Source organism: Salmo salar, chromosome ssa22 (assembly GCF_905237065.1).
Source record: "Salmo salar chromosome ssa22, Ssal_v3.1, whole genome shotgun sequence".
NCBI lineage: Eukaryota > Metazoa > Chordata > Actinopteri > Salmoniformes > Salmonidae > Salmo > Salmo salar.
The window spans coordinates 38,597,460-38,741,638 of record NC_059463.1 but is presented as its reverse complement, the minus strand read 5'-3'; the positions used below and the strand labels follow the sequence as shown (position 1 = coordinate 38,741,638).

At 43.4% G+C, this 144,179-nt stretch overlaps 4 protein-coding genes across 10 annotated transcripts; 3 read left to right on the top strand and 1 right to left on the bottom strand.

Moving 5' to 3' along the window:
- Positions 1 to 26,545: 26,545 nt before the first annotated feature.
- On the top strand, positions 26,546 to 31,886 carry LOC123729720 (actin-associated protein FAM107A-like). Of its 2 annotated transcripts, XM_045705816.1 has the most exons (4): positions 26,546 to 26,703; positions 29,481 to 29,726; positions 29,821 to 29,963; positions 30,415 to 31,886. In XM_045705816.1, exons 1-3 carry the CDS (start codon positions 26,578 to 26,580, stop codon positions 29,956 to 29,958), a joined length of 510 nt encoding a protein of 169 aa, XP_045561772.1. In that variant the 5' UTR covers positions 26,546 to 26,577; the 3' UTR covers positions 29,959 to 29,963; positions 30,415 to 31,886. The 2 variants fall into 2 exon arrangements, with proteins under 2 accessions (XP_045561772.1, XP_045561771.1); XM_045705815.1 differs by having other exon boundaries at positions 29,481 to 29,963.
- Positions 31,887 to 43,539: 11,653 nt separating this feature from the next.
- On the bottom strand, positions 43,540 to 103,950 carry LOC106583531 (calcium/calmodulin-dependent protein kinase type 1-like). 2 transcript variants are annotated; one of them, XM_045705853.1, is made up of 12 exons: positions 103,272 to 103,950; positions 96,133 to 96,234; positions 94,910 to 95,039; positions 54,885 to 55,016; positions 52,986 to 53,060; positions 52,460 to 52,598; positions 51,601 to 51,727; positions 50,741 to 50,816; positions 49,841 to 49,953; positions 49,490 to 49,568; positions 48,601 to 48,688; positions 43,540 to 45,038 (listed from the first exon to the last, which is right to left on the bottom strand). In XM_045705853.1, the coding sequence occupies exons 3-12, from the start codon at positions 94,999 to 95,001 to the stop codon at positions 44,859 to 44,861; spliced, it is 1,101 nt and encodes a 366-aa protein (XP_045561809.1). In that variant the 5' UTR covers positions 95,002 to 95,039; positions 96,133 to 96,234; positions 103,272 to 103,950; the 3' UTR covers positions 43,540 to 44,858. The 2 variants fall into 2 exon arrangements, with proteins under 2 accessions (XP_045561809.1, XP_045561810.1); XM_045705854.1 differs by lacking the exon at positions 96,133 to 96,234.
- Positions 103,926 to 118,556, top strand: LOC106583529 (protein polybromo-1). 4 transcript variants are annotated; one of them, XM_014167824.2, is made up of 31 exons: positions 103,926 to 104,042; positions 104,577 to 104,726; positions 104,958 to 105,055; positions 105,264 to 105,411; positions 105,589 to 105,738; positions 106,026 to 106,211; positions 106,399 to 106,497; positions 106,705 to 106,882; positions 107,025 to 107,241; positions 107,508 to 107,649; positions 107,886 to 107,983; positions 108,420 to 108,561; positions 108,879 to 109,016; positions 109,399 to 109,510; positions 109,691 to 109,898; positions 110,201 to 110,501; positions 110,809 to 110,945; positions 111,173 to 111,384; positions 111,491 to 111,673; positions 111,760 to 111,917; positions 112,529 to 112,771; positions 113,168 to 113,313; positions 113,616 to 113,773; positions 113,971 to 114,154; positions 114,698 to 114,905; positions 115,312 to 115,510; positions 115,793 to 115,906; positions 116,444 to 116,605; positions 117,304 to 117,368; positions 117,541 to 117,739; positions 117,995 to 118,556. In XM_014167824.2, the coding sequence occupies exons 2-31, from the start codon at positions 104,589 to 104,591 to the stop codon at positions 118,156 to 118,158; spliced, it is 4,887 nt and encodes a 1,628-aa protein (XP_014023299.1). In that variant the 5' UTR covers positions 103,926 to 104,042; positions 104,577 to 104,588; the 3' UTR covers positions 118,159 to 118,556. The 4 variants fall into 4 exon arrangements, with proteins under 4 accessions (XP_014023299.1, XP_014023301.1, XP_014023300.1 ...); XM_014167826.2 differs by lacking the exon at positions 116,444 to 116,605 and having other exon boundaries at positions 115,793 to 115,864; XM_014167825.2 differs by lacking the exon at positions 116,444 to 116,605.
- A 265-nt stretch (positions 118,557 to 118,821) lies between these two features.
- stau1 (staufen, RNA binding protein, homolog 1 (Drosophila)) lies at positions 118,822 to 130,254 on the top strand. Of its 2 annotated transcripts, none has more exons than XM_014167446.2 (16): positions 118,822 to 119,026; positions 119,961 to 120,279; positions 120,361 to 120,482; positions 120,776 to 120,926; positions 121,100 to 121,256; positions 121,402 to 121,576; positions 121,929 to 122,024; positions 122,142 to 122,360; positions 122,606 to 122,749; positions 124,447 to 124,587; positions 124,762 to 124,840; positions 125,111 to 125,268; positions 125,461 to 125,628; positions 126,880 to 127,002; positions 127,298 to 127,386; positions 129,223 to 129,507. In XM_014167446.2, the coding sequence occupies exons 2-16, from the start codon at positions 120,090 to 120,092 to the stop codon at positions 129,317 to 129,319; spliced, it is 2,109 nt and encodes a 702-aa protein (XP_014022921.1). In that variant the 5' UTR covers positions 118,822 to 119,026; positions 119,961 to 120,089; the 3' UTR covers positions 129,320 to 129,507.
- The last annotated feature ends 13,925 nt before the right edge of the window (positions 130,255 to 144,179 follow it).

Genomic DNA, 144,179 nt, shown 5'->3' with positions numbered 1-144,179 from the left:
CTCCTGTGTGTGTTTCAGGAGCTGATGGATCAGTGAATGGAGAAGATGACTAGGAGGAGGAGTATCTAAATCTGCTCAAAATGCATGAAAAGGAACAGAACCAGGGGCGTTTCTAGGAGTTGAAGACATTAGGGGCTTAGCCCAAAGCCAGTAGGGGGGTCCGGGGGTATTTTCCCTTGGCAAAAAAAATATAATTTCAACAGCTAAATACATGAATTTGGTGCACTTTGAGATGAACATTGAGAGATTAGAACATTGAGAGTTTATATATTTTTGAGGAAACTTGCACATTCCCACTTGGTACAGCAGACACTGCAAGTACTCAATTACAATTGCTACTGTGGGTACTCTCTACTCTGGAACACGCCCTACTTTTTACTCTGGAAAACATACCTCTACAGTGTATTGCCAAAAACCACTCAAACACTTTAAACATAGACTCTGATCTGTCCAATGAGCAAAACTGATTAAAGAATCCCACAGTACCAAAACACACTCTCTCTCTCTCTCACACACACACACACACACACACACACACACACACACACACACACACACACACACACACACACACACACACACACACACACACACACACAGACCTGGCCGGGGTATCCTGGAATGACATTGACCTCATCCCGTCAGTTGATGATGCCTGGCTATTCTATAAAAGTGCCTTCCTCACCATCTTAAATAAGCATGCCCCACTCAAAAAAATGAGAACGAGGAATAGATATAGTCCTTGGTTCACTCCAGACCTGTCTGCCCTTGACCAGCGCAAAAACATCCTGTGGCGTTCTGCGTTAGCATTGAATAGCCCCCGTGATATGCAACTTTTCAGGGAAGTTAGGAACAAATATACACAGGCAATTAGAAAAGCTAAGGCTAGCTTTTTCAAACAGAAAATTGCATCCTGAAGTATTAACTCAAAAAAGTTCTGGAACACTGTAAAGTCCACGGAGAACAAGAGCACCTCCTCCCAGCTGCCCACTGCTCTGAGGCTAGGAAACACTGTTACCACTGATAAATCCACTATAATTAAGAATTTCAATAAGCATTTCTCTACGGCTAGCCATGCTTTCCACCTGGCTACCCCTACCCCGGTCAACTGCCCGGCACCCTCCACAGCAACCCGCCAAAGCCCCCACCATTTTTCCTTTACCCAAATCCAGATAGGTGATGTTCTGAAAGAGCTGCAAAATCTGGACCCATACAAATCAGCCGGGCTAGACAATCTGGAACCTCTCTTTCTAAAATTATCTGCCGCAATTGTTGCAACCCCTATTACTGGCCTGTTAAATCTCTCTTTCATATCGTCTGAGATTCCCAAAGATTGGAAAGCTGCCGCGGTCATCCTCCTCTTCAAAGGGGGAGAAACTCTAGACCCAAACTGCCACAGACCTATATCTATCCTACCCTGTCTTTCTAAGGTCTTTGAAAGCCAAGTTAACAAACAGATTACCGACCATTTCGAATCCCACCGTACCTTCTCCGCTATGCAATCTGGTTTCAGAGCTGGTCATGGGTGCACCTCAGCCACGCTCAAGGTCCTAAACGACATCATAACCGCCATCGACAAGAGACATTACTGTGCAGCCTTATTCATCGACCTGGCCAAGGCTTTCGACTCTGTAAATCACCACATTCTTATTGGCAGACTTGACAGCCTTGGTTTCTCAAATGATTGCCTCGCCTGGTTTACCAACTACTTCTCTGATAGAGTTCAGTGTGTCAAATCGGAGGGCCTGTTGTCCGGACCTCTGGCAGTCTCTATGGGTGTGCCACAGGGTTCAATTCTCAGGCTGACTCTCTTCTCTGTATACATCAATGGTGTTGCTCTTGCTGCTGGTGATTCTCTGATCCACCTCTACTCAGATGAAACCATTCTGTATACTTCTGGCCCCTCTTTGGACACTGTGTTAAATAACCTCCAGATGAGCTTCAATGCCATACAACTCTCCTTCCGTGGCCTCCAACTGCACTTAAACGCAGGTAAAAATAAATGCATGCTATTCAATTGATCACTGCCCGCACCTGCTTGCCCGTCCAGCATCACTACTCTGGACGGTTCTGACTTAGAATACGTGGACAACTACAAATACCTGGGTGTCTGGTTAGACTATAAACTCTCCTTCCAGACTCACATTAAGCATCTCCAATCCAAAATTAAATCTAGAATCGGCTTCCTATTTAGCAACAAAGCATCCTTCACTCATGCTGCCAAACATACCCTCGTAAAAAACTGACCATCATACCGATCCTTGACTTCTGTGATGTCATCTATAAAATAGCCTGCAACACTCTACTCAACAAACTGGATGCAGTCTATCACAGTGCCATCCGTTTTGTCACCAAAGCCCCATACACCACCCACCCACCATTGCGACCTGTACGCTCTCGTTGGTTGGCCCTCGCTTCATACTCGTCGCCAAACCCACTGGCTACAGGTTATCTACAAGTCTCTGCTAGGTAAAGCCCAGCCTTATCTCATCTCACTGGTCACCCCCAAAGCCAATTCCTCCTTTGGTCATCTTTCGTTCCAGTTCTCTGCTGCCAATGATTGGAACGAACTGCAAAAATCTCTGAAGCTGGAGACTCATATCTCCCTCACTAGCTTTAAGCACCAGCTGTCAGAGCAGCTCACAGATCACTGCACCTGTACATAGCCCATCTGTAAATAGCCCATCTATCTACCTACCTCATCCCCATAATGTATTTATTTATTTATCTTTCTCCTTTGTACTCCAGTATCTCTACTTGCACATTCATCTTCTGTACATCTACCATTCCAGTGTTTAATTGCTATATTTTTATTACTTTGCCACGATGGCCTATTTATTGCCTTAACTTACCTCATTTGCACTCACTGTATATAGACTTTTTGTTTTCTTTTGTTCTACTGTAGTATTGACTGTATGTTTGGTTTTTTCCATGTGTAACTCTGTGTTGCTGTATGTGTCGAATTGCTATGCTTTATCTTGTCCAGGTCGCAGTTGCAAATGAGAACTTGGTTAAATAAAGGTGAAATAAATAAATAAAATAAACACACACACACACACACACTAATTAGAATCCATAGACTAGCTTTAAGTGATACAATCTATTGTATGCTAACCCCTCCTCTGCCTCTCTCCATTGCTTTCTCTGTGTCATCGTTGCTGTCTCTCTTGTCTGCCCTCTTCTTTTGCTGTCTCTGAGTATGCTATGGTGCTCTCTCTTGTCTAAACTCTCTAGTCCTTTCCTGGTTGTAAAAAGTTAAAGTTAACAATTGTTTTAATTGTAATTTCACAGGCTTCTTCACCTCACCTGCAAATTCCTGGTAAACCATGTTTTACTTATTTACTGTCTCTGTTTCACCTGTTATAATTTATTCAAATAAATACAACAAATTATAATCTATAGAGCAGCTTGAAGTGATACAGTCTACTGTGTCCTCGACTCATCTCTGTTCTGTCTCCATCTACCCTCTTCTGTCACTTTCTCTGTGTCTTGCCTGTTCCTGTCTCAGGTTCTTGTTATGGCCTATTCTGGTGTCTCTCTCTGTCATATCCTATTCTTCTGTTGCTGTCTCTGTGTCTTGTTTGGTGTGTCTCTCCATCACCTATTATTCTTTTGCTGTCTCTGTGTATGGTCTGGTGCCTCTCTCCATCCCCTATTCTTCTGTTGCTGTCTCTGTGTCTTGTCTGGTGTGTCTCTCCATCACCTATTCTTCTGTTGCTGTCTCTATGTCTTGTCTGGTGTGTCTCTTTAGTTTTGCAATCCAAAACGGTCAAGGGGATACTGGGATAGTTTAGCTTGTTTTGGGCCTTAATCTGGGTCACATAAATCATCCTCTTCCCTATCATTTGCCCCCGGCTGTTGCTGATCTAAGTGCTCCACTGGCATGCTGTTCTCATCTGTCCCCCCCTTCCTTGGATCATCTGAAAGGTAGCAAGGTAGAGGTGCAACATGTCATTAGATAGTTTTAGAGGGCTACGCACTTCCTGATTTGGCCTTGTTTTAGAATTGGTTCACTACGAAATGCCAGCAGCCATGACTGAATTAACACGTGAGTTGGTTTCGGGGTGTGGTTTGATTGGAGGTCTCGTGGGTGTGTTTGCAGGTGGGAAGACTTAGCCAAATTGTTTTGCAATTAGCTTCAGCCGGATGGTGTGCGACCTGACTTAGATTTTTCATAGCCTATCTCCGGGGCTAATTAGGGACCGTCAAACAAAATTACAAAATGTAAATGAGACAATATTTTCATGCTGCACAGTTTTCTGCACAGCTTTCTCATTAAATGCTTTCAAAATGTGTATATGGATTTCTAGAATTTACAACGAAAGCACTTCCTGTACAGAATCTTCTCAGGTTTTTGCCTGCCATATGAGTTCTGTTATACTCACAGACAACATTCAAACAGTTTTAGAAACTTTAGGGTGTTTTCTATCCAAAGCCAATAATTATATACATATTCTAGTTTCTGGGCAGTAGTAATAACCAGATTAAATCGGGTACGTTTTTTTATCCGGCCGTGCAAATACAACAGGCTAAGTACGGTAATGGAATATTTTGAATTTTTTGTCACGAAATGCGCTCGCGCGTTACCCTTCGGATAGTGACCTGAACGCACAAACTAAACGGAGGTATTTGGATATAACTATGGATTATTTGGAACCAAAACAACATTTGTTGTTGAAGTAGAAGTCCTGGGAGTGCATTCTGATGAAGAACAGCAAAGGTAATCCAATTTTTCTAATAGTAATTCTGAGTTTAGGTGACCCCGAAGTTGGCGGATGTCAAAATAGCTAGCCGTGATGGCCGAGCTATGAACTCAGAATATTGCAAAATGTGCTTTCGCCGAAAGCTATTTTAAAATCGGACATAGCAATAGCATAAAGGAGTTCTGTATCTATAATTCTTAAAATTATTGTTATATATTTTGTCAACCTTTATCATGAGTAATTTAGTAAATTCACCAGAAGTTTTCGGTGGGTATGCTAGTTCTGAACATCACATGCTAATGTAAAAAGCTGTTTTTTGATATAAATATGAACTTGATTGAACAAAACATGCATGTATTGTATAAAATAATGTCCTAGGAGTGTCATCTGATGAAGATCATCAAAGGTTAGTGCTGCATTTAGCTGTGGTTTGGGTTTATGTGACATATATGCTTGCTTGGAAAATGGCTGTGTGATTATTTGTGTCTATGTACTCTCCTAACATAATCTAATGTTTTGCTTTCGCTGTAAAGCCTTTCTGAAGTCAGACAATGTGGTTAGATTAACGAGAGTCTTATCTTTAAAATGGTGTAAAATAGTTGATTGTTTGAGAAAATTGAATTGTGGTATTTTAGTTGGTTTTGTATTTCGCGCCGTGCGATGCCATTGGCTGTTGGCTAGGGGTTCCGCTAGTGGAACGTCTGTCCTCAACATTAAGGGCCTATGTATTTTCTATGTTTTATTCACCTACAAGCTAACCACAAAGCTGGCCATCTTTTCCTCTCTTTCTGGCTGACCTCCCCCTTCCCTTCTAAGTTCTAGTTTGTTTATTTGTCATATACACATGATAATATATGCCAGTTAGCAGAAGCTAAAGATGGGTCGCGGGAATCGAACCCACAATCCTGGCATTGCAAGCGCCATGCTCCACCTGTAATGGGTCCTATGTGTGGCTGGTGTAGAGAGTCAGGCGCAGGACAGCAGGTATGAGTAATCAAACGTACTTTTACTCAAAATGTCAAATATACAAAGTAACAAATACACGCACACCATGACAGACCGAAAATACAATAAACAATCACTCACAAAAACCCATGGGGGAACAGAGGGTTAAATAATGAAACCGTAATTGTGGGATTGAAATCAGGTGTGTAAAACAAAGACAAAACAAATGGAAAATTAAAAGTGGATCGGCGGTGGCAAGAAGAACAGTGGCGTCGAGCGCCGAACGCCGCCCGAACATGAAGAGGGACCGACTTCGGCGGAAGTCATGACACCACCAACTGAGCCATGCAGTGAAATCCTTACTTGCAGGTTAACCTCTCAAGAATGCAACAACAGTAGAAAAAGTAATAACAAGATAAATAAAAAACAAAGCTCAATTAAATAATTTCACCAATTTAATAATGGGCAGTTTAACTTACAAATATTTATATAGCCTATATGGAAATTAACAGACATGAGCCAAGCTGGTTTACCTGTAGAATTGTATAGGTTACAAGACTTATATGATTAATTTCATTTTGTCAGTTTGTGACGTAGAAGTCCGTCACTGGCCGCGGGCAGCATTTGGTACTTTAACGCACGCACACATTCATCACTCCTCCCTGCTCCGTTATCAGATAAGTTAACAATGTGGGTCGACACACAAGTTAACGTCTCTAGCTTAGTACATACATTTCACACTTACTTCAGTAACCAGTTAGGGTATAAAGAAATAAAGACAGGTGTTCATATTTAATATAAGCAATATTTAGTATACTTATCGATGTTATGGATGAGCGCGGTTGTTTGTTCTGTTCCTCTCTCTCTCCATCTCTGTAGCTTCCAGGTATGCTGGATAAGGACCCGAGCTAAGGGAATTGGGCTTACTTTGTAGTGCCTGTCCGGAATGGCTCATTAATGTAAACGGGCATATTGGAAGACACTGTCAGTAGTGATGTAATTTTGTAAATGTTATATTGTGATGTTGTTTCATAAACGTGTTGCAATGTATATATTTTGGTATGTTTAGATAAATGTAAACTGTATGTTGAATAGGTAATTGCTTAATTAATTAGTGTTAATTGTTCTGAGGGGAGGGGCTACCCCTACAAAAGGAGCCTCTCTTTCAGTTCAAGGAGAGGCATTTTGGATTGAGCTGTGGGTGGGGCAGCTTTGTTTTTAAGCTGTCCCATAAGGTATATGTTTGATGGCAGTACTGTTGTTTTGTTCCGGAATCACTATGTAAATAAACACCTTTGCACAGAAGAACTTTTGCGGCTCCGCCATCTTTTTATTTTTTATAGAGGTTAGGTTTTCCAGTTTAGCCTTCTGGCCTACTCTACGTGACATATGGTGGCAGCAGTGGGATAAGGCTTCAATGTGTCCGCTACGTAAATCCAAGCTCTCAGGTTACTGTTATGTGCCCAGAGAGGGGGATGGTGTTCAGAATAGACAGACTGGGGAAGGGTCAGTCTTGGTACCTGTAAAAGTGAATGGTAAAAGTCTTACTGCAATGATTGACACCGGCAGTTCCCTGTCGTTGATCAGAAAATGTAATGTACCTGTTAATGACATTGATTACGGTCACCAGACACTGATCCAATGTGTCCATGGTGACCAGTCACAGCAGCCCACAGCTGAACTCACAGTGGAGATTCAGGGTCAGAAATACCTCCTCATAGTTGGGGTAATGGAGAAGCTACCTTTTGAGATGATTTTGGGGAGGGATGTGCCTGTACTCTCTGATCTGTTGGGAAGTGTGGGGGGTCAGCTATATGAGCAGTCAGTTTGCCAGTCTGATGTTCAGGTGTCATGTTCAGTTGTCACTCGTGCACAGGCCAAAGCTGGTTTACAACCTCTGCCTGACTTGTGTGATAGTCTGTGTGAGGGGGGAACCAAAGGGCCCAGAAAGTCACGCCGCCAGCGGCGTCTTGAGAAGTATGTGGGAACCCCTGTACCTGTTGCTGATGTGTCTGGGTTAGAAGTGCAATGGGAAGTTCCACAAAATTTTGCTACACTGCAGAAGTCTGATGCAACCTTGAAAGGTTTATTTGATAAGGCCTTAGCTGGGGACAGCCAATCTTCATGTGGGGGAATATACACAGTAGACAACCACATACTCTACCTTGGGTCAGAAGCAGATAGCAGGAAGTTAGTGGTGCCATCTACATGTAGACCACTTGTTCTCAACCTTGCACATACAGTTCCATGGGCAGGCCATCTAGGGCAACATAAGACCTATCTTAGGCTAGGCTCCCGTTTCTTTTGGCCCTCCATGTATACTGATGTACAAACATACTGCAAAACATGCCCCACGTGCCAGAAAACCAGTGCTGTCCGTAGGTCTGACCGGGCTCCTCTATGTTCACTGCCAGTTATCTCTACCCCATTCAAGAGAATTGCAATGGACATTGTTGGACCCTTGGAGAAGAGTAGTGCAGGTTACCAGTATATATTGGTGATCTGTGACTATGCCACCCGGTTCCCAGAAGCCTTCCCACTCCGTTCCATAACCACTCCAAAAATAATCAGTGCTCTTGTTCAGCTCTTTTCTCGTGTAGGAATCCCAGATGAAATCCTGACGGACCAAGGCACAAACTTCACTTCACGACTGATGGTTCAACTCCACCGACAGCTGGGCATTAAAGGCTTGAGGACCACTCCCTACCATCCCCAAACGGATGGGCTTGTAGAGAGATTCAATCAAACGCTCAAGAATATGCTGAGGAAGTTTGTGGCTGACACTGGTAAAGACTGGGATAAGTGGTTACCCTTTCTGCTTTTTGCTTACAGGGAGGTGCCTCAGGCATCGACAGGTTTCTCACCATTCGAACTCCTCTATGGATGGCCAGTGCAGGGACCACTGGACCTGCTGAAGAAGTGCTGGGAAGGTTCCCCAGTAGCTACCTCAGGACAGGGGATTGTCCAGTACGTTCTCCAGATGCGAGACAGGCTGGAGCGGTACCGAGAGGAAGCTAGGGCAAACCTTCAGCAAGCCCAGAAGGCCCAGAAGCGAGGGTATGACCAGCACGCTCGCCACAGAGCGTTTGAGCCAGGACAGAAAGTCCTGCTCCTCCTTCCCTCGTCTACCAGCAAGCTCCTTGCGCAGTGGCAAGGGCCGTACCTAATCGGGAGGAAGATGGGCCCGGTGACCTACGAGGTGCTGCACCCGGACAAGGGTAAGGAGAAGCAAACCTACCATGTGAACCTCCTCAAGGCCTGGGAGGAGAAAGGGGAACTCTCCAAGGTAAAGCCCTTTCTGGTCCGCAGAGTAGAAGAAGAGGACGAGTCAGATGGGGTCACAGAGGCATGGAAAGGACGAGCAGAGGTCATACTGGCTCACCTAGAAGAAGACAAGCAAGATGAGCTGAAGCAGCTGTTTGGCAAGTATCCGGCCCTCTTCAGTCAGAGGCCAGGAAGAACCAAAGTCCTGGAACACGTCATTCGTTTGAAGCCTGGCCAGAACCCTGTCCGCCAGCATCCTTACCGTGTGCCTGAGAGGCTGGTGGTAGCCCTCAAAGAGGAGGTCCACACCATGATAGACATGGATGTTGTCGAGCCATCGTCAAGTGAATGGAGCAGCCCTATTGTCATTGTCCCAAAGAAGGATGGCTCTTTGCGCGTCTGCATGGACTTCCGTAAGGTGAATGCCATCTCCCAGTTTGATGCCTACCCCATGCCCCGCATTGACGACTTACTGGCGAGAATAGGTAGAGCTCATTACATCACCACATTGGATCTCTGCAAAGGGTACTGGCAGGTGCCCCTGGACGAACAATCCAAGGCCTACACTGCCTTCCGGACACCGATGGGCCTGTTCCAGTTTAAGGTCATGCCGTTTGGCCTTCATGGGGCCCCTGCAACTTTCCAGAGGCTTATGGACAAGGTCCTCCAGGACTGTGACGATTACTGTGCTGCTTACTTGGATGACGTGGTGATCTACAGCCACTCCTGGGAGGAGCACATACAGCATCTTAGCAGAGTCCTGGGTAAGATCCATGATGCAGGCCTCACGCTTAACCTCCTGAAGTGTGAGTGGGCAAAACAGGAGACTAAGTATCTGGGTTACCAGCTGGGTAAGGGTGAAGTTCGACCTCAGGTGGACAAAGTGGAGTCCATCAGGAACAGCCCTCAACCCAGAACCAAGACACAGGTGAAGTCCTTCCTAGGTCTGGCAGGATGGTACCGGAGATTCATTCCGCAGTTTTCGACCATCACTGTCCCTCTAACCAACCTCACTTCAAAGGTGGCCAGCAACCCTGTGAAGTGGACTGAGGAGTGTGAGGAAGCCTTCAGGATACTGAAAAAACGACTGTGCTCATTCCCTGTTCTCCAGACCCCTGATTTTCAGAAGAGGTTTCTCGTGCAGGTGGACGCTTCGGCTGTGGGAATTGGAGCTGTACTGGCCCAAGGGGAGCCAGGAGAAGAGCTTCCTGTACTGTACCTGAGTCGGAAGCTGTTGCCGAGGGAAACCAGGTATTCGACAATCGAGAAGGAGTGCCTGGCTATAAAGTGGGCCCTAGATAGCCTCCGTTACTACCTTCTTGGGAGGGAATTTGACCTGCACACAGACCACAGAGCACTGACCTGGATCCAGACCATGAAGGACCGGAATTCTCGTGTGACCAGGTGGTATCTGGAGCTCAGGCCTTTCTGGTTCTGTGTCCGTCATAAGGCAGGAAAATAAAATGTCACGGCAGACTACCTATCCAGACTCCCAAACCTGGTCGCTTCAGGAGAGGAGGAAGGTAATGTGACGTAGAAGTCTGTCACTGGCCGCGGGCAGCATTTGGTACTTTAACGCACGCACACATTCATCACTCCTCCCTGCTCCGTTATCAGATAAGTTAACAATGTGGGTCGACACACAAGTTAACGTCTCTATCTTAGTACAAACATTTCACACTTACTTCAGTAACCAGTTAGGGTATAAAGAAATAAAGACAGGTGTTCATATTTAATATAAGCAATATTTAGTATACTTATCGATGTTATGGATGAGCGCGGTTGTTTGTTCTGTTCCTCTCTCTCTCCATCTCTGTAGCTTCCAGGTATGCTGGATAAGGACCCGAGCTAAGGGAATTGGGCTTACTTTGTAGTGCCTGTCCGGAATGGCTCATTAATGTAAACGGGCATATTGGAAGACACTGTCAGTAGTGATGTAATTTTGTAAATGTTATATTGTGATGTTGTTTCATAAACGTGTTGCAATGTATATATTTTGGTATGTTTAGATAAATGTAAACTGTATGTTGAATAGGTAATTGCTTAATTAATTAGTGTTAATTGTTCTGAGGGGAGGGGCTACCCCTACAAAAGGAGCCTCTCTTTCAGTTCAAGGAGAGGCATTTTGGATTGAGCTGTGGGTGGGGCAGCTTTGTTTTTAAGCTGTCCCATAAGGTATATGTTTGATGGCAGTACTGTTGTTTTGTTCCGGAATCACTATGTAAATAAACACCTTTGCACAGAAGAACTTTTGCGGCTCCGCCATCTTTTTATTTTTTATAGAGGTTAGGTTTTCCAGTTTAGCCTTCTGGCCTACTCTACGTGACACAGTTCTAGCACATCAACACTGCTAATTTAAGCAGTGGAGGCTCCTCAGATGAGAAAAGGGAGGAGCATCCTCCTCAGTGAATTTCATGAAAATAAAAATATAATTTTTAGATATAACTATACTAAATATATTCACGTCACCAAATAATTGATTAAAACACACTGTTTTGCAATGGTCTACAGTAGCCTCAACAACACTCGGTAGGGTAGCACCATGGCGTAGCCAGAGAACAGCTAGCTTCTGACTTCCTCTGGATACATTGACTTCAATACAAAACCTAGGAGGATCTTGGTTCTCACCCCCTTCCATTGACTTATACAGTAATTATGACAACTTCCGGAGGATGTCTTCCAACCTATCAGAGCTCTTGCAGCATGAACTGACAGAGAAAGAGAGAGAGATATTAGGCTGTTTTTTTTTTTTTACTTTCACTTAACTAGCTAGCTGAACTCAAAAACCCGGCTCAAATAGAGAGGGTTTCAGTTAGCTAGCTGGCTATGGCTATCCAACACTGGAACTCTTCCAAGTCAAGGTAAGCTTTTGGTTATATTAATTTATTACCACCGGGGTCTGCCGGTGTAACTGCTAAACTGCTTTCTGTAGCGGGTTTACTAACGCGTTAGTTCCTGTATCTATTTTGACTATGAGGTGACAACGATGTATGCTGTGCGTAGCGGTTAGCAGTTAGGATATGAAGGTTTGGCTTGGAAAGGGTTTTTCACCTGGTCACTGACAGCTGATATGTTGTGCACTCCACAAGTTTTGAAGTCCACAAGCGAAAGGAAAAGGTGAAAGGAGGAAAGCGCATAGATAGTTGCAAGAAATAATTATATATACAAGGAGCAAAGTGATCATTCTGTTTTTAAATGGCTGCTATGAAAATGAACTGTGTTTGCGTGTGATCAGGGGTGTATTCATTCTGCTGATTCCTTTGAAAAAAACGGAAGCAAAATGAGGATAAACATACCTGAATTTGTCCAATAGAAACTAATTTGCAACTTTTGGACTAGTGATTACAACCTAGATCAGCTAGCTGCAAGCAAGAGTGTGCAAGGCGGTATTGAATGTGTCACTGTCACCTTGATTACTCAAAAGTCTCTTGACCTGAGCACCTACGTTGTAAACTTCCGTTCATAGGTTAGGTTGTAGTAACCTCATGATGGGTACAGGGAAAATTCAAGTATTGTGTAGTCGCCTAAACCTATTGCTGTTACATTGAGCTGGGTGAATGGAATATGAATGACAGTCATCCAATATGCTGTAATAGAAATAAGGCCATGCTTATAAAAAAATAACATCCTCCCTCATCTTAAACGTCACCGACCGCCACTGAATTTAAACAGGGTTAAATATTATGTTGTAGTAAAGTTCAGCTTCGGTTCACAGGGGGCACTGTGTCACTATGCTTCAGTTAGAAAAACATTATTTAATTTCTTCGGTCTTAGTTAGGTAGCCAGCCAGAAGTTTCCTTAAGTGGCTAGCCAGCCAAGCTAGCTACAGAAATGAAACCCATCAAATACACTCCCTGGAAATAAACACTTTTCATATCCTGAAATATATCAACATCCTTAGCTTGCCCACTCACTAAATATACTGTTAAATAACTTTTTTTTGTCATCCTCGGTTGATTTGATATGGAATGGTGAGGATACTCTTGTACTACATTTTTTATACTGTGGCTTTTTGAAGTGTTCTGTACTGTATAGTGTATGTTTGTGTGTAGTTGTGTCATGTGTGTCCTCTACAAATATTTGTGAGGAGTTAGTTTTATCCTTGAGTCTAAATGTTTTTTCTAACCATTTAAGTGGTTAGACTTTATAAGGAAAATCAGGACTGCACTTAAAAGATGCACTATGCATAAATCGATCCACCATTCCTGGTTGCTAAATTCCAATAGTTTGCTTAATTTCAGTGTATGTTACGAAACAATGAAGTATAGTGTAGAGAATCATTTTACCATCTAAATAGTTGTGAAATATATTTTACATAACCAAAAATATTGTATTTTCAGCTGTTGAAGCTAGTGTACCAAACAGAAAGTAAAAGAGACAAAAACCAAACTTAACAATGGGAAACATAGACATAGCACACATAGAACAGATCTACTGCTTCTTAGACTTGCTTTCAATCAGAATGACAGAGCTATAACACACATTTCTATATGAATTTGGTTGGGTCGCCCAAAAAGTGACATATTGCAGCTTTAAATAGATGATCTTCATATTCCCCCCCATTCACTCTTTTTCTGTAGATTTCACTGGTTATGAATTGTTAATACTATATTATAATCATTAATTTCAGACTCAGAGTTCAAAATACAAAAACAGGCCTATAGTTTATACAGCTGTTTCATGGAATTTGTACTTTTTCCCATTCAAGAAACATGCACAACTCTATCATGCAATATCACCTACCTGTACATAATGTACCTTATTGAGGCCTTTGCCCTCGCTTGTCCATAGATGCTGTTCTCTATAATGCCCCTAAATAAAAAATTCCACCTACAATCAGAAAAGCTGTTCTTTTACATGTAAACAGGTGTGAAACCCCACCAGGAAGTAAAGAATGATGGCGACGAGTTCAAGAAAAATAGTTTATCATGTTTGAAAACTATTTATTATTTTGTTTATTCAATTCACACTTTGTGAGACACACAACACTAGTTTATCTTTATCCCAGAAGTTATCAGAGGATGGGAATGGAATCCATATGAGAAGTGCCACCCCCACCAAGGCGTCAACTCAACAGGTGAAGTAGCATATCTGATATCTGTCACTTTATCATTGTTGACAGTAGTAAATATGCGTTCACCTAGGCATTCGGTTTATGGCAATCATATTTGTGACAGGCAATCTCATTTCTCAGATTGATTTCTACATCTCTGTCTGTCGTTCAATAGGCAAGACTGCACCCTGGGCTCATTGCACCTGTTATATTCGTATACACTACATAACCAAAAGTATGTGGACACCTGCTCGTTGAACATCTCATTCCAAAGTCATGGGAATTAATATGGAGTTGGTCCCCCTTTTGCTGCTGTAACAGCATCCACTCTTCTGGGAAGGCTTTCCACTAGAAGTTCGAACATTGCTACAGGGATTTGCTTCCATTCAGCCACAAGAGCATTAGTGAGGTCGGGCACTGACGTTGGGCGATTAGTTCTGACTCGCAGTCGGCGTTCCAGTTCATCCCAAAGGTGTGCGATGGAGTTGAGGTCAGGGCTCTATGCAGGCCAGTCAAGTTCTTCCACCCCGATCTAGACAAACCATTTCTGTATGGACCTCACTTTGTGCAAGGGGGCGATGTCATACTGAAACAGGAAAGGGCCTTCCCCAAAATGTTGCCACAAAGTTGGAAGCACAGAATCATTTAGGATGTCATTGTATGCTGTAGCCTTAAGATGTCCCTTCACTAGAACTAAAGGGCATTGCCTGAACCATGAAAAACAGCCCCAGACCATTATTCCTCCTGCACCAAAGTATACAGTTGGCACTATGCATTGGGGCAGGTAGCGTTTTCCTGGCATCTGCCAAACTCAGATTCGTCCATCGGACAAATCATCCAGCAATCATACACTGTCAAACACTGTTTACCAGGGGGCATGGCTACCGACGTTAAGGCTAATCTGAAGATGGTGCTGGCTAAAACGAGCGAGTGTAGAGAGTATAGGGATATTGTTATCCACGTCGGCACTAATGATGTTAGGATGAAACCGTCAGAGGTCACCAAGCGCAACATAGCTTCAGCGTGTAAATCAGCTAGAAAGATGTGTCGGCATCGAGTAATTGTCTCTGGCTCCCTCCCAGTTAGGGAGAGTGATGAGCTCTACAGCAGAGTCTCACAACTCAATCGCTGGTTGAAAACTGTTTTCTGCCCCTCCCAAAATATATAATTTGTAGATAATTGGCCCTCTTTCTGGGACTCACTCACAAACAGGACCAAGCCTGGCCTGCTGAGGAGTGACGGACTCCATCCTAGCTGGAGGGGTGCTCTCATCTTATCTACGAACATAGACAGGGCTCTAACTCCCTTAGCTCCACAATGAAATAGGGTGCAGGCCAGGCAGCAGGCTGTTAGCCAGCCTGCCAGCTTAGTGGAGTTTGCCACTAGCACAGTCAGTGTAGTCAGCTCAGCTATCCCCATTGAGACCGTGTCTGTGCCTCGACCGAGGTTAGGCAAAAGTAAATATGGCGGTGTTCGCCTTAGCAATCTCACTAGAATAAAGACCTCCTCCATTCCTGCCATTATTGAAAGAGATCGTGATACCTCAAATCTCAAAATAGGGCTACTTAATGTTAGATCCCTCACTTCCAAGGCAGTTATAGTCAATGAACTAATCACTGATCATAATCTTGATGTGATTGGCCTGACTGAAACATGGCTTAAGCCTGATGAATTTACTGTGTTAAATGAGGCCTCACCTCCTGTTTACACTAGTGACCATATCCCGCAAAGGCGGAGGTGTTGCTAACATTTACGATGCCAAATTTCAATTTACAAAAAACCCTGACATTTTTGTCTTTTGAGCTTCTAGTCATGAAATCTATGCAGCCTACTCAATCACTTTTTTTTTTATAGCTACTGTTTACAGACCTCCTGGGCCATATACATCGTTCCTCACTGAGTTCCCTGAATTCCTATCGGACCTTGTAGTCATAGCAGATAATATTCAAATTTTTGGTGACTTTAATATTCACATGGAAAAATCCACAGACCCACGCCAAAAGGCTTTCGGAGCCATCATCGACTCAGTGGGTTTTGTCCAACATGTCTCCGGACCTACTCACTGCCACAGTCATACTCTGGACCTAGTTTTGTCCCATGGAATAAATGTTGTGGATCTTAATGTTTTTCCTCATAATCCTGGACTATCGGACCACCATTTTATTACGTTTGCAATCACAACAAATAATCTGCTCAGACCCCAACCAAGGAGCATCAAAAGTTGTGCTATAAATTCTCAGACAACCCAAAGATTCCTTGATGCCCTTCCAGACTCCCTCTGCCTACCCAAGGACATCAGAGGACAAAAATCAGTTAACCACCTAACTGAGGAACTCAATTTAACCTTGCGCAATACCCTAGATGCAGTTGCACCCCTAAAAACTAAAAAAGAAACTAGCTCCCTGGTAAACAGAAAATACCTGAGCTCTGAAGCAAGCTTCCAGAAAATTGGAACAGAAATGGCGACACACCAACCTGGAAGTCTTCCGACTAGCTTGGAAAGATGGTACCGTTCAGTATCAAAGAGCCCTCACTGCTGCTCGATCATCCTATTTTTCCAACTTAATTGAGGAAAATAAGAACAATCTGAAATTTCTTTTTGATACGGTCGCAAAGCTAACTAAAAAGCAGCATTCCCCAAGACAGGATGGCTTTTACTTCAGCAGTAATAAATTCATGAACTTCTTTGAGGAAAAGATCATGATCATTAGAAAGCAAATTACGGACTTAAATCTGCGTATTCCTCCAAAGCTCAGTTGTCCTGAGTCTGCACAACTCTGCCAGGACCTAGAATCAACAGAGACACTCAAGTGTTTTAGTACTATATCTCTTGACACAATGATGAAAATAATCAGGGCCTCTAAACCTTCAAAACCTCTAAACCTTCAAGCTGCATGTCTGGCAGACATATCAGTGTGAATGACGGATCACCACCTCAAGCTGAACCTCAGCAAGACAGAGCTGCTCTTCCTCCCGGGGAAGGACTGCCTGTTCCATGATCTCGCCATCACAGTTGACAACTCCATTGTGTCCTCCTCCCAGAGTGCTAAGAGCCTTGGCGTGACCCTGGACAACACCCTGTCATTCTCCGCTAATATCAAGGCGGTGACCCGATCCTGTAGGTTCATGCTCTACAACATTCGCAGAGTACGACCCTGCCTTACACAGGAAGCGGCGCAGGTCCTAATCCAGACACTTGTCATCTCCCGTCTGGATTACTGCGACTCGCTGCTGGCGAGGCTCCCTGCCTGTGCCATTAAACCCCTACAACTCATCCAGAACGCTGCAGCCCGTCTGGTGTTCAACCTTCCCAAGTTCTCTCACGTCACCCCGCTCCTCCGCACACTCCACTGGCTTCCAGTTGAAGCTCGCATCTGCTACAAGACCATGGTGCTTGCCTATGGAGCTGTGAGGGGAACGGCACCTCCGTACCTTCAGGCTCTGATCAGTCCCTACACCCAAAGAAGGGCACTGCGTTCATCCACCTCTCGCCTGCTCGCCTTCCTACCTCTGCGGAAGCACAGTTCCCGCTCAGCCCAGTCAAAACTGTTCGCTGCTCTGGCACCCCAATGGTGGAACAAGCTCCCTCACGATGCAAGGACAGCGGAGTCAATCACCACCTTCCGGAGACACCTGAAACCCCACCTCTTTAAGGAATACCTGGGATAGGATAAAGTAATCCTTCTAACCCACCCCCCCCCCCCCTAAAAAAAAGATATAGATGTACTATTGTAAAGTGGTTGTTCCACTGGATATCATAAGGTGAATGCACCAATTTGTAAGTCGCTCTGGATAAGAGCGTCTGCTAAATGACGTAAATGTAAATGTAAGTTGCATACTGGACCCTATTCCAACTAAACTACTGAAAGAGCTGCTTCCTGTGCTTGGCCCTCCTATGTTGAACATAATAAACGGCTCTCTATCCACCGGATGTGTACCAAACTCACTAAAGGTGGCAGTAATAAAGCCTCTCTTGAAAAAGCCAAACCTTGACCCAGAAAATATACAAAACTATCAGCCTATATCGAATCTCCCATTTCTCTCAAAATGTTTTGAAAAAGCTGTTGCACAGCAACTCACTGCCTTCCTGAAGACAAACAATGTATACGAAAGGCTTCAGTCTGGTTTTAGACCAGACAAACATATCAAGACTGTTTCAAGGACAGCTTTTTTCCATCTACGTATCATTGCAAAAATCTGAAATTTTCTGTCTAAAAATTATGCAGAAAAATTAATCCATGCTTTTGTTACTTCAAGGTTTGACTACTGCAATGCTCTACTTTCCGGCTACCCGGATAAAGCACTAAATAAACTTCAGTTAGTGCTAAATACGGCTGCTAGAATCCTGACTAGAACCAAAAAAATTGATGATATTACTCCAGTGCTAGCCTACCTACACTGGCTCTCTGATAAGGCAAGGGCTGATTTCAAGGTTTTACTGCTAACCTACAAAGCATTACATGGGCTTGCTCCTACCTATCTTTACGATTTGGTCCTGCCGTACATACCTACACGTACGCTACGGTCACAAGACGCAGGCCTCCTAATTGTCCCTAGAATTTCTAAGCAAACAGCTGGAGGCAGGGCTTTCTCCTATTGAGCTCCATCTTTATGGAATGGTCTGCCTACCCATTTGAGAGATGCAGACTCGGTCTCAACCTTTAAGTCTTTACTGAAGACTCATCTCTTCAGTAGGTCCTATGATTGAATGTAATCTGGCCCAGGAGTGTGAAGGTGAACGGAAAGGCACTGGAGCAACGAACCACCCTTGCTGTCTCTGCCTGGCCAGTTCTCCTCTCTCCACTGGGATTCTTTGCCTCTAACCCTATTACAGGGGCTGAGTCACTGGCTTACTGGTGCTCTTCCATGCCGTCCCTAGGAGGGGTGCGCCACTTGAGTGGGTTGAGTCACTGACGTGGTCTTCCTGTCTGGGTTGGCGCCCCCCTTGGGTTGTGCCGTAGTGGAGATCTTTGTGGGCTATACTCGGCCTTGTCTCAGGATGGTAAGTTGGTGGTTGAAGATATCCCTCTAGTGGTGTGGGGGCTGTGTTTTGGCAAAGTGGGTGGGGTTATATCTTGCCTGTTTGGCCCTGTCCGGGGGTATCGTCGGATGGGGCCACAGTGTCTCCTGACCCCTCCTGTCTCAGCCTCCAGTATTAATGCTGCAGTAGTTTGTGTGTCGGGGGGCTAGGATCAATCTGTTATATCTGGAGTATTTCTCCTGTCTTATCCGGTGTCCTGTGTGAATTTAAGTATGCTCTCTCTAATTCTCTCTTTCTTACTTTCTCTCTCTTGGAGGACCTGAGCCCTAGGACCATGCCTCAGGACTACCTGGCATGATGACTCCTTGTTGTCCCCAGTCCACCTGGCCGTGCTGCTGCTCCAGTTTCAACTGTTCTGCCTGCGGCTATGGAACCCTGACCTGTTCACTGTGATTACTATTATTTGACCATGCTGGTCATCTATGAACATTTGAACATCTTGGCCATGTTCTGTTATAATCTCCACCTGGCACAGCCAGAAGAGGACTGGCCACCCATCATAGCCTGGTTCCGCTCTAGGTTTCTTCCTAGGTTTTGGCCTTTCTAGGGAGTTTTTCCCAGACACCGTGCTTCTAAACCTGCATTGCTTGCTGTTTGGGGTTTTAGGCTGGGTTTCTGTACAGCACTTTGAGATATCAGCTGATGCAAGAAGGGCAATATAAATACATTTGATTTGATTTTGATTTGATGACTGCCAGGTGGTGAAATGTGATTCATCACTCCAGAGAACACATTTCCACTGCTCCAGAGTCAAATGGCGGTGAGCTTTACACCACTCCAGCCAACGCTTGGCATTGCGCAAGGTGATCTTAGGCTTGTGTGCAGCTGCTCGGCCATGGAAACCCATTTCATGAAGCTCCCGACGAACAGTTACTGTGCTGAAATTGCTTCCAGATGCAATTTGGAACTCTGTAGTGAGTGTTGTAACCGAGGACAGACAATTTTTACATCTTATGCACTTCAGCGCTTGGAGGTCCTGTTCTGTGAGCTTCTGTGGCCTACCACTTTGTGCCTGAGCTGTTGTTGCTCCTAGAAGTTTCCACTTCACAATAACTGCACTTACAGTTGACTGGGGCAGGGCAGAAATTTCACGAACTGACTTGTTGGAAAGGTGGCATCTTATAACAGTGCCACATTGAAAGTCAGAGCTCTTCAGTAAGGCCATTCTACTGCCAATGTTTGTCTATGGAGATTGCATTGCTGTGTGCTCAATTTTTTTTCACCTGTCAGTAACTGGTGTGGCTAAAATAGCCAAATCCACTAATTTGAAAGGGTGTCCTCATACTTTTGTATATATAGTGTCTTTGCTGTGATTCTTGCTGCAGTTTTTATCATCAGAAAATATTGCCTTCTCCTCAGGTAAGTGTGAGATTGATATAGCTCATCATAGAGCTGTGTTGGGCCTATGTATTTTTTATCATTATGGATCTATCATGAAAAACCAAACATTTTGCCTGCCTGGAGATCCAGTAATCTGTATCTTGGCTGCATTTGTGTCAATATGAATGGAGCCTTTTATGGATTTATGATTGTTTTCCCTGGGTTGTCCATTATGCTATGTTCATGTTATTTATCAATGTATTTTGCTGATGTAGTACCCATGCTGCTATAGTAATGAACAGCTTAAGTCATAGTCTGATTAATAAATGCATGTCTGTCCTGGAGTAACTTAATGTAAATGTTAAAATGTGTTTTTTATTTTCAATGAGGCCACATACCGATAGTTCTAAGGTGGTAGGAGGGACTGAGGAGGAGATGGGAAGGGGTCTGGGTCCTACTCACCTGGGGAGGAATCTGATTAGGTTGGTGGTCCTGGTCATGTATCTCTGTCATCCTCCTTGTCCCTATAGTGGTATAGGGTGAAGTTTTCCCTAACAATTGTAAAGGTTAGGATTGGGGGAGGGGAAGCTGATCCTGGATTTGCACCGAGGGGAACTACAGTCTACTCCAGAACAGCTGTCTCAATTAGGGGTGATATTAACTTTTTAGAGACAGGAAAAGCGTGAGCAACACTTAAGTTATACCATATAATTTAGTCATTTTACTTGCATGTGCAGTACTTGGCTCCTTAACAATTGAACATGACAGATTATTTATTCTATAGGCCTAGCCTACTATATTTTTGCAGGGCTTGTGGGTATTTTTGCTGTGGTAAGATATCTAATTTTGTCTTCCTTCTCCCATCTTCCCTCCAACAGGATATGTTGGAGTGATTCATTAGTTGGATGACACTGCTCTTATGTTAGCTGAGGTGGACTGTGAAGTGTATGTGTGCATTTGTTAAGCTGTTACCTCTTCTTCTCCCTGTACTCCTTCCAGTCTACATGCACCAGAAATGGCTGGGCTGTTTGTCTTGATTAGTTCTAACAGGGCTATTATCCACTGATGTTGAAGTTGGTTATAATTCAGGGAATTGTCATCATGACATGCATGCCTCATTCTACACACCCACTGTTAATAATAAGTGCAAAATGTAATATATGGCTGATACCAATGACAAGCGCATAGAAGAGCCATTCTTCTGTATAGAAATATAGAAACTGTGTCTGCACTGCATAGGTCTACTGCAATCAAATATCTTTGTTTGTTACTTATGTCCTCAACCATTGTGTCAGTTGGCGAGTATTGTTGCATCATCTTTATGTCACGCCTGCTCCAGCTTGATGTCCAATTTCCATGAAATGTTCACTCCCTGTACTTGCTTCTCGTCTCCAGCGTCAGGTCCTTACAGAATGCTGACACCACTATTTGAAGCATCAGGGAGTTCTTGTTTTTTGTTTTTGGTGGTGACGTTTGGTCCGGATGCCACCGCCAATGGAACCGGGGAGCCTCAGCTGGCTCGAGAGGTTTCCTTGCCTCAGTTGGCTCGGCAGGCTCCCATCCCACATCATGCCTCAGCTGGCTCGTCTGGCTCCTACGCCACAGCTGGCTCATCAGGCTCCCATCCCAAGTCATGCCTCAGCCAGCCCTACAGGCTCCACGCCTCAGCCGGCTCGTCAGGCTCCCACAACTCAGCCGGCTCGTCGGGCTTCTACGCCTCAGCCACTTAGTCCAGCGCCCATGGCTCAGCCAGGAGGGACTGTTACACCTGCTCGCCGTTCTCTGCTCTAGAGCTCGAGGGCGCCAGGCTGCCCTTCATTATGGACACCTGTCATTTTGTAGTTTTGTTCCCCCGTCCAGAGGCTGTTCTTGTTTTGTTTGATGTCCATTTTCTATTAAATGTTCACTCCCTGTACTTGCTTCTCGTCTCCAGCGTCGGTCCTTACACTTTAAGTATTATTCACACATGTAATGTACAGTTCAAATCGGAAGTTTACATACACTTTTGATATCATCTTATTCTGGAAAAGGATTCCAGAATGGACGAAAGGGTGGAGGGGTCACGAGGAATTAGTATAGGGGTTACCAAACCTAAAATGAACTTTACATTTTTTTTATGTGGTGTGGTGGTTATGGAGAATCATGGGTAAAAGGAGACCAGTGAATCGTTAGACTCGGTGGAGAGATAAGGTCGCCGTGTTGTGGGATTTATTGGATGGGGTCTTTTCAATTCAGTTAAATTGGGTATGCAGGAGGATGTAAATGTCTTGAAGAGGTATTTAAATGGTTTCCGAAGGACAGGGAAAGAAAGGGAGAGGAAACATTTTAATGGTGTCGAAAGCCCTATATACTAACAATTCCTAATAAGGAATGATCAACCTCATTAGAAATTAACGGAAGAGGGGGATTTAATTATACAATTCATGAGAAACACCATTCTCTATCCAAATTGTACCATTACTTTAGGAGATTATTGTTATTTCCGTAGGGAGTTATAAAGAGTTGTAATTCTAAATTGATTAGTTATTTGAATTTGTTTATTTTTGATTTAACATGTTTTTTTTATCATGTGCTTGAAAGGGGAAAATGACCAGTTCCCTGAGGTCCTGGTCTTTGGGTGCTTATACAGTGGTTCAGTTTGCATATAGAAAGGAAAATATATGTTAATAAGGGATGACATTTACTTCAAATGGATTGTGATACATGTATTTCTGATTTCATGTTGTGTTTTTGTTTTGATACAAATTTCAGTAGATTGGGATCCTGGAGTGGGAATTCTGCAAGGGGTTAGGGTGCTAACTTCATAATCTGGTAACTCTTCCAAGAGGTCGCCAGTAGAGTAGGGGAGTATGGGCTAATTTAGAAAATGGTTTTAGCAGTAACGGTATGTTATGCTTTTTGACATTTGTTTTAGAGATGTTATTAAGAAAAGGTTAATGTTATAATTCGTCATATAGTCAATGTTTGTCTGGTTTCATGAAACAGAAATGTAATGAACTTAACTGTTGTTATGATCTGCGCTTTTTTGAGGTTATCATGGAAGGTGACGTCAGATCGTGTCTTAATGCATGGTAGGAATAATTTGACCATAGACAGTGTGTGTAGACCTCAAAACCCTCGCTACCCGGCTGAAGAAAGAGCGACAAAGGCATGCAATGAGAGACAGTGACTTTTACCACTCCTATCTGAGTCTGAGCCATAAACCGGGGGCCGGGGTGCTGAGAGAGCGTGTGGAGTGAGCATGGAGAGAGAACAAACTCAGGTGAGAGACACATGTATGTGGGAGGAACGGAAATATCTACTTGGATATTAAAATCGGGACATTATCAAGGGACATGAAATGTGACAGGCAAAAGTGACATGTGCCGTTGGGAAAATGAACTGTAAAAGATATCTGAAGAAGACACGCTAGAATGATAAGTGGCGGGTGAAGGAATGGGGGGGGGGGTGGTATACGCCCTGCTAACTATTTAGACTGAGAATGCATTGAGATACTGATCTTTCATTACCAGGCCACTCAGGACAGGGACAAAGGGGGGCTGTAATGAGAAGACTTATGACCGGCAATAAAAGGTTGTTTATAAATGTATGTTCTAACAGGGATGATGTGTGCTAAGTTGATAAACTGGAATTCGAGCCCTAGACTCAAAGTAAGCACTGAGGTCAGTCACTCTAAAGTTGGGTTGGATAATTTATCAAATGTTTTAGTTGTGATTGGGATAAAGCGAGAGAGAATTGCTAAAGAGCGATGAGGGGTGGGGGCACTGCTAACGTATTTGGCCGAGAGAGTCTCCAGAACCTTATCTCTAAGTATCATCCTGAGGGGAGGTAGTTTGTTAGGGGAATCACTGGATGAAGTATGGGACAACCATGAAAGTGTTTTGTTCTCTTTTGTTTTACCTTGTATTCAGAACGTTTATGTTACATCGCATCAATGAGTGGTGCTAAGTTATTAAACATGTACTTTGTTTCTCTTTTCTTTTCAAGTCAGTATGTTTTTAGGTTTCGTGGAACAGTTCATTGTTCCAGAGGAGGGAATGATGTATATTGACTAACTGATTTGAGAATGTGTTAATATGTTTATAACTGTAGAAAATGCATTAGGAGTATAGTATGTTATGGGTTAGATGTAATGATAGAGGAGTATCATTCCCAGAGACTGTATGTTGTTATAGAAGAGGGAGGACAGCTAACTGTACAAAAATGGGGATTTAGTTGAACATTACACATACCTAGATCATGGTGAGAGTAGAAGAGATATTGGTGGCATTTCAGAGACTATGGTAAACTTTCAGGACACCTGTGACTCAGAGTTTTGTTAGGTTGGATATTATTCCCAACTCATAAATATTTCTCCAATTTCTAACAGTCGGTGAACATTTGACAGATTACATGCAGGAAGTGTTCTCACGGTAGTCGCTGTAAGGACACTGACTGAAGGAGCAGTACTAGTAGCGAAAGATGCTATATTGACAGCATGTAATTGGACTACTGCGCAAATGAGGGGTATTGTGAGACTATAGTCAAGGGCCATGTTGGTAGTAGCAGTGGTTACTTTAGTAGCATTGTTGGGATATCAGTTTATGATGACTCATGTCACATTGATTGGTAACTGTTAACTGGGGGACCGATGGGAGGACACGGGATGCGGTTATTCAAATGTCACAAATTATGTTGTCAGGAAATGACCCATGTGTTGCAGTGTGTATATCCTCAGGTGAAAGCAGAGATAACCACATATACATATATATATATATATATATATGTGATGGGAGAAATGTTGGGTTGTCTGAATTACAGCTCTACAGAACCTTTGGACAGAATTAAAATTGGTTAAAGCTTCTCTAGAGTCTGGGAGTTATTTACTCTGAAAAATAAGAACCTAACACAAGAGTGTTGGCATTTACTCTCAACAGGCTACACTACAATCACTGTTAGTTCTCTATTGAGTTTGAACACAGTGCTGTAGATTTTAACAGTCAGCATGCTGTAGATTTTATCAGGCTGTCGGTGGAGAGTCCTCCAGGCTGAAAGGAAATACTTCAGGAATCTCTTCTTTCAGTGATAAGAACTGTAAAAAATACCCAGGGATTGCCTTTTGATTGACTGTTGAGATGAGACCGAGAGGTGAGATCTCTGTCTGTGCATGGTATGGGAATATTTTTTATAAATTTAATGCGATTGAGTGTGAAATTTGCATTATCTCACTTATGTGTGGTTGTGGTTGCTAGATGTTTTGTGTGCTGTTACTCTCTTCATCATCTACCAATCCACCCTACATCCATGAAAGAGTCAGAAACATACAACAAGTTATCTTAGGTAAAGTTACTCTTTCTCCATTTGTATTTCTGTGTATCTCTTTTGCCCTCTTTTTATTAGTTTCCCCTCCTAATAATATCATTGTGTTGTGTTTCTCGTATTTCAGCAACAGTGATCACTAAACATTTCCATTTAATTTATTTCCCTATCTTATTCAATACTCTCAATCATTCTTCATAGCTGAACACAGCAATTAGAATTTGACCCTATCTCCTCAACCAAATATTCCAAAGGAATAATTGATTATGAAGTAAATAATTGAATGTCAAAGTGATACAGACAGTTCAGAAGACTCTTATGATGTCTGAAGTTTTCTCTTTGTTCCTGATCCATGTATCAGAACTCTGTCATCTATCAGTCAGTCATCTTTATTTATTCATAACCTCCTCCCTCACTTCTTGAAAGTAACCCAGTACTCTGTTTCATCAGAATTAGGAGCGTGATAGCGCTCGTTGTAAAGGAGATAGACATAGGAGGGGGGTCCTACATGTTAATTAAGTCTGTCTCTTAAGTCTGTCTCTCATAATATGATTTTCTTAAAAGTTCTTAAAAAGTGTCTTATCATCATTCGCTTTGTATTAATGTACACTTTGTATCGCACTTTATATTACATGTGTAACCCTTTGGATCAACTTAGATCTCATCAGAAGAGAGTTTAGTCTTCATAGGTTGCTTGACTAGTTGTACATGAGACATATTATAAAGATGTGTTACACCTTGATGAGTATGTTGTTTTCTCTGTTGGTTTGTAAATATATCATTTCAACACACCTTTCTCTCTGTGCTCATATTGGGGGAAAAATGCTACTGATATTGATATAGATTTTCCATATCGGTGCCCATTCCTCATTCATAATTCAACATACATTTTACATCCTGTGTTCAAATTACAACAGTCAAACATCCACTCTGACCCTCAATCTCTCGTCGGGATGACTGATGAAATCGGGGACATATTTGTCGGACTAGGAAGCAGCATAATCAAGGATGTCAAATTCAGAGACAGCTGGGTGTTTGCTGGAGGCTCCGGGACAAAAGAGAAAAGCCCCTTTGATAAGGTGAGAAAGCATCTGTAGCATCGACACTGTCTAGTGTAAATATCTATTCTGTAGGGGAAAATGCTGAGTAGTACATCAGTACTATGCACTAGTACTCTCGTCTATACTGTAGTAGTATAAACTGTAGTATATACTATAGTACTGTATAACTTAATACCTATAAGCTCCCTCTTTAATTGTAATGAAACAGATGGTAAAGTGTGACAGGTTCTTAAATGGAACCACAGTGTGATTAATTCCTATCTTCTACTGTTCAGCTGGTTGCAAATAATCAGAAGTCCAATATGTACGTAACCTGGCAAGAGATGGTGCACACAGTTGGCTGCTTCCCCAGGAAGATCCGTTAGACTAGACATCCCATACATAGATCCCAGAGTAGGACTGCTGATCTAGGATCATGTCCATCCTGTCCATTTATTCTTATTCATTATGAAGGATAAACGGATCCTAGATCAGCACTCCTACTACGAGATGTTTTATAGTTAAGGGCCTTGAGAGACATCCTATGAAGAGGGATCTAGACTGGATCCAGACTGGCTTTTGACTGATGATTGAGGTATTAAAGAAACCACGTTCAGCATCACTCAACAACATGGAACACTTCCCTGTACAGGATGGGAATTGTGGGGGTTTTCAAGTCAAATGAATCTAGTTTACAGAATTTGAACAAATTCATTGTGTCATTGTGGAATGAGAGTAGAGGAAATTGTTTCAATGTAAATGATGCAACTTGGGCTCTCTCTATGGGCTATTTGTTGAACTGCAGTTTGTGTGTTCCACATCATACAGACTATATATCATACCAGTCAAAAGTTTGGACACATCAACTCATTCAAAGGTTTTTGTTGATTTTTCTACATTGTAGAATAGTAGTGAAGACATCAAAACTATGAATTAACACATATGGAACCATGTAGCAATCATGTGCCTTGTTAAAAGTTAATTTGTTTATGCGTTTGAGCCAATCACTCTGTTCATGCAGTGTAAAACATTTTTATTTATGGAAAATATATTTCACAGGGGGTTTATATGGTACAAAGATTCTCTTCACTATACTTGATTGTTTTGTCACATAAACTGAAATTAGGCAAACTGTTTAGAATTTTAGCAACCAGGAAATGGCATAACGATTGTTGCATATTTAAAGGTGCAATCTGCAGTTGCTACATATTTTGTTAACCTATAAATTAATGTGCCCATTGATTCTTGAAGAATATAACTTATAAATGCCTCATGAGCTTAGTCGTAAATATAAACGAACACTATAAAGCCTCAAAACATGGTTAAAAGTTCACATTTGATATAATTTATGGTCAGGCCTTGCATCTCTATGAATTTGAGAGTGGTTGCATTTCTCTAACCCCATCCCTCAGCTTTTTACTGAAACAGGAGCTGGGAGTACTGTTGTTTCAACTGCTGATTGTTGCTTTAAGGTGTTTAGTATGATTCAGAGAAGTTTCATATGATTTCTCAAAATGGTCACAAGACCACAATTTGGCACCAGAAATCTATATTCAACATTTGGACATTCAAATCCATGTGAATGTGGTGGTGTCTTTTCCTATGATATGACATACAAATTATTTTCAGCCTACGTTATGTTTCCGAGATGGGTTGTATTTTATTGTTAACACTCATCAGCAAGGCATTGTTTATTCATCAGATACAGCTGCAAAGTTATTCCTCTTCACGACTGAGATGAGCTAAACAGCCTTAATCCACTGAACAAATAAAAATAGGGGGTGCAAATGTATGTTTCTGCACCTCCAGCTTTAAAAAAAAAAAAAAAAGATCATATGATAGCATTTTGCAAACCCACTGCCCCAAGATGAATGGTTTTGACCACTTAAGTTTTGCTCCTTTACATGCTCCACTGCTTTTATTTGTGCAACGTTAGCTAGAAACCACAAGTGTCTATGTAAATTACGTCAAAATAGTGGTGGCAACTTCTTCTGGGGGGGGGTCCTTTAATCTGTGTCCAGGACAGTAGCCTGTAGTGTGTATCTACCATGAGGCGTGTGGAGGTGCTTTGTGATACTGTAAATCCCCAACAATATAGGTGTGATTATGTAAATAGGTCCGCCGATTAGTTTCCTGTGAGTGGTTTTAAACAGGGTGGGGCTTGAGCCCCTGGATAATCCAACCTAGCCTAGAGAGTGAGGCACGGTGCAGAGTGGAGGGAGAGGGGAGAGGGAGATGGAGGGAAGAGATAGAGGGACACTGGAGGGAGAAAGATGGAGAGAGAATGACGAGGGGAGAAAGAGAGTCGCAAAGGGGAGGGAAGGGAGAGAGGGGAGAGGTAGAGGGAGGGAGGGAGGGGAGACAATGGGTGGATAGCGAGGCTACAGGACGACCTGAGTGATCATGTGAATAGAGGTGTGGCCAGGGTGGTAGGCGGGGCTGAGGTGTGATGGAGACAAAGGTGTAGGGTAGTGGAACAGGGATTGGCTGTAGAGGTAGCCTCCCAGTCCCAGCCCTGCCCACCTCTGACCAGTCCTCGGGATTCATAGTGCCAGTCAGTGACAGCTGTGGTAGCTAGTCTACAGCAGCAACCACCTTAGCTGTATTACAAATCAAATAATGGTAACTATTCAAATAGTCTGAGATTCATATCTTTAGTTCACCTGTCCGAACTCATACTTCTTTATTTGACCAAGTTGGTACAATTATATCAATTCTAAAATCTATTTTTCAATAATTACATTGTGGGAAATAGTTTTATTTAAAAACGAGGACATGATCTCAAGCAAAAAGTTGACTTTGTCTCTGTCCCCCAGCCTCAGCCCATGCTGGCCTGCTGTCGGACCGAGATGGAGAGCAGGGTCAGGGTCAAGGTGCAGAGGACCAGGAGGGCCCAGGAAGGCAGGTGGACCACCACCTCAGCCAGAGAGTCAGGAAGTGAGGGGGTCAGTGATCTGATCATCCAGCTCAAGAAGCCACTCAACCCGGTCAGAGTCTCCAAGAGCCACCAGGAGCTCCACAGGGAACTAAGGATGACACACAAGACGTGGGGCTTGCACAAGGTAGCGCACACACGCATGCTGAACATACATACGAACACGCGCACGCACACACACACACACACAGACATCAACTGCCTTAATTTTTCTCTGACAGAGGTCCATGTCTGGAGGGGAAGCCAGAGCTCCAGCATGTTCTGGAACAGAGGAACTGGGAACAGGGGAGAGGCAGAGGAGGAGAATAAGAACAGGTTCTCTCTCCAACAGGAACTGCTCAAGAGGCATCAGAGGCTGAAGGAGGTTGGTATGCTCCATGTCAACATCATGGTCACATGACTGCCATTGGCTTAAGCCAAGCACACCTTGCTCTCCATGACATGATTTGCATTGCACACAGTTTCAATCACGCCTTACTAGCTCATTTACACACAATGCTCAAAGCAGAGCAGACATTACTTATTCAGCTCCTGCAACCTGTACATACTACATACTGTATATCACGTGTCAAAATCATTCCATGGAGGGCCAAGTGTCTGTAGGTTTTTACTCCTCCGTTGTACTTGATTAAGGTCACTGATCTAGGTCTTAACTGAAAGGGAATAAATAAAACCAGCAGATACAAGGCCCTCCATGGAGTGAGTTTGAGACCCCTGCTGAATACCATTGGGTTGCAGCTTTGTACATACACACTGTATTCATTCCAATCTGCTCTTGTATTCACTGACTGTCAGTGTCCATCTCTTCCCTGCAGCTGGAGAGAGAGCTAAAGGCACAAAAACAGTGCCTGCAGAGTTCCCCAGAGTTCATCAGAGTTAAAGAGAGCCTGAGATGCACCACCATACTGGATGTGGGGAGAAGGCAGTTTAAAAGGACTGACTGACAGGAAGCTGTGTAAAGTATGGTTAGAGTGGCATGCTGTTGTTAGAGCATCTCCATGAAGTGTAGATAGGATGGTGGGGATACGCGACTACATGGAGGTGTAGTAGTGAAGGCGAAGGAATACAGTAAGTATCCTGGCAGAATCTCAATTGCATACTCCTTGTGTCCTCTCTCCTCACCTCTTTCTCAAAAGCCATTGAAGGAGAAAGCCGGAGGTCCCTCCCCTCTGACCTTCTTCTCCAATGGCTTTTAGAGAAGGGGAGAGGAGAGTGGACGCAAGGAGTATGCCATTGAGATTTTCCCCGACTGGTTGACATTGAGCTATTGGATCTTGTTGACAGATCATGTTGGTTGGATAGTATGCTTGGCATGGTTCAGCTGCATGGGAGTACAGATAATAATAATAATAATGTATAATTTATTCAACCTTTATCACGCTATTCATTACATGAAGAAATCTCAAAGCGCTGTAAAGCAACAACAACAAAAAACAAGCAATTTAACATCATTAATCATCATGAGTAGATTGATGGTCAAGAGACTGAAGGTGAGATCAGTGGAGGGAGGTGGTGGGGAAAGATGGATGCATGCATGGTGCAGATTGGTACCTGAACATGTCTTCGACGTGTTCATTTGGCCATTGAAGAACATCTTTACTTACTCCAATTAGGGATTGAGTCCCTCCTAGCCTGGTCCCAGATTTACTTCTGTTGTCTTGCCAACCTCATATGAACATGTTTTGCATGACAACAACCATCGGATCTGGCTATACATCACAAACAGATCTGGAACTTGATGACTTGCTTAAAGCTTGAAAGGGTTACAAAAGTATCTCTAAAAAAATTCAAGTTAAATGGATTTCCATCTCATTTTCAACTCTACTGATGGTTTTGTCACTGAACATGTTGCTGTTTAATAGCGAATGTGCCCACTCTGGTCATGGCATGTGTGCTCTAGGTAACAGCTCCTAGATACAGTGTTGGAATAGGCTACATGATGAGAAACTTATGGACAAAAAGAGCCCGATTATGTTTTATTTGTCAAATGGCAGCCAAGCATCAATCATCATGTCATCATGTCATTAAAATAAGACCCTCAATATGTATTGGAAAGGAGCATCAACCTCATCACCGTGCACCTTTTCCACACTGCAAAGTTCATGACTTATTCCATCTGTAGCCTAATAACCTGCATGCTTTCATAATGGGAGGACCACACAATATCATCATGTGACTCCAAGTTTACTTTTATATGATGGTTATTATATAAATACCTGCGCATAAAGGCATTTCCACCACCATTTCTCACATACAGTGGCAAGAAAAAGTATGTGAACACTTTGTAATTAACTGGAAATTTGATCTGATCTTCATCTAAGTCACAACAATAGACAAACATAGTGTGCTTAAACTAATAACACACAAATTATTGTATATATTGAATACATCATTTAAACACTCACAGTGTAGGTTGGAAAAAGTATATGAACCCCTAGGCTAATGACTTCTCCAAAAGCTAATTGGAGTCCAATCATTGAGACGAGATTGGAGATGCTGGTTAGACCTGCCTTGTCCTATAAAAACACTCACAAAAAAAAGGCACAGCACACCAACATCAAAACCTCATCCAAACTGTAAAGTATGGTGGAGGGAGCATCATGGTTTGGGGCTGCTTTGCTGCCTCGGGGCCTGGACAGTTTGCTATCATCGACTGAAAAATGAATTCCCAAGTTTATCAAGACATTTCGCAGGAGAATGTTAGGCTATCTGTCCGACAATTGAAGCTCAACAGAAGTTGGGTGATGCAACAGGACAACGACCGAAAACACAGAAGTAAACCAACAACAGAATGGCTTCAACTGAAGGAAATACGCCTTCTGGAGTGGCCGAGGGGGAGACTTGACCTCAACCCGATTGAGATGCTGTGGCATGACCTCAAGAGAGCACACCAGACATCTTAAGAATATTGCTGAACTGAAACAGTTTTATAAAGAGGAATGGTACAAAATTCCTCCTGACCATTATGCAGGTCTGATCCGCAATGACAGAAAACGTTTGGTTGAGGTTATTGCTGCCAAAGGAGGGTCAACCAGTTATTAAATCCTTTGGGTTCACATACTTTTCCCACCCTTCACTGTGAATGTTTACACAGTTCATTAAAGACATGAACACATATAGTTTTTGTGTGTTTGTCTATTGTTGTGACCTAGATGAAGATCAGATCAAATCTTATGACCAATTTATGCAGAAATTCAGGTATTTCCAAAGGGTTCACATACTTTTTTTGCCACTATAATACATTTTAAGGACACAAAAAAATTCCACCTTTTCTAGCGTATTTTGTTTTGTGACATTTGGAAAGATTACCGACAAATTTGCTGTTTCCACAGGCCCCTCTTGAAATGTTTTATCCGACATGTACTTTACTCGCATGAAAAGGTTGGATGGAAACCTGGTTATAGTTGAAGTCTCTTCTTTGAGTCATAAAAGTGTATTGAAATGACTTAGGAACTGTGTACACTTTGGAGAGGGGTGTGGCCACTTGGAGACACCAGTTAGTCCTCTCACTCAAACCCTTGTCATTTTTTTACTTCCGTTGCACCTTCCCCACATTTTCCAGAAATATTCTCAATCTTGTTACTGAATGTATCCAGAGTATTTTCAGATTTCGTTATCAACAAACAAGGCGAAAAGTACAGTAAATTTAAAATGCACATAAATCAACAGCGTAATGTTTGGATTCAGTCTTGTGAACAGCTGTGTCTTCAACTTTGGTCTAATATCTTGAATTGCTACCATGGTTATGCCTATGCTTATGACTAGCCCTATCCATATAGACCAATTCCCACGAGTGGGAACAAAACCAAGGAGAGGTTCAACAGAAGAATGTCTTTACCAAACAAATATTGTGATACTAGTGAATCATTGTTTGGTGACACATTAATGTCCTTGGACACATTTTTACTTTGTCAAAAATAAAACGGACATTGAAAATATTATTCATGTGCATCTATATTTTATATATTTTTAGCGTAACAGACAGCATCCTATGTCTGTTGTACCATACATCCTATATCAGCCACACTCAGGTATATACTGCCCCCACCAAATGGCAGAATAGATCACAAGGTAAATGTATAAGCAATGGTATTATTATAACATACCATGACACTCACTGTAATGCCTTCCCTGTAGCTCAGTTGGTAGAGCATGGTGTTTGCAACGCCAGGGTTGTGGGTTCGATTCCCACGGGGGGCCAGCACAGAAAAAAAAAAAAAAATGTATGAAATGTATGCATTCACTACTGTAAGTCGCTCTGGATAAGAGTGTCTGCTAAATGACTAAAATGTAATGACATCTACTGTGTCGTGTTCAGTAGGGCACACTGTAGCGAAACATTTTGAAATGTTTCGAAACAGAACATTTTAAATAGTTTTTCTTAAAGTCCCTCCCTGTTTGAGACTGTTTTCTTCTGTTTGGTGCCTAATGAACATGGCCCTGACTAAATAAAACAAATGACAGTAAAATGACAGAACACACAATGCATAGACAAAGAGGTTGTATTGAATTTCCTGCGATCATATATCGAAGGTACAAATCATTGGCTCCTTCCTTACATGTTGATCAATAAGCCATGATGCATTGCATCCATACATTATTGGCTCAAAACAGCTTTTACAAAAAAGGATATACAATATATATATATATATACTTATAATAAAGACACTTTTTTGTATTATTTTTTCATACACGTTTCTTTGTGCATTTAAAAGTGTTGGTCATGAGTCAAATAAATCAGTTTGTTAAAAACAAATAGTAACCAAGGAAAGGTTCAACAGAAGAATCTATTTACCAAACAAATGAACACAGGTTATCAGGTTATCAACAAAGTCATGAACAGCAATTATACCTAACATATAACATTAAGCCATTCACACAGAGTTTGCATATTTTCCATTCTGCAGTCAGTCAGTCACTGTCTTGTGAAGCTAGAATGATTGCTTTTGAGCAAGTATAACCTGCTAAGGACCAAACACAGGTCATTGGCCTAAACAAGGTAGAGTTCAACTAGAAGGCTTTAGCTAGTACCTCTGATTCAATTTAACAATAAGGATTTGGTATCTAATCCGAACGGCAGTGAAAATGCAGCACAGCGTGAACCAAACAGAGTAAGGGCTCTGTTCCATCCGTATCGCTGAAGAGGTACAGATTGTGAAATATAAATATAAAGGTAATTTCCGATTGAGTTGACGAATGCAGTGTTTACCATGAATGCAGTCTCTGCTAATGCGGGAACATTGCCTTTAAATTTCAAGCAAGCTGTAACGCTGAACTTTATTTATTTATTTATTTTATTTAACCTTTATTTAACCAGGTAGGCAAGTTGAGAACAAGTTCTCATTTACAATTGCAACCTGGCCAAGATAAAGCAAAGCAGTTCGACACATACAACAACACAGAGTTACACATGGAGTAAAACAAACTTACAGTCAATAATACAGTAGAAAAATAAGTCTATATACAATGTGAGCAAATGAGGTGAGATAAGGGAGGAAAAGGTAAAAAAGGCCATGGTGGCAAAGTAAATACAATATAGCAAGTAAAACACTGGAATGGTATATTTGTAGTGGAAGAAAGTGCAAAGTACAAATAGAAATAATAGGGTGCAAAGGAGCAAAATAAATAAATACAGTAGGGGAAGAGGTAGTTGTTTGGGCTAAATTATAGATGGGCTATGTACAGGTGCAGTGATCTGTGAGCTGCTCTGACAGCTAGTGCTTAAAGCTAGTGAGGGAGATAAGTGTTTCGAGTTTCAGAGATTTTTGTAGTTCGTTCCAGTCATTGGCAGCAGAGAACTGTAAGGAGAGACAGCCAAAGGAAGAATTGGCTTTGGGGGTGACCAGAGAGATATACCTGCTGTAGCGCGTGCTACAGGTGGGGGGGACTTTACCTAGCAGGGTCTTGTAGATGACCTGGAGCCAGTGGGTTTGGCGACGAGTATGAAGCGAGGGCCAGCCAACGAGAGTGTACAGGTCGCAGTGGTGGGTAGTATACAGGGCTTGGTGACAAAACGGATGGCACTGTGATAGACTGCATCCAGTTTATTGAGTAGGGTGTTGGAGGCTATTTTGTAAATGACATCGCCGAAGTCGAGGATCGGTAGGATGGTCAGTTTTACGAGGGTATGTTTGGCAGCATGAGTGAAGGATGCTTTGTTGCGAAATAGAAAGCCAATTCTAGATTTAACTTTGGATTGGAGATGTTTGATGTGAGTCTGGAAGGAGAGTTTACAGTCTAACCAGACACCTAGGTATTTGTAGTTGTCCACATATTCTAAGTCAGAACAGTCCAGAGCAGTGATGCTGGACGGGCGGGCAGGTGCAGGCAGCGATCGGTTGAAGAGCATGCATTTAGTTTTACTTGTATTTAAGAGCAGTTGGAGGCCACGGAAGGAGAGTTGTATGGCATTGAAGCTCGTCTGGAGGGTTGTTAACACAGTGTCCAAAGAAGGGCCAGAAGTAAACAGAATGGTGTCGTCTGCGTAGAGGTGGATCAGAGACTCACCAGCAGCAAGAGCGACACCATTGATGTATACAGAGAAAAGAGTTGGCCCAAGAATGGAACCCTGTGGCACCCCCATAGAGACTACCAGAGGCCCGGACAACAGGCCCTCCGATTTGACACGTTGAACTCTGTCAGAGAAGTAGTTGGTGAACCAGGCGAGGCAATCATTTGAGAAACCAAGGCTATTGAGTTTGCCGATGAGGATGTGGTGATTGACAGAGTCGAAAGCCTTGGCCAGGTCAATGAAGATGGCTGCACAGTATTGTTTCTTATCGATGGCGGTTACGATATGGTTTAGGACCTTGAGCATGGCTGAGGTGCCCCATGACCAGCTCTGAAACCAGATTGCATAGTGGAGAAGGTGCGGTGGGATTCGAAATGGTCGGTAATCTGTTTGTTGACATGGCTTTTGAAGACCTTAGAAAGGCAGGGTAGGATGGATATAGGTCTGTAGCAGTCTGGGTCAAGAGTGTCCCCTCCTTTGAAGAGGGGGATGACAGCAGCTGCTTTCCAATCTTTTGGAATCTCAGACGACACAAAAGAGAGGTTGAACAGGCTAGTAATAGGGGTTGCAACAATGTTGGCAGATCATTTTAGAAAGAAAGGGTCCAGATTGTCTAGCCCGGCTGAATTGTAGGGGTCCAGATTTAGCAGGTCTTTCAGAACATCAGCTGACTGGATTTGGGAGAAGGAGAAATGGGGAAGACTTGGGCGAGTAGCTGTGGGGGGTGCAGTGCTGTTGACCGCGGTAGGGGTAGCCAGATGGAAAGCATGGCCAGCCGTAGAAAACTGCTTATTGAAATTTTCAATTATAGGGGATTTATCGGAGGTGACAGAGTTTCCTATCCTCAGTGCACTGGGCAGCTGGGAGGAGGTGTTCTTATTCTCCATGGACTTTACAGTGTCCCAGAACTTTTTTGAGTTTGTGTTGCAGGAAGCAAATTTCTGCTTGAAAAAGCTAGTCTTGGCTTTAACTGCCTGTGTATATTGGTTTCTAACTTCCCTGAAAAGTTGCATATCACGGGGGCTGTTCGATGCTAAGGCAGAACGCCACAGGATGTTTTTGTGTTGTTAAGGGCAGTCAGGTCTGGAGAGAACCAAGGGCTATATCTGTTCCTGGTTCTAAATTTCTTGAATGGGGCATGCTTATTTAAGATGGTGAGGAAGGCATTTAAAAAAAATAACCAGGCATCCTCTACTGACGGGATGAGGTCAATATCCTTCCAGGATACCCGTGCCAGGTCGATTAGAAAGGCTTGCTCACTGAAATGTTTCAGGGAGCGTTTGACAGTGATGAGTTGAGGTCGTTTGACCGCTGACCCATTACGGATGCAGGCAACGAGGCAGTGATCGCTGAGATCTTGGTTGAAAACAGCAGAGGTGTATTTAGAGGGCAAGTTGGTTAGGATGATATCTATGAGGGTGCCCGTGTTTACGGCTTTGGGGTGGTACCTGGTAGGTTCATTGATAATTTGTGTGAGATTGAGGGCATCAAGTTTAGATTGTAGGATGGCTGGGGTGTTAAGCATGTCCCAGTTTAGGTCACCTAGCAGCATGAGCTCTGAACATAGATGGGGGGCAATCAGCTCACATATGGTGTCCAGAGCACAGCTGGGGGCAGACGGTGGTCTATAGCAGGCGGCAACAGTGAGAGACTTGTTTTTAGAGAGATGGATTTTTAAAAGTAGAAGTTCAAATTGTTTGGGTACAGACCTGGATAGTAGGACAGAACTCTGCAGGCTATCTCTGCAGTAGATTGCAACACCGCCCCCTTTGGACGTTCTATCTTGTCTGAAAATGTTGTAGTTAGGGAGGAAGATTTCAGAGTTTTTGGTGGACTTCCTAAGCCAGGATTCAGACATGGCTAGGACATCCGGGTTGGCAGAGTGTACTAAAGCAGTGAATAAAACAAACTTAGGGAGAAGGCTTCTAATGTTAACATGCATGAAACCAAGGCTATTACGGTTACAGATGTCATCAAAAGAGAGTGCCTGGGGAATAGGAGTGGAGCTAGGCAATGCAGGGCCTGGATTCACCTCTACATCACCAGAGGAACAGAGGAAGAGTAGGATAAGGGTACGGCTAAAAGCTATGAGAATTGGTCGTCTATGACGTCCAGAATAGAGAGTAAAAGTAGCAGGTTTCTGGGGGCAATAAAATAGCTTCAAGGTATAATGTACAGACAAAGGTATGGTAGGATGTGAATACAGTGGAGGTAAACCTAGGCATTTAGTGATGATGAGAGAGATATTGTCTCTAGAAACATCATTGAAACCAGAAGATGTCATAGCATGTGTTGGTGGTGGAACTGAAAGGTTGGATAAGGTATAATGAGCAGGGCTAGAGGCTCTACAGTGAAATAAGCCAATAAACACTAACCAGAACAGCAATGGACAAGGCATATTGACATTAAGGAGAGGCATGCTTAGCCGAGTGATCATAAGGGTCCCGTGAGATTCAGACAGCTAGCCGGGCCATAGGTAGCAGCAAGCTGGCGGAAGATGGGGGAGGCCTGTTTTTAGCCACCTCGTGCGTTTCCGTCTGTAGATTAGTGGGGTTCCGTGTGGTAGGGGGGACCAGTCCAATTGGCAAAATAGTTATAGTGGCCCAAGAAAATTGTCCGATAGACCTATTCAGATAGCAGCCGATAAGACAGCTAACGATTAGCGGGCCACAGATGGGTGTTCAGGTTACGTCGCGACGGAGGGGCCAGTTGGATAACTCCCTCAGGCAGATAACGTCGGTAGTCCAGTCGTGAAGGCCCGATGGGGCTCCGCATCGGCAGTAAAACGGGTCCAGATAGGTGATTGTAGCCCAGGAGTGGCTGATGGAACTCTTCAGCTGGCTAGCTCCGGAATAATTGATGTTAGCTCCGGGACCGACGTTAGCCAATAGTCACTCGGGTAGCAGCTAGCTAGCTGTAAGATCCAGGTGTAAATGTCCAGAGCCTGCGGTAGAAATCCGGGGATATGGAGAGAAAATAGGTCCGGTATGCTCTGGTCTGAGTCGCGCTGTACAAAACTGGCGATAGCTTTTCGAGCTAAGGGATAGCTGATGACCACCAACCGTGGCTAGCTGAACTCCAACGTTAGCCAGTGAACTGGCCAACCTCTGGCTAACCGCTGGCTAGCTTCTGTTGTAAATTTCAGATTTGAGGTAAATAATACTTTATTTTTTTTTTAATTGGTGAGGCGGGTTACAGGAGAGTGTTTTGACGTTGAGTTTTTTGAAAAAATATATAAAAAGATATGCGAAGAAAAGTTGTAAATATATATATACATGGGACACGACAAGACGAAGGACAAAGACGTCTGACTGCTACGCCATCTTGGAAAGTCAACTTCAGTGATACAGATTGAATAGAGCCCTAAATCTTATATAATAAATATAGGCCTACCCATTTTCAGCCTTATTGATGTGTTTAAACTGTAATCATACAGGTAAGACTGTACCTTGAGATTTTCTATCAGACTGCATTCTGTCTTGTCATCACAGTTAGAGAGCTGGCTTTATCTTTCCACTCCTAAGCAAACTAAAATATTTCAAATAGTATTTGAACTCAGGTCTGTCTTGGTCACTCAACATGTTGTATGTTACAAACAGAACTGTTACACAGTACCAGGGCAAGGGAGGGGTCAGGGACTATTTATATTTGGTAGGTTGAGAAAGACTACAAAACGACAAATAAACAGACTCCCACAACAACTTATTGTACATCCTAGAGTTGTAATCTAAACTAAATCAACATGGTTACCAGGGAAATGGCGTCAGTGTGTCACTGGGTAGAGATATGACCATCATATAGTCAATGAGGAGGTTAAGGTAACGTTACAGTTCAGACCGTGCTACACGTATGTACGTTCTTCTCACGTCACATTTTATAGTTTTCAGAATTACAGAAATAAATGTTCATCAGGACAACAGAGTAGTAATAATAATCATATGCATGTTTTTGTATATTTCTATGTTGATTATCAACTGTGTAAACATATTATAACCAGGTCATGCAGACAGTAGACCGATACTTCTTCCAAGAGAGATAGGTGCAAAGTACAGAGAAGCCAGAGAACACACACTGAGATCCCTCCCACCACCACAGAGGACAAGGGTGAAATATTGTTTAAATGGGCATAACATTGAGGGACCTTTGCAGATAGAAATGGCATGCATACAACTGATTTGATTCCCTAGCACGTGGAATATAATTGCAAACTATTTCTAACTGAAATGGTCTCAACATCAAAGCCTGTGGTACCTGAACTCTCATGTTAAGTGGTGTGGCTACTATGGAAATGCTCATTGGCTGAGAGGTTGTATAGGATTAATCTGATAGGCTATATGGTATGTGTGTTGCCATAGGGATCTCAGTGTGAACCTCTGGTAACAGAACAGCCATAAAATAAAAAGTATGCCTTTTATAGCCATACATTTCACATTTTATCATTCAATCGACGCATGCATGTGCCTCGAACAAGAAACGCTTTTATGAGCCCAGTCTGAGCCAGAATACAGAGTCAATACAGAGCCCAGAAAGTCAACTCACTTGTAAACCCTGAATGTTTCTGATGGGGCTGTACATTTCAAAACCAAAACAAGTAAGAGAAGGATGACTAATGAGCCAAATGGGACAAAAAAAACACATTACAATGGTAGGTGATGGAGTCAAATTGGGGTCATGATAGGGGCTGCACCAAATGTTTGATGTATTATAATAATTGATTATGCTTATGTTGTATTAATATCAAATCAAAATCAAATGTATTTATATAGCCCTTCTTACATCAGCTGATATCTCAAAGTGCTGTATAGAAACCCAGCCTAAAACCCCAAACAGCAAGCAATGCAGGTGTAGAAGCACGGTGGCTAGGAAAAACTCCCTAGAAAGGCCAAAACCTAGGAAGAAACCTAGAGAGGAACCAGGCTATGAGGGGTGGCCAGTCCTCTTCTGGCTGTGCCAGGTGGAGATTATAACAGCACATGGCCAAGATGTTCAAATGTTCATAAATGACCAGCATGGTCAAATAATAATAATCACAGTAGTTGTCGAGGGTGCAACAAGTCAATAACACAAGAGTAAGTGTCAGTTGGCTTTTTCATAGCCGATCTTTGAGAGTATCTCAAAGGGGAGGGGCTAGGGACCCCTCCTCCTATACATGTATAGGGTCCTAGACTACAGATTAACTAATATATATATATATATTCATTCATTATAAGGTTTTTAAAATTGTTCCACAGTCTTTTCTAAGTCTCTGCCTCTTATGAAGAAATGGTCTGAGAAATGTGTGAATTATTGCATGGGGTCTGTGAGAAAGCACTTCAAAGATAAACATAGAGCCGGGGAGGGGAGTAGAAGAGATAAGAGGCTAGTCAGACATACCTCTATAAATCAACTTGGGGAGTGGACATTTACTGCTGAGGCCTTAGAAAACACAGGAACTATTGTATCTCTCTTGCAAGTTTGTATAGCTGTGTACGCATGGGCTTGGTCTGAGGAGTAGCAGGTAATGACGTATGCAGTGACATCACTAGGGCTGGAGTTCGGGCTTAATAAAATAACTTGGGACTTTTCCTATGGGACAGAACTCATGACAGACATCAGTTGCATATGTGATGTTTGATCTTTGACTTCTGTCTACAGCTGTATTTTGATTAAAATTGTTATGATTTATAAGTGCACATTTTGAGTGTTCCTTATTTGTTAAGTAAATAAAACGGAGCACAGAAAAACGGAACCAACATAGGAACGAAGTAGTAGTGGTTTGAATGTTGATTAACTGGTATTGGTTTCAGTGACATAGAAACAAATGTTAAAAAACATGGTTAAGTGAATAAACTAAGGCACAAAGATATTCTACTTTCTCAGACAGAAAGCAACAACATTGCCCTCTCCTAAGACCATATGCACTGTTTGGTCTGGTCTGAAACAGCTCTGATAGTATGAAGTATGGACTAACAGTGGGATATGACACCATGAATATAGGGAGGTGCAAAAGGATATGCCATAAAATGAGAACAATGTTGGGAAAGGAAACCATTGTCTGTATGCCACAACATCACCAATAATACGTCACCTTCATGTGTGCCCAGACCCACCTCCTATGACTTCTGCTTCAATTTGCATGGGGGTATTTTAACCCCATACATCTCAGTTATTTTAATTAAGGATGTGTAACCTAATTAGTAAACTAGTATAGGATCAGAATTAGTTGACCTAATAGTCATTTTGGTCAAGTCAGCACTGATCTGTTGATTGTCCATGTCATAATATTTTTATTTAATATTTTATTTAACCTTTATTTAACCAGGTAGGCTAGTTGAGAACAAGTTGTCATTTACAACTGCGACCTGGCCAAGATAAAGCAAAGCAGTGCGACACAAACAACAACACTGAGTTACACATGGAATAAACAAACATACAGTCAATAATACAATAGAGAAAGTCTATATACAGTGTGTGCAAATGAGGTAGGATAAGGGGGGTGAGGCAATAAATAGACCATAGTGGCGAAATTATTACTGTATGGCAAATTAAACACTGGGGTGATAGCTGTGCAGAAGATGAGTGTGCAAGTAGCGGTACTGGGGTGCAAAGGAGCAAAATAAATAAAATAAATAACAATATGGTGATGAGGTAGTTGGATGGGCTATTTACAGATTGGCTATGTACTGGTACAGTGATCTGTGAGCTGCTCTGACAGCTGGTGCTTAAAGCTAGTGAGGGACATATGAGTCTCCAGCTTCAGTGATTTTTGCAGTTCGTTCCAGTCATTGGCAGCAGAGAACTGGAAGGAAAGGCGGCCGAAGGAGGAATTAACTTTGGGGGTGACCAGTGAAATATACCTGCTGGAGCGTGTGCTGCGTGTGGGTGCTGCTATGGTGACCAGTGAGCTGAAATAAGGTGGGGACTTTACCTAACAACGACTGAAGCCAGTGGGTTTGGCGACGGATATGAAGCGAGGGCCAGCCAATGAGCGCATACAGGTCACAGTGGTGGGTAGTATATGGGGCTTTGGTGACAAAACGGATGGCACTGTGATAGACTACATCCAGTTTGCTGAGCAGAGTGTTGGTGGCTATTTTGTAAATGACATAGCCGAAGTCAAGGATCGGTAGGATGGTCAGTTTTACGAGGGTATGTTTGGCAGCATGAGTGAAGGATGCTTTGTTGCGAAATAGGAAGCCAATTCTAGATTTAATTTTGGATTGGAGATGCTTAATGTGAGTCTGGAAGGAGAGTTTACAGTCTAACCAGACACCTAGGTATTTGTAGTTGTCCACATATTCTAGGTCAGAACCGTCCAGAGTAGTGATTCTGAACGGGTGTGTAGTATGTCATAACAGCTGACATAACTTGTCATAACCTGTCATAATATGGTCATAACATTGTCATGACACATATTTAGACCTGTTGTGACAAATATTGCATCATTCTGTGGCTGGTTATGACACCTACATGAGAATATCAAAACCCACAAAACCTACCACACAAGGCAAAACATTCCATTACACCATAACCTACTTCTCAATAATGTTTGTTATATTCCAATTTATGAAATTGACCATACTAAATTAGCATTCTACAGTAATTGAGCACAAATTGATGTCAGACATGTACCTACGTCAATGCTAGGTTGCTGATGACTGGGATGAGTGCAGGAGCAGATTTCAGGAGCAGGACAAGGCACGCTCTTTGTGACTGACATAAGGGCATGTACGTGATAAGCCTATCTGGCTTATATGATTATGATGGTCATAATGCTTCTTGACAGTGTCATAAAGTGAATTTTCTTAGTCCAAGTAAAGTGACACAGGATAGTCGTAATGCTTCATGACAGTGTCTGCAAGTTATTTAAAATATGATGAAAAAAAATTAAAGAATTTATTACAACAACAACAAAGGACTTTAAAACAAAAGGAAACTTCATGACAGTGAAAAACACATTTGAATAAATGTGTGTTTTGACACTTATGTAGAGCCATAAAATAATGCCATGTATGTCACAACAGGTTTAAATATATGTGTTATGACAGTGTTATGACCATATTATGACATGGTTATGATGCTGGGTGTCAAGTAAAGTGTTACCGCATACTCTACACAAACATCAGTGTTTGTGGACATTGAATTTAACAAAGTAATACCTGCATCCAAAACTCCCCTCTAAAAGTAACTGTAGATGGTTTATTCTGGGCAAGCATCTGGAGCTAGAAGGTGGCTCTGGACATGGCTGCTGGTTGTCTCATCACCACCCTACTCTACTGGACACAGCCTGTCATAACATCACTCTGCATTCATGGCTAGACTAGGCAGACAGGGCGGGCTCTCGGTGGCTCCATGGAAACATACGTATCCCATGTCGACAAAGGGGGGGGTCTGTGGCCACTCAGACGTGACTGGCTGGCCTGCAGCAGTAGGTGCAACTCGTCAGACTGTCCCGGTCGGAACTGCCCTCTGCACTACCGCGCTGCTGCTCATCCTCACAGTATGACACTGGAGAGGAGGGGAGAGGAGATGACAGGGACGGTACTCCACAGTGCTGTACTAGAGTGCTGTACTACTAGAGTATCACTAGAGTACTGTACACACCACTGTACGTGCTCAGAGGCTCAACAGTACTGTAGGCTATGTGCTCAGAGAGAGAGAGAGTAAGAGTCTGAGTGAGAGAGAGCGAGAGAGAGAGAGCGAGAGAGAGAGAGGGCGAGAGAGATAAGTGGCTGGCTGGCTGAGTGGGGGACAAGCTCAGTGTTTGTCTCACTTACAGCTCTCCTCCTCCTCTATCCCCGGTCCCTCCTCCTCCTTGTCCTCCTCCCGCAGCAGGAGTGTGTGGGCATGACAGGGGCTTGTGGGGGTGATCTGGCTGGGGCTCTCTAGACTGGTACCCAGTTGCAGCCTCCGCATGTGTCTCACCACTGCTGTGGCGTTGAATGCTTGCTGTGTAAGGATAGTGATAGGAGGGACAGAGAGATAGAGGGGGGATGGGGAGAGGGAGAGAGAGAATGATGGGGGAGCGAGAGAGGGGGAGGGGGTTGAGAGATAGGGAGGAGAAAGGGGGGTGAGAGAAAGAAAGAGATAGAGAGACAGAAAGAAAGAGAGAGCGAGAGGGGAAGGTGATAAAAGCACAGTGATTTACCATATACACTATATATACAAAAGTATGTGGACACCACTTCAAATTAGTGGATTTGGCTATTTTAGCCAAACCCGTTGCTGACAGGTGTTGTGTGCATCAAGTTGATGCACACAGCCATCCAATCTCCATAGACAAACATTGGCAGTAGAATGGCCTTACTGAAGAGCTCAGTGACTTTTAACGTGGCACAGTCACAGGATGCAACCTTTCCAACAAGTCAGTTCGTGACATTTCTGCCCTGCTAGAGCTGCCCCAGTCAACTGTAAGTGATGTTATTGTGAAGTGGAAACGTCTAGGAGCAACAACGGCTCAGTCACGAAGTGGTAGGCCACAGAAGCTCACAGAACGGGACTGCCGAGTACTGAAGCGTGTAAAAATCGTCTATCCTCGGTTGCAACCCTCACTACAGAGTTCCAAAATGCCTCTGGAAGCAACGTCAGCACAATAACTGTTTGTCGGGAGCTTGGGTTTGGGTTTCCATGGCCGAGCAGCTGCACACAAGCCTAAGATCACCATGCGCAATGCCAAGCGTCGGCTGGAGTGATGTAAAGCTCACCGCCATGTGACTCTGGAGGAGTAGTAATGCATTCTCTGGAGTGAGGGATCACGCTTCACCATCTGGCAGTCCGACAGACAAATCTGGATTTGGCGAATGCCAGGAGAACGCCATCTGCACGAGCTTCGAATAGTCCCTGCGATATGCAACTTTTCAGGGATGTCAGGAACCAATATGCACAGTCAGGAAAGCAAAGGCTAGCTTTTTCAAATAGAAATTTGCATCCTGCAGCACTAATTCCAAAAAGATTTGGGACACTAAAGTCCATGGAGAATAAGAGCACCTCCTCTCAGCTGCCCACTGCACTGAGGCTAGGAAACACTGCACCCCCTGCAGCAACTAGACCAAGCCCCCCCTCTCCATTTCTCCTTCACCCAAATCCAGACAGCTGATGTCCAGAAAGAGCTACAGAATCTGGATCCCTACAAATCAGCTGGGCTAGACAATCTGGACCCTCTCTTCCTAAAATTATCCGCCGCCATCGTCGCAACCCCTATTGCTAGTCTGTTCAACCTCTCTTTCGTATCGTCTGAGATTCCTAAAGATTTTAAAGCGGCCACGGTCATCCCCCTCTTCAAAGGGGGAGACACTCTAGACCCAAACTGTTACAGACCTATATCCATCCTGCCCTGCCTTTCTAAAGTCTTCGAAAGCCAAGTGAACAAACAGATCACCGACCATTTCGAACCCCACCGTACTTTCTCTGCTATGCAATCCGGTTTCCGAGCTAGTCACGGGTGCACCTCAGTCACGCTCAAGGTCCTAAACGATTTCATAACCACCAACGATAAAAAACTGTACTGTGCAGCCGTCTTCATCGACCTGGCCAAGGCTTTCGACTATGTCAATCACCATATTCTTATCGGCAGACTCAACAGCCTTGGTTTCTCTAATGACTGCCTCGCCTGGTTCACTAACTACTTCTCAGATAGAGTTCAGTGTGTCAAATGGGAGGGCCTGTTTTCCGGACCTCTGGCAGTCTCTATGGGGGTGCCACAGGGTTCAATTCTCAGGCCGACTCTTTTCTTGCTGCGGGTGATTCTTTGATCCATCTCTCGAGCTTCAATGCCATACAACACTCATTCCGTGGCATCCAACTGCTCTTAAACACTAGTAAGACAAAATGCATGCTCTTCAACCGATCGCTGCCCGCACCTGCCCACCCGTCTAGCATCTCTACTCTGGACGGTTCTGACTTAGAATGTGTAGACAACTATAAATACCTAGTTGTCTGGCTAGACTGTAAACTCTCCTTCCAGACTCACATTAAGCATTTCCAATCCAAAATAAAATCTTGAATCGTCTTCCTATTTCACAACAAAGCATCCTTCACTCATGCTGCCAAACATACCCTCGTAAAACTGACTATCCTGCCGATCCTTGACTTCGGCGATGTCATTTACAAAATAGCCTCCAACACTCTACTGAGCAAATTGGAGGCAGTCTACAATGCATCCATTTTGTCACCAAAGCCCCATATACTACCCACCATTGCGACCTGTATGCTCTCGTTGGCTGGTCCTCGATACATATTCGTCGCCAAACCCACTGGCTCCAGGTCATCTATTGCTTGGTCAAGCTCTGCCTTATCTCAGCTCACTGGTCACCATAGCAACACCCACCCGTAGCACGCGATCCAGCAGGTATATTTCACTGGTCATCGCCAACACCTCCTATGACCACTTTTCCTTCCAGTTCTCTGCTGCCAATGACTGGAACGAATTGCAAAAATTACTGAAGTTGGAGACTTATATCTCCCTCACTAACTTCAAGCATCAGCTGTCAGAGCAGCATACCGATCGCTGCAGCTGTACACAGCCCATCTGTAAATAGCCCATCCAACCAACTACCTCATCACCATATTTGTTAATTTTTTTCTGCTCTTTTGCACACCAGTATTTCTACTTGCACATCCTCATCTGCAGATCATTCACTCCAGTGTTAATTGCTAAATTGAAATTACTTCGCCACTATGGCCTATTTATTGCCTTACCTCCTTTCTTCATTTGCACACACAGTATACAGATGTTCTATTGTGTTATTGACTGTACGTTTGTTTATCCAATGTGTAACTCTGTGTTTTTGTCGCACTGCTTTGCTTTATCTTGGCCAGGTCGCAGTTGTAAATGAGAACTTGTTCTCAACTAGCCTACCTGGTTAAATAAAGTTGAAATCAATAAATAAAAAAATGTATAAAAATGCATAGTGCCATCTGTAAGGTTTGGTGGAGGAGGAATAATGGTCTGGGGCTTTCATGGTTCGGGCTAGGCCCCTTAGTTCTAGTGAAAGGACATTTTAACGGTACAGCATACAATGACATTCTTCCAACTTCGTGTCAAGTTTTGGGAAGGCCCTTTCTTGTTTCAGTATGACAATGCCCCCGTGCCCATGCACAGGTCCATACAGAAATGGTTTGTTGAGATTGGTGTGGAAGAACTTGAATGGCCTGCACAGAGGCCTTACCTCAACCCCATTGAACACCTTTGGGATTCATTGGAATGCCAACTGCAAGCCAGGCCTAATCAGTCAACATCAGTGCTCCACCTCACTAATGTTGTTGTGGCTGAATAAAAGCAAGTCCCCACAGAAATGTTCCAACATCTAATAGAAAGCCATTCCAAAAGAGTGGAGGCTGTTATAGCAGAACAGGGGGGACCAACTGATATTAATGGCCATGATTTTGGAATGAGATGTTCGACAAGCAGGTGTCCACATACTTTTGGTCATGTAGTGTACATGAGACAGATAGAAGAACAAAAGTAGAAAGAAAATTAGAGTTATCAAAGCAGTAATATTGAGCCACTGACCTTCCATTTACTTTTAGCAAAGTTCTTCTTTATCTGAGCACTGACAGATTCATGGATGTTCTTATCAAGAGCTGTGTCTCCACAGATCCTGCAAACAGGAAAAGCGAGAGTTTAGAGAGAGAAAGAGAGCAAGCTGTCAGAAGTTTAAAGTTTGAGTTATGCGACGTAGACATCCTAGCCTGGTTTAACCAGCCTGAATGTTACGCAAGCATGCATTGAAGGGCTTGGGGAACCAGGATGTGGACATGAAGCAATGGCTAGGGTTAGAGTTGTGGTTGAGGGTTCCAAAATAGTTATTTGGCTGTCCCCATAGGATAATCATTTTAGGTTCTAGGTAGATCCCTTTTGGGTTCCGAGTAGAAACCTTTTGGGTTCCATGAAAAACTCTCTGTGGAAAGGGTTCTACCTGGAACAAAAAAGGGTTCTTTAAAGGTTTCTCCCATCGGGACAACCGAAGAATTCTTTTAGGTTCTAGATAGCACCTTTTTTCTAAGAGTGTAGGGTTAAGGTAGTATCGGGATGTGGAGATGAAGCTAGGCTTAGGTTTGTGGTTAAGGCTAGGTTTAGGGTTAGGGTTGAGGCTAGGGTTAGGGTTGAGGCTAGGGTTAGGGTTGAACCGGGACGTGGAGATGAAGCTAGGCTTAGGTTTGTGGTTAAGGCTAGGGTTAGGGTTGAGGCTAGGGTTAGGGTTGAACCGGGATGTGGAGATGAAGCTAGGCTTAGGTTTGTGGTTAAGGCTAGGGTTAGGGTTAAGGCTAGGTTTAGGGTTAGGGTTAAGGCTAGGTTTAGGGTTAGGGTTGAGGCTAGGGTTAGGGTTGAGGCTAGGGTTAGGGTTAAACCGGGATGTGGACATGTAGCTGGAGTTAGGGGTAAGGAAATCTTGTATTACCAGGGGTGTTGAAGTGCTTTATCAGTGGTATATCTCTTCATAAAGTCTTTTTCCATCAGGTGACAGATAAAGTCCTTAGCTGGAATGAATAAAAACAGTTTCAAATCATTTCAGAACAGATATAATACAGTATAACTAATGACTTACAATTCCACACAAAATAGACATGGTATTAATTCACAGTCAAATGTAATCTATGTCTTTGAAATAATTACAGATCATTGAAAAGGATTCATGCTATTTGAATTTGATTCAGTTTGTTTTGTGTATGTGATCCTCTGTCTTTTTTCTGTTTGTCCCTATTATTATTTTTATTTTTTTTAAACGAAGGAAAATGGGGGTTTAAGCTACCTGAATCGGAGATGTCATCCCAGTACGGAGAGTCAAACTCATACTCTGCCTTCAGTATCTGCTCAAAAAGCTTAGCATCGTTCTCGTCGTAAAACGGAGGGTATCCGCATAACCTGAAAGAGTTCATATAACATGAGGTAACAGTTATTGCTCTATACATTGAACCCAGATAATAAAATGTCCAATATAAATTTGGTTAGGATATAATATCCCTATAGTGCTATTAAGTGCCAAGAGTCCCAGCCACAGATGGACTGTACTTTCTCAGACATAAATGTGGAGGTGTGAAGGTCATGCACAGAACCATTTTTGAACATTTGGAATGAGCTGCTCAATGCATTGTCAATTGGCGCCAATTAAGATTTCATTAAAAGTGCATTACAGTGGTTTGGAAACACAATATAATTTTTGGACAATCTTTTGTCATCATTGTGAAGTCACCAGATTGACTTTAGATGCAGTATTTAGCTAGCTAGTTTGAGGGGACAGCACCAAATTTTAGCTAGCACCAAATTTTAGCTAGCTAACATTAGCATTGCTAGCTATTTTTGACAAACTTTGCTATCTAATGGCAACATTGCCCTTTCTTTAAGTACATTTGACGGTATCATAATGATGGCAAAGTTGTTTCGTACAAACGATTTGCCTTCTTTAGCACTGTCATCGTATTTCTAAGCCACTGTACCGTCATCAGCCCCCACTCAGAATGACTGGGCATCAATCATCAGTTGGTCATCATTATGGTTACGGCGCTATGTACAACGTTCATAACAATGGCAACGACGCGACCGAGTGACTGAGGTGCAACCCATGAATATAACAGATGTTTAAATGCACAGGCACCAGTATACAGAGTATGAGGGACTGTATTTGTGTTAGAGTACTAAGCAGATGACTTACAGAATATAGGAGATGACTCCGATGGACCAGCAGTCTACTGCTTTGCTGTACGGTTTCTGAGCCAACACCTCAGGAGCTGCCAATAACATGAAACAGCGAAGTCAGAAGAAGGAGAGAGTGAGAATGAGAAAGACAGAGATGGAGAGAGGGACAGGAGCACTGAGAAAGACAAAGGGGAGAGGGGGACACAAAGAGAGAGTGGAAGCGAGCGAAAGACAGAGATGGCGACAGAGAGGGAGGGAGAGAGAGTGACTGAGACAGAGGGAGAGAGAGTGACTGAGACAGAGGGAGAGAGAGTGACTGAGACAGAGGGAGAGAGAGTGACTGAGACAGAGGGAGAGAAAGTGACTGAGACAGAGGGAGAGAAAGTGACTGAGACAGAGGGAGAGAGAGTGACTGAGACAGAGGGAGAGAGAGACTGAGACAGAGGGAGAGAGAGTGACTGAGACAGAGGGAGAGAGAGTGACTGAGACAGAGGGAGAGAGAGTGACTGAGACAGAGCCCATTGAAGTTCTTGTTTTACCCTCTCAATCAGAGCTCTAGTGGGCAACATCAAACAGAGAGAGAGAGATAGCGAGAGGGAGTGAGAAAGGGAGAGAGAGCGAGAAAAAAAGGGAGATAGAGAAAGAGAGAGAGGGAGAAAGAGATATAGAGATTTCACTTGCTTTGGCAATGTTAACATATGTTTCCCCTTTGAATTGAATTGAGAGAGTGTGTGCTTTTCAAGCACTAACAGATGACACAATAGCACTCCAATATAATAGCATGCTTCAGAGGAGGTTGTCAGTGGATCAGGGAGAGAGTGAGGGGGTAGTGAGAGAGATCCCACACACACACCCACGGACACACACACACCTTACCCACGTATCCTGGGGTCCCACAGGCTGTAGACATGACACTGCCTGTGTCCTCGATCTTAGACAGGCCAAAGTCACTGATCATTATCTTAGAGTCCTCGTCCATACTGTAATACAACAGATTCTCTGGCTACCGAGAGGCAGGGAGAGAAAGAGAGAGAGAGATTGTAGGGTTAAGGTAGTATCGAGAGAGAGAAATAGAGAAAAAGAGAGAGGAATAGAGAGAAAAAAGTGAAAGAAAAAGATAGAGACAAAAAGAGAGAGAGAAGGGGAAAAGAGAGAGCAAAAAAGAAGAAGGGGCAGAAAAAAGAGGAGGGGAAAAAGAGAGAGGATGGGAGAAAAAGAGGAGGGTAAAAATTAATACAACTTGGTTTAATTGAAGCTTTTCTCACAGAAACCTTAATGATTCTGGTAAGAAAGAATTGGCAAGACAAGCTGTTGTGGCAGTACATTGGTACCTCCATACAGCCTGGGATGTAAATTAACCTCGATTTCCAGATTTCTCACGTTGGTGAACACGAGACATGGATGTGTGGCAATGCAAGACAACGCGTAACGAGAGTGGTTATTTTGTTTGAGTACATAACTTATGGACAGCATCTAATGCATCTTTGTATCTATTTCTACAGGATCCATTACAATTGCACAAGAGTAGTGTACAAGTTCTTACATACTGACTCTCCAAGGAGTAAGCAAACAGATCAGCCCTCTCCCCTCTTCTGAGCCCTAATTTCTGGTCCCTTGTGTAGGATGCTCATGTCATGGAGATGTGTGTATGTATTTGTGTGCGTGCGTGCATGTGTAAATGTGTGTGTGTTTGAGTGTGTGCGCGTGCGTGTTTGTATGTGAAGAGTTGGAGTACCTTCAGGTCCCTGTGTACGATGCCCATGTCATGGAGGTATTTGACAGCGTCCAGGATCTGGTGGATGAGTTGGCTGGCGTCTCTCTCTGTGTAGAAACCCTTCTCTACGATGCGGTCAAACAGCTCCCCTCCAGACACCCTGATAGAGACACAGAGGAGAAACATTAAAGGGAGAGGCTTTACACACACCCACATGTATTGAACTCATACTCCAAACCAATCCCCCAATCTGTCCCCGATTTGTGACCTACAGTATTCCTAACAGAACACTGAATAAGGAACATGTTTAATGCAACATTACCAGAGAGAGAGAGAGAGAGACAGACAGACAGACAGACAGACAGACAGACAGACAGACAGACAGACAGACAGACAGACAGACAGACAGACAGACAGACAGACAGACAGACAGACAGACAGACAGACAGACAGACAGACAGACAGACAGACAGACAGACAGACAGACAGACAGACAGACAGACAGACAGACAGACAGACAGACAGACAGAAGAAAGAGGAGACTCACAGCTGCATGACCAGATACAGGTGGGACGTGCTCTCAAAGATGTCCTCCAGTGAAACAATGTTGGTGTGCTTGATTCTGAAAAGACAAAAAGACAGAGTAAGACAGAAATACATGGATATTGTTATGAGTACAATGCCAGCCCTGACAACATGAACAATGCCCAATGTTTTCCAGCAGTGCTATGATGCCCCACGGTGTCTCACTCACAATACTGTCATATGATCGCCAGGTGGCACCATTGCTATGTGTAAGAGTGTGTAGGAGCGCCACAAACAAAAACATTAGGTTAATGCTCAATGAAAGAGCTCTATACGGGATCCAATCAATACAGAACTAGCCATATCGTAGGGCCAGTTGTTTTCTCACCACATCAAACAGTGGTCTGACATAGATGAGTGTTTCATAATCTCTAGCCAGAATACGGGGCCAGCGGCTGACATTGGTTGAACACCTGTGTCCATGTCTTCATTCAGCACCACTGATGAGAGAGAAACTAGCCAGTAAGGGGGAGTTCTACAGTGACTGAGGGAAATACGCTGGCAAAAACAGCACTGGTAATACACAAGCCAAGAAAGAGACAATCAAGGCTGAAGCAGGACATTGCTCTGTTGTTATAAGCAGTTATGTAGGTGATATGTGACACTGTGTGTTCTTGCTGTAAAGGAGAGAGGAGGAAGGAGAAAGTATAAGTGTGTTGGGATCCGAGTCAGTGTCTGTCTGAGTATTTCTTTGTATCACCCTCTGTTTACTTCTCCCTCATCACAAACCCCTCTCTCTCTCTTGCTGTCGCTCTCTCTTTCGCCTTCTCTTGCTCTCTCTCCTTCTCTTTCTCTTCCTTCATCACACTACTGAAAGGAACTCCACACACACAATCTCCCTCCGCCTCTGTGTGTGATGTTACCCTGGCAACAAGGACACTAAAAATAGGGCTATCTTCTTTACTCCTGACATTTCTGGTGAACAACCCACTGTTTCTACTGACACATAGATACCGTACCATTCCATACTATACTATACCATACCATAACATGAATCCAGCCAGTCCCCTTTCTCCATTGACCTCCATATACTAAAATCACATATACTATAACCACATACTACTGCTTTGCATCAAGCTGGCTCTGCTGTACATTACCACGATGAGCCAATCAATACCATGCAGTCAGTCCTTTACATTGATAGACCCTGTGTGTTATGATCCCTCAGCCTCGTTCCTGACCATAAGGACTATTAAGTCATTTCAATGACTGATGATGGGGGAACAACCTGGTATTATTAAAGATATTGTGTTATGTGGTGGTGCGGTGCGCTGCAGTGTGTTGTGTTGATCTGTGCAGTACAGCAATCTCATTCTCTATGTTACTGACGTGTGCAGCACGACAAGCTCATTCTCTATGTTACTGACCAGTGCAGCACAGCGATCTCATTCTCTATGTTACTGATCTGTGCAGCACGGCGAGCTCATTCTCTATGTTACTGACCTGTGCAGCACGGTGAGCTCATTCTCTATGTTACTGACCTGTGCAGCACGGTGAGCTCATTCTCTATGTTACTGACCAGTGCAGCACAGCGATCTCATTCTCTATGTTACTGACCTGTGCAGCATGGTGAGCTCATTCTCTATGTTACTGACCTGTGCAGCACGGTGAGCTCATTCTCTATGTTACTGACCTGTGCAGCACGGTGAGCTCATTCTCTATGTTACTGACCTGTGCAGCACAGCGATCTCATTCTCTATGTTACTGACCTGTGCAGCACAGCGATCTCATTCTCTATGTTACTGACCTGTGCAGCACGGTGAGCTCATTCTCTATGTTACTGACCTGTGCAGCACGGTGAGCTCATTCTCTATGTTACTGACCTGTGCAGCACGGTGAGCTCATTCTCTGTGTTACTGACCTGTGCAGCACAGCGATCTCATTCTCAATGTTGTTTTCCTTGCCCTCCAGAGCCTTCTTTGGGATACACTTGATGGCTACGAGCCTCTGGGTCCCCTTTTCCTCCGCTAGCACCACCTCCGAGAACGCCCCCCTGCAACACAGGAAACACACATTTTCAAAAACATCACACACACACACACACACACACACACACACACACACACACACACACACACACGTACAGTTACACTTACTAACTGCAAAGACCAATTCAAATGCTGTACATTAACAAACAAATGCAGTAAACTGTATTAAAGGGTGGTTACTGAACGTATGCCACCAATGAAAAAGTGAGGCAGCTAGTCTTGGTCCCAAGACCCCAAGTCAATATGGCCTGTATCTGAGGTGGGTCACTAAAACGATAGTGACATTTAAATAAGAGGAAAGGTTCGGGGTCAAATGAATAGGTGGAGTTCCTGGGAAATAAGGCGAGTGTCCACCCTGTGTGCGTGATGTGTGTGTGTGTTGTGTGTGTGTTTGTGTGGCTCACTTTGCTCGGACAGTGTTTGCACGTGAGCTGCATGACTCATGGTGGGGCGAGTGTGGGTACAGACAGAGCCTTCCCCCTCGAGAACACACACCAAGGTAGGTGATCCCCCTGGATCCCCCAGGCCTAACCAGCCACAACCTGTCCAACCCTAACCCATTCCCCATGGCCAGTCACTATTAGCAGGCACATTCTGTCCAGTGTCCACAATTCCCTTCCCTCCCAAGACCACAGTGTCTCTCTATCTAGGGAGGGGATCCCCATGGTCTAACCAAGCACATCCTGCCGGTCTCTCATCCTATCCTTCCCATGATACCTCCCAGCACCGTAGGCTCTCTCCACCGAGGGAGGGGATCCCCATGTCAGCTATAACTAGGCACATTGTGTCTGTCTCTAAGCGATCCCAGTAGCCCAGCAGGCAGCACCTCTCTACCCAGGGAACGTGTCCCCACGGCCAGTCTCTAACCAGGCACATCCTGTGTCTCCCATCCCACCCACCCCACCCTTCCCAGCAGCACCACAGGTTGTCTCTCCACCCATGGAGGGTTTCCCTACGGAGGGCGAGTTATAATAACAAGAACATCACATGCTGTCCGTCCCCTCATCCAACCCCAGAAGCACTGCACGGTACGTCCCAGGCCAGCAGCCTCTCACAGCCGTGTGTGTCATGGCAGCCGGGTCCCGTGGGGCCGAGAAGAGGCTGTACAAACAAAAACATGACTGGGTTTTCTCTCACTCACCATCACCAGCCATCATAACAATCCATCCACATCAGCCATCCGAACCCTGTCTGACTCCCACAAAAACTGCACTCCATCTATCTATTATTGAGATGATAAAGCATTTCCTTTTTTATTTCTACAAGCCACTCTCTCGCTCACCACTCTCTCTCTCTCACTGCTATTCCGGATAACTTGTGTGCTTTTTGTTGTCCCCACCACCCTCAATGTCACTCTCAAAGTTCACATGGAAGAACACTTTAGAGGCACTACAGTAATGTCACCATTGTGAATTATTCAATAGACCACTCTGAAACACACACAGCCACTGTGCAATCAGAGACAGATGACAATGAAGATGTATATCTATATCTACCTACCTATCTTACTGTACCTACAGTACCTACCTCCCTAACTGTATCTAAGCCAGCCTGCCTGCCTGCCTGCCTCCCATCTACTCCTGCATCGCCCCATGACAGTTTGGATGTATTGGGCTGTTTGGTTTCTGTTTATGCTCTCTGGTGTGACTCATTCCCCTTGTTCCGCGCACACGCACACTCACAGGTGCAAAAAGAGTTTGATGCTATTATTAGATTTTATAGAAGGAATGGAACAAAAAAAAGAACAACCTAGTGAACCCACATAACAGTTTGGTTGGTATCTAGCAAAAAACACACGCATGCACAAATGAGCACACACGCACGGACGGATGGACGCACGCATAGTTGCAAGCATGTACACACCAGTGGTGTAGTGTAGACTCCATGAGGGTGGTATGAGGGCCCAACGTCCACAGGTGGGGGTTGTGCTTACAGCCCAACACCGTGCAGGACGTTTGGCATTTGCCAGAGAACACCAAGATTGGCAAATTCGCCACCGGCGCCCTGTGCTCTTCACAGATGAAAGCAGGTTCACACTGAGCATGTGACAGACGTGACAGAGTCTGGAGACGCCGTGGAGAACGTTCTGCTGCCTGCAACATCCTCCAGCATGACCGGTTTGGCGGTGGGTCAGTCATGGTGTGGGGTGGCATTTCTTTGGGGGGGCCGCACAGCCCTCCATGTGCTCGCCAGAGGTAGCCTGACTGCCATTAGGTACTGAGATGAGATCCTCAGACCCCTTGTGAGACCATATGCTGGTGCGGTTGGCCCTGGGTTCCTCCTAATGCAAGACAATGCTAGACCTCATGTGGCTGGAGTGTGTCAGCAGTTCCTGCAAGAGGAAGGCATTGATGCTATGGACTGGCCCGCCCGTTCCCCAGACCTGAATCCAATTGAGCACATCTGGGACATCATGTCTCGCTCCATCCACCAACGCCACGTTGCACCACAGACTGTCCAGGAGTTGGCGGATGCTTTAGTCCAGGTCTGGGAGGAGATCCATCAGGAGACCATCCGCCACCTCATCAGGAGCATGCCCAGGCGTTGTAGGGAAGTCATACAGGTACGTGGAGGCCACACACACTACTGAGCCTCATTTTGACTTGTTTTAAGGACATTACATCAAAGTTGGATCAGCCTGTAGTGTGGTTTTCCACTTTAATTTTGAGTGACTCCAAATCCAGACCTCCATGGGTTGATAAATTGGATTTCCATTGATTATTTTTGTGTGATTTTGTTGTCAGCACATTCAACTATGTAAAGAAAAAGTATTTAATAAGATGATTTATTTCATTTAGATCTAGGATGTGTTGTTTAAGTGTTCCCTTTATTTTTTTGAGCAGTATATATAAACACCTTAATATATTACACTGTTTATGAGAAGAGCTTTATTGTGAGTAGGTATTACATTGTATTGTGTAGCTTAAATAAACTTTGATTTGATTAGCTTGAATACATGTTTACAATATATCCTATTACTGAATAAAAATAAAAAAGGGGTGAACCGTTAGTTCATAGAATTTTTGCATAGATTAAACATGCTATCAAATCAATTGACCAAGTAGTGAACATAAATCATTACTTACAGGAAAGTAATTGCCGAAAATGTGTCTCAAAACAGCCATAAATCAAGCTTTTGGTGTATTCATGCATCTCAATAAACTATAACCTAAATGCATTATTACCTCCAACTTGGCCCAATTCATATTTCCGATTGCCCACCCTGACATACCAATCTAGAACGGGCCCTGTGTCTCAACCATTAGCCAATGAGGGATAAATATCCTAAGCAGGGCTACAGCAACTTCCAGAGAGAGTCAGGCTCCTTGGGCTTTACCGTGGCCACTCTGGTTCGGGAAAAAAGTGGTCAAACCTCTGACGGGCCTCCGCGGTGCACACACATAGCCTATAGCTCTTCATCATTCTTGCCAACGCCAGAGAGAAGACAGGGATGAAATCACCATTTACCTACGACTATATTGCTATACTATTTAAACTTATTTGGTTTGTCATTCTAATGTTTTCATTGAATTTTAGTGGTAATTAAATATAATTTATTTAGAAATTATCAGAATACATTTTACAGAAATAGTTTTACCAGCTCCGTGTATTCTCAAATTGAAAAAAGTGAGGGAGCGCCGTAGACTTGGGCGGTATACCGTATACCGGGGTATACGGAAACAGCAACCGAAGGGTTTTTCAATACCATCAATACTGTTGAAAATATTTCTTTGAAGTTTTTCAATGAATGTTAATATTTGTAGCTCCTTTTTAAGTAAATACCTGCAGTCAACTTGTGCAATATGTTAGGAGATAAAGCAGACTGCGTTCTTCATTTCACCTGTCACATTATTTTACATTATGAAGCTTACCATAGTTCCCCAGAACAGTTGAGCCAGTCACCTGTTTGTTTGTAAATAGCACAACGAAAGAAAGCGGGAACAGATGAGTCCAGCTGTGTATTGACAGGGGTCACATTTCATATTGAAAGTCAAGTGTTTTTTTGCCTCAAAAGAGTGAACATGGACGTGCAACTATAGTTTTTCGTCACAGAAAATACATTAGTGCAACACATTCAGCAAAAAATAGATTCATCGGATGAGATCCAGAAGTCCAACTGGCTGTAAATGTGCTTACAATGAAAAAGCTACGTATTTTTTGCAAAAGCAATGCATGGCCATCAACTTTCTAATGTTAATCATAGAAACAATGCCACCTTTCCGACAAGCCAGTTCATCACATTTCTGCCCTGCTAGAGCTGCCCCAGTCAACTGTAAGTGCTGTTATTGTGAAGTGAAAATGTATAGGAGCAACAACGACTCAGCCACGAAGTGGTAGGCCACACAAGCTCACAGAACAGGACCACCGAGTGTTTAAGCGCATAAAAATAGTCTGTCCTCGTTGCAACACTCACTAAAGAGTTCCGTCAGCACAATAACTGGCCGAGCAGCCGCATACAAGCCTAAGATCACCATGCGCAATGCCAAGCGTTGGCTGGAGTGGTGTAAAGCTCGCCGCCATTGGACTCTGGAGCAGTGGAAACGCGTTATCTGGTGTGATGAATCACCCTTCATCATCTGGCAGTCCAACGGACAAATATGGGTTTGGCAGATGCCAGGAAAATGCTACCTGCATAGATCCAACAGTTTTTCATGGTTTGGGCTAGGCCCCTTGGTTCGAGTGAAGGGAAATGTTAACGCTAGAGCATACAATTACATTCTAGATGATTCTGTGCTTCCAACTTTGTGGCAAAGCCTTCCCCAAGTAACTGACGCAAGCAGTAAAATTTGATTAAAAAAACAGATAAAAAACACCCTATGGAACAGCGGGGACTGTGAAGCAACACAAACATTGGCACAGACACATGCATACACAGACACACACACGATAACATGTTCGCACTATACATACACTTGGATTTAGTACTGTAGATATGCAATAGTGGTGGAGTAGGGGCCCGAGGGCACACAGTGTGTTGTGATATCTGTGAATATATTGTAATGTTTTTAAAATTGTAAAAACTGCCTTAATTTCGCTGGACCCCAGGAAGGTTAGAAGGAAGGTTGGATCCCCATTAGCTGCTTTGGCAGCAGCTAATGGGGATCCATAAAAAATACAAATACAAACATTTTGGGGAAGGGCCTTTCCTGTTTCAGCATGACAATGCCCACACGTTCCAATTCAACCCAAAGTAGTTCGATGGAGTTCGCTTTGTGTGTGGAAGAACTTTACTGGCCTGCACAGAGCCCTGACCTCAACTCCATCGAACTACTTTGGGATGAATTGGAACGCCAACTGCGAGCCAGGCCTAATCGCCCAACATCAGTACCCGACCTCACTAATGCTCGTGTCTGAACAGAAGCAAGTCCCCGCAGAAATGTTCCAACATCTAGTGGAAAGCCTTCCCAGAAGAGTGGAGGCTGTTATAGCAGCAAAGGGGGGACCAACTCCATAATAATGCCCATGATTTTGGAATGAGATGTTCGACGAGCAGGTGTCTACATACTTTTGGTCATGTAGTGTATTTGTACTGAGAAAACTTTAACTTTTTCAAATCTCTTATTTTGGATATCATTCTGAAAAATGCTCCTCATAAGTGTATAGCCAATGGAATCTTTGCGAATGAGCTCAGTGACCATTGTCCAATTACCTGCAATAGAGAATAAGCTATTAAATATATATTATTATTAAATATTAAGAACTGAATATTAATCGCGTCCGCACATTATTATAAGAATACATTTTTTTTACTTTCAATTAGCAACATTTCCTGTATGACCTGGGGTTGTATGATTGGGAGGGTGTGTCCTCTATCTCTGATTCGGATCAGGCCCTTAAATGTTATAACTCTCTGTTTAACTCTGTTGCAGATAAGCATGCCCCATATAAAAGATGAAGGGGAAGGAGATCTAACTCATTGTTCACGCATGAATTGTCAAAGATTTCATGAAAGAAATGTAGCTTGGGCTAAGGCTAGATTGACTGATTCTAATTTTGACTGGCAGTGCTTCAAACACTTGAGAAATAGATGTCTTACTCTGGTTAGAAAAGCAAAGTCAACATACTTCTGGAATTGTGTGTCTGAGCAGACACACGCACATTTGTGGCCTGCTGGAGGTCATTTTGCTCTGGCAGTGCTCCTCCTGCTCCTCCTTGCACAAAGGCGGAGGTAGCGGTCCTGCTGCTGGGTTGTTGCCCTCCTACGGCCTCCTCCACGTCTCCTGATGTACTGGCCTGTCTCCTGGTAGCGCCTCCATGCTCTGGACACTATGCTGACAGACAAAGCAAACCTTCTTGCCACAGCTCGCATTGATGTGCCATCCTGGATGAGCTGCACTACCTGAGCCACTTGTGTGGGTTGTAGACTCCGTCTCATGCTACCACTAGAGTGAAAGCACCGCCAGCATTCAAAAGTGACAAAAACATCAGCCAGGAAGCATAGGAACTGAGAAGTGGTCTGTGGTCACCACCTGCAGAACCACTCCTTTATTGGGGGTGTCTTGGTAATTGCCTATAATTTCCACCTGTTGTCTATTCCATTTGCACAACAGCATGTGAAATTTATTGTCAATCACTGTTGCTTCCTAAGTGGACAGTTTGATTTCACAGAAGTGTGATTGACTTGGAGTTACATTGTGTTGTTTAAGTGTTCCCTTTATTTTTTGAGCAGTATATATTGCCTTGCAAAATAATTTTGAATAACTGGCAAACTCTCAGCTAAGAGCTTTTTTAACTTCAAATTATATTCTTAATGCACACCAATCTGATTTTAGACCTGGACATAGCACCGCTTCAGCAACTACACTTGTCTTAAATAATTTGTTAAATTGCTTAGATTATAGGAATCACTGTGCTGCCATATTTATAGACCTATCCAAGGGATTTTATACTGTCGACCATGCCCTACTCTTTCAGAGGTTGTCTGAGATGGACCTCGGCCAAGGTGTCTCACAAGTGGTTTGAGAAGTATCTGTCAGACAGGACACTGTGTGCTTTCTGATGGGGTTAAGTCAAGTTACTTCGACATTACTAAAGGTCTCCCACAGGGGTACATTTTGGAACCTATTACTATTCATATAAATTATATTGGTCTATCTGCAAAAATCAGTAACATTCATCTGTATGCAGATGACACTGTTATGTACACTATTGCCCCTACTACTGACCAGGCTATGTTAGAGCTGTAATCTGATTTTGTTGCCCTGCAGAAAGCCCTTGTAGATTTAAAATTGGTAATTAATACGGAAAAAATAAAAGTATGTTGTTTTCTAATTCTTGTAGAAATATTTCAGATGGTTTACACATTTATGCTTTGGATGGTTCTTTCATCGAGCAGGTTCCTGCCTATAAATATCAGAACTTTTGGATTGACAAAAATGTTATGTTTAACAAACATACAGATGAGCTAGTTAAGATGCTGATATTTACAGTACGCTTCTTTTATAGAAATAGATCATGCCTCTCCCTAAGCAGCAGGAAGCAGGTTGTATTGGAAAACCTTCCTGCCATCTTCCTGCAGCAGCCACTACTCTAAAACCCTTGGATGCAGTATATGATAGCGAGCTTCACTTTATCACAGGTGACAGGTTAAATACTCATCACCGCATCCTTTATCAGAAGATCGGCTGGAGCTATCTTACAGTGCCTTCAGAAAGTATTCATACCCCTTGACTTATTGCACATTTTGTTGTGTTAGAGCCTGAATTCAAAACTGATTACAGTAAATTGTTTTTTCCCCCCTCACCCATCTACACACAACACCAGATGATGACAAAGTGAAAACATGTTTTTAGAAATGTTTGAACATTTATTGAAAATTAAGTACAGAAATACAGTGCTTTCCACACCTGGATTGTGCAACAATTTCCCATTATTCTTTTCAAGTGGTACTCAGTAATGTGTTGTATTGGATGTTCCCCAAACATAACATGTAGTATTCAGGACAAAAAGTCTATTGATTTGCTACATTTTTTGCAGTATTACTTTAATACCTTCTTGCAAACAGGATGAATATTTTGGAATATTTGTATTTTGTACAGGCTTCCTTCTTTTCCCTCAATTAGGTTAGTATTGTGAAGTAACTACAATATTTGTTGATCCATACTCAGTTCTCTCCTATCACAGTCATTAAACTCTGTAACTGTTTTAATGTCACCATTGGCATGGTGAAATCCCTAAGTGGTTTCCTTCCACTCCGGCAACGGAGTTAGGAAGGACGCCTGTATCTTTGTAGTGACTGGGTATATAGGTTTCTTCCTAGGTTTTTGCCTTTCTAGGGAGTTTTTCCTAGGGAGTTTTTCCTAGCCACCGTGCTTCTTTCACATGCATGGCTTGCTGTTTGGGGTTTTAGGCTGGGTTTCTGTACAGCACTTTGAGATATCAGCTGATGTACGAAGGGCTATATAAATACATTTGATTTGATTTGATACACCAAAGTCTAATTAATAACTTTACCATGCTCAAATGGATATTCATCGTCTGCTTTTTTTTTCATTTTTACCCATCTACCAATAGGTACCCTTCTTCGCGAGGCATGGAAAACTTCCCTGGTCTTTGTGGTGTAATCTGTGTTTGAAATTCACTGCTCGACTGAGGGACCTTACAGACGCTTGCGTCCCACCTAGTCAACAGCCAGTGGAATCGCATGGCGTGAAATACAAATACCTCATAAATGCAATAACTTCAATTTCTCAAACAATCAACTATTTTACATCATTTTAAAGACAAGACTCTCGTTAATCTAACCACATTGTCCGATTTCAAAAAGGCTTTACAGCGAAAGCAAACATTAGATTATGTCAGGAGAGTACCCTGCCAAAAATAATCACACAGCCATTTTCAAAGCATGCATATATGTTACAAAAACCAAAACCACAGCTAAATGCAGCACTAACCTTTGATGATCTTCATCAGATGACACTCCTAGGACATTATGTTATACAATATATGCATGTTTTGTTCAATCAAGTTCATATTTATATCAAAAAACAGCTTTTTACATTAGCATGTGATGTTCAGAACTAGCATACCCACCGCAAACTTCCGGTGAATTTACTTAATTACTCACAATTAACGTTCACAAAATACATAACAATTATTTTAAGAATTATAGATACAGAACTCATTTATGCAATCGCGGTGTCAGATTTTAAAATAGCTTTTCGGCGAAAGCACATTTTGCAATATTCTGAGTAGATAGCCCGGCTAGCTAATTTGACACCCACCTAGCTAGTTTGACACCCACCAAGTTTGGCCCTCACCAAACTCAGATTTACTATAAGAAAAATTGGATTACCTTTGCTGTTCTTCGTCAGAATGCACTCCCAGGACTTCTACTTCAACAACAAATGTTGTTTTGGTTCAAAATAATTTATAGTTATATTCAAATAGCTCTGTTTTGTTCGTGCGTTGAGGTCCCTATCCGAAGGGTGACGCGCGGGCGCATTTCGTGACAAAAACATCCAAAATATTCCATTACTGTACTTCAAAGCATGTCAAACGCTGTTTAAAATCCATTTTTATGCGATTTTTCTCGTAAAATAGCGATAATATTCCAACCGGGCGACGTTATATTCATTCATAGACTGAAAGAAAAACATGGAGTCCTCTCGTGGACGCGCACTGCAGTGTCGGTGTTCTCAGTCTGACCACTCACAAAAACTCCTGCTGTTTTTCGCCCAGAGACTGCAGAGACGTCATTCCACTTTCTGGCGCCTTCTGAGAGCCAATGGAAGCCTTAGAAAATGTCACGTTACAGCAGAGATGCTGTATTTTTGATAGAGATGCTCTAGAAGTAGAACAAATTGTCAGACAGGGCACTTCCTGTATGAAATCTTCTCAGGTTTTGGCCTGCCATATGAGTTCTGTTATACTCACAGACACCATTCAAACAGTTTTACAAACTTTAGAGTGTTTTCTATCCAAATCTACTAAGTATATGCATATTCTCGTTTCTGGGCAAGAGTAATAACCAGATTAAATCGGGTACGTTTTTTTATCCGGCCGTGCAAATACTGCCCCCTAGCCCCAACAGGTTTTAATGCACACAGAGTCCATGCAACTTGAGAAGCACATTTTTATTTGTGAACTTATTTAGGCTTGCAATAACAAAGTGGTTCAATACTGGTTCAATACATTTCAGCTTTTCATTTTTAATTAATTTGTAAAAACTTAGAAAAACATAAATCCACTTTGACATTATGGGGTATTGTGTGTAGGCCAGTGACAAAAAAAATCTAAATTTAATCCATTTTAAATTCAGGCTGTAAGACAACAAAATGTGTGAATATTTTTCTGAAGGCACTATAATTCCCATAGATCACACAATTTGATTTGGCTGACAGCACATCTCTTAATTGAAAGGATGCAAACTTTCCGGTTCTCAGCCTCAGTCACTACTGGCAACCCTGTCCTGCTATAGGGTAGCATGGTGCATAGCGTTAACTTACGGTCTATCACTGAGCTGAGCATAACACCAACCACACACACGCGCACACACACACGTGCACGCACATGCACACACACACATGCATGCACACCAGGCACGTGTACAGATAGGGCTCAACTAGTGCCCGAGCACCTGCCCTTTTGCCCTCCTTTGCCCTGTCTCTTTAAAAAACATATTTTAAATATAACTAATTGCACATCAAACTAGTTCATTTCAGATAGGGCTCAACTAGTGCCCGAGCACCTGCCCTTTTGCCCTCCTTTGCCCTGTCTCTTTAAAAAACATATTTTAAATGTAACTAATTGCACATCAAACTGGTTTATTTCATAAACTCTTGAATCTCAGAAAATTCCCCCTCTCCCGGCCCTCCAGCCCCAAGTGCACCCGTCTAACTTCTGCATGCAGCGGCCAGTTGCTACTAACACTGGGCGTTTGAATACTGGTAGGCTACTTTATGTTGGCTCTGCCATGTGTATATCTCTCACTGTTGGGGGCCAAGGAGGAGGCAATTCGACTGCGTGTTTGTAAAGGCAGATGTTGGCACAGCAGTAGAACAAACTGAAGTCAAGTAAAAACACGTTTGTTTTAACAGCATAGCTAACTAGCTAGCTAGCAGATTTACATCATTATTCGCTATGATCAGCTGACAGACACTCTTTTCCCAATGTCAATACATTTGTCGTCTAGTTAGTAGGCCTAGGAGTCAGTGGCATGTGTGATGAGTGATTGTGTTGTTGCAGAAAACAAATAGGCCTACAAATGTTTACATTTCGGCTACAAAGACAGTTGGTATATAGTATGAATTTCAAGTTATGAATTCGCCCTATTTTATTTTGAGCACCTGCCCTCCCAAAGCTCTCTGCACGGCCCTAACGCACACTAAACTATCTTACATAACTTAAATCATACTGTATATATTCTAATCCTATGCATTCCGTTGAATTCCCATATATTGTTTGTTCCCCTTGCATTCATTTTTAAAGTCGCTGTAAGGCTCCCCATGATGAGAAATCCTGCCACAAATGGCCTTCAGTCTTGTGCTCAATGAGCCAGTGGTGCAGAAATGGGTGCATGGTTAGGCTGATTCCAAAAGGGGGGGATCAAATCTCACACACTCACTGCACTTCCCATTCTACAGAACTGTTTTTAAATCAAATAAAGTTGCACTTGTCATCGACTCGGAAAAGAACACGGCTTTATTTGGGCTGTTCGACCATCTCTATATTCGGGCTGTAGCTATAAAGTCTGCCCTGGCCTGTTTTACAGTAAATATTAACTGATATTTTATCACTAGTACAAAAAGCCCTGTCTTAGTCTGTCAGTAAAATCCCAATGGCCTGTACCTGGCAACCCCTAAAAAGCACTGGGCTGAGGGCCTGGGGACTAGTGTGAGAGACAATCAGTGAAGAGTGTATGGCTCCCTCACTCCAGAGTGCTAAACATACAGTTGATGTCAGAAGTTTACATACACCTTAGCCAAATACATTTAAACTCAGTTTTTCACAATTCCTGACATTTAATCCTCGTAAAAATTCCCTGTCTTAGGTCAGTTAGGATCACCACTTCATTTTAAGAATGTGAAATGTCAGCATAATAGTAGAGTGAATGATTTATTTCAGCTTTTATTTCTTTCATCACATTCCCAGTGGGTCAGAAGTTTACATACACTCAATTAGTATTTGGTAGCATTGCCTTTCAATTGTGTAAATTGTGTAACTTGGGTCTAACATTTCAGGTAGCCTTCCACAAGCTTGCCACATAAGTTGGGTCAATTTTGGCCCATGACAGAGCTGGTGTAACTGAGTGAGGTTTGTAGGCCTCCTTGCTTGCACATGCTTTTTCAGTTCAGCCCTCAAATTTTCTATAGGATTGAGGTCAGGGCTTTGTGATGGCCACTCCAAAACCTTGACTTTGTTGTCCTTAAGCCATTTTGCCACAACATTAGAAGTATGCTTGGGGTCATTGTCCATTTGGAAGACCCATTTGAGACCAAGCTTTAACTTCCTGACTGATGTCTTGAGATTTTGCTTCAATATAACCACACAATTTTCCATCTTCATGATACCATCTATTTTCTGAAGTGCACCAGTCCCTAAAGCAGCAAAGCACCCCCCACAACATGATGCTGCCACCCCTGTGCTTCACGGTTGGGATGGTGTTCTTCGGCTTGCAAGCCTCCCCCATTTTCCTCCAAACATAACGATGGTCATTATGGCCAAACAGTTCTATTTATGTTTCAACAGACAGAGGATATTTCTCCAAAAGGTACGATCTTTGTCCCCATGTGCAGTTGCAAACCGTAGTCTGACTTTTTTACGGCGGTTTTGGAGCTTCGGCTTCTTCCTTGCTGAGCGGCCTTTCAGGTTATGTCAATATAGGACTCGTTTTACTGTGGATATGGATAGGTTTTTTTTCTGAGGTCTGCTGATTTCTTTTCATTTTCCCATGATGTCAAGCAAAGAGGCACTGAGTTTAAAGGTAGGCCTTGAAATACAGCCACAGGTACACCTCCAACTGACTCAAATTATGTCAATTAGCCTATCAGAAGCTTCTAAAGCCATGACATAATTTTCTGGAATTTTCCAAGCTGTTTAAAGGCACAGTCAACTTAGTGTATTTAAACTTCTTACCCACTGGAATTGTGATACAGTGAATTAAGTTAAATAATCTGTCTGTAAACAATTGTTGGAAAAAATGACTTGTGTCATGAACAAAGTAGATGTCCTAACCGACTTGCCAAAACTATAGTTTGTTAACAAGAAATTTGTGGAGTGGTTGAAAAATGAGTTTTAGTGACTCCAACGTAAGTGTATGTGAACTTCTGACTTCAACTGTAGTATAACTGTCCCTCACACACACACACACACACACACGTTTCAACAGAGGACAGGATTAGAACCACATGTGAATCATTACTTAGCTGGTGACTCCCTCCCCCTGTGTGTGATTATATATACAGTGGGGGGGGAAAGTATTTGATCCCCTGCTGATTTTGTACGTTTGCCCACTTACAAAGAAATTATCAGTCTATAATTTTAATGGTAGGTTTATTTGAACAGTGAGAGACAGAATAACAACAAAAAAATCCAGAAACACGCATGTCAAAAATGACTTAGTACTTGATGGCAATCACAGAGGTCAGACGTTTCTTGTAGTTGGCCACCAGGTTTGCACACAGGAGGGATTTTGTCCCACTCCTCTTTGCAGATCTTCTCCAAGTCATTAAGGTTTCGAGGCTGACATTGACAACTCGAACCTTCCCCTCCACAGATTTTCTATGGGATTAAGGTCTGGAGACTGGCTAGACCACTCCAGGACCTTAATGTGCTTCTTCTTGAGCCACTCCAGGACCTTAATGTGCTTCTTCTTGGCCGTGTGTTTTGGGTCATGGTCATGCTGGAATACCCATCCACGACCCATTTTCAATGCCCTGGCTGAGGGAAGGAGGTTCTCACCCAAGATTTGACAGTAAATGGCCCCGTCAAATGAGTGAAGTTGTCCTGTCCCCTTAGCAGAAAAACACCCCCAAAGCATAATGTTTCCACCTCCATGTTTGACGTGGAGATGGTGTTCTTGGGGTCATAGGCAGCATTCCTCCTCCTCCAAACACGGCGAGTTGAGTTGATGCCAAAGAGCTCCATTTTGGTTTCATCTGACAACAACACTTTCACCAGTTGTCCTCTGAATCATTCAGATGTTCATTGGCAAACTTCAGACGGGCATGTGTATGTATTCTTGAGCAGGGGGACCTTGCGGGCGCTGCAGGATTTCAGTCCTTCACGGTGTAGTGTGTTACCAATTGTTTTCTTGGTGACTATGGTCCCAGCTGCCTTGAGATCATTGACAAGATCCTCCCGTGTAGTTCTGGGCTGATTCCTCACCATTCTCATGATCATTGCAACCCCACGAGGTGAGATCTTCCATGGAGCCCCAGGCCGAGGGATATTGACAGTTCTTTTGTGTTTCTTCCATTTGCGAATAATCGCACCAAATGTTGTCACCTTCTCACCAAGCTGCTTGGCGATGGTCTTGTAGTCCATTCCAGCCTTGTGTAGGTCTACAATCTTGTCCCTGACATCCTTGGAGAGCTCTTTGGTCTTGGCCATGGTGGAGAGTTTGGAATTTGATTGATTGATTGCTTCTGTGGACATGTGTCTTTTTTACAGGTAACAAGCCGCGGTTAGGAGCACTCCCTTTAAGAGTGTGCTCCTAATCTCAGCTCATTACCTGTATAAAAGACACCTGGGAGCCAAATATCTTTCTGATTAAGAGGGGATCAAATACTTATTTCCCTCATTAAAATGCAAATCATTTTATAACATTTTTGACATGCGTTTTTCTGGATATTTTTGTTGTTATTCTGTCTCTCACTGTTCAAATAAACCTACCATTTAAATTATAGACTGATCCTTTCTTTATCAGTGAGCAAACGTACAAAATCAGCAGGGGATCAAATACTTTCCCCCCGCACTCTATCTATCTATCTATCTATCTATCTATATATATATATATATATATATAGAGTTGTTGTGATGTGTGTTTTGTCCTACATTTTTATTTTTAATCCCAGCCGCCGTCCCCTTTTGCTAGGCCGTCATTGTAAATAAGAATTTGTTCTTAACTGACTTGCCTAGTTAACAAAAATGTAGATAAAAATATACAAACTGAAATGATATATAAATCGCAACATGCAACAATTTAAAATATTTTACTGAGTTACAGTTCATATGAGGAAACCATTCAATTGAAATCAATTCATTAGGCCCTAATCAATGGGTTTCACATGACTGGGAATACAGATATTTATCTGTTGGTTACAGATAACTTTAAAAAAAAATGGGCCTCACAATGGGCCTCAAGATATACGCTTTTTGTGCGTATGTAACATTTCTGGATCTTTTATTTCAACGTGTCTTTTATTTCAGTATTATTACTTAATACTTTACATGTTGAGTTTATATTTTTGTTCAGTATATACAGTGCCAGTCAAAAGTTTGGACACACCTACTCATTCAAGGGGTTTTCTTTATTTTTACTATTTTCTACATTGTACAATAATAATGAAGACATCAACACTATGAAATAACACATATGGAATAACACATATGGAATCATCTAGTAACCAAAAAAGTATTGGTAAAATACCAAGTCCATATTATGGCAAGAACAACTCCAATAAGCAAAGAGAAACGGCAGTCCATCATTACTTTAAGACATGAAGGTCAGTCAATCTGGAAGATTAAGAACTTTGAAAGTTTCTTCAAGTGCAGTCACAAAAACCAGCTAGCGCTATGATGAAACTGACTCTCATGAGGACCGCCACAGGAAAGGAAGACCCAGAGTTACCTCTGCTGCAGAGGATAAGTTCATTAGAGTTATCAGTCTCAGAAATTGCAGCATAAAGACACAGCGATTGGAAACAAAAGTCTCAAATTTGGACTCATCATACCAAGGGACAGATTTCCACCGGTCTAATGTCCATTACTCATGTTTCTTGGCCCAAGCAAGTCTCTTCTTATTGGTGTCCTTTAGTAGTGGTTTCTTTGCAGCAATTCGACCATGAAGGCCTGATTCACGCAGTCTCCTCTGTCATGACTTGCACTGGGGGGAGGATCATAGCCCCCCCGGCCCCTCTCTCTCTAGTCTAGTTTGAGAAACAGACGCCTCACAAGTCCTCAACTGGCAGCTTCATTAAATAGTACCCGCTAAACACCAGTCTCAAAGTCAACAGTGAAGAGGCGACTCCGGAATGCTGGCCTTCTAGGTAGAGTTGCAAAGAAAAAGCCATATCTCAGACTGGCCAATAAAAAGAAAAGATTAAGATGGGCAAAAGAACACAGACACTAGACAGAGGAACACGTGTGCCTGAACATGTGTAACAGAGAGACAGAAATATAAGAATCTTTAGACTGTCTAGTTATAGCCTGTACATTATAGTTACATTACATTCGGAAAGTATTAACAACTCTTGACGTTTTCCAAATGTTGTTACATTACAACCTTATTCTAAAATTGATGAAATAAAAAATCATTTTCAATCTACACACAATACCCCATAATGACAAAGCGAAAACAGGTTTTTAGATATTTTTGCAAATGTATTAAAAATAACAAACAGAACTACCTTATTTACATAAGTATTTAGACCCTTAGCTATGAGACTCGAAATTGAGCTCAGGTGCATCCTGTTTCCATTGATCACCCATGAGATGTTTCTATAACTTGATTGGACTCCACTTGTGGAAAATTCAATTGATTGGACATGATTTGGAAAGGCACACACCTGTCTATTTAAGGTCCCACAGTTGACAGCGCATGTTAGAGCAAAAACAAAGCCATGAGGTCGAAGGAATTGTCTATAGAAGGGTACCAAAAAATTTATGCAGAATTTAAGTTTCCCAGGAACACAGTGGCCTGCATCATTCTTAAATGGAAGAAGCTTGGAACCACCAAGACTCTTCCTAGAGCTGGCCATCCGGCCAAACTGAGCAATCGGGGGAGAAGGGCCATGGTCAGCGAGGTGACCAAGAACCCGATGGTCATTCTGACAGAGCTCCAGAGTTCCTCTGTGGAGATGTGAAAAACTTCCAGAAGTACAAGCATCTCTGCAGCACTCCACCAATCAGGCCTTTATGGTAGAGTGGCCAGACGGAAGTCACTGCTCAGTAAAAGGCACATGACAGCCCACTTGGAGTTTGCCAAAAGGCACCTAAAGGACTCTCAGACAATGAGAAACAAGATTCTCTGGTCTGATGAAACCAAGATTGAAATCTTTGGCACCATCTCTATGGTGAAGCATGGTGGTGGTAGCATCATGCTGTGGGGATGTTTTTCACTGGCAGGGACTGGGAGACTAGTTAGAATCAAGAGAAAGATGAACGGAGCAAAGTAAAGAGCGATCTTGATGAAAACCTGCTCCACAAAACTCAGGACCTCCGACTGGGGCGAATGTTCACCTTCCAACAGGACTACGACCCTAAGCACACAGCCAAGACAACGCAGGAGTGGCTTCAGGACAAGTCTATGAATGCCCTTGTGTGGCCCAGCCAGAGCCCGGACTTGAACCTGATCGAACATCTCTGGAGAGAACTGAAAATAGCTGTGCAGTGGAGCTCCCCATCCAACCTGACAGAGCTTGATAGAATCTGCAGAGAAGAATCGGAGAAACTCCACAAATACAGGTGTGCCAAGCTTGTAGCATCATACCCAAGAAGACTCAAGGCTGTAATCACTGCCAAAGGTGCTTCAAGAAAGTACTGAGTAAAGGGTCTATGTAAATGTGAGTTTTTTTATTTGTAATATATAATTTGCAAAAATGTTTAAAAAAATAACTGGTTTTGCTTTGTCATTAGGGGTTGTGTGTAGATTGTGTGTATATTTGAGGGGGAAAAATACAACATAATACATTTTACAATAAGGCTGTAACGGGCCTCCTGAGTGGTGCAGCGGTCTAAGGCACTGCATCGCAGTGCTTGAGGCGTCACTACAGACCCTGGTTAGATCCCAGGCTGTGTCACAACCGGCTGTGACCTGGAGTACCATAGGGTGTCGCACAATTGGCCAGCGTCGTCCGGGTTAGGGGAGGGTTTGGCCGGGGGGGCTTTACTTTGCCGGGCACCTGCAGGCTGACCTCGGTCTTCAGTTGAACAGTGTTTCCTCCAACACATTGGTGCGGCTGGCTTCTGGGTTAAGCAGGCGGGTGTTAAGGAGCGCAGTTTGGCGGGTCATGTTTCAGAGGACGCAGGACTTGACCTTCGTCTCTCCTGAGCCCGTTGGGGTGTTGCAGGGATGAGACAAGATCGTAATTGGATATGATGAAATTGGGGAGAAAAAGGAGGGTAAAATAGAAAAAATATATATACTGCTCCAAAAAATAAAGGGAACACTTAAACAACACATCCTAGATCTAAATGAAATAAATAATCTTATTAAATACTTTTTTCTTTACATAGTTGAATGTGCTGACAACAAAATCACACAAAAATAATCAATGGAAATCCAATTTATCAACCCATGGAGGTCTGGATTTGGAGTCACACTCAAAATTAAAGTGGAAAACCACACTACAGGCTGATCCAACTTTGATGTAAAGTCCTGAAAACAAGTAAAAATGAGGCTCAGTAGTGTGTGTGGCCTCCAAGTGCCTGTATGACCTCCCTACAACGCCTGGGCATGCTCCTGATGAGGTGGCAGATGGTCTCCTGAGGGATCTCCTCCCAGACCTGGACTAAAGCATCCGCCAACTCCTGGACAGTCTGTGGTGCAACGTGGCGTTGGTGGATGGAGCGAGACATGATGTCCCAGATGTGCTCAATTGGATTCAGGTCTGGGGAACGGGCGGGCCAGTCCATAGCATCAATGCCTTCCTCTTGCAGGAACTGCTGACACACTCCAGCCACATGAGGTCTAGCATTGTCTTGTATTAGGAGGAACCCAGGGCCAACCGCACCAGCATATGGTCTCACAAGGGGTCTGAGGATCTCATCTCGGTACCTAATGGCAGTCAGGCTACCTCTGGCAAGCACATGGAGGGCTGTGCGCCCCACCAAAGAAATGCCACCCCACACCATGACTGACCCACCGCCAAACCGGTCATTCTGGAGGATGTTGCAGGCAGCAGAATGTTCTCCACAGCGTCTCCAGACACTGTCACGTCTGTCACATGCTCAGTGTGAACCTGCTTTCATCTGTGAAGAGCACAGGGCGCCAGTGGCGAATTTGCCAATCTTGGTGTTCTCTGGCAAATGCCAAACATCCTGCACGGTGTTGGGCTGTAAGCACAACCCCCTACCTGTGGACGTCGGGCCCTCATACCACCCTCATGGAGTCTGTTTCTGACCGTTTGAGCAGACACATGCACATTTGTGGCCTGCTGGAGGTCATTTTGCAGGGCTCTGGCAGTGCTTCTCCTGCTCCTCCTTGCACAAAGGCGGAGGTAGCGGTCCTGCTGCTGGGTTGTTGCCCTCCTACGGCCTCCTCCACGTCTCCTGATGTACTGGCCTGTCTCCTGGTAGCGCCTCCATGCTCTGGACACTACGCTGACAGACACAGCAAACCTTCTTGCCACAGCTCGCATTGATGTGCCATCCTGGATGAGCTGCACTACCTGAGCCACTTGTGTGGGTTGTAGACTCCGTCTCATGCTACCACTAGAGTGAAAGCACCGCCAGCATTCAAAAGTGACCAAAACATCAGCCAGGAAGCATAGAAACTGAGAAGTGGTCTGTGGTCACCACCTGCAGAACCACTCCTTTATTGGGGGTGTCTTGCTAATTGCATATAATTTCCACCTGTTGTCTATTCCATTTGCACAACAGCATGTGAAATTTGTTGTCAATCAGTGTTGATTCCTAAGTGGACAGTTTGATTTCACAGAAGTGTGATTGACTTGGAGTTACATTGTGTTGTTTAAGTGTTCCCTTTATTTTTTTGAGCAGTGTATATACACATTATTATATGGCTGTAACGTAACAAAATGTGGAAAAAGTCAAGGGGTCTGAATACTTTCCGAATGCCCTGGATGTCTCTACATTCTGTAAATGTCAACAGACCAAATGGTCTCCAAATAGTGAATCCATCTCAAGATATATCATTTTCAGTCCAAGAAGCCCTCTAACTACTCCTTGAAAGCAAACTGTTGAATTGCAGTTGTCTCACCAATCCAGCCCTGGGAATACCCCTACATCTGCAGAGGAGGGGTGGGGGCTCTAAAGCAACTTGAACCGCACATGCTAACCCTCACTGCACAGATGAGTACACGTATAAGAACATATAAGCTACTGTAATGTGCCTCTGGTGCAGTGATGGTTCAGTTACTGTAACGTGCCTCTGGTGCAGTGATGGTTCAGTTACTGTAACGTGCCTCTGGTGCAGTGATGGTTCAGTTACTGTAACGTGCCTCTGGTGCAGTGATGGTTCAGTTACTGTAACGTGCCTTTAGTGCAGTGATCTGAGTGCACACAGGAATATGAGCGGTGAGTGAGAATGAGAGGCAGAGAGGAGAGGAGGCTGTGTTTAAGCTATTTTAGAGGAGGCTGTGTTTAAGCTATGTTGACATGCAGAGGAGAGGGGGGACAGAGTGTGACAGAGGACACAGCAACTTGAGGCTGCAGCAGCAGTCTGGAGAAATTTAACTAGCCTTTTAGCGCTGAGCTGGTTAGTGTTCCATCATTAGCATGTGAATACTTATCAGCCATGAGATAACTATTACATCCAGCACCCAATCCAGACCAAACATTTCATACTGTGCAACTGTAGCCACACACATCAACACACTGGCTTGAAGTCAATGTTTGCCAGTAGCTATTGATGTAAACCTTTGTGGCTGAAACCAGACAATCCCTGTGGACTCTCCTATTACCAAAACATTGTAGTGCCAATATGTGTAACTATACCAGTTTGTATTTAGGATCCACATGAAAAAGTAATGTAGGTGTGGTGATGTCTTCCCTACTCTATAAAAGCGTCATTAACTAATCAAATCCAACAAGTGCTGCGAGCTAAATGCAAATTGATATACCAGCCAAAACTATAGTGAACAGAAAAATAAAACGCAACAATTTCAAAGATTGTACTGAGTTACAGTTCATATAAGAAAATCAGTCAATTGAAATGAATTTTTTAGGCCCTAATCTATAGATTTCACATGACTGGAATTCAGATACGCATCTGTTGGTCACAGATACCTTAAAAAAAAGTTAGGGCATGGATCAGAAAACCAGTTACTATCTGGTGTGACCAACACTTGCCTCATGCAGCGTGACACATCTCCTTTGCATAGAGTTGATCAGGCTGTTGATTATGGCCTGTGGAATGTTGTCCCACTATTCAATGGCTGTGTGAAGTTCCTGAATATTGGTCGGGAACTGGAACACGCTACCGTACAAATAATCCAGAGCATCCCGAACATGGTCAATGGGTGACATGTCTGTCTGGTGAGGATGCAGGCCATGGAAAAACTGGGACATTTTCAGCTTGCAGGAACTGTGCACAGATCCTTGCAACATGGGGCCGTACATTATCATGCTGAAACATGAGGTGATTTTATTTATTTAACCAGGTAGGCTAGTTGAGAACAAGTTCTCATTTGCAACTGCGACCTGGCCAAGATAAAGCATAGCAATTTGACACATACAACAACACAGAGTTACACATGGAATAAACAAAACATACAGTCAATAATACAGTAGAAAAAAAGACTATATACAGTGAGTGCAAATGAGGTAAGATAAGGGAGTTAAGGTAATAAATAGGCCATGGTGGCGAAGTAATTACAATATAGCAATTAGACACGGGAATGGCGGATGTGCAGAAGATGAATGTGCAAGTATAGATACTGGGGTGCAAAGAAGCAAGATAAATAAATAAATACAGTATGGGAATGAGGTAGATAGCCCATCTGTAAACAGCCCATCTATGTACAGCTGCAGTGATCTGTGAGCTGCTCTGACAGCTGGTGCTTAAAGCTAGTGAGGGAGATATGAGTCTCAAGCTTCAGTGATTTTTGCAGTTCATTCCAGTCATTGGCAGCAGAGAACTGGAAGGAAAGGCGACCAAAGGAAGAATTGGCTTTGGGGGTAACCAGTGAGATATACATGCTGGAGCGCGTGCTACGAGTGGGTGCTGCTATGGTGACCAGTGTGCTGAGATAAGGCGGGGCTTTACCTAGCAGAGACTTGTAACCTGTGGGTTTGGCGACGAGTATGAAGCGAGGGCCAACCAACGAGACCGTACAGGTCGCAGTGGTGGCTAGTGTATGAGGCTTTGGTGACAAAATGGATGGCACTGTGACAGATGACATCGCCGAAGTCGAGGATCGGTAGGATGGTCAGTTTTACGAGGGTATGTTTGGCAGCATGAGTGAACGATGCTTTGTTGCGATATAGGAAGCCGATTCTAGATTTAATTTGGGATTGGAGATGCTTAATGTGAGTCTGGAAGTAGAGTTTACAGTCTAACCAGACACCTAGGTATTTGTAGTTGTCCACATATTCTAAGTCAGAGCCGTCCAGAGTAGTGATGCTGGACGGACGGGCAGGTGCGGGCAGTGATCGATTGAATAGCATGCATTTAGTTTTACTTGCATTTAAGAGCAGTTCGATTCCACAGAAGGAGAGTTGTACGGCATTGAAGCTCATCTGGAGGTTAGTTAACACAGTGTCCAAAGAGGGGCCAGAAGTATACAGAATGGTGTCATCTGCGTAGAGGTGGATCAGAGAATCACCAGCAGCAAGAGCGACATCATTGACGTATACAGAGAAGAGAGTCTGCCCGAGAATTGAACCCTGTGGCATCCCCATAGAGACTGCCAGAGGTCCGGATAACAGGCCCTCCGATTTGACACACCGAACTCTATCAGGGAAGTAGTTGGTGAACCAGGCGAGGCAATCATTTGAGAAACCAAGGCTGTCGAGTCCGCCAATAAGAATGTGGTGATTGACAGAGTCGAAAGCCTTGGCCAGGTCGATGAATACGGCTGCACAGTAATGTCTCTTATCGATGGCGGTTATGATGTCGTTTAGGACCTTGGGTGTGGCTGAGGTACACCCATGACCAGCTCTGAAACCAGATTGCATAGCGGAGAAGGTACGGTGGGATTCGAAATGGATGGTAATCTGTTTGTTAACTTGGCTTTCGAAGACCTTAGAAGACAGGGTAGGATAGATATAGGTCTGTAGCAGTTTGGGTCTGAGTGTCACCCCCCTTGAAGAGGGGGATGACCGCGGCAGCTTTCCAATCTTTGGGAATCTCAGATGATACGAAAGAGAGGTTGAACAGGCTAGTAATAGGAGTTGCAACAATTTCGGCAGATAATTTTAGAAAGAGAGGGTCCAGATTGTCTAGCCCGGCTGATTTGTAGGGGTCCAGATTTTGCAGCTCTTTCAGAATATCAGCTATCTGGATTTGGGTGAAGGAGAAATGTGATGGTGGCAGATGAATGGCACAACAACGGGCCTCAGGATCTCATCACGGTATCTATGTGCATTCAAATTAAAATCGATAAATGCAATTGTGTTCGTGGTCCGTAGATAATTCCTGCCCATACTATAACCTCAACGCCACAATGGGGCACTCTGTTCACAACATTGACATCAGCAAACAGCTCTCCCACACAACAATCTGCCCGGTACAGTTGAAACCGGGATTAATCCATGAAGAGTACACTTCTCCAGCATGCCAGTGGCCATAGAAGGTGAGCATTTGCCCACTGAAGTCTGTTATGATAACTAACTGCAATCAGGTCAAAACCTTGGTGAGAAAACAAGCATGCAGATGAGCATCCCTGAGACGGTTTCTGACAGTTTGGGCAGAAATCCTTCTGTTGTGCAAACCCACAGTTTCATCAGCTGTCCGGTTGGCTGGTCTCAGATGATCCCGTAGTTGAAGAAGCCAGATGTGGAGGTCCTAGGCTGGCATGGTTACATGTGGTCTGCGGTTGTGAGGCCGGTTGGATGTACTACTAAATTCTATAAAATGATGGAGGCAGCAGCTCTGGTGGTCATTCCTGCAGTCAGCATGCCAGTTGGACACTCCCTCAAACCTTGAGATATCTGTGGCATTGTGTTGTGTGACAAAACTGCACATTTTAGAGTGGCCTTTATTGTCCCCAGCACAAGATGCACCTGTGTACTGATCATGCTTTTAAAATCATCTTCTTGATATGCCATACCTCTCAGGTGGATGGATTATCTTGGCAAAGGAGAACGCTCACTAATAGGGATGTAAACAAATTTGTGCACACAATTTGTGAGAAATAAGCTTTTCGTGTGTATGGAACATTTCTGGGATCTTTCATTTCAGCTCATGAAACATTGGACAAACACGTTTATATTTTTGTTCAGTATAATAGTGACTTAGTCACACACACTGGGTCTAACACACACCTAGGCATCTGGGCTAATATAATGAATAGGTAACAGAGACAAATACTGCGAATGCAGCCCAAATGGCACCCTATTCGCTATATAGTATATTACTTTTAACCAGAGCCCTATGCGTCCGTAATTGTAAATAAGAAGAATTTGTTCTTAATTGACCTGCCTGGTAAAATAAAGTAGTGCACTGTAAAGAGTGTTCCATTTGGGATACAGCCAGTAAGGTAATAATGTAGCTAGCTGCAGCCTCCCCAGCATGTGCCCAGAGTGGTGTATTTAAAGCCGGCTCCAATCCATCTCTCTCCCATTGATGTCTCAGCCACTGCCTGTCACCAAGGGAGTACCCCAAGGCTTGATCCTAGGCCCCACTCTCTTGACAATTTACATAAACAACATAGCTCAAGCAGTAGGAAGCTCTCTCATCCATTTATATGCATTTATATCCCCCCTGCCCCAGATGTTGTGTTAAACGCTCTCCAACAAGCTTTCTCTGCCCTTAACCTTGTTCTGAACACCTCCAAAACAAAGTTCATGTGGTTTGGTAAGAAGAATGCCCCTCTCTGCACCGTTGTGATTACTACCTCTGAGGGTTTAGAGCTTGAGGTAGTCACCTCATACAAGTATGGCTAGACGGTACACTGTCCTTCTCTCAGCACATATCAAAGCTGCAGACTAAGGTTACATCTCGACTTGGTTTCCTCTATCGTAATCACTCCTCTTTCACCACAGCTGCCAAACTGACCCTGATTCAGATGACCATCCTACCCATGCTAGATTACAAAAACGTAATTTATAGATCGGCAGGCAAGGGTGCTCTCGAGCGGCTAGATGTTCTTTACCATTCGGCCATCAGATTTGCCACCAATGCTCCTTATAGGACACATCACTGCACTCTATACTCCTCTGTAAACTGGTCATCTCTGTATACCTGTCGCAACTGGTTGATGCTTATTTATAAAACCCTCTTTAGGGGGGAGTGAGGCCTATCTGAGATACCTACTGCAGCCCTCATCCTCCACATACAACACCTGTTCTGCCAGTCACATTCTGTTAAAAGGTCCCCAAAGCACACACATCCCTGGGACGCTCCTCTTTTCAGTTCGCTGCAGCTAGCGACTGGAACGAGCTGCAACAAACACTCAAATTGGACCATTTTATCTCCATCTCTTCAAACACTGAATCATGGACACTCTTACTGACAGTTGTGACTGCGTCATGTGATGTATTGTTGTCTTTACCTTCTTGCCCTTTGTGCTGTTGTCTGTGCCCATGTCACGGGTGCTATCTTCAAATTCCCTGTCATAGATTAGCCAAGGTGCAGCGTGCCGGTAGTACCACATCTTTTATTTGTGAACTCGAACAAAACAAGAAAACAGGTGAAAACTGAAACAAACGTGACGTTCTGGGGCTGCTCACACACAGCTGCACAAAAACAAGATCCCACAAAAACACAGGGAAAAACAGGCTGCCTAAGTATGGCTTCCAATCAGAGACAACGATAGACAGCTGCCTCTGATTGGAAACCATACCCGGCCAAAACATAGAAAACAAAACAGAATGCCCACCCACCTATCACACCCTGACCTAACTAAACAGAGAAAACACAGCTCTCCTAGGTCAGAGCGTGACAGCCCAATAATGTTTGTACCATGTTCCGTGCTGCTACCATGTTGTTGTCATGTTGTGTCGCTACCATGCTGTGTTTTCATGTGTTACTGCCATGCAATGTTGTTGTCTCTTTATGTAGTGTTATGGTGTCTCTCTTGTCGTAATGTGTGTTTTGTCCTATATTCTTAATCCCAGCCCCCGTCCCCGCAGGAGGCCTTTTGCCTTCTGGTAGGTCGTAATTGTAAATAAGAATTTGTTCTTAACTGACTTGCCTAGCTAAATAAAGATTCAATAAATAAATAAAAATGTATGTTTGCTGAGGTTGGCAAATATGCTGAGGGCCTGAGCTATCTATCAGGAGTAGAGCCTGGGAGTGTTAGAGCCTGGGAGGGGAAGGATTCGGCCGTTTAACACAGCAGACGGCCACTGCCATCCATCAGTTTATCGATTCCACATGATTCAGGTGCTTCCCTCCAGAGCCCAGACCACCTCCCACCCCTGCCTACCCCAACAACTCCTCTACATATCTCCCTGATGCTCTCCCAGTCATCTCTCTCTCTTTTCATCTTCCATAGAGATCATTTTCCTACGCCAAAACATGATTTACTTTCTTTATAGGCTATATGGTGTGTGTGTGTGTGTGTGTGTGTGTGTGTGTGTGTGTGTGTTCATACATTTGTATTAGTGTTCACGTGTGGGCACATGATCCCTGCCCTCCAAACAGTTTCAACCTAACTAATCAAATCCATTTCTCCCACCTCGACTGTTTTGAACATTATAATGCAACAACAAACATTCCCCACCCACTAGCACCAGACCACTCAGTGTAACGATGCTATTGTTTCCTACAGCTACTCTTCCATGAACAAACATACTGTATCACTGCTCCTGTGGACCTAACTTTTCTCATGTTAACTCACCAGTTAGCATAGCAATGGGTGTTTTCAAAGAGTGATGATTAGTCCATCATGCATATTAGAGCGATTTTGTCCCAACTCCCAACCATACATCATTATCCCTTATGACTTACCGTGTTAATGTGGAATTGACATTCTTCTACTGTAATTTCATTATTACTTTAATGCAGGAGTAATATTCATGAGGGGATGGAGCTAAACAGAGGAGTAGTCTGACAGCTTGCATCTCTCTCACCCGCCCTCCTTCCACCTACCTTACCTCCTCCCACTCGCCTCCCCCCTCCTCTCCTCCCTTCATTTACAGCCTTCAGAAAGAAGATAAACACTCCGGCTGACAACCAGTCCCAGCCTTTAGATAATCCCAATTAGGAGAGCTTGAGTCAACAGGAGAGGGGATCTCACTGTGCCTCACTACACATTCATCTGCCTGCCAAAAAAAATTACTTCTGCATCCATAGTGATTGGCTGACTGGAGAAAATCCATATGGAAACTTTCTCTTGCTGTTGTCAAGACAACCAGATGGTTATGATCTCAGAGCAGTGCAAACAGTTAAGACATGCAGGGATCTTTGTTTCCATTAGGCATTGACTACTGATTGGCTAAAAGCAAAACAAACAGAGAATAATTTGTCCAAAACACGTCATCAGCTGGCTAGTTCTAAAGTAGCCTAGTGAGTCTGAAAAAAACTAAACACTGTCATTAGTGCTATCTGGGATCCTTGGAAAGTTCCTACCCCAAACCTAACCCTACCCTTAATTCTTATCTTAACCATTCTAAATGTAAACTTCAATTGTTGACAGAGTTGGCACGTCCCAAGGAACTCGTTTAAACTTTTCCAAGTATGAAGTGCACTAAATTTGAACAATTAACACCTCTTGGAAGGTCCATCTGAAAGGCTATAATATAATGGTGCGCTTTGCACGTCTATGTCTACAGTATTTGACATGCTAAAGTATTCTGAGGTGAGTTGTGTGTGTAGCTCTTTCCTGCAGTCAATGACCAAAAGAGCCCTCTTTGGCCTTGTGGGTGGAATGTTATTCATATTTTTCATAATTTCATATTTAATAAAAAAAAAAAAATTTACTGACTAAAATCTGGTGTTTCTATGTCAAACAGATTTGTTATATTTCAGTCTCTGATGTACAGTGGCTTGTGAAAGTATTCACCCAGTTGGCATTTTTCCTATTTTGTTTCCTTACAACCTGGAATTAAAATGTATTTTTGGGGGGTTTGTATCATTTGATTTACACTACCACTTTGAAGATGCAATATATTTTTTTATTGTGAAATAAACAAGAAATAAGACAAAAAAAACAGAAAACTTGAGCATGCATAACTATTCACCACCCATAAGTCAATACTTTGTAGAGCCACATTTTGCAGCAATTACAGCTGCAAGTCTCTTGGGGTATGTATCTATAAGCTTGGTACATCTAGCCACTTGGATTTTTGCCCATTCTTCAAGGCAAAACTGCTCCAGCTCCTTCAAGTTGGATGGGTTCCGCTGGAGTACAGCAATCTTTAAGTCAAGATTCTCAATTGGATTGAGGTCTGGGCTTTGACTAGGCCATTCCAAGACATTTAAATGTTTCTCCTTTAACCACTTGAGTGTTGCTTTAGCAGTATACTTAGGGTCATTGTCCTGCTGGAAGGTGAACCTCTGTCCCAGTCTCAAATCTCTGGAAGACTGAAACAGGTTTCCCTCAAGAATTTCCCTGTATTTAGCGCCATCCATCATTCCTTCAATTCTGACCAGTTTCCCAGTCCCTGCAGATGAAAAACATCTCCACAGCATGATGCTGCCGCCACCATGCTTCACTGTGGGGATGGTATTCTCGGGGTGATGCGAGGTGTTGGGTTTGCGCCAGACATCACATTTTCCTTGATTGCCAAAAAGCTACATTTTAGTCTCATCTGACCAGAGTACCTTCTTCCATATGTTTGGGGAGTCTCCCACATGCCTTTTGGCAAACACCAAACATGTTTGCTTATTTTATTTTTAAGTAATGGCTTTTTTTCTGGCCACTCTTCCGTAAAGCCCAGCTCTGTGGAGTGTACGGCTTAAAGTGGTCCTATGGACAGATACTCCAATCTCCGTTGTGGAGCTTTGCACCTCCTTCAGGGTTATCTTTGGTCTCTTTGTTGCCTCTCTGGTTAATGCCCTTCTTGCCTGGTCCATGAGTTTTGGTGGGCGGCCCTCCCTTTCGAACCTAACCCTGATCTGTGCTTCTTCACAACTTTGTCCCTGACCTGTTTGGAGAGCTCCTTGGTGCCGCTTGCTTGGTGGTGACCCTTGCTTAGTGGTGTTGCAGACTCTGGGGCCTTTCAGAACAGGTGTATATATACACAGAGATCATGTGACAATTAGATTGCACACAGGTGGACTTTATTTAACTAATTATGTGACTTCTGAAGCTAATTGGTTGCACCAGATCTTATTTAGGGGTTTCATAGCAAATGGGGTGAATACATATGCACGTACCACTTTTCCGTTTACATTTTTATTATTACATTTTTTGAAAAAACATATTTTTTTTCATTTCACTTCACCAATTTGGACTATTCTGTGTATGTCCATTACATGAAATCCAAATAAAAATCCACTTCAATTACAGGTTGTAAAGCAACAAAATAGGAAAAATGCCAAGGGGGATGAATACTTTTGAAAAGCATTATATAAAGTGTAATATTGGGATGCAAACTCAAAATTGAATACTTTAAATTCTATATCTGACATGGTACAGGTGTCTTCTTTCTTTGTTGTCGCCCATAACCATATGTGTGAGGTGTATACTTTTGTTTCAAAGTAGATTTGTTTAAGACTAACAATAATCACTCTGTGTTACCCTGATTTAGCCCACTGCAGTAAAAGGTTAAACACTGTAAATCAATTAAAACTTTTTGTCACACGCGCCAAATACAACAAGTGTAGACTTTACAGTGAAATGCTTACTTACAAGCCCTTAACTCTTCTTGAACTGCACTGTTGGTTAAGAAAGTATTTAACAAGTAGACTAAAATGTTATCATAAAAAGTAACACAATAAGAATAACAATAACGAGGCTATATACAGGGGGCACCGGTACCGAGTCAGTGTGCGGGGGTACAGGTTAGTTGAGGTAAATTGTACATGTACAGTGAGGGAAAAAAGTATTTGATCCCCTGCTGATTTTGTACGTTTGCCCACTGACAAAGAAATAATCAGTCTATAATTTTAATTGAGGTTTATTTGAACAGTGAGAGACAGAATAACAACAAAAAAATCCAGGAAAACGCATGTCAAAAATGTTATAAATTGATTTGCATTTTAATGAGGGAAAAAAGTATTTGACCCCCTCTCAATCAGAAAGATTTCTGGCTCCCAGGTGCCTTTTATACAGGTAACAAGCTGAGATTAGGAGCACACTCTTTAAGGGAGTGCTCCTAATCTCAGCTTGTTACCTGTATAAAAGACACCTGTCCACAGAAGCAATCAATCAGATTCCAAACTCTCCATCATGGCCAAGTCCAAAGAGCTATCCAAGGATGTCAGGGACAAGATTGTAGACCTACACAAGGCTGGAATGGGCTACAAGACCATCGCCAAGCAGCTTGGTGAGAAGGTGACAACAGTTGGTGCGATTATTCGCAAATGGAAGAAACACAAAAGAACTGTCAATCTCCCTCGGCCTGGGGCTCCATGCAAGATCTTACCTCGTGGAGTTGCAATGATCATGAGAACGGTGAGGAATCAGCCCAGAACTACACGGGAGGATCTTGTCAATGATCTCAAGGCAGCTGGGACCATAGTCACCAAGAAAACAATTGGTAACACACTACGCCGTGAAGGACTGAAATCCTGCAGCGCCCGCAAGGTCCCCCTGCTCAAGAAAGCACATATACATGCCTGTCTGAAGTTTGCCATTGAACATCTGAATGATTCAGAGGACAACTGGGTGAAAGTGTTGTGGTCAGATGAGACCAAAATGGAGCTCTTTGGCGTCAACTCAACTCGCCGTGTTTGGAGGAGGAGGAATGCTGCCTATGACTCCAAGAACACCATCCCCACTGTCAAACATGGAGGTGGAATCATTATGTTTTGGGGGTGTTTTTCTGCTAAGGGGACAGGACAACTTCTCCGCATCAAAGGGACGATGGACGGGGCCATGTACCGTCAAATCTTGGGTGAGAACCTCCTTCCCTCAGCCAGGGCAATGAAAATGGGTCGTGGATGGGTATTCCAGCATGACAATGACCCAAAACACACGGCCAAGGCAACAAAGGAGTGGCTCAAGAAGCACATTAACGTCCTGGAGTGGCCTAGCCAGTCTCCAGACCTTAATCCCATAGAAAATCTGTGGAGGGAGCTGAAGGTTCGAGTTGCCAAACGTCAGCCTCGAAACCTTAATGACTTGGAGAAGATCTGCAAAGAGGAGTGGGACAAAATCCCTCCTGAGATGTGTGCAAACCTGGTGGCCAACTACAAGAAACATCTGACCTCTGTGATTGCCAACAAGGGTTTTGCCACCAAGTACTAAGTCATGTTTTGCAGAGGGCTCAAATACTTATTTCCCTCATTAAAATGCAAATCATTTGATAACATTTTTGACATGTGTTTTTCTGGATTTTTGTTGTTGTTATTCTGTCTCTCACTGTTCAAATAAACCTACATTAAAATTATAGACTGATCATTTCTTTGTCAGTGGGCAAACGTACAAAATCAGCAGGGGATCAAATACTTTTTTCCCTCAATGTTGGTGGGGGTGAAGTGTCTATGCATAGATAATAAATAGCTAGTCGCAGCAGTGTACAAAAGGGAGGGGGGGGCGGTCAATGTAAATTGACTTAATTGTTTTATTAATTGTTCAGCAGTCTTATGGCTTGGGGGTAGAAGCTGTTGAGGAGCCTTTTGGTGCTAGACTTGGTGCTCCGGTACCGCTTGCCATGTGGTAGCAGAGAAAACAGTCTATAACTTGGGTGACTTGAGTCTCTGACCATTTTATGTGCTTTCCTCTGACACCGCCTATTGTATAGGTCCTGGATGGCAGGAAGCTTGGCCCCAGTGATATACTGGGCCGTTCGCACTACCCTCTCTAGCGCCTTACGGTCAGATGCTGAGCAGTTACCATATCAGGCGGTGATGCAACCGGTCAGGATGCTCTCGATGGTGCAGCTGTAGAAACTTTTGGAGATCGTGGGACCCATGACAAATCTTTTCAGTCTCCTGAGGGGGAAAAGATTTTGATGTGCCCTCTTCACTACTGTCTTGGTATGTTTGGACCATGATAGTTCGTTGGTGATGTGGACACCAAGGAACTTGAAACTCGATGTTAATAGGGGCCTGTTCGGCCTGCCTTTTCCTGTAGTCCACGATCAGCTCCTTTGTATTGCTCACATTGAGGGAGAGGTTGTTGTCCTGGCACCACACTGCCAGTTCTCTGACCTCCTCCCTATAGGCTGTCTCATCGTTGTCTGTGATCAGACCTACCACTGTTGTGTCATCAAACTTAATGATGGTGTTGGTTTCGTGTTTGGCCAGTCGTGGGTGAACAGGGAGTACAGGAGGGGACTAAGCACGCACCCCTGAGGGGCCCCAGTGTTAAAACTTCTTATGGCTCAAATCCCGTTGACGGGATCGATTTGACAACATCCGGTGAAATGGCAGAGCGCCAAATTCAAAAAAAAGTATAAAAGATATTGAACTTTCATAAGTGCAATACACCAAATTAAAGCTGAACTTCTTGTTTATCTAGCCACAGTGTCAGATTTCAAAAAGGCTTTACGGCGAAAGCAAACAATGCTATTATGTGAGCACAGCACCCCATCAAACAACACAGATAATCATATTTCATCCCGCCAGGCGCGACACAAAACTCAGAAATAACAATATAATTCATGCCTTACCTTTGACGAGCTTCTTCTGTTGGCACTCCAATATGTCCCATAAACATCAGAAATGGTCCTTTTGTTCGATTAATTCCGTCGTTATATATCCAAAATGTCCATTTATTTGGCGCGTTTGATCCAGAAAAACACCGGTTCCAACTCGCGCAACATGACTACAAAATATCTCAAGTTACCTGTAATCTTTGTCCAAACAACTTTCCTAATACAACTTTAGGTACATTTACATTTTAGTCATTTAGCAGACACTCTTATCCAGAGCAACTTACAGTAGTGAATGCATACATTTCATACAATTTCATACATTTTTTTTTTCTCTCTGTGCTGGCCCCCCGTGGGAATCGAACCCACAACGCGGGCGTTGCAAACACCATGCTCTACCAACTGAGCTACAGGGAAGTTATTTTTTAACGTAAATAATCGATCAAATTTAAGACGGGATAAACTGCGTTCAATACCAGAGGAAAACAAAGTGGAGAGTGCTTTTCAGGTCACGCGCCTCTATCAAAGAGTACACTTCCCTCGACCCTCATTCTGAACAGGGCTACTTCTTCATTACACAAAGGAAAAACATCAACCAATTTCTAAAGACTGTTGACATCCAGTGGAAGCGATAGGAACTGCAGGCAACTGCCTTAGAATTGTGGATTCTCAATGAAAGCCCATTGAAAAGAGAGTGACCTAAAAAAAAAAGAAATCCTGGATGGTTTGTCCTCGGGGTTTCACCTGCCAAATAAGTTCTGTTATACTCACAGACATCATTCAAACAGTTTTAGAAACCGTAGAGTGTTTTCTATCCAAATCTACCAATTATATGCATATCCTAGCGTCTGGGCCTGAATAGCAGGCAGTATACTTTGGGCACACTTTTCATCCGGACGTGAAAATTGCGCACTCAAGCCATAAGAAGTTAAGGATCAGTGTGGCAGACGTGTTGTTGCCTACTCTTACCACCTGGGAGCAGCCCGTCAGGAAGTCCAGGATGCAGTTGCAGAGGGAGGTGTTTAGTCTCAGAGTCCTTAGCTTAGTGATGAGCTTCGTGGGCACTATGGTGTTGAACGCTGAGCTGTAGTCAATGAACAGCATTCTCACATAGGTGTTCCTTTGTCCAGGTGAGAAAGGGCAGTGTGGAGTGCGATTGAGATAGCGTCATCTGTGGATCTGTTACGGCGGTATGCAAATTGGAGTGGGTTTAGGGTGTCCGGGAGGATGCTATTGATGTGAGCCATGACCAGTCTTTCAAAGCACTTCATGGCTACCGATGTGAGTGCCACGGGGCGGTAATCATTTAGGCAGGTTACTTTCGCTTCCTTGGGCACAGGGAGTATGGTGGTCTGCATGAAACATGTAGGTATTACAGACTCAGTCAGGGAGAGGTTGAAAATGTCAGTGAAGACACTTGCCAGTTGGTCCGCGCATGTTTTGAGTACACGTAATCCGTCTGGCCCGGCGGCTTTGTGAATGTTGACCTACTTAAAGGTTCTGTTCATATCGGCTACCGAGAGCGTTATCACACTGTCATCCAGAACAGCTGGTGCTCTCGTGCATGCTTCAGTGTTGCTTCCCTCAAAGCGAGCATAAAAAGGCATTTAGCGTCGCTGGACAGCTCACGTCTGTGTTTCCCTTTGTAATCCGTAATAGTTTTCAAGCCCTGCCACATCCGACGAGCGTTAGAGCCAGTGTAGTAGGATTCATTCTTAATCCTGTATTGACGCTTTGCTTGTTTGATGGTTCGTCTGAGGGCATAGCGGGATTTCTTATAAGCGTCCAGATTAGTCTCCCGCTCCTTAGAAGCGGCAGTTCTAGCCTTTAGCTCGATGCGGATGTTGCCTGTAATCCATGGCTTCTGGTTGGGATATGTACGTACAGTCAGTGTGGGGACGACGTAGAATGTAGAATCCGTGTCATCTGACCACTTCCGTATTGAGCGAGTCACTGGTACTTCCCGCTTTAGTTTTAGCTTGTAAGCAGGAATCAGGAGGATATAATTGTGGTCAGATTTGCCAAATGGAGGGCGGGGGAGAGCTTTGTATGCATCTCTGTGTGTGGAGTAAAGGTGGTCTAGGATTTTCTGATTTAAGTTTGCCTGCATTAAAGTCCCTGGCAACTAGGAGCGCCGCTTCTGGGTGAGCATTTTCTTATTTGCTTATGGCCTTATAGAGTTGGTTGAGAGCGGTCTTAGTGCTAGCTTCGTTCTGTGGTGGTAAATAGATGGCTACGAATAATATAGATGAGAACTCTCTTGGTAGATAGTGTGGTCTACAGCTTATCATAAGGTACTCTACCTCAGGTGAGCAATACCTCAAGACTTCTTTAATATTAGACATCTCGCACCAGCTGTTATTGACAAATAGGCACACACACACCCACCCCTCACCTTACCAGAGGTAGCGTCTTTGTTCTGCCGGTGCATAGAGAATTCCACTAGCTCTATATTGTCCGTATTGTTGTTTAGCCATGTGTCAGTGAAACATAAGATGTTACAGTTTTTGATGTCCCGTTGGTAGGATAATCTTAATCATGCATCATTTTTATTTTCCAATGATTGCAGATTAGCAAGAAGAACGGATGGCAGTGGGAGTTTACTCGCTTCACTATGGATTCTCAGAAGGCTGCCTGATCTGCGGCCCCTTTTTCTGCGTCTTTTCTTCATGCAAAAGGCGTGGATCTGGGCCTGTTCCATTAAAAGCAGGATATCCTTCTCGACGGACTTGTTAAAGGAAAAAGTTTATTCCAGTCCGCGGTGAGTAATCGCTGTTCTCATGTCCAGAAGTTATTTTTGGTCATAAGAGATGGTAGCAGCAACATTATGTACACAATAAGTAAAAGAAATAAGTTACACAAAACGCAAAAAAACTAACAAAATAGCAAAATTGGTTGGGAGAATGTAAAACATCAACCATGTTCTTCGGCGCCATCTTCTTCAACGCCTAGCCTACAGAACAATGTTTGGTTTGAAGAGAAACAGTATTCTACCATGGAACATGCTGACCCTATTCTCCCTAATGCTTAGTACTAGACCTGGCTATAAATACACTGGGTCAATTGCAACCAGAATTGGCCAGCGTACTAAAATGAGGTAAACTCTCATTAAACCATCAATACAACATAATATCACCGGCACAGCTGATTTCAATTGCAACCATCATCGGGCACTGAATTGCTGCTCTCTAAAGCTCACTAAGTGTTCCTGGTCGCTGTCAACATCTTTGAAGACATTCTGGTGGGTATTATCATTGGGGTAAATGAAACCTCCTTTTTAGCAGACAGTGTAGATTTAGTACAACTGAACCGAAAAACCAACTTCTCTGGTTAAAATTGGCCTATGTGGCATCGATATGAGTTTGAAACATTTATTCTAGTATAAAAAAATTGACTACGAAGCGTCAATAGGATAATGTTGGTCATAAAATCAGTTTCGTTCAAAACTGAGATTAGCAAGATGACTAGAATTTTTTTTTGTCACAGAATAAAGGGTAGGCCAGTTTTCCGTGGGTTGGGTTTATTTCAATCCTGCCCGTATGCCCACAGCTGGCAGCACCCAAGTAATCATCAATTCAGTGCACAGCTGCACACTAAGCACAATATTCTTGTGCTTCTTCTGCCAAAGTAGGTAATCAACTCCTTAATTAATTGACATTCCCCTCGACCACTCGACCACTTACCGGGCCACGGAGGAGAGACAATGTACAGGGGACACAATGTACAGGGGACAATATTTAAACATTTCAATAGCTCCAAATTTCAATGACTTAAAAACCTTGGACAATATGCATTTCATATTAATTTATACATTTACATTGTGTAATTTATTGACGGTCCCTAACTAGCCCCTCAGACAGGCAATCCAAAGTGAAACCAACTTTGCCACTGTCGCACACCTGCCTGCTGAAGCTAATTTCTGAAAGAAGTTGGCTCGCTTGATCACGAATAGCCCTGAATTAATTGTGAATAATGACGAGTGAGAAAGTTAGACGCACAAATATCATACCCCCAAGACATACCTCTCACCATTAACATGGCGGGACTATGTTCAACAAGTCATTGTATTATTTAAAATCTAAAAAGTGCTGGAGTACAGAGCTAAAACAACAGCAAAACTGTCACTTTCCCACTGTTCCAGATACTTTTGGAGCTCACTGTAAATGATAACATCTGGATCCATAAAACAAATGATATTTGGAGGTCATTGTTCCGTCAACCCCACAAACCCACAAGGACAGAACGGGACTGGACCGGACACAGGACAGGACAAGAACCGACAGAACAGTTCATCCTAAAGCCGCCACTGAGTAAACACATGAGGAATATCAGGATTTAACCAGAAGAACTTAATACAACATTTCCAAATAAATCTATTAACTCCCTACCCTGCATTCCTGGATAAAGCTGTATTCAGTAATCTGTCTGGGAGCGTAAGAAGCTTTCCGTCAACACATACAGTGGGATTATATTCTGCTCTCTGCCATGTCTCACTGTGAACCATGACAACAGGGAGGGAAGATTGCTATGAGGTTTTCATAGGAAGAAGGCGATGCTATCCTCCTGGCTCCTGCTTATATAAGACTTTTATAATATCTTAATATTCTGTCAGATGCCACACCACTTTATTGAGTTCTCTATCCAATGTTACTGAAAGAAATAGATAACAATGAACAACTCTGGAAGGTTGAAATATGCGGACGAAGATCGTCGCTCATGTTATTTTGCCACTGTTTAGCACTGAAGCAGTGTGACGTTCTGCTTCTCTCACATTGATGTGACATTGGGCTAAATATGGTGTGATACTGTAACTGTATATCACAGACTTTACTCTGACTCACTACTTCAGTTTACTCCTCTTGGCTACACCAGTTCTAGTCTCACAGTACAGGACATCACAGCGAATGACTGGAGTCCAGGCTACACCAGGTCTGATATTCTGTAAGGGACCACAACAGTGGTTGCATCACAAATGGCACCCTATTCCCTATATAGTGTACTACTTTTGACCAGAGCCCTATGGGGAAATAGGGTGCCATTTGGGACAAAGCCACTATCAAGTCACCCTGTCTGAGCTGCCTGCAGTAGAGCCATTTATCTCCAGCCATTCCTGTCCCAGGAAAACACCTGTTAATAATATGCGATTCCTGACAGAGGTGAGCATCCACACACAGCACCATATCTCTGTTAACACCAGTGCATGTATGTTAGGTCATTGCATGGTGCTTTAGTGGGGGGGAGCGGAAAGGTGGAGAGGCGATCCCTGACCATCTGGAGTCAATGCTGTCCTCCTGTTGCTTAGTGTCATGTCGTCATCTACTCGATCTAGTCTGTCCCCTCCAGATACAAACCATCAGTCATAATGCCAAGGGCTGTGTTCAGCTTTCTGCTTGGAAATTGATGTTCTGGTCCATTGGGGTGGATAGGCTTGTGTGAACTGACCAAAACATAATGTGATGATCATAGGCTTCATGTGTGCTTCAAGGTTTGGACCATTAAAATGTAAACTGAGAAATATGTGCTAACTTACGAACAAAACAATGCAGTTGAAAAATGAAATAAGAGTGTTGCTCTGTAGTCTGATCAGAAACCCATGGACAGAAAGGGAAATGGTCTGAATGAGGCTGCATCAGACAGTGGCCGTTTCCGAATACCCATACTGCGTCCTAAATAGGTCATTTGAGTGTGCGAAAAAATTATATTTAATAGTATGCAACATTTCGAAAATGTTGGATACTTTAAATGCCCGGATGTCATACTCATTTGGGCTTTAACAACAGCTGATCAATTAGACACGTGATGCACTACCAAAATCAACAAATAGTGGTAATCAACACAATTGTGCATGTCACGTTCTAATTATGCGAAAATAGAATGTTTTATAGTATGTGAATTTTCCCCAAAAAATGGAGTATGGTTTAAATGCCGGGATGTTATACTCATTTCAGCTCTTCATCTAGAATTCGATGCACTTTTCCACAATACATTGGAAGAGGTGGGCTGTGAGTGATAGGCCCTAGTTCTTGTCAAGTAGCCAAACTACAAAACTAGGCTAATTAATAGCAAAGCTTCTGTGGTGGTGTTCAAATGTAGGCTAAGTAGTTTTTGTTCTCCTTAAAATGATCACAAGTATTGCTTCTTTGGCTACAGCTTTAAAAACAGAAGAATTTGTTTTTACCCAAAGTGGATTTCTGTTCTCATTGAAAAGTGTTTCTTGTTCTCTTGGTCTTCTTCAGAGCTTTTAAACTAAATACTAAACCATATTTTGATTTCTGAATATGTTGGCACAGGGGACTCAGTGTCACCGGTGTAGACTGTCTCTGCATTGTGTTTTGATCGGCTTACATATGACCACAGTATCAGGGTTGGTGTTGATCTTTTATTCTCTGATAAAGAAACAAACAACATCCACAAATGGAATGTTGTGCTGTCCTTATGCACCAACTCCTCTCTTCCACATAGGTACAGTAGACAGGGAAGAGGTAAGAGGGGCAGAGGATGTTTATGAGGGGGAATGCAGAATTAGAAGGAATCATGCAACGTTAAAAAGGGCACTTACAACAACAAAAGGAATGTACACTAATATCAGGCATGGAAACTATTCAGATTTTGTGTATTTATACAACATGAAATTCAACACTTGTTACATCGGGATGTGGCTGCGTTATTAACGTCATGTTAACCAGGCCTTTTGATTTGAATATATGGATTGTTTTAGTTTTGTAGTACAGATTCTAAATTTAACTACTCAAGGACATAATGGAGTTCTCACAGAGATCATATCATTCGTAATGAATGATATGATCTCTATGGTTTTGGATCATATCCAAATGTGTGTTATTTCCTCATTGATATCCAGGTCACGGTCACCCTCGCAAAATACATTTCTAACCTCAAGGGTGTTTCCTGGTTAAATAAAATGTCTTCTCACCCCGTTTTTCTTTCTTCTTCTTTCATTTTCCCTCTTTGCTCCTCTCACACGCTGCTGTTACTGTGCCATTTGGCCTGGCTGCTCTATGCTCTGCTCTCACTGAGACACTAGAAATAAATACAATAATGTCCAAGAGCACTAATCTCTCTGTTACGCTAAACGTGATATACCTCTTCTTGCACATCTCTCTCCCAGCAATACATTGAGACTTACTGTATTCAGCTATTACTGTAACAGTGGTGTCAGAACACTTACGTTCCCAGAACTTCTTTGAAGTCATAGTTTTCTTTGATGTCCGACGTCTTCTTTTTCCATCCATTCCCATCCTCTAGATCTCCAAGGGGCATCCTAACCTATTCTGTCAATCCGATCGGCCACGGGAGAACTGTGGAGGGATGAAGTGGTGGACAGTCAGGCAGAAAGTTTAGCATCCACATTTATTAGCAGGCAGACCCTGCTCACTGGAAAACACACACACACTTCATGCTTTAAATCGAGTTACTGGAGAAGAGCAGCCAAGCATGTTAATGATGACACAGACAATCTATCATCTAGTCATTCAAAACCAAATTATGATAGGCTTTGAAAGATGTGGTATTTACATGGATGAGACATGGAGGGTCTTAACTGGGCATGGGCTGGGTCCCAAATGGCTCCCTATTCCCTATATAGTAGACTAGTTTTGACCAGAGCCCCATTGGCCCCGTGGTGTGCCTAATGCGAAATCAGATGTATGGATCAACATGGGAGATTTAAAGCACTTTTCAATGCCATCTCTCTTTAGTATTTTAATTAATTACAACTCACAGAGGTCATTTCAATCGATAAATAACCAGAGAAAAGAGTGATCAACACCCAAGGTTGTATTTACCACAAGGCTAAGAGAAGGGAGGAAGGGAGACAGACAAAGAAAGAGGTGTAATGGGTTCACACTCAAAAATAAGTTGCATAAAGCTTACTTCATTATTCAATGTTTTACATTTTTTACTGCATCAGGGGTAGTGTACACAGATGTTTCGGCTCTACAGCCAGATCTGGACAGGTTCCGAAATTAAATTAAATGAATTTCTTAACTACATTAACTCTAGAATACAATTAATTTCCTTCACTATGGAACATACCATTACATCTAAGAAATGTATAGAGTTACTTGTTACAAAGAAGAGACAATCTCTCAGTACTACATTTTACAGAAAACCTACAGATAAAAATACTATATTGATAGCTGATATTTATCCCCCTCTCCCCCTAAAGAGGTTTACCAGTAAGACAACTTCATAGACTGCGTCGCATCTGTAATACAGAAGAAGAATATGATAGACAATCAAATTCTCTCCTTGAGCATTTTCACCTGAGAGGATACCCGATACCTGGCATGATAAAGCTCAAAAACAAATTAAAAGCTTGAACAGGAGCCAGTTACTTAATAAATCCTAACAAAAACTGAATAAAGTGTTTTCTGTTAACTATATACTTACTTTCAATGATAGCTGTTATGGCATCAAGTCTATTGTCATAAACACTGGCACATCATCAGAATCCTCTTTAAATTGTGCTTTCCAGAGTCCACCTTTATTCACCTATAAATGATCAAGAAATCTATCAAACATTTTGGTTAAATCAGATGTGGTCAGAGAGAGAAAAGAGGCATTCATAAAAGGATGCTTCCCCTGTAGATCTTGTACCTCTTGCAGCACCATAAGGACATGTTGTAACTTTGTATGCCCTCAGACTTCTAGAACCTATGAGATAAAGTAATGTATAACTTGCGCTACTAAAGGAGTTATGTATGTTACAATGTTCTTGTAATACAATTTTTATTGGAAAAACATCCCCGCATTGAAAGTACGTCTAGAGAACATAAATCCACAATTAGACGTGGAGAACATAAATCCACAATTAGACGTGGAGAACATAAATCCACAATTAGATGTCAAGATATCACCTTGCCAGTTCCGAGACACATTATAGAACAAAATCATTATATTAATGAATTGCTTTGCGTCGGTATTCTAAAAAGTTAATAGCTATGTGGATATATACATTTACAGTGGGGGAAAAAAGTATTTAATCCCCTGCTGATTTTGTACGTTTGCCCACTTACAAAGAAATGATTAGTCTATAATTTTAATAGTAGGTTTACTTGAACAGTGAGAGACAGAATAACAACAAAAAAATCCAGAAAAACGCATGTGAAGAATTGTATGAAATTATTTGCATTTTAATGAGGGAAATAAGTATTTGACCCCTCTGCAAAACATGACTTAGTACTTGGTGGCAAAACCCTTGTTGGCAATCACAGAGGTCAGACGTTTCTTGTAGTTGCCCACCAGGTTTGCACACATCTCAGGAGGGATTTTGTCCCACTCCTACATTTACATTTAAGTCATTTAGCAGACGCTCTTATCCAGAGCGACTTACAAATTGGTGCATTCACCTTATGATATCCAGTGGAACAACCACTTTACAATAATGCATCTAAATCTTTTAGGGGGGGTTAGAAGGATTACTTTATCCTATCCCAGGTATTCCTTAAAGAGGTGGGGTTTCAGGTGTCTCCGGAAGGTGATGATTGACTCCGCTGTCCTGGCGTCGTGAGGGAGCTTGTTCCACCATTGGGGTGCCAGAGCAGCGAACAGTTTTGACTGGGCTGAGCGGGAACTGTGCTTCCTCAGAGGTAGGGGGGCCAGCAGGCCAGAGGTGGATGAACGCAGTGTCCTTGTTTGGGTGTAGGGCCTGATCAGAGCCTGAAGGTATGGAGGTGCCGTTCCCCTCACAGCTCCGTAGGCAAGCACCATGGTCTTATAGCGGATGCGAGCTTCAACTGGAAGCCAGTGGAGAGAGCGGAGGAGCGGGGTGACGTGAGAGAACTTGGGAAGGTTGAACACCAGACGGGCTGCGGCGTTCTGGATGAGTTGTAGGGGTTTAATGGCACAGGCAGGGAGCCCAGCCAACAGCGAGTTGCAGTAATCCAGACGGGAGATGACAAGTGCCTGGATTAGGACCTGCGCCGCTTCCTGTGTGAGGCAGGGTCGTACTCTGCGAATGTTGTAGAGCATGAACCTACAGGATCGGGTCACCGCCTTGATGTTAGTGGAGAACAACAGGGTGTTGTCCAGGATCACGCCAAGGTTCTTAGCACTCTGGGAGGAGGACACAAGGGAGTTGTCAACCGTGATGGCGAGATCATGGAACGGGCAGTCCTTCCCCGGGAGGAAGAGCAGCTCCGTCTTGCCGAGGTTCAGCTTGAGGTGGTGATCCGTCATCCACACTGATATGTCTGACAGACATGCAGAGATGCGATTCGCCGCCTGGTTATCAGAAGGGGGAAAGGAGAAGATTAATTGTGTGTCGTCTGCATAGCAATGATAGGAGAGACCATGTGAGGATATGACAGAGCCAAGTGACTTGGTGTATAGCGAGAATAGGAGAGGGCCTAGAACAGAGCCCTGGGGGACACCAGTGGTGAGAGCGCGTGGTGCGGAGACAGATTCTCGCCACGCCACCTGGTAGGAGCGACCTGTCAGGTAGGACGCAATCCAAGCGTGGGCCGCGCCGGAGATGCCCAACTCGGAGAGGGTGGAGAGGAGGATCTGATGGTTCACAGTATCAAAGGCAGCAGATAGGTCTAGAAGGATGAGAGCAGAGGAGAGAGAGTTAGCTTTAGCAGTGCGGAGAGCCTCCGTGACACAGAGAAGAGCAGTCTCAGTTGAATGCCCAGTCTTGAAACCTGACTGATTAGGATCAAGAAGGTCATTCTGAGAGAGATAGCAGGAGAGCTGGCCAAGGACGGCACGTTCAAGAGTTTTGGAGAGAAAAGAAAGAAGGGATACTGGTCTCCTCTTTGCAGATCTTCTCCAAGTCATTAAGGTTTCGAGGCTGACGTTTGGCAACTCGAACATTCAGTTCCCTCCACAGATTTTCTATGGGATTAAGGTCTGGAGACTGGCTAGGCCACTCCAGGACCTTAATGTGCTTCTTCTTGAGCCACTCATTTGTTGCCTTGGCCGTGTGTTTTGGGTCATTGTCATGCTGGAATACCCATCCACGACCCATTTTCAATGCCCTGGCTGAGGGAAGGAGGTTCTCACCCAAGATTTGACGGTACATGGCCCCGTCCATCGTCCCTTTGATGCGGTGAAGTTGTCCTGTCCCCTTAGCAGAAAAACACCCCCAAAGCATAATGTTTCCACCTCCATGTTTGACGGTGGAAATGGTGTTCTTGGGGTCATAGGAGGCGGAGGAATGCTGCCTAACACGGTGAGTTGAGTTGATGCCAAAGAGCTCCATTTTGGTCTCATCTGACCACAACACTTTCACCCACTTGTCCTCTGAGTCATTCAGATGTTCATTGGCAAACTTCAGTCGGGCATGTATATGTATTCTTGAGCAGGGAGACCTTGCGGGTGCTGCAGGATTTCAGTCCTTCACGGCGTAGTGTGTTACCAATTGTTTTCTTGGTGACTATGGTCCCAGCTGCCTTGAGATCATTGACAAGATCCTACCATGCAGTTCTGGGCTGATTCCTCACCGTTCTCATGATCATTGCAACTCCACGAGGTGAGATCTTGCATGGAGCCCCAGACTGAGGGATATTGACAGTTTGTGTTTCTTCCATTTGCGAATAATCACACCAAATGTTGTCACCTTCTCACCAAGCTGCTTGGCGATGGTCTTGTAGCCCATTCCAGCCTTGTGTAGGTCTACAATCTTGTCCCTGACATCCTCGGAGAGCTCTTTGGTCTTGGCCATGGTGGAGAGTTTGGAATCTGATTGATTGATTGCTTCTGTGGACAGGTGTCTTTTTTACAGGTAACAAGCTGCGGTTAGGAGCACTCCCTTTAAGAGTGTGCTCCTAATCTCAGCTCGTTACCTGAATAAAAGACACCTGGGAGCCAGAAATCTTTCTGACTGTGAGGGGGTCAAATACTTATTTCCGTCATTAAAATGCAAATCAATTTATAACATTTCTGACATGCGTTTTTCTGGATTATTTTGTTGTTATTCTGTCTCTCACTGTTCAAATAAACCTACCATTTAAATTATAGACTGATCCTTTCTTTGTCAGTGGGCAAACGTACAAAATCAGCAGGGGATCAAATACTTTCCCCCCCACTGTAATTCTGTATCTCCATATGGTTTAAACAAATAATTAGATTTCACCACCATAAGCTACATTTAGACTGTTATACAAGAACACTGTCCATATCAGATTTTGCATATCGTTCATGAGTTGGCACCACGTATTTATGAACAACTTTTCCTGATGTCCATTGTGGTGGGCTATCTCATGAATTGATGTGACGTATTTAGGTGAGCGGACACCTGGGGCGATCATGTGTGAGTTGCCCTTCGTGCCCGCTCCCATACCCTATAATTCTGTATCTTTTTGGGAATCATTTGTATAGAGGTAGGCCAGAGGGGCCGCGTCCCTGATTGGCAGATGAGTGGAAATCCTGATTACAGGATCTGTTGTTCTTTACAAATGCTGTTTAGAATTATTTTTTTAAACGTACCTACACACTGAAGAACGCCGTAAAGCCGAAATGGCTGTGTACAATATCCCTGATCCAGTAAAAAAATTGACATATTTTTGAGTGTGACCTCATTACACCTCTTTGTTTGTCTTAATTTGCGGGTTTATGCAGCAATACACCAACCCATCTGGTTTGCACTTAGTGGGACTATCATTTTTCTTTCAACAGGACATTGACCCGACACACCTCCAGGCTGTGTAAGGGCTATTTGACCAAGAAGGAGAGTGATGGAGTGCTGCATCAGATGACCTGGCCTCCACACTCACCCGACCTCAACCCAAATTAGATGGTTTGGGATGAGTTGGACCACAGAATGAAGGAAAAGCAGAAAACAAGTGCTCAGCATATGTGGGAACTCCTTCAAGACTGTTGGAAAAGCAATCCAGGTGAAGCTGGTTGAGAGAATGCAAAGTGTGCAAAGCTGTCATCAATGCAAAGGGTGGCTACCTTGAGGAATCTCAAATATAAAATATATTTTGATTTGTTTAATACTTTTTTGGTTACTACATGATTCCATAGATTTGATGTCTTCACTATTATTCTACAATGTAGAAAATAGTAAAAATAAAGAAACCCTTGAATGAGTAGTTGTGTGCAAACTTTTGACTTGTACCATATATATATACACACACACATACACACACTACCATTCAAAAGTTTGGTGTCACTTCGAAATGTCCAATTTGTTTGTCCATTAAAATAACATCATATTGATCACAAATACAGTGTAGACATTGTTAATGTTGTAAATGGCTATTATAGCTGGAAACGCATGATTTTTTTATGGAATATCTACATAGACGTGCAGAGGCCCATTATCAGCAACCACGTTCCAATGGCACGTTGTGTTAGCTAATCTAAGTTCAGAATTTTAAAAGGCTAATTGATCATTAGAAAACCCTTTTGCAATTATGTTAGCACAGCTGGAAACTGTTGTCCTAATTAAAGAAGAAGCAATAAAACTGGCCTTCTTTAGACTAGCTGAGTGTCTGGAGCATAAGCATTTGTGGGTTCGATTACAGGCTCAAAACGTCCAGAAACAAAGAACTTTCTTCTGAAACTCGTCAGTCTATTCTAGTTCTGAGAAATGAAGGCTATTCCATGTGAGAAATTGCCAAGAAACTGAAGATCTGGTTCAACGCTGTGTACTACTCCCTTAACTGAACAGAGCAAACTGGCTCTAACCAGAAAAGAAAGAGGAGTGGGAGTCCCCGGTGCACAACTGAGCAAGAGGACAAGTACATTAGAGTGTCTAGTTTGAGACACAGACGCCTCACAAGTCCTCAGCTGGCAGCTTCATTAATTAGTACACGCAAAACACCAGTCTCAACGTCAACAGTTAAGAGGCCACTCCCGGATGCTGGCCTTCTAGGCAGAGTTCCTCTGTCCAGTGTCTTTGTTCTTTTGCCCATCTTAATCTTCTATTTTTATTGGCCAGTCTGAGATATGGCTTTTTCTTTGCAACTCTGCCTAGAAGGCCCGCATCCCGGAGTCGCAACTTTAGGGTTGGCACTATGCATTACGGCAGGTAGCATTCTCCTGGCATCAGCCAAACCCAGATTCGTCCATCGGACTGCCAGATGGTGAAGTGTGATTCATCACCCCAGAGAACGCGTTTTCACTGCTCCAGAGTCCAATGGCGGCGAGCTTTACACCACTCTAGCCGATGCTTGGCATTACGCCTGGTGATCTTGGGCTTGTGTGTGGATGCTTGGCCATGGAAACCCATTTCAAGAAGCTCCCGACAAACAGTCATTGTGCTGATGTTGCTTCCAGAGGCAGTTAGGAACTCTGTAGTGAGTGTTGCAATCGAGGACAGACGATTTTCATGCGCTTCAGCAGTCGGTGGTCCCGTTCTGTGAGCTTGTGTGGCCTACCACTTCGCGGCTTAGCCGTTGTTGCTCCTAGACATTTACAGTTCACAATAACAACACTTACAGTTGACCGGGGCAGCTCTAGCAGGGTAGAACTTTGACAAACTGACTTGTTGGAAAGATGGCATCCTATGACGGTGCCACAGCGAAAGTCACTGAGCTCTTCAGTAAGGCCATTCTGCTGCCAATGTTTCTCTATGGAGATTGTATGGCTGTGTGCTCGATTTTATACACCTGTCAGCAATGGGTGTGGCTGAAATAGCTAAATCCACTAATTTGAAGGGGTGTCCACATACTTTTGTATAAATAGTGTACTTGTTTAGGACTACAGAGAAAGGGAGATTTAGCTGGACCCTGACATATGTTGTACAACCGCAACCTCTCTAACAAGTATTTCAAGCCAGCCTGTCAAGAACTGATCATGACCATTAGCACCCTATAGGCCAAGTCCCAGTTTATAGCACAGTGCACCCATAGTCACAAGGAAATGTGTGGATGTCCTGGACATTATTACTCTATGTATAAATAGTAAGTAGTAAGGACAGGCAGAGGCCGAATGGGCTATTGCAGAATATCACCAATTGCATGGGAAAGATACAACATCTTGTTCCATAGCCTCATAGTTCTTCTAGATTTATTCAAATTCCAACAGGCTATGATAACACTTGAAATGTAAAATAGCAAGATTAAGAAAAAAATAGTTCTGATATGGAATAGATTGGATTACAATATGTATACTTCTAATTTAGTGAGAAACATTCTGGTCTTTCTTGGCACGATTAGGCCGTCAACGAAAACGGTACTATAGCAGACGGGTTGACCAGTGAAATGATGAATCAGAACTGGCAAAATTGTAATCTACACTATTATCATACATACATATTTTAATCTATCCAAGTACAAGTATAGCGCACATCAATAGGCGATTGTTGAAATGAAAATGAAAGGAGTGTGTGGGTGCGCTGTGCATAGGCCTAAGCATGTTCTCAACGTTCAAGGGTATAGTCTAACAAGCATATATGAGCATCTTGGATATTAATTGTCGGCTACGGTATAAGAAGACATAGTTTATGCAAAATCGAAGATGCGCCGGTTGAATAGGATTAGGAAGGCTATAGAATAGTCTACTGCGATAATATACCCGAGGCCAAAAAACTGAAAGGTGGTTACATTTTCTTATGCATCCAAATATAATTAAAATCTTACCTGAATGCACGGAGCTCAAGAATCCCTTCTCCCTCTCAATGGGCGGTTTCAGGTTTGGCTCTCTGTGCGCATCGCTAGATCAGTTCAGGCTACTCGCCTGACGCCAAGAAGGGTACTCGCTTCAGAGCTCAGGAAATGAAAGTCTTAAATCATTGAATAAAAAGTAGCCGACTATCTGGTCCTACCTTAAATTAACTCTATCGCCTGACATGGATTGTATTGCCTAAAGCTAACATACCGCATTAGACTTCATGATGATGTTATTATAAGCTATTTGGGCTGGCTATTCACGAGGGGGTGCAATTTCATTACATACAATAGATATACAATAGAAATTGCGTGTGAGATTTAATTTCCGAATTTTAAAACAAAATAATGTTTATTCGGAGAATTGTAGACTAATATTGCATGTCAATTCAATCGAATCTGTATTGAGGTAGTTAACATCCAGACATCTATCTATGTTACCCGCAAGGCACAGTCTCAACACAACCAAATTAAATTAGTCTAGTTCTTCAGTGCCTCAGACTGGGTAGTTTATCTATTACATTAAATCAAATGTAAACCATTTAGGTGGTTTGGAATTGGCCCCAGCTCTAGGCAAGGAATCTTTGCTATTTCCCACTTTTTCCAAATCGAACGCAGCTGGATATTGTCACTTCCGGCAATGGTGGGGAGGAGCTTGACTTGCTAACGTTTCGAATGAATTGACTTTAGCTCGATATACAGTACAACACATTATTTTGCTCAGGGAACTATACAACAATTGAGGTAAGCCTGCTTTGCATTTAGCCTTAAATTAGTTTAACAAAGTAGCTAACATTACAACTAGCTTGCTAGTTATTTGATCTAATTTCTGTTTGAGCGTGTAGCGAATAATTTTAGGTGCTCGCCTTTGTTTGTAGCTGGAATGTTAGCAGCTACAGTAGCTAGTTAGCTACATTAGCTAGCTACGCGCTAACGGTCTGCTACCACCGTTGCTCTGTATTTGTTATGGTTAAGTTAAATGAAGTATCGCTAGATAGCGAAATAAACCAATAGTATACGAAGATCTCCGTGTCCCGCGTTTGAAATATCTAGCTAGCAAACTAACGTGAGCATAAACGTATAACTAGCGGCTACATAGCAAGCTAAGTAGTTAATTAGTTAACAACTTTAAAGTGAACATGGTCATATTTGCGTTAATGTCAGTCAGTCTCAACAGAAAATTAAGGTTACAGGGCTAATCAGTGTGTATAATATATTATACAGTAAGTTGCAGAGTTACCTAGCCACCAAGCTAACGTGGTGTGTGTTATTTTGAAGGTACCATCAGTTATGCCAATGAGTTCGAAAAGAAGAAGGGCCACCTCTCCCTCTAGTAGTGTGAGCGGAGGGGACTTTGACGATGCATCCTCCACTCCTGGAAGCGGACGAAAGAGACGAAGAGCCTTTAATGTTCCTACAGTAGACCCTGTGAGTTGATTTTCTTAGTTCTAGCGCTGATATATGAAATTATTGAGATCAGACCAAACTAACTACCCCCTTAAATAAAGATTTTTATTCTTAACATCCTTGTTGTTTGACACTTGGGCAGCTTTGACATGTTTTATTCATGTGATGCAGTGAATCCAAGTATCCCAAACTTGGATTTGTGTACTGTAACCTGCTTTGACACGTTGTTTGATCATGTTTTGTGTTCAACAGATTGCTGTGTGCCATGAGTTGTACAACACTGTCAGGGACCACAAGGACGACCAGGGGAGGCTGCTTTGTGAGCTGTTCATCAGCGTACCAAAGAGAAGGTAATGTACCATCTGACATTAGAGATGGGTGGGTCATGTTCATCTGGGCACACAATAACAAAACATTCGCAACAGAAAACTTAACTTGTTTATTTTTTTATTGACATGTCCAAGTAGTCCCTCTCCATTTCAACCCACTTTCTAACATTTGACTCCAAATGACCATAGACCTAATGTAGAAGTGACCTGGAGGCTCCCCCTCCTTCAGGAACCTGCCAGACTACTATGAGGTGGTGTCCCAGCCCATAGACATGACCAAGATCCAGCAGAAGCTCAAGTCAGAGGATTACCAAGATGTGGAGCAGCTCACTGCTGATTTCCAGCTTATGTTCAACAATGCCAAGAACTACTATAAGGTGGCAGACACACTATGTTCAGTGGAAACTCTGAGATGAAAATCTTTTGAAGGATTGATTATGCTGTACTTTGTGCCTTTACACTTTGACTAATAACAAACATTGTTACTCTTTGACTAGTAGGAAAAACATCCTTTAGACACTGCAGGTTAGTCATGGTTTTATCTGACTTGTCAGGCTGAGAGTGAAGAGTACAAGGCGGCCTGCAGGCTGTGGGAACTCTATGTCCAAATCAGGAATGAGTTTGTGCAGCCAGGGGATGGTGATGAAGATGATGACGATGGTGAAGACATGCTGGATAATCCTGCTCTCTCCACTGAAGACGAGGTAAAGATCATCTGGACAAATCAGTTTTTACCTCTGTCATGATCTTTGATTTCCTTGCTGCTGTGCATGTGTATCATAGAATATAAAACAATCTCGATAGCTCATATCTCGTGTCAGGTTAACCACCTAATACTGTTCATTATCACTTTTTATGTGTCTACAACTGCTACTATCAAGCTAAGTTGGACCATTCTTTATAAGCTCTGTAACACTTGCAACTCAAGTTCCATAGTCAGTGGATGTGCATGGGATCATAGCTTATTGTTCCTGTATGCTCTGATCTGCAGACTCCACCGAGCTGCCTGAAGGAGGTTTTGGAGCAGCTGTTGGATGCTGTGGTGTCATACACGGACACATCAGGACGGGTCATCAGTGAGCTCTTTCAGAAGCTGCCTTCCAAAATGCACTATCCAGACTACTATGCCGTTATCAAGGAGCCCATTGATCTTAGAGCCATCGCTCAGAGAATACAAGTATCCTATTCACCTCCTGAAGCATTGTGATTTGTGTAGAATTGATTGATTTAAGCATATTGTTACATAAACAAGTTAATATAGACCTACTTGACATCATTTCTTGCTTTGTATAATTATATAAGATATAACTGTGTAACCTAACCATGATCTTTTGTGACTGCTACTGATTATTTGTCTTTTTCAGATTGGATACTACAAAAGTGTCACCGCCATGGCCAAGGATGTTGACCTTCTGGCGAAAAATGCAAAAACATACAATGAACCAGGATCTCAGGTTTTTAAGGTATATTTATCTTATGCTAAATATAATATATTTTATACTGCTTTTCTGTATTCTTATATGTTCTGGTGTACAATTGAGCTGAAAGTCTAGTTTCAGTAGAGCTATGTTGTACTCTAGATTTTACTGCATGTCTACAACTTTCCAAATGTACTGTAGATGCTATACAAAGCACACTAATCACAATGTTTTCCCTAATTTGATGTTAAGGATGCTAACACCATCAAGAAGGTCTTTATCCAGAGAAAGACTGAGATCGACCATGCTGAGCCCACTAAGACCAGTGTCCGCATCAGGAACCGGAGGTCAGCCCAAGGAGACCGTCTCTCTGCCATCACTCTGGCTCTGCAGTACGGCTCAGAGAGTGACGAGGACGCCCTGCTCTCTGGTGAGTTTGTCTCAACACATACACACTCTAACTAGAGTTGAATTGTTTAATCTTTGCGACCAAACCCTCTTCATAGCTTTATTTCAGTAGGGTTAAGTATGTGACTAATTGTGCGCACTCCTCTGTCCATCATGTGTTCCAGGCTCTGTGCGTTATGACGAGGGTGAGTCTGAGGCGGAGTGCCTGAGCTCCAGTATGGACATGGGTAACCCAGTGTTCCAGCTATACGAGGCTGTGAGGGGGGGCAGGAACAGCCAGGGACAGCTCCTCTCTGAACCTTTCCTCCAGCTGCCCTCCAGGAAAGAATACCCTGACTATTACCAGCAGATCAAACAGCCCATCTCCCTCCAGCAGATCAGGTAGGAATAGGCTACTACAGTACATCGTCCTATAGGTACTGTACATGGAGAGTTTTTCGCCGTGTAACTAACATCATTGTAGTCATGAGACTGGGAGAAGCAAAACAGCGAGGCCCGTCGCTGTTTTGCTTCTCCCAAATGTGATATTTTTTTGCGACCAGCAAAACTCTTTGGACCTTCTTTTTGCCCAGCTCCTGTTGCTACTTTGGATATACAGAAAACCCATCCGTTCAGTGAATGATGACTGACCTTGTCCTCTGTTCCAGGGAGAAGATGAAGAACGGTGAGTACCAGAGCGTGGAGCAGATGGACTCTGACCTCACTCTGATGTTTGAAAACGCCAAGCGCTACAACGTGCCCAACTCAGCCATCTTCAAACGGGCCCTGCGGCTGCAGCAGATCCTGCTGGTCAGTAGGGTCTTAGACCTTATCTGCATTTTATACTGTTGATTGTTTAGGAAAGGGCTGAATATAATAAATGGTCATTCAGAGTACACTGGTAGGATTTCTTTCTGTTGGTGAGTTGGGAATGCAACTAGGAATACAAGACATTGAAACGTAAATGCTGGTAGGGTTTCTGTGTAGAGAAGACTAAGTGGTGAGTACAGTATTGTTGACCGTGGTATGTAATGAATGTTTTGCAGATAAAGAAGAGGGAGCTGTTGAGGAGAGGTGATGAAGAGGATCAGGACAGCATTCTGTCCTCTGACACAGGAACTGGCAGTGCTACCAAGAAGAAAAGGTAGGACCACATCCCCCCCTCTCTTTCTCATTCTTTCATTACCACATCTAGATAGATGCAATCGTTGACATCTCACACCAAGTCAACCACCTATAGCTTTCATTCTCATTTGTTTTTTGTGTCTATCTACATTTGCTGCCCTCCTGCTTATAAGTTTACCCTTTGCAAAGGTAATTAGACTCAAGTCAAGTTGCCTACAGGCGGCCCAAATCCGTTCTCTTATATCGAGGTGGAGTTGAGTTTTGATAACTGGTCGTGCGATTTGCTAGCAACAACATTGAGTCACCATCAGTTGGTACTTTAAGGGTTTTCTGAATGTACATTTTTATCTATACCTATTTTTGTCCTATACAACTTGTGGCCCTTTCGCGGGGTGCTGAAATTCATACTTTTATAAAAACATTTATTGAATACAACCGCCTCTCTTGCCATGCAGCCATAAGAAGAATGTGAAGAAGAACCGTATGAAGGCACTGTATGCTGCAGTGACTGAAGCCAGAGAAGCAGGGACCAACCGGAGGCTCTGTGATCTGTTCATGGTGAAGCCCTCCAAGAAGGATTACGCAGACTACTACAAGGTAGGCATGAAGTCAACACCAGGTTTTCACAATCCACTAGTTGGTGGTTTGATAGGGCTGCTTAGATAAAATAAATAAAAAAACGTAATCTTTGTTTTCCTAACAGAATATAGTGAGGCGTACTGGACATCCTATTGCAGTGGAGAAAAGCCACACATTTTAAATCGAAGCAGAATCTTGTTTATTTGAAACATAGATCTTGGTCCAGCAATGGAAAATATTACTTTAACATTTACATTTTTGATTCCCTAATGTTGGTATGGATACGGATGCCGTAGATCGGCTAATCTATGAACCTAACTCCTCCCTACTACCAGGTGATCCTGGAGCCCATGGATCTTAAGACCATGGAGCATAACATCCGCTCAGAGCGCTACGCCACCGAAGAGGCCCTTATGGACGACATGAGGCTGATGTTCCGCAATGCACGCCACTATAACGAGGAGGGATCTCAGGTAGGACCACTGCCAATCACTCACAGGGCCATGTCACAAAGTGTTCCGTAGGCATAAGACAAAGTAAAACGGGGAGTTATTACCTGAACTTGGCCAATAAGAAAAATAATTTTGTTTTTCTATGCTATGTCCTAATGGGCGGCAGGGTAGCCTAGTGGTTAGAGCGTTGGACTAGTAACCGAAAGGTTGCAAGTTCAAATCCCCGAGCTGACAAGCTACAAATCTGTCATTCTGCCCCTGAACAGGCAGTTCCTAGGCGTCATTGAAAATAAGAATTTGTTCTTAACTGACTTGCCTAGTTAAATAAAGGTAAAATGAACACCACCCTGGGCTAAATTTACAACACAGGAGGGAGGTTTGAATGACGTGTTTTGCTGTGAAGGTTTATGATGATGCTGACATCCTGGAGAAGATAGTGAAGGACAAGAGGAAGGAGCTCGGAGCTTCTCCTGAGGAGGGCACTGACAACATGGGATCTCCTAAGCTCAAACTAAGTATGTCTGACTCTTTTCTATGGGTGTTTAACAAAACTTCTGAAATATGTTTTTTAAAAACGAGCGTAAAGGCTATATTGTTGTTTTGATAACATTTACATGGAAATTCTCATATTTTTGTAGTTTGTGTATACTTGTCCCATACACATGCATGTTTTTCACCATCATCTCTCTCTGTAGGAAAGAGTGGCACGTCTCCTAAGAAGTCCAATAAATACCTGACCCCGCTGCAGCAGCGCCTCAATGAGCTGTATGATGCTGTGAGGAACTACACAGACGGCAGGGGGCGACGTATCTCCACCATCTTCCTGCGCCTTCCGTCCCGCGCCGAGCTGCCTGACTACTACTCCACCATCAAGAGGCCCATCGACATGGAGCGCCTGCGCAGGTAAGCTACAGCCTAACCTGTGTGTGGCTAGCTAGAGGTGAGGTTGCTGAGAGGTTAGAGAGCTGGGCCAGGAACTGTAAGTTAGCCCTGTTTGAATCTGGTGCAGAGTGAGCCAGCAACTGAAGGGTTTCTGGTATCAGTATCCTAGATGTACCATCTTCTGGTGTTGTGTCCTTGAGCAAGGCACTTATCCCCTGAAGTGCGCTCTGTGCTCCAACCTCTGTGTGTCTCTGGGGTTGGGAGCCGATAAAGCAAAAAAGACAAATCTGTTTCGATAGAAAATAAAGTCCTATGTTCTCCAGCCACATGGCAGGCGGCCGTTATCAGGACGTGGATGCACTGGTGGAAGATTTTGCCCTGATGTTCAACAACGCCTGTACCTACAACGAGCCAGAGAGTCTGATCTACCGCGACGCTCTGCTTCTCCACCGCGTGCTCCTGGAGACCCGCAGGCTGCAGGAGGGAGTGGAGGAGGGTGGCTCGCCCCCCGCTGTGGGGCCCCTAGTCAGGGAGCTGATCAGGAACCTGTTTATGTCTGTGCTCGGGCACCAAGACGAGGAGGGGAGGTGTTACAGCGACTCACTGGCTGAGATCCCTGCCCAGGTAAGAGAGAGGAGATCATCCATACTCTACCTGGGGCCGTATTCATAGTTTCTCAGGGTGGGAGTGCTGATCTAGGATCCGGTGCCCCCTGTCTATAATCTTATTCAGTGTGATCTAACAGGCAAAACTAAATCAGCACTCAAATGGCCTCCGGTCAGACTCTTTTTAAGATTTAAACAAAGATGTGTAGCATTTAGAAATTCTTATTTATTCAACATTGTTCAACATGTTTATTGTAATAGCAGTCATTGAGTTTTTAATCAAAAGTTCTGAACGACCATTAAACTAAGTGAACTAACCTCAACAGGACCCGGCCAGCCCAGAGAAGCCTCTGCTCAACTTTGACGTGATCCGGGCCAACGTGGAGCGAGGACGCTACCGCAGGCTGGACGTGTTCCAGGAGCACATGTTTGAGGTGCTGGAGAAGGCCAGGCGCCTGCACAGGTACGTAGTCTGCACATCATTAGAAAGGCCTTTGTCGCTTTGAATTGCTCTCCAACCTTTCTGAGTCTTTGTTTTGTGTTTGAGTTTATGCATCTGATTCTAGATTGCAGCATTGATAGAAAGCTGAAACATGCCACAACTTAAACCAGGAACCAAGTTAAATCTAACTAATCTCTCCGTGAACCCTCAACCTTTGACCCTGCATGCCTTGCCCTGTCCCTTCACAGGACAGACTCTGAGATCTTTGAGGATGCGGTGGAGCTGCAGCAGTTTTTTATAAAGATCAGAGATGAGCTGTGTAAGAACGGCGAGATCCTCCTCTCCCCGGCTCTCAGCTACACCTCTAAACACATGCACAGTGACATAGAGCAGGAGAAGAGAGAGAAACTACCCAAGGAGATGGAGGAGGACAAACTGAAGAGGGAGGAGGAGAATAAAGGTGTGTGTGATGGCAGGGTGTGTCAGTGCAGGTGATTGATTGTGACTGAGTCTGAAGCAGATATAATGTGAGGTTGATGTATTATCATATTCTATGTGGTTTCCAGAGGAGGGAGAGAAGGCTGAGGACCCAGCTGGGGGAGGTGCAGGGCCAGAGAGGACGTACAGTCAGGACTGCAGCTTTGAGAACAGCACCTACCACGTGGGAGACTGTGTCTACGTGCAGCCAGCCGAGGCCAACCGCAAGCCTCACATCGTCTGCATCGAGCGCCTGTGGGAGGACGAAGCAGGTAACCAACACAACACACACTTTGAGAGACACACACACACTGCTTTACTGTCAGTAATGTGTTATTCTGTTTTTCCATGTGTGTAGGCGAGAAGTGGCTGTATGGCTGTTGGTTCTACAGGCCTGGTGAGACCTTCCATCTGGCAACACGCAAGTTCCTCCAGCAAGAGGTCTTCAAGAGTGACTACTTCAACAAAGTACTAGTCAGCAAGATACTGGGCAAATGCATGGTCATGTTTGTCAAGGTAAGGTCATATCTATCTGAACGGTTCTGATAATACACACAGCTGCACCATAGATGTATGTAATTCAATTGAAATGTTATGCTCATCTATTGGATTAGATAACATCATTATTTGAGCTGAATTGTAATGTCATTTGTAATATAAGATACACTGACTACTAGGGTAGGGAATTGCCAGGGACCTCACGTTACAATGTTATCACGATACTTTGGTGCCGATACAATGTGTTTGCGATTTGATACTGTGATTTATTTATTTTTTATTGCGATTCAAGGTTCCAAACATATTGCTCGCCATATGTCTGCTGTAGAGTGACGAGAGAGCCAATGGAAAACAAATTTTGATCAGTCATTGAAATAAGTGCCTAAAACTCCCTATTTTGATATTCTAATGCAGGTACAGCCAACTAGCGCAATATTGTCAAAACGATATGCTATATCATTATTCTTCGATTTACACCCCCCTCTACATTGCAGTCCTACTGCGCAGAATCACTGATCTACAAATCACCTTGTATTCCAAAGAACTTCTCATTATATGATGATTAGCCATTGCCTTGCTTTAAATTGATCCCCTCCAACACACTGATCATCTGTGTGCTTCCTCTACAGGATTACTTCAAGCTGCAGCCTGAGGGAGTCAGACCAGAGGACGTGTACGTCTGTGAGTCTCGTTATTCTGCCAGGAACAAGGCCTTTAAAAAGATCAAGCTGTGGGCCGTGCCAGCCGCCGTGAGGTTTGTCCCTCGGGACGTGCCGTTGCCCGTCGTCCGGGTGGCCTCCATGTATGCCAAACGTGATCAGGAGAAACTGCTGGCTGTGGCTGATATCGGCAGCCGCAGCATCGTCGACAAGGTGAGAAGTCTGAGCACAGGGGGTCTCTTTATTTTAGAGTGAAATGCTGTTGTCCTGCTTATTGGACATGTCCATCACAAATAAGACCACCACTATTACTGTACTTGTAAGGCACTTCATTGGGCACTTACCTCCGATGTAATATTAAATAACACTCAACATTGGAATGTATTAAATATTACTGAGCTGAGCCAAACTAAACTGAGACAAGCTGTGCTGGTTAAGCTTCCACCATAGTTGCTGGAGCTGTGCTGGAAAGGAAAATATTAGTCGGCACAGTACACTTAGTGTAAAAGGTGTAACGGTGTTAGAGGGGTAAAGCTGAATATTGTTGTTGCGGCGCCAACACTACCAGTGTTACTGAGTGTGTGTGCTCTCCTACTGTGTGATGTGTAGGAGCGTGAGGATGTGCCAGTGGAGATGACTGGAGGGGAGCCAGGCTGTCAGTACTATGACCAGCTCCACTACAACAACATGTGGCTGAAGGTGGGTGACTGTGTCTACATCCAGTCACATGAGCTCATTAAACCACGCATCGGCAGGTATGTCAATCAAACCTTCTAGTATTTCTCTTCATGTGTATTGTGTGTGTGTGAGAGGCTCTTTAGTCTAATCCTTGCATCCTCTCGCTGCCTCCTCAAAATGTATTGAAGAACAAGGTGGGGAGGGGAGGCACCTACTTCTCCCATATGGTTGAGAAGAAGGCGAGGGCGATGGGATGTGAGAAGTCCCAGAAATATGTAATTTAGTCAGCTTTGTTTTCAATATGGAAATGTGGTTTAGGTCTGTGAATGTGACAATTAGGAAGCTAACAGTTCTGTTTTAATTGATTGGGCTGTAACAGAATAGAGAAGCTGTGGGTGCGTGACGGAGCAGCGTTCTTCTTCGGGCCCATCTTCATCCACCCAGAGGAGACTGAACATGAGCCCACCAGGATGTTTTACAAGAGAGAGGTGTTTCTCAGCAACCTGGAGGAGACATGTCCCATGACCTGCGTTATAGGTACCGTACCACTTTAAGGCTTCCGCACTACACTCAACATGCAAATACTCAATCTACACTCAAAATGCAGACATTATTGCTGTTTACATTATCAAACCTTTGCCAGACTAGTCTCTGAAAACCGTTTCCGACATATAGCATAGCACCCCCTGGAATGGTCCTGTAATTAACCATCACTCTCTCTCTCCCTCCTGCAGGTAAATGTGTGGTGTCGTCCTTTAAGGACTACCTGTCGTGTCGGCCCACTGAGGTGTCTGAGGAGGACGTGTTGCTGTGCGAGAGCCGCTACATCGAGAGTGAGAAGCAGATGAAAAAGTTTAAAGGCCTAAAGCGCTTCTCCCTCCACGCTAAGGTGGTGGACGATGAGGTCTACTACTTCAGGTGGGAGCCACTCGCATACTGAACATTTAAAGGGGCTATCAGCAGTTGCTACATCCAGTTAGGAAATATGCATGAATCATATGGAACTTTTTTTTTTACTCCAATGTTTGTAAACAAACACTGTATAGCCTCAACATGGTAAAACTGTGATTTTAATAACATGGATGGTAAGTCTTTGCATCCATAGCTTTGTCTATAATTTGAGTGATTACATTTCTCCAGCCGCATCTCTCAGATTTTTACAGAAACAGTGGTCGGGAGAACGCTTTGTTATAGTTTCAACTGCTGATTGGGCCTTTAACATAGAACAGGTAAAAGCCCTATTCTGTTTATTCCAATTTCCCCCTTAAGTGTGCACTGAACTAATTCACTCCCCCTCATGGATTGGACCGGTGCACACACAGGCTAAGAAACCTGCTCTGCTCACTTCAGGGAGAACAAGGGAAGAGAATCGAGAATCGAAAGATTTTATTTGCTTGATAGCATATGTGAGTTTCTTGTCTGGCTTGTATCAACCCTCTTCTCTGATTGGTTCATATCCAGGAAGTTGATAGTGCCCCAGAAGGAGCCTTCTCCTCTGCTGAATAAGAAGATTGAAGAGTTGGAGATGAAGCTGGCAGACATGGATGAGGGGGATGAGGATCTGGATGACCTGGAGGATGAGGACGAGGCTCCAGAGACTCCCTCCATGCCCATCATGCAGACCCCTCTGGCAAGCGATTTGGACGTCATGCCTTACACCCCTCCTCAGGTCTTACATCCACGCACCCACACCCTTTGCCCAAATGCTGTACCCTTCTGCCCACACACAACCCACCTCAACAGATTTACCCTTCCACCTCCATGCATACACCCACCTTTGTCCCAACAAGTCTCTTACCTCCAATCAAACACACACCCAACCCACATAACCCCTCCATTCAGCCGCTCATGCATCACACACAGCCCTACCCAGATTTTACACCCATTACCATCGTTCCTCCAAGATTTGAAAGCTCTTCACACACCCCTACAAAACCAATGTGTACATCACTACCCAGGCCAGACATCACTACCTAGGGCCTCTCGATCTCTCTTTATGGAATTGAGCTTGAATTCATTAAAATACTGTACGTGTTACTGTTGATTGACCCGTCTACCACCGTTTCTCTTCACAGTCCACGCCCAAGGTAAAGGGTGTGTCTAAGAAGGATGGAGCCAAGAGGAAGATGAACATGAGCGGCTACATCCTGTTCAGCAGTGAGATGCGTTCAGTCATCAAGACCCGCCACCCTGACTTCTCCTTTGGGGAGCTCAGCCGTCTGGTGGGAACCGAGTGGAGGAACCTGGAGGCTCCCAAGAAAGTAGAGTATGAAGGTAGGAAGGCCAGGGAAGCATGCTAGTACTGAGGTGTCTATACAGAGCCTTTTAGTTACACCAGTAGATTCATACGCTGGTTGAGATCTGCAATCAGAATGTACCAGCCAGGTGACAATGTCATTATTTAAAGGGACATTATTACACTCCATAATCTTTTCATGTCACGAAAGTAGTCCAAATCCCATAAAACATCTGACAAACTTTGATTTTGGACTGTAATGTCCCTTCAATGTTAGCGTTATGAATATATCTAAGCATGCATGTTACTGTTTGTTCCAGAGCGGGCAGCAAGGGTGGTGGAGCAGCAGGAGAGGGAGAGGGCAGCCCAGCAGCAAGCGTCCCCTAGAGCAGGTACCCCAGTAGGGGCCATGATGGGAATGACGCCTGGTCCAGGTAACCCCTTACTCACAGAGACAGGCAGTGAAACCCAAATACACCACTAGCCCCTAAGCGCACAGATGTGCATACGTTTCTATAGAATAGGGGCTAGGGGTTGATTTGTGATTCAGGGAGACAGCACGATCGCTTGGGACTTAGCAACTACCAGGAAATAATGAAACTGGACTGCTAAAATGATTCAACCTTTATTTACCGTTTTCTCCTATCTGAAAATTGTCCAGTGCCTTTCAACTGCATCATCATTACAGGCTGTGGTGGTTTATGTTGCTACTAATTAACATTTATTTTATCAGTTTGTTTTGCATCAAATGCATGATCCAAATCAACTGCATGACCAAGAAGAGTATTTGTTTTATTTAACCTTTTATTTCATTCCATCAGCATGTAGATATATACAGTAAACACCATGCTTGTTTTGCTTACTAACTGGTTTAAAAAAATAATAATAATAATAAATGTGTAGTGCATGTCAGTTGCATGTCACTTATGCATGGATATGTTGTTGTCCGTTCCCTGCCTCCTCCTCCTAAGGCATGATGGGAGCTTATGGCCCCCCCTACGGTATGCCCATGCAGGGCCCCTATGAGGGCTTGCTGGGTATGGGCCCAATGCCACCTCACCATATGGGCTCGATGCCCCCCCAACACTTCCAGCCAGGTATGCCAGGGTGCCACCCTGGCATGCCCCACCTGGGTAAGGACCCCCAACCAGCCACCGTCCACTCCAGGCCAAGGCCACACCTGTCCTGGTCAGTCAGTAGCTCCCAGTCAGTCGTGTCTGTCTCTCCTGCTGGAGGGGCTTACCTGGTCTACAGGCAGGCTGTGCTGTGGTGGCCCACTGACCACTCAGGCTGCCAAACATCTCTGTCTACTGGGAGATAAAGTGCACTCCAGAGTTGGTGAGGTGCAGGCAAAACAAAACACATTGAAAGTAAAGAAGGTAGAGTGTAGAGTAGAGGTACTTGCTTGACTGCCTGGCGGACAGACAGTTTGAAATGAAGATGCTCTGCATTGTAGCTATATAGTGTGCGACTGACTACCTTTTCAGTCCGTCTGTCCGTCAAGCACTACAGGGGTTCCGCCGTCCTTTACTTCTCTACACACTTACTTCTCTACACATCTGCTCTCATCTAATTTCTCTCAAACATCGGAATCCATGCTCGCCTCAATTAACACATGAACAAACATGTAATGCCTGTGGAGCTATGACTACAGCTAACCCTCTATCTCACCAGTTTCTGTAAAGATCACACATTTATTTTACAGCATGCATTCTATGCACATCCACCATGTTATATAGCCTACACTATGAATGTATCATGCAGCAACTATTACCCTCATACAACAGTGCTTGCCGTCTTGTCACGATTTTGTGGGAACTCGTTGTGATAGGTATGATGGGTCCTGGTATGAATGGCATGCAAGGAAGTCCCGGAGGCCACCACTACATGCAACAGGTAAAAGTCGAACTTACGATGACCAATGAGCTACTGCACTGATACTGTTTTCTATCATCTGGAACAATTTGCATGTTGTGTATGATTCCTGATTGGATTTCCATTAGTTCCATATGTTATATTGTATCCAAATGCAGTGGAAAAGTTATTATTTTTCCTGTATCTCCCTCAGCCTGGGATGCAGGCCCCTCCACCATACCCAGGCATGGGCCAGCTAGGGCAACCCTCCCACCTCCAGCCCACGACCCCCATGTTCGTGGCTCCACCGCCCAAGACCCAGAGGGTGCTCCACTCTGAGGCCTACCTCAAGTACATTGAGGGCCTGAACGCAGAGAACAACACTGTCAGCAAGTGGGACCAATCTCTCAAAGGTATATTTCTACTCACAAATTTGCTGTTCTTCTGTACTGCGTTTGCCTTTCTTTCCATGCACCTGTCCTACAGCATACTGAATGAACTACAACAATTTCCTTCTCACTGTACTACCATGTTTTCTAACTTTCTCTTGAATAGCTGTCCTCTTAGGTGTCAGTTATTGTTGAATTTTTTGGACTGTTCAGTTTTTGGGTGTGTGTTATGACTTGTGATGGGTAAAGTGTCACATTTCCATTATGTAATTTCCACAGCACGTAGGAGAGATGTCCACCTGTCCAAAGAGCAGGAGAGCAGACTCCCTTCCCATTGGTTGAAGAGCAAGGGAGCCCACACGACGATGGCAGACGCACTGTGGCGACTGCGGGACCTGATGCTTCGAGACTCACTGAACATACGTCAGGCGTACAACTTGTAGAAACCTCTAACAACTGTACGTGTTCCTGGCTGACTACATTGCAGACACCTGCCAGATCTCCAAAATACTTGGATAGGTGTTTAACATATTAGCTAACCACGTGATATGGCACGCAACCATTGGTTGATTCAATGCAAATGTCTGCAATGTAGTTGACCTGGTACACGACCACTGTCACACGCTCACTGTCCTCATCGTAGAATGGACACAGAAGAATTAGGTTATAGAGAAGCAATATTTTATAGTGAATCAATCATGGATTTTATATTTTCTTTAGAGCAGAATAAGCTTAGGTTTGTCATTTTATTTTGTATCATGGTTGTGAAGATTTCTCAATGTAAGTTCATGTTCTTAGCAGCTTATGGTCAGTCACTGACAAAATAAATTTGCTGAGGACATTTATGGTTGTTTCATTTGTGTTGTCTGTTTTGATTACCCCATGCACCACAAGGCTTATAACGGGAGATATCCCGCATAAAATACAGGCCTAGGTGTGGCCACTTTCATATGTTGTCTTCACAAAAGGTTTCTGAGCCTTTATTGGAGCTATGGATGTGCTTGTCTGTGGCTAACAGACATGACTATACTATGAAATATCTAATATGTTCATTCATTAGCTACAAAATAGTCCACTTTCCAGGCAGACATCCTCCTAGCTGAACGATGTCATTTCCCGGAAGAGACAGCCAAGATTGGGCCATTCTCTTTAGTGTTTGCCTTGTCTGCCTTTCCCCCACCTCTTCACTAGAAACATTTTGATCCAAAATCACACGGAAACCCTACACAACTGGCGCAAAAACAAACCAATACAACACTTAAGCAACGTATCCAAATGGAATAACTAAGAACTGCACAGAAAGATAACGAGGTGAGGTTTATTAGATGACTCTTCTGACTAGCTAGCGTCTCGCGCTAGCTAAATGCTAGCCAAACATGATTTGCTGCAGGAGTTGGCTAACGTTAGATAGCTAAGCTTGCGGCTTCGGATCGTTCGTTTATAAGCTCAGTGCTTCAGAGGTAGCTATGCCGGATGCAAACGTGTCATTGCAAAATATAACTATACTGTAGTTATGTTTTCAAAGCACATTTAAAATTCAAATACAAACGCCATGAGTGTGAAATGTATTGACGTCGCCTCGATAATTAGATAACTTGCATATCTAGCGTAATATTAGGCTAGGTTCGATAGCTATCTACCGGTACTTAACACGCGTGTAAACAAATGGCACAACCGCATGAATTTGTCTATAGACAACCAGAATTAATCAATGACACTTCACGTTTTGTAAAAAAATACATCTATAGTAGTTAGATACTAATGTTAGTAGGTAAGTTATGTGATATGAAACGAAGTTAGCCAGCTTGCTAGACAGCTAACGTCCGTTAGCTAAGTTGTAGCTAGCGGAACACGCCTTACAAAGAACCTTCAAACGACACACTTATCTTCTAAAGTTGTCCTCTCACCAAGTTTGGTATTAAGTTATACTGACTATGTTAGCCATATTGCAGGTCAATAGCTGTCGTTCGAATGTTCTTTGTATTGGATGTATTGTAATCCATTCATGTTTTATGTCTGATGCAAAATCACAGCACCCTTATAACCATTTCATGCATAGGTGTTGCAACGTATTAATTGCTCTGTCTTGTCACTGCTGGCCTGGATCAACAAAGGCCCCTGAAAGCCAGTTGTGCAAGGCACTGACAGTGGGCTTTGTTGTAGTGATGCGAATGTGGCATCTCAAAATGCAGTTAACAAGCTACCCCAAAACAAACTATACCATTCTCTGTTATCCTCTTTTCAGGGAGAGCTTTGCAGTCACTCCTCTCAAAATCAAATAAACCCTAAACGTCTATCTCTGCTGCACTGAAAAGCACCCACCTCAACTCAACCTGAGCCTACCGCCTGACTCACCTAAACCCAACCAGCCAGTATGTTCCAGTGTCCGGGTAACCCAATGTCCAGCGCTGCTGCCAGCCCCATGCAGCAGCTGTCTCAGCCCCAGCCAGGGTACAGCATCCCCTGTGCCTCGAGTCCCCTGCCCTCTGAGAGCGCCAGTCACCCTCTCCGGAGCTCAGCCCTGCCCTTGGGCTCAGCCACTCCCTTCAGCCCCACCTCCACAGGTGTGTGTGTGTGAGTGTGTGTCAAAGCTGTCTGTGTGTCTCTCTCAATGGGCTTATCTGTTTTTGTTTGTTTGTTTTTAGTATCTAACATGGCAAACCCTAAAGAGAAGACCCCCATGTGTCTGGTGAATGAGTTAGCCCGTTTCAATAAGATCCAACCTGAGTATAAGCTGCTCTGTGAGCAAGGACCAGCTCACTCCAAGGTAACTCAACAACCCAGCCACTGGTAACTCACTAGCAAACTCGGGTTGTATTTATAAGGATACACTCACTGTAGCAAAAGGTTTTGCAACTGAAAATAAAAACAAATATTTCTTGTTGGACAAGTTCAGATAGTGCCACACCATTTCTGGCCTTTTGTGACAACTGAACACAAGCCTGGAAAGATCAGTCATCAGTGTGCTTTTTATGTCTACCTTCCTGCTCTTTAATACTTATAACAGAGATTTATCCCTATCTACTTCTCTCTTCTGTCTCTGTTTCCTTACTCTCCCAGATCTTCTCAGTGCGATTATCACTAGGGGATCAGCACTGGGAGGCAGAGGGGACCAGCATAAAGAAGGCCCAGCACTCTGCAGCTGCCACAGCCTTGGCCCAGACCACAATGCCCAAACCTAGCATGAGGAACAATACCCGCAACAACACAGGTCATCACTTTGAGTTGCACAGTATCATGATAGGGAAACATTCATAGTCAGTGGCATTAAGTATCTACATTAAATAGGTTTTGAGTTTGATCACTAGGTGCATTAAAGTTTTGGTGCCTATTGTTCTTTAATGTGTTCTGTTTTCTGTTTTGTCTGTGTGTGTACTACCACAGTAGACTGCATGACGCAAACGGTGGAGCTGAATTCCCTCTGTATGAAGCTAGGGATGAAGCCTATGTACAAGCCCATAGACCCTTACCCCGGGATGAGACCACCCAGCTTCAACTACAACATCAGGGCCCCGGGGCCTTACCAACGCTCCATGCAACAGTACGTCCATTTGTTTTTCTGGGGGGGTATTTATGGTAAAACTTCAATTAATACCCCAGGCGTTTATTGGAGGCCAGCATGATTAGGTAAGTCAGTCAGTAAAAGCTATACCTGAGCGTCTCCTGTCTTCTCGGTGTGTGGTCAGGTACTACTACCCGTTTCCCCCGGTGGGGCCGGTGCTGTACCACATGGAGCTGAACATCGGGGGCCAGCAGTTCCACGGAAAGGGGCGTACGCGGCAGCTCGCCAAACACGACGCTGCCTCCAAGGCCCTGAAGACTCTGCAGAAGGAGCCCATACTGCTGCAGCAGCTGCCTGAGGTCAGAACTGCCTGGGGTCAGAACTGCCTGGGGTCAGAACTGCCTGGGGTCAGAACTGGGGAGAAAACACTAGGGTTGGAACAGTCCCTACTTATTCCTTTCTGTTTCTGGGAATACTCTAACTGGAATTCCTGGAAAAAGTTGGATGAAAGTTTGGGAACATTTCTGGTATTTTTCCCAAAGGGCAACACCTGCTACATGGATCACTACACTGGTCTGCTTCACAACATGAAGGGCACATATTTGACTCAATACTGCCACACAGAGCAATTCCTCTGCATCTTATAATCACTCTGCTGCAACATACACAGCTGTCAGATAGAATGTTTTGACACAAACTATTTCATTTCAGATGAATGGAGAAGACACTGAAGAGAACCTCAATAAATCAGAAATCAGCCAGGTGTTTGAGATCGCACTGAAGAGGAACATGCCTGTCAACTTTGAGGTAGGCTTTGGTCCTGCATTGGCTCAACTAACAGTCCAGTTATATAGTGGAACTAATTTTGTTTTCTCCCCTGAGGATATACCTTTCTAATGGTCTTTCCCTTACCTCTTCCCACAGGTTCTGAAGGAGGCAGGTCCTCCCCATATGAAGAGCTTCATGGTGCGTGTGGCAGTGGGGGAGTTTTGTGGTGAGGGCGAGGGCAAGAGTAAGAAGATCGCAAAGAAGCTGGCAGCTACAGCCGTGCTGGAGGAACTGAGGAGACTGCCCCAGCTGATCCCCTGTGTGGAAAAGATGCAGCCAGTACGCATCAAGAAGAAGACCAAGTCCATCATTAAGGTGAGAGGACCAGGGTGATGAGGTCAGGGAGAATAGAGGGCAGATGGGAAATTTGCTTCCTAGCTGGCAGTGAATAAAAGTACTGTACATCATAAAAAAGAACAAGGGCTTCTAAGAAGGCCATTGTTAATTCTTAAAGGGCAACAGAAGGGAGAGGAGGGGTGATGCGGAAAACTTTTGCAGGGTTGGAAAATTGTTTTATAGGAATGTTTGATCTTGTGCTTGTTCTCTCCATCCCCCTCCAGCTGCAGACCAGTCCAGAATATGGGCAGGGCATGAACCCCATCAGCAGACTGGCTCAGATCCAGCAGGCTAAGAAAGAGAAGGAACCAGAGTACAACATGCTGACAGAGAGGGGGCTGCCCAGACGCAGGGAGTTTGTTATGCAGGTGAGACAGGAGGCCCTGGGCCTGGCACATAGCCTACCACTACCTGCTCTTGACCAAATCAACCCCATGCTCTCAGCCTAGGGCACTTGGTTTAGCCTTGGTTTCTCAAATGATTGCCTCGCCTGGTTCACCAACTACTTCTCTGATAGAGTTCAGTGTGTCAAATCGGTGGGCCTGTTGTCCGGGCCTCTGGCAGTCTATGGGGGTGCCACAGGGTTCAATTCTTGCGCCGACTCTTTTCTCTGTATACATCAATGATGTCGCTCTTGCTGCTGGTGAGTCTCTGATCCACCTCTACGCAGACAACACCATTCTGTATACTTCTGGCCCTTCTTTGGACACTGTGTTAACTACCCTCCAGACGAGCTTCAATGCCATACAACTCTCCTTCCGTGGCCTCCAACTGCTCTTAAATACAAGTACAACTAAATGCATGCTCTTCAATCGATCGCTGCCTGCACCTGCCCGCCCGTCCAGCATCACTACTCTGGACGGTTCTGACTTAGAATATGTGGACAACTACAAATACCTAGGTATCTGGTTAGACCGTAAACTCTCCTTCCAGACTCACATCAAACATCTCCAATCCAAAGTTAAATCTAGAATTGGCTTCCAATTTCGCAACAAAGCATCTTTCACTCATGCTGCCAAACATAACCACGTAAAACTGACCATCCTACCGATCCTCGACTTCGGCGATGTCATTTACAAAATAGCCTCCAATACCCTATTCAATAAATTGGATGCAGTCTATCACAGTGCACTCCGTTTTGTCACCAAAGCCCCATATACTACCCACCACTGCGACCTGTACGCTCTCGTTGGCTGGCCCTCGCTTCATACTCGTCACCAAACCCACTGGCTCCAGGTCATCTACAAGACCCTGCTAGGTAAAGTTCCCCCTTATCTCAGCTCGCTGGTCACCATAGCAGCACCCACCTGTAGCTCGCGCTCCAGCAGGTATATCTCTGGTCACCCCCAAAGCCAATTCCTCCTTCGGCCGCCTCTCCTTCCAGTTCTCTGCTGCCAATGACTGGAACGAACTACACAAATCTCTAAAACTGGAAACACTTATCTCCCTCACTAGCTTTAAGCACCAGCTGTCAGAGCAGCTCACAGATTGCTGCACCTGTACATAGCCCATCTATAATTTAGCCCAAACAACTACATCTTCCCCTACTGTATTTATTTATTTTGCTCCTTTGCACCCCATTATTTATATTTCTACTTTGCACTTTCTTACACTGCAAATCTACTATTCCAGTGTTTTACTTGCTATATTGTATTTACTTCGCCACCATGGCCTTTTTTGCCTCTACCTCCCTTATCTCACCTCATTTGCTCACTTTGTATATAGACTTATTTTTCTACTATATTATTGACTGTATGTTTGTTTTACTCCATGTGTAACTCTGTGTTTTTGTATGTGTCGAACTGCTTTGCTTTATCTTGGCCAGGTCGCAATTGTAAATGAGAACTTGTTCTCAACTTGCCTACCTGGTTAAATAAAGGTGAAATAAAAAATAAATTAAAACTTGTGTAGGTCTGAGGGATTGGACAGGTGTGAGCAATATGACACCTAGCCTAAGGGCAATGTGGAGCCTGCGCCATAGGCATACACACTATCTAGGCTAGTTCTCTCAGATCTCCCTAGTGTCTATGGTTCTCTCATTCTGACCTGTGGTTGTGGTCACCAGGTGATGGTGTGTGGTCAGTGTGCGGAGGGCTTGGGCCCCAGTAAGAAGGTAGCGAAGAAGAACGCAGCAGAGAAGATGCTGGAGCTTCTAGGTTTCAAAGTTCCCCAGCCCCACAAACCTGCGCTCAAAACGGACGAAAAGGTACAGTAGGTCCCCAAGAGCCACCAGAGGCATCCCATCCAGACCACTGGTTTAGTTAGACTCCACTCATGCTTATCTATCCAGTAGTACATAGCAGAGATAGTTTGTATTGACTTGAATGATCATTCAGCTGCCAACTGACGTGTATTCTTTCTGTTGATCATGTGACCCAAGGTTCCACTGAAGAAAAATGGAGACGGGAGGAAAGTGACCTTCTTTGAGCCAGGCTCTGTGGAGGAGAGCCAGTCGCTGGGTGAGTGGTTCAAGCGCAGGGTTGAAACTACACATACTTTGATATGTACTCAGTTTTATGCAGTACACTTTGCGTTTGGATGTGGTATGAGACATTTTACTTACTCGACTTAAACCCTTTTGTCTCTTTTGGGGAGCATAGGTAATCCACAAACTTCCCCCAGAGTGTTATGCGGGATGACTGATTTAGTATTTTGGAACGTGGGATACTTTTACATGACATGGGTGTTTCATTCCGTGACTGTCTCTGGTGACCCCCCCCATCTCTCAGGTTCCAAGGAGGAGGACTACCGCCTGCCCTTCCTCAGCCACCAGCAGCTCCCAGCAGGCATCCTGCTCATGGTGCCCGAGGTGGCCCAGGCTGTAGGGGCCAGCCCTAGTCAGGGGCACCAGAACAAGGACTACGGTCCCCGGGCCAACCCTGCCAAGGTGTGTCCCTTTGTTTTAGTGAAATTAGCCATGGTATTATTTTAGCTCTGCTATCTTTTACCTCACAGTTTGTATGTTTATTTTAGTCCTGTGATGTTCTCTTTTACTTCTTCAATATTTTGTTGTAAATGTGTCTTTGATTAGCAAGATGAGCACTATGCAAATAAACAGTATTGTTATTATTATATTAAGGCCACCCTGACGGCCATCATTGCCAATGAGCTGCTGTACGCTGGTGCCTCCCTGACCGCCGAGACCATTCTGAAGAGCCAGAACAGTGTGGGCCATCTAGTACCCCATGGACCCCTGACAAGACCCTCTGAACTGCTCAGCTACCTGGCCAACGTACAGGGACTGCAGGTACACACATACACACACACACACACACGTACCTTAACTCACACAAACACCTACCCCATGGGTTCCTGACCAGACCCTCCGAACTGCTCAGCTACCTGGCCAACGTACAGGGACTGCAGGTACACACATACACACACACACGTACCTTAACTCACACAAACACCTACCCCATGGGTTCCTGACCAGACCCTCCGAACTGCTCAGCTACCTGGCCAACGTACAGGGACTGCAGGTACACACGTACACACACACACACACACACACACACACACACGTACCTTAACTCACACAAACACCTACCCCATGGGTTCCTGACCAGACCCTCCGAACTGCTCAGCTACCTGGCCAACGTACAGGGACTGCAGGTACACACGTACACACACACACACACACACACACACACACACACACACACACACACACACACACACGTACCTTAACTCACACAAACACCTACCCCATGGGTTCCTGACCAGACCCTCCGAACTGCTCAGCTACCTGGCCAACGTACAGGGACTGCAGGTACACACATACACACACACACACGTACCTTAACTCACACAAACACCTACCCCATGGGTTCCTGACCAGACCCTCCGAACTGCTCAGCTACCTAGCCAACGTACAGGGACTGCAGGTACACACACACACATACGTTAACACACACACACACGTACGTTAACACACACAAACACCTACCCCATGGGCTCCTGTCCAGACCCTCCGAACTGCTCAGCTACCTGGCCTAATGTACAGGGACTACAGGTAGTCATAGACACAATGATGCGCATGCATGTGTGTGCACGCGAACGAAAACACACACAATTAAACTTTTTATTAATGCAGTGGTATTCAAACTTTTTCAGTGGGGACCGCATTTTTTCCCCACCAGAATATCTGGGGACATAAAATTTTCTCCCACAAATTTCTGGATACTCCACCCCATCCCAACTTTAAAATCAGTAAATTCATCCATTTTACATCAACAAATAACCTTCAATTTATTACGTTTTCATCTCTTATCCAAATTATAAGAAACTGATAAATATATTTACTCAATATTATTACATTTTTTAAATTATCTTTCTCAAAAATGTTTGTATGTTGTCCCATACAATCTCTACCTTTTTGTTGTTGTTGGGCGACCCCACTGCAGTTCCTGGGGTCGTGACCCCGATTTTGAAACAACTATATTAATGTTTTGTGGAGTGTTAATGTTAGTATTAATATCCTCTGTTGCTTTTCTTCCAGGTGGAATACAAAGACTTCCCCAAAAACAACAAGAATGAATTTGTATCGCTGATCAACTGCTCCTCCCAGCCCCCCCTCATCAGCCACGGCATTGGCAAGGACGTGGAGTCCTGTCACGACATGGTTAGACTCGCACACATCCACACTGAAGGAGCTTTAGTGTTTAGACCAGGATCTTGTTCATTAGGGCACACTGTAGCAAAAAAAAAAGCTGGTCTCCCAAGAGGCGTAGCAGTCGAAGGCAATGCATCGCTATGAAAAAAAGTATATTGGACATGTTCACAAAGTTCCTCCCTGTTTCACATGTGCCCTCTGAACACAACCCTGATGCTCTAAATTAGACATATACAGGCACAAGCAATAGGGAAATGATGATATAGGCTACATCAAATATTCCACATCCTCCCTCTGTCTACAGGCTGCCTTGAATATCCTGAAGATTCTGTCAGAGCTGGACCAGCACCAGCAGCAGACCAATGACAGGACAGCGAATGCACCACTCTCTGGGTAAGACCATGCATCTAATAGGTCAGATGAGGACCAATGTTACAATATTATTGAGGTTGAATAATAATAATAGTTTAATATACAGTGCCTTGCGAAAGTATTCGGCCCCCTTGAACTTTTCGACCTTTTGCCACATTTCAGGCTTCAAACATAAAGATATAAAACTGTAATTTTTTGTGAAGAATCAACAACAAGTGGGACACAATCATGAGGTGGAACGAAATGTATTGGATATTTCAAACTTTTTTAACAAATAAAAAACAGAAAAATTGGCCGTGCAAAATTATTCAGCCCCTTTACTTTCAGTGCAGCAAACTCTCTCCAGAAGTTCAGTGAATGATCCAATGTTGACCTAAATGACTAATGATGATAAAATAGAATCCACCTGTGTGTAATCAAGTCTCCGTATAAATGCACCTGCTCTGTGATAGTCTCAGAGGTCCGTTTAAAGCGCAGAGAGCATCATGAAGAACAAGGAACACACCAGGCAGGTCCGAGATACTGTTGTGGAGAAGTTTAAAGCCGGATTTGGATACAAAAAGATTTCCCAAGCTTTAAACATCCCAAGGAGCACTGTGCAAGCGATAATATTGAAATGGAAGGAGTATCAGACCACTGCAAATCTACGAAGACCCGGCCGTCCCTCTAAACTTTCAGCTCATACAAGGAGAAGACTGATCAGAGATGCAGCCAAGAGGCCCATGATCACTCTGGATGAACTGCAGAGATCTACAGCTGAGGTGGAAGACTCTGTCCATAGGACAACAATCAGTCGTATACTGCACAAATCTGGCCTTTATGGAAGAGTGGCAAGAAGAAAGCCATTTCTTAAAGATATCCATAAAAAGTGTCGTTTAAAGTTTGCCACTAGCCACCTGGGAGACACAAACATGTGGAAGAAGGTTCTCTGGTCAGATGAAACCAAAATCGAACTTTTTGGCAACAATGCAAAACGTTATGTTTGGCGTAAAAGCAACACAGCTCATCACCCTGAACACACCATCCCCACTGTCAAACATGGTGGTGGCAGCATCATGGTTTGGGCCTGCTTTTCTTCAGCAGGGGCAGGGAAGATGGTTAAAATTGATGGGAAGATGGATGGAGCCAAATACAGGACCATTCTGGAAGAAAACCTGATGGAGTCTGCAAAAGACCTGAGACTGGGACGGAGATTTGTCTTCCAACAAGACAATGATCCAAAACATAAAGCAAAATCTACAATGGAATGGTTCACAAATAAACATATCCAGGTGTTAGAATGGCCAAGTCAAAGTCCAGACCTGAATCCAATCGAGAATCTGTGGAAAGAACTGAAAACTGCTGTTCACAAACGCTCTCCATCCAACCTCACTGAGCTCGAGCTGTTTTGCAAGGAGGAATGGGCAAAAATGTCAGTCTCTCGATGTGCAAAACTGATAGAGACATACCCCAAGCGACTTACAGCTGTAATCGCAGCAAAAGGTGGCGCTACAAAGTATTAACTTAAGGGGGCTGAATAATTTTGCACGCCCAATATTTCAGTTTTTTATTTGTTAAAAAAGTTTGAAATATCCAATAAATTTCGTTCCACTTCATGATCGTGTCCCACTTGTTGTTGATTCTTCACAAAAAAATTGTTCTATATCTTTATGTTTGAAGCCTGAAATGTGGCAAAAGGTCGAAAAGTTCAAGGGGGCCGAATACTTTCGCAAGGCACTGTATTTGTCTTATTTTCTAGGTTTGCAAAACTCCGAAAACATTCCAAAAGCTTTTCAGAAATCCTAGTTTCTCTCCAACTTGAGAACTAGGTCCGTATGACTTGGTAACACTTGTTTGTCTTGTGTTGGGTTTCTGTAGGTGTGGTAAACAGGACATGGAGGGCAGTGACTCTCTCCTCATCAAACAGGCTAACTCAAGCACCTTGGGACAACAGACTCTGGATGGCACTGTGTAGACAGACGCACACCATTGGTTGTTTGAAAGAAGCACTAAAAGAAAACTAACACTGTTCTGATAGGCTGTTTTAGATTTCTACAGGAAGCTGAGGGCAACCATCACTAGTGTTCATATTGTATTAAATGTTCCAAAATGTTCAGTTAAACAAGATTGATAGAATAAAAATTACATTTATTTTCTCCTTGATTTTGTTTAATTGTGCACATTCATTCTTTTTTTGTTGCTTTATAGAAGAAAAATGCTGCATCATATCCAAATATATATATATATGTTGAGATAAGATGGAATAATGTTAATATGATAACTGTGAAAATCAGCGTTTGAAAAGAAGCGTTTTGTCTATTTTTCCCTTTTTTTCTGTTAATGAGATCTTTCTCTTATTTTTAAATGTTGTTTTATTCTTCATTGACCCTGGAATTATTGGGGGGTTGTTAGCAGACCTGGGTTAAAAAACGAATTAAATCTTTCAAATACTTGGAGAGTTTGCTTTATGAGTGCCAGATGGGCGGAGTTTGCCGTTTTGCCTCTATTCCATTGCTCCAGGCAAGCTCAATCAAGCCCAGCTAAAGTATTTAAAATGATTTAAAATAGCTTTTTAACCCAGGTCTGGTTGTTACAATAGCGTTTACTTGTGAAGTATGGGACCCCATAGAAGGATAGGATGCAACTAGCGAGCCACTGTTGGTTTTCCTAGAGTGCTATATAACAACAACCACCGCTGCGAAGGTTTTGTGACTAAGTATAGCGTGTGTGATGTCCTGTGGTTTTGTCTGTCCCCACTGTCAGAGGTGTCGGGGCAGTATAAGTCTGTTGCGTACGGTCCTAGCACGATATCCCCCCTCTCTCCCCTTGTTGTCCCTCCCTCAGTGTCAAACCACCTCTCTGCTCCCCATGAAATGTAAGTAAAACTTGTATGCTATCACGCACAAAACAAAACCATCAGAGTTGTTGTATTTTTGTTCTTCTTACTGTATGTGCCCTCATGTTCCAAGAGAAAATGGTAGATGATAAAGGTAGGTACATTTGGGGGTACTTTTTGGACTGGATGTGTAGTGTAAGCCTAAACTAGTCTCAACAGGCGTGTTTCTGCCAAAGCGAGTCTTGCCCTACACAGATGTGATATCAATGACAGAACAACCAACCTGTCACACAGTGGCTTTACTTTGACAACAGTGGATGTTTTTACCACATATCAACACAGTTTAGTATAATAAGCCAAACAAATGGCTGACACATTATTGACCTGTCAGAAACACATGGTACAACCACCCTGTCCTGCAAGACTTAATTTCTGGCCAATGACCGTTACTGGCAGTTCCAGCACAACTCGGGTTTCTTAAAACGAGCTGAACAGGACCTAGGTTGCCAGCCTGCCTTTAAACCAGTCGAGGGGCATGGTTGGTTGGCCATGGCCTTCTCAAACCAGCTTGATAATAAGTGTAACAAAGGCAGGCTGGCCTTAGACTGGACCACACTGGAAAGCATTAAGCTGTAAGAGTAGTACAGTTGGGATTGGTCATTTTATTTCCCCATTATATAGTTTTTATCCCATTTTCAATATTTGTTTATCCATTCAGGCCTGGTTTCCCTGACAGATTAAACCTACTGGAATAAAAAAAAACATGGTCACCGTATCATTTTAGTCCATGACTAGGCTTATTATGTGTCTGGGAAACTCACCCTTAGATTTTATCTGTAGAGACTAAGTCTACAGGGAGAGTTAGTTAGCTGCGGTCAGGGGAGGTTCTCCATTGGTCAGCTCTACTTGCTCTCAATGAAAGGCTACGTGCACTAGTCTGACCCCATGAACCGATATGTCACCACGGAGGACTCCCACGGCAACAGCCTGCAGGAAGAGGAAGAAGGGTGCAGTTACACAGGTTAAACCTGGCTGTATCGTACAAACGCACTATGTTAGATATAGTATGCTTATCTTGTTTCACCCATATATATACAGTGGCTTGCGAAAGTATTCACCCCAAAGGGCATTTTTCCTATTTTATTGCCTAACACCCTGGAATTAAAATTTGGAGGGTTTGTATCATTTGATTTACACAACATGCCTACCACTTTGAAGATGCAAAATATTTTCTATTGTGAAACAAACAAGAAATAAGACAAAAAAATCAAACATGAGCGTGTACACTTGTTTATTCCATGTGTAACTCTGTGTTGTTTGTGTCACACTGCTTTGCTTTATCTTGGCCAGGTCACAGTTGTAAATGAGAACTTGTTCTCTACTAGCTTACCTGGTTAAATAAAGGTGAAATAAAAAAAATCTAATTTATCCTGCCTCAAACAGAAAGACCACTCAGGGCCCATATTTGCTTAGCGTCTCAGAGTGCTCAGAGGTCCATCTTGTCCATGTAATCTTATTCATTATGATCAAAAAGGCAAAGCTGGTTCTATATCAGGGACTCGTGCTCTGAGTCGCTTTGTGAATATGGGCCCAGAACACATTTATAATATTCTCACAGTAACATACAAAGGTATTTCTGTATGATTTGGATTTATTTTGTTGTAAGTTAACACTTTTCCATAGGTTACCCTTTTACCTATGTCACTACACATTAATAACTATAGTAATACCATTCTTAGTTGCATAGTAATATGTATGGTAATAAACATCAGCAATATTCTCCCTAAGGTGGTCTGTACTCCCTGGTTCACCTCCACACAGGCAGTATTGAAGAGACCTAGGATGCTGGCGATGGTGATTATGTGGCCATGGTTCTGCTCCTTCATCTGGGGTACAAAGGCCTTCACCACCTGGGAAACAGACAGGTTGACACACATGCACGCACGGACAGATCGTCACACGCAGGCATTGACACACGGACAGACAGACGCACACAACAAGGACAGACAGGCATACTCACACGGAGAGAGAGGCAGACACACACACAAGCACGCACGCACGGACAGATGGACAAGCACACAAACACACACACAGATACTTTAATTTGGTGAACACAAATACTGACTATCAGGATTATCAATATTGATGAAATAACGATTTTGAATGAGCTAAATGATGCAGTAGTATTGTACTGCCGTCCTTATGGGACTTCTGCCTAGCTAGGCCTCAGGTTTCTCAGTGTGAAGCAGGCTTACTGTTCCCCACTGTAAGAGGATCAGGGGGGGAATCCTCTAGCCCTTTCATTGTAAGTGTGTGTGTGTGTGTGTGTGTGTGTGTGTGTGTGTGTGTGTGTGTGTGTGTGTGTGTGTGTGTGTGTGTGTGTCTCTCTCTTTAATACACTGTGTATGTGTTGTCGTTGCTCCGCTAAGGGGATAAGAACTAATTAAAGCTGTACATTTTACGTGTCACATGCAGGCCTGGGCAACTCCAGTCCTCGGTGGCCTGATTGGTGTCACTCTTTTGCCCCAGCTAACACACCTGACTCCAATAATCAACTAATCATGATCTTCAGTTAAAAAAATGCAATTAGTTTAAATCAGGCATGTGTGCTAGGGAGGGGGGAAAAGTGTGACACCAATCAGGCCCCAGAGGACTGGAATTGCCCAGGCCTGAATAGCTGATGAATAGGGATGAATAAAACTGATGTACATAGGGATAAAACGGCTTGAAATTTAACTTTTGCAATGCAAAGATTTAAACCTAAACCATTCATATTTTCAGACTTATAGTCTAATATTCTGATTGTTTTCACATACCAGTATGCGTTTCTTCTTCATGTTACCTCTATAGCCCTGGTAACACTATGGCTGCGTAAGACGCTCTGGATAAGAGCGTCTGCTAAATGACTAAAATGTAAATGTAAAATGTGTCAATTGTTGTTTTATATGTCAGTTCATAGACTCGATGCCAAGTTATTGGGCCTTCAAAAATCTTTTCCGAACTGACTTGAATTTGATACGGTATTGCAGTCCAACCTTTGAGTGAAAACCTTTAAGTAAAACTGATACATTTTTCAATTTATACTAATCATTTTAAGCCATTTATGATTTTTTTTATGGGTGGCAGACAGACTAGTTCTTTAATTTCTTTAAGTTATTGTCTCTTCCAATTTTGTGGCAGAGCTGCGATGAGTTGGTTATTTTGTATTGAGCATACACCTCCATACACTGTTGTTAGTTGCTTGAGGATACTTTAAACAGGGATAGATTGTCAATCCACTGAAAATGTAAGGTTTTAATCTGCAAAAGGCAAAGAGCCCGATCTTAAACATAGGATGGGCCTCTCTTAGTAGCTTGATAGAAAACCAATTTGGATACAATTACGGTACAATGGAGACTTTAAGAGAGAGGTTTAATGCCTTAATATTTAATGGTTTTAAACCTCCAAACTCATGTTCATTATATAAATAAGCTTATTTAACTTTATCTTGTTTGCCATTCCAAATAAAGTGAAATCTTTATTCCTAGCATGATTTGAAAAAGGATTCTCCTCTAGTCGGTAGAATAATTAATTAATATGTAAACTACGATATGACTAGGGTATTAGTCAGGGTAATCTTCCCTAGAGAATTAGTCAGGGTAATCTTCTTGTAAATGTATAAGTGTTTTCCTCTCCACGGTTTCAAGATTCTATCTATTTTGCTAAGTTTTCGATCAAGGTTAATAGTTGCAAGATCGCTGAACTTTTCCGGGATATGTACACCAAGCACATAGACTTCACCATCTGCCCATTAATTGGGAGACAAAATGGCAATTTATATATTTTATATCTTTTAGAGACCCAATCTGTAATATAGTACAAATCAAATCAAATTGTATTAGTCACTTGCGCTGAATACAACAGATGTAGACCTTACAGTGAAATGCTTACTTACGAGCCCTTAACCAACAATGCAGTTTAAAAAGATATGGATAAGAATAAGAAATAAAAGTAACAAGTAATTAAAGAGCAGCAGTAAAATAACAATAGTGAGACTATATACAGGTGGATACCGGTACAGAGTCAATGTGCGGGGGAGTGTTAGTTGAGGTAATATGTACATGTAGGTAGAGATAAATAAAGTGACTATGCATAGATGATAACAACAGATAGTAGAGGCGGTGTGAAAGTTTGGGCGGGGGGGGGCTAATAGGGGTTAATGCAAATAGTCTGGGTAGCCATTTGATTTGGTGTTCAGGAGTCTTATGGCTTGGGGGTAGAAGCTGTTCAGAAGCTTCTTGAACCTAGACCTGGCGCTCCGGTACCGCTTGCCATGCGGTAGCAGAGAGAATAGTCTATGACTAGGGTGGCTGGAGTCATTGACAATTTCTAGGGCCTTCCTCTGACACCGCCTGGTATAGAGGTCTCGGATGGCAGGAAGCTTGGCCCCAGTGATGTACTGGGCCGAAAGCATTACACTCTGTAGTGCCTTGCAGTCGGAGGCCGAGCAGTTGCCATACCAGGCAGTGATGCAACCAGTCAGGATGCTCTCGATGGTGCAGCTGTAGAACCTTTTGAGGATCTGAGGACCCATGCCAAATCATGACAGTCTCTTGAGGGGTAATAGGTTTTGTCTCTCAACCTGCTCCACTGCAGCCCTGTCAATGAGAATTTTCTCGGTCCTCTTTTTCCTGTCGTCCACAATCATCTCCTTTGTCTTGATCATGTTGAGGGAGAGGTTGTTGTCCTGGCACCACACGGCCAGGTCTCTGACCTCCTCCCTATAGGCTGTGTCGTCGTTGTCTGTGATCAGGTCTACTGCTGTTGTGTCATAGGCAAACTTAATGATGGTGTTGGAGTCGTGCCTGGCCATGCAGTCATGAGTGAACAGGGAGTACAGGAGGGGAATGAGCACGCACCCCTGAGGGGCCCCTGTGTTGAGGATCAGCGTGGCAGATGTGTTGTTACCTACCCTTACCACCTGTGGGAGGCCCGTCAAGAAGTCCAGGATCCAGTTGCAGAGGGAGGTGTTTAGTCCCAGGGTCCTTAGATTATTGATGAGCTTTGAGGGCAATATGGTGTTGAACGCTGAGCTGTAGTCAATGACTAGCATTCTCCCATAGGTGTTCCTTTTGTCCAGGTGGGAAAGGGCGGTGTGGAGTGCAAAAGAGATTGCATCATCTGTGGATCTGTTCAGGCGGTATGCAAATTGGAGTGGGTCTAGGGTTTCCAGGATAATGGTGTTGATGTAAGCCATCACCAGCCTTTCGAAGCACTTCATGGCTACAGACGTGAGTGCTACGGGTTGATAGTCGTTTAGGCAGGTTACTTTAATGTTCTTGGGCACAGGCACTATGGTGGTCTGCTTAAAACATGTTGGTATTACAGACTCGGACAGGTAGATGTTGAAAATGTCAGTGAAGACACTTGCCAGTTGGTCAGCGCATGCTCTCAATACACGTCCTGGTAATGCCTCAGGCCCTGCGGCCTTGTGAATGTTGATCTGTCTAAAGGTCTTACTCACATCGGCTACTGAGAGCGTGATCACACAGTCTTCCAGAACAGCTGGTGCTCTCATGCATGTTTCAGTGTTATTTGCCTCGAAGCGTGCATAGAAGTAGTTTTGCTCATCTGGTAAGCTCGTGTCACAGGACAGCTCTCGGCTGTGCTTCTCTTTGTAGTCTGTAATGGTTTGCAAGCCCTGCCACATACGACGAGCATCGGAGCCGGTGTGGTACGATTTGATCTTAGTCCTGCATTGACGCTTTGCCTGTTTGATGGTTTGTTGGAGGGCATAGCGGGATTTCTTGTAAACTTCCGGGTTAGAGTCCCGCTCCTTGAAAGCGGCAGCACTAGCCTTTAGCTCAGTGCGGATGTTGCCTGTAACCCATGGCTTCTGGTTCGGGTAAGTAGGTACGGTCACTGTGGGGTTGATGTCATCGATGCACTTATTGATGAAGCCCCAATGACTGATGTGGTGTACTCCTCAATGCAATCGGAGGAATCCCAGAACATATTCCAGTCTGTGCTAGCAAAACAGTCATATAGCTTAGCATCTGCTTTATCTGACCACTTTTTTATTAATCTAGTCACTGGTGCTTCCTGCTTTAATATTTGCTTGTAAGCAGGAATCAGGAGGATAGAATTATGGTCAGATTTGCCAAATGGAAGGCGAGGGAGAGCTTTGTATGCGTCTCTATGTGCGGAGTAAAGGTGGTCCAGATTTTTTTCCCTCTGGTTGCACATTTCACATGCTGATAGAAATTTGGTAAAACAGATTTAAGTTTCCCTGCATTAAAGTCCCCAGCTACTAGCACCGCTGCCTCTGGGTGAGTGTTTTCTTGTTTGCTTATGGTGCAATACAACTCATTCAATGCTGTCTTAGTGCCAGCCTCTGACTATGATGGTATGTAAACAGCTACGAAAAATACAGATGGAAACACTCTAGGTAGGTAGTGTGGTCTACAGTTTATCATGAGATACTCTACCACAGACGAGCAATAGCTTGAGAATTCCTTAGATATCGTGCACCAGCTGTTATTTACAAAAATACGTAACCCGCCGCCCCTTGTCTTACCAGACATTGCTGTTCTATCCTGCCGGTGCAGCATATAACCAGCCAGCTGTATGTTGATAGTGTCGTCGTTCAGCCACGTCTCAGTGAAGCATAATTGGGGTTTTGTTCAGAGAAACTGGAGAAATAATCCAGATCCTCAATGAGGCCCCTCCAGTAATATTGAGGACAAGAGAGAACTTGAATCATTGGCATCATTAGATCAGATTTTTAAAGTTAGCAGTTCAATGGCAATAATAAATAGGAATGATGACCAAGGGCAACCTTATTTTACAACTTTTGACAATTCAAAGTTCTCAGAGAACTAACCGTTATTTATTATTTTACATAAAGGATTGTTGTACATTACTTTCACCCATTTTACGAGAGATTCTCTATAAAGTAGAACAAATCTAGGCACTTATAAACAGATTATATACGTACTGTATCAAATACTTTCTCAAATCTGCTATAAAGATTATCCCTGGTTTCCCTGCATTCTCAAAGTTTTCCATTATTTTTAGTAGTTGTCTAATGTTGTCTCCAATATATCTTCCTTTTGAGTTTGTTAATACAGTGTATTCGGAAAGTAGTCAGACCCCTTGACTTTTTCAACATTTTGTTACATTACAGCTTATTCTAAAGTTTATCAAATAAAAACACACAATACCCCATAATGACAGTGAAAACAGGTTTTTAGACATTTTTGCAAATGTATCAATAAAATAAAAAATAAATACCTTATTTACATAAGTATTCAGACTCACAGGGTCTTGCTATAAGACTTGAAATTGAGCTCAGGTGCATCCTGTTTCCATTTATCATCCTTGAGATGTTTCTACAACTTGATTGGAGTCCACCTGTGGTAAATTCTATTTATTGGACATGATTTGGAAAGGCACACACCTATCTATATAAGGTCCCACAGTTGACAGTGCATGTCAGAGCAAAAACCAAGCAATGAGGTCGAAGGAATTGTCCATAGAGCTTTAAGACAGGATTGTGTCGAGGCACAGATCTGGGGGAGGATACCAAAATGTCTGCAGCATGGAAGGTCTCCAAGAACACAGTGGCCTTCATCATTCTTAAATGGAAGAAGTTTGTCACCACCAAGACTCTTCATAGCCCGGCCAAACTGAGGAATCGGGTGAGAAGGGCATTGGTCAGGGAGGTGACCAAGAACCCGATGGTCGCTCTGACAGAGCTTCAGAGTTCCTCTGTGTAGATGAGAGAACCTTCTAGAAAGCCAACCATCTCTGCAGCACTCCACCAATCAGGCCTTTATGGTAATGGCCAGCCGGAAGCTGCTCCTCAGTAAAAGTCACATGGCAGCCCGCTTGGAGTTTGCCAAAAGGCACCTAAAGGACTCTCAGACCAAGAGCAACAAGATTCTCTGGTCTGATGAAACCAAGATTGAATTATTTGGCCTGAATTCCAAGTGTCACGTCTGGTGTGAACCTGGCACCATCCCTTCGGTGAAGCGTGGTGGTGGCAGCATCATGCTGTGGTGATGTTTGTCAGCAGCAGGAACTGGGAGACTAGTCAGGATCGAGGGAATGATGAAAGGAGCAAAGTACAGAGAGATCCTTGATGAAAACCTGCTCCAGAGCGCTCAGGACCTCATACTGGGGCGAAGGTTCACCTTCCAACAAGAAAACGACCGAAGCACACAGTCAAGACAACGCAGGAGTGACTTCTGGACAAGTCTCTGAACATCTCTGGAGAGACCTGAAAATAGCTGTGCAACAACATTCCCCATCCAACCTAACAGAGCTTGAGAGGATCTGCAGATAAGAATGGGTGAAACTCCCCAAATGCAGGTGTGTCAAGCTTTTAGCATCATACCCAAGAAGACTCGAGGCTGTAATCGCTGCCAAAGGTGTTTCAACAAAGTACTGATTAAAGGGTCTCAATACTTATGTGATATTTGAGTTTTAATTTAATTCGATACATTTGCCAAAATTTGCTTTGTCATTATGGGGTATTGTGTGTAGATTGATGAGTGGGAAAAAACACTTCGATTTTCACGACTTCTGCCGAATTCGATGCCCCTCCTTGCTCGGGTGGTGTTCCGCGGTCGACGTCACCGGCCTTCTAGCCATCATTGATTAGTTTCTCATTTTCCATTGGTCTTGTCTTGTTTTCCTACACACCTGTTTCCAATCCCATTAATTACATGTTGTGTATTTAACCCTCTGTTTCCCCTCATGTCCTTGTCGGTGATTGTTTTTGTTATGTTATGTTACATGTGTTTTGTATCGGTGTGTGACGGGTATTATGTTACCCATGTTATTTTGTACTTTGGTTGTGGAGTTTGTTTTTTAAATTAAATACTCCAGAATAACCAATTTGGTTTCTCCTGCGCCTGACTTCCCTGCCACCAACATACATGAATATGAAATCTATCTTTTTTAGAATAAGGCTGTAACATAACAGAATGTGGAAAAAGTCAACGGGTCTGAATACATTCCGAATGCACTGTATCTCAAGAATTTCATTGAGAGCAGGGGTTTTCCCCATCTGAAAATAATCAATTGCCAACCATAGTTTGTCGTGTAATTAGGCCGTTACAAAAATGTTTTGTGTGTAGAGGATAGTTTAAAAAAATGATATCATAAAACTTATTGTCAAATGAGGTTGGAGGAACTTGACAAAATAACATTTGTTTAAAATATTATTTTATTTTATATAAAAAATGTCTGTTGGTGAGATAAGGATACGCAGACCAGCTGGCTAGAGTGTTTACGGACATATTCAACCTCTCACTATCCATTCCAAGTCTGTTGGCCCAACTTGCTTCAAGATGTATAAAATCGTTCCTGGACCCAAGAAAGTGAAGGTAACTGAACTATACTGAACAGAAATATAAACGCAACACATGAAGTATTGGTCCAATGTTTCATGAGCTGAAAGAAAAGATCCCAGAAATGTTTCATACGCATGAAAGCTTATTTTGCTCCAATTTTGTGCACCAACTTGTTTACATCCCTGCTAGTGAGCATTTCTCATTTGCCAAGATAATCCATCCACCTGACAGATGTGGCATATCAAGAAGCTGATTAAACAGCATGATCATTACACAGGTGCACCTTGTGCTGGGGACAATAAAAGGCCACTCTAAAATATGCTGTTTTGTCACACAACACAATGCTACAGATGATTTTAGGGAGCGTGCAATTGGCATGCTGACTGCAGGTATGTCCACCAGAGAATTGAATGTTTGTTTCTCTACCATAAGCCGCTTCCAACATTGTTTTAGAGAATTTGGCAGTACGTCCAACCGGCCTCACAATCGCGCACCATGTGTAACTACGCCAGCCCACAACCTCCACATCAGGCTTCTTTACCTGCAGGATCATCTGAGAACAGCCACCCAGACAGCTGATGAAACTGAGGAGTACTTCTGTCTGTAATAAAATTGTTTTGTGGGGGAAAACTATTTCTGATTGACTGGGCCTGGCTTCCCAGTGGGAGGGCCTATGCCCTCCCAGGAAGGCCAAGAAGATCACCAAGGACGTCAGCCACCTGAGTCATGGCCTGTTCACCCCACTACCATCTAGAAGGTGGAGACAATACAGGTGCACCAAAGCTGGGACCGAGAGACTGATGAACAGCTTCTATCCCTAGGTCATCAGACTGTTAAACAGCCACCACTAGACGCTTCCTCGCACTACATACAGTATTTTCATATGCAATAGAGGTGTTACTTTTCTGTAAGCACTCGTACAGTAGGGCGAGTTTATTAATAAGTGCTTCGTACATGAGCCCCAAGACGGCACAAGTCCATAACAAACTGTTTTGAGGACAGACGTTTTAGCAGCACCTTGAGGTTTCTGTCTGTGGCTGTTCTTTTTACATGTATGTCCGATTTGGCCCACTCACTGTGAGCACAGAGCACTTTGAAGTTAGACAGTTCCGCACACTGTGTGGAAAGAGCTCGCTCCCCACTGTGGCCTCCGCAATAGCCTACAGTTCTTCATCATTCTCTCCACCGCTAGACAGAAGACCGGGAAGATATCACCATTTACCTACTTCTAGGCTGCTCTACATATTGTAACGATCGTCTGGAAGAGGGGACCAAGATGCAACGTGGTAAGTGGTCATAATGATTTTTAATGATACACTTCAAAAACAAACAGGGAAAACGAAAGCCAACAGTTCTGTCGGTGCAAACCACACAACAGAAACAACTACCCACAAAACCCCAAAGGAAAACAGGCTGCCTAAGTATGATTCCTAATCAGAGACAATGATAGACAGCTGCCTCTGATTAGGAACCCTACTCGGCCCAAAACAAAGAAATACAAAAACATAGAAAAAGGAACATAGAACGCCCACCCAATGTAACACCCTGGCCTAACCAAAATAAAGAACAAAAAACCCCTCTCTATGGCCAGGGCGTTACACATATGTATTTGGTTTGTCATTCTATAGTTTTTCATGGAATATCTGTGGTGGTTTAAATTTAATTGATTTAGAATTTATCAGAATAAATATTCCAGAAGTAGTTTTACCAGCCCCAAGCTACGGCAGCACTACAGCCCTGATAACGCCTGCTAAAATGTGTACAAGACCAATACCATTTTACTTAAATATAATTTTATTTGAACTCCTAATGATCTAATATGAATTCAATGTCACAGGCACGCATCAAACTTACTGAACAAAGGGAATACAAGACACAAACACATGCATGTGAATCAGGGTTGTGCAATCAATGTAAAGACTTACGGCTATTTAAGGTCATAACTTTGCAGTGTTATGGGAGGGGAGCAGCCATAGAAATATAATTACTACAATGACTAATTATATTTCTATGGAACAGCACAGTGTTCTATAATTTGGGTGTGGTTGCTTCTTTGGTGGTTAGAAAAGAAAACAGTTAACACTCATTTCTACTTGGTGTTAATTTATTTCACCAATGTTTCTGCTAAAGAGCCTTCATCGGGGTGTGGTTGGAGAAAAGCGAAGGATCATGTCTGAATTAAACACCTTGAACAACACCTGGCTGGCACAGTCAGAAAAATAATAATTAACAGACAAACCTTTGCTTACAGTACTGGAATCAGGTCCAGTTTATATTACTACTTCAGAGTGGCTGGCATGGCCTGACATCTGTTGAGACTTGGAAACTGTGCAAATAACTTATCAAAGCTTCCAATTGCGCTGCCTTGTTGGCACATAGTGCTGCCTGATGGTGTGCCAGCCAAGTCCTGCCCAGGCCACATAGCAGAATAGGCCCTAAAGCCTGAGTTAGCGTTTCATCATTACAGTATTGCTGCCTGTGGGGATAATCCAATCACACCGTTAGCTAGCAGTCCTATGTTTCCCTTATAGCAGTTATCTTGATTTTGGTTTGATGTTGATAGGTTTTAATGTTGTGAGTCAGGATAAGAACTATGATCATACTGTATAACGCAAAATGCAAAATGTAAATATGAGAGTGCGTGTAGTATATTCCCAAAAAGGCTAGTCAACATACATGTGCAGTACTTGTCAGTCTTTAAATGAGGTGAGATATGCCCTTAAAGGACTGCTGACAAACTTACAGTATACATCTGGCCCATATTCATAAAGCATCACGGAAAAGGAAAGGTCTTATTCATTATGATATAAAAGGCAAAGCTGGATCAGAAGTCCTACTCTGATTATTGCTGTCTATCAATAATGACAAACCTCCTGGTACTGACAACTTGGATGGAAAATTACTGAGGATAATAGCGGACTATATTGTCACTCCTATTTGCCATCTCTTCAATCTAAACCTACATGAAAGTGTGTCCCCTCAGGCCTGGAGGGAACCACAAGTCATTCCATTAACCAAGAATAGCAAAGCACGATTTTCTGGTTCAAACAGCCAGCCAATCAGCCTGCTACCGACTATTAGTAAAAGTTAGGAAAACATTGTTTTTGAACAGATAAAATGCTATTTCACAGTAAGATTAACAACAGACTTTCAGCATGCTTATAACGAAGGGCACCCAACATATACGGCACTGACACACACATGATTGATGAGTGGCTGAAAGAAATTGATAAGATTGTGGGAGCTGTTTTGTTAGACTTCAATGCTTCAGTAATCTGCTGTTGAAAAAACACGTGTCATGGCTTTACATCCTCTGCCATATCATGGATTGAGAGCTACCTATCTAACAGAACATTCTTTAATGGAAGTCTCTCAGGTCGAGTGTGGTATAACTCAAGGCAGCTGTCTTGGTCCTTTACTGTTTCCTATTTTTACTAATGACCTATCACTCGCTTTGAGTAAAGCCTGTGTGTCTATGTATGCTGATAACTCAACATTATACACATCAGCTACCACAGCAAGTGAAATCACTGCAACCCTTAACAAAGAGCTGCAGTCAGTTTCAGAATGGGTGTCTAGCAATAAGATAGTCCTAAATATATAAAAACTAAAAGCATTGAATTTGGTACAAATCACTCTCTAAACCCTTAACCTCATTTAAATCTTGTAAGAAATGGTATTTATTTAACCTTTATTTAACCAGGAAAAGCCCAATTGAGACCCAGAGTCTCTTTTTCAAGGGAGACCTGGTAAAGAAGGTAGCAACAATCAATACATTACATAATTAAAACATACAACAATAGAAGACAACAACGTGATCCAGCCTAAAAAAAGCATTTACACTCCTCTGTAATAGAGTCTAACATCAATATTTGAAATTAATTCAGTGGCACTAACATATCTAGATGAAGCATGGATTGTAGATTATTCAATGTGTCTGGTGCACAAGAAGAGAAGGCAGTCTTGCCTAATACTGTGAATGTCCTGGGGACTTTAAGTAGCAACCACCTAGCAGACCAGGTATGGTAACTGCTGGTGGTGAAGGAGACCAGACTACAGAGGTAAAGAGGGAGTTTACCCAAAAGGGCTTTGTAGATGAACACATACAAATGTATCTTTCTGCGCATATAAAGTGAGGTCCAACCTACCATTTGGTACAATGTGCAATGGTGGGTGAGTGACTTGGCATTTGTAATGAAGCGCAAGGATGCATGATAAACAGAGTCCAGTTTCTGTAAAACAGAGGAGGTTGCATGCATATACAACAAGTCACCATAATCAATTACAGAGAGAAAAGTGGCCTGAACAAGCTTCTTTCTAGCCATAAGCGGGAAGCAAGTCTTATTACGAAAATAAAAACTGAATTTCAATTTAAGCTTATCCACATGAACTTTAAAGGACAACTTGTCATCCAACCAAATACCTAGGTATTTGTAGGATGACACTTTTTCAATGGATAAGCCACCAGATGTGACATTGCTAACGTTCCCTGGCAGAGTTCTAGCTCTGCTAAAGGTCATGAATTTAGTTTTTTGTACATTCAAGACCAGTTTGAGAACATAAAGGGAAGCCTGCAGTGACTGAAAAGCAGTCTGGAGCTCTTCAACAGCCTGAACCAGAGAAGGAGCACGTGCATATATGACTGTATCATCTGCATATAG

What these genes read in the sequence shown, in the direction of transcription:
- stau1 (XM_014167446.2), top strand. Translation starts at nt 120,090, where the DNA reads ATGTTCCAGTGTCCGGGTAACCCAATGTCCAGCGCTGCTGCCAGCCCC. An exon ending in GCAGGGAGTTTGTTATGCAG is followed by an intron (nt 122,750 to 124,446) that starts GTGAGACAGGAG and finishes TGTGGTCACCAG; the next exon opens with GTGATGGTGTGTGGTCAGTG. An exon ending in GCGAATGCACCACTCTCTGG is followed by an intron (nt 127,387 to 129,222) that starts GTAAGACCATGC and finishes GGGTTTCTGTAG; the next exon opens with GTGTGGTAAACAGGACATGG.
- LOC106583529 (XM_014167824.2), top strand. Translation starts at nt 104,589, where the DNA reads ATGCCAATGAGTTCGAAAAGAAGAAGGGCCACCTCTCCCTCTAGTAGT. An exon ending in ATCTCCTAAGCTCAAACTAA is followed by an intron (nt 109,511 to 109,690) that starts GTATGTCTGACT and finishes CTCTCTCTGTAG; the next exon opens with GAAAGAGTGGCACGTCTCCT. An exon ending in ATTAAACCACGCATCGGCAG is followed by an intron (nt 113,314 to 113,615) that starts GTATGTCAATCA and finishes GGGCTGTAACAG; the next exon opens with AATAGAGAAGCTGTGGGTGC.
- LOC106583531 (XM_045705853.1), bottom strand. Translation starts at nt 95,001, where the DNA reads ATGCCCCTTGGAGATCTAGAGGATGGGAATGGATGGAAAAAGAAGACG. An exon ending in GGAGTCATCTCCTATATTCT is followed by an intron (nt 49,954 to 50,740) that starts GTAAGTCATCTG and finishes GAACTCTTTCAG; the next exon opens with GTTATGCGGATACCCTCCGT. An exon ending in TTGCTAAAAGTAAATGGAAG is followed by an intron (nt 45,039 to 48,600) that starts GTCAGTGGCTCA and finishes ATCCTTACACAG; the next exon opens with CAAGCATTCAACGCCACAGC.
- LOC123729720 (XM_045705815.1), top strand. Translation starts at nt 26,578, where the DNA reads ATGACTGATGAAATCGGGGACATATTTGTCGGACTAGGAAGCAGCATA. An exon ending in AGAAAAGCCCCTTTGATAAG is followed by an intron (nt 26,704 to 29,480) that starts GTGAGAAAGCAT and finishes TCTGTCCCCCAG; the next exon opens with CCTCAGCCCATGCTGGCCTG. An exon ending in GGCATCAGAGGCTGAAGGAG is followed by an intron (nt 29,964 to 30,414) that starts GTTGGTATGCTC and finishes TCTTCCCTGCAG; the next exon opens with CTGGAGAGAGAGCTAAAGGC.